Below are 144,179 nucleotides of genomic sequence, written 5' to 3' on the forward strand. Positions count from 1 at the left end.
TTGGTGGCGGACAGGGGAATCTATTTGAACCATCAGGTAGCACAAAACCGTTTACCCACTGCTATTAAGGAATATAGGTCTATACAGGGTTATATTGACCTAGGATCAGATTCACAAATAGTGATAATGTTCACTAACTACACTAATCAGCAACTGTCTAGTACGAGACGCAACACATAAGCCTCTATTTGAACCACATGAATCAGTGACACTTATCTCTCTGCTCTTCTTTACCTCTTGAAAAACAGGGGAGCTAAACAGTACTCTTCTCGTATTTCTGATCACTGTACTCTATAGGGGAGATGACTGGCATTACTATGAAGACTAGGCTTGATTACATAGTGAAAAATAAAACGCAACAATGAATTTTATTTCGACCCTCACAACATTTTTGTGAAAGAAGGGCCAGGAGAAATTTCTGCTTTGCCCAGTCCGAGCTGCATTTTTACTATTATAGAACCAAGGAGATGGGGCAATACTAAATAGATGTGTGACTGTTATGTGTTTGGGCAACAGAACAGAGCTTCGCCCCTGACGATGAATAGCCAATGGGTTAAAAATACTATTCCCCAAGCGAAGTGGTTTGTTTACAAATTATAAAGGTGAGAAGTTCTCCAATTAGATATAGGAATAGAAGTTTAATTAACCTTTTACGTTTAGAATAGAAGTGTGTGGTTTAGTAATAAATAAAATTCTTTTTGGTAACTTTTGCCACAGGTAAAGAATGCACTATGACGGCAGACCTTCTCTATTGAATAGTCAACACCCTGGAAGCCATATTTGATTTCCTGGCGAAAAAGCTGGATTTTATGCAACTTTTTTTATCCCCTCGATCACAAAGATCGTTTGTAGCGATGAACGGAAGGAAATGCCTGGTCAGTCTTTTGCAGCTATTATTATCAAGTCAGGAGATTTGCTATTATTTTACTATCATACATTGTTCACTCTTTCACAGCATCATCCCACTCTCTCCTTTCTATATTGCCCAACTCAATTGCTATACCCGAGCCTGTAGTACGTGTGCATACTTTCATCTAAATTACTAAACCATTATTAAAAACTATTATTTTGTAGGGAACGATTGATCCTAACATTCAAAATGGATTGTTTTTGCAGATACAATGAGCTTGTTGTTGAATACAATAACTCAGATGATCTTAGATGTCGACCTTTGGTTCCATAGATTCAATGTTAGCAAAGCCCAAATGTAAAGCCCATTTAGTTTCAATTGATACTCTAAGTATCAAATGGTAGTAAAGTAAGTCAAACTTAAAATTATATCTCAGAGAGAGTTTGTGTAATGTATGAATTAGCTAAACCGGAACGTAACTGATGGTAGATATAGTGATAAAGGCACCACCAAGTACAGATTTTTCGAATGTAACCCAAATTAGTTCTAGCTTAAGTCAAATTACATTTATTTTGCACATGGAATTTCGACTATGCCTAAAAACTATTTTCAGATGTGCATTCATTCAATGAGAACGCTTTCCATGCGTTATTTATAAAGACTGGCTTGAAGCCGAATGAGAGAAGGCCAGACTGTTACACCCCACAGGCATTTTCTGTGACTGTTCAATTCTGAATTGATGACAGATAACATCTTCACGCATTTATCAAAGCTACTGCTTTGGGCATTCCTCTGAGACTGTGTGCAACAGTTCTAATAATGAGAAGTGATCATGACGACTAAATAGACTGAGACTGTGTGCAACAGTTCTAATGATGAGAAGTGATCATGACGACTAAATATCGTCCAGTTTGAAGCAACAACCTAGTTGCCAATGTCACCTATGTCCCACCACCTCATTGTCAAATGGTAAATGTAAGGTTTACCAATTATAAACAGGAATAGAAATGTGAGGTTTACCAATTATACATAGGAATAAAAATGTGAGGTTTACCAATTATACATAGAAATAAAAATGTGAGGTTTACCAATTATACATAGGAATATAAATGTGAGGTTTACCAATTATACATAGGAATATAAATGTGAGGTTTACCAATTATACATAGGAATATAAATGTGAGGTTTACCAATTATACATAGGAATAAAAATGTGAGGTTTACCAATTATACATAGGAATAGAAATGTGAGGTTTACCAATTATACATAGGAATAGAAATGTGAGGTTTACCAATTATACATAGGAATAAAAATGTGAGGTTTACCAATTATACACAGGGATAGAAATGTGAGGTTTACCAATTAAACATAGGAATAGAAATGTGAGGTTTACCAATTATTCTTAGGAATAAAAACGTGAGGTTTACCAATGATACATAGGAATAGAAATGTGAGGTTTACCAATGATACATAGGAATAGAAATGTGAGGTTTACCAATTATACATAGGAATGAAAATGTGAGGTTTACCAATTATACATAGGAATAGAAATGTGAGGTTTACCAATTATACATAGGAATATAAATGTGAGGTTTACCAATTATACATAGGAATAAAAATGTGAGGTTTACCAATTATACATAGGAATAAAAACGTGAGGTTTACCAATTATACATAGGAATATAAATGTGAGGTTTACCAATTATACATAGGAATAAAAATGTGAGGTTTACCAATTATACATAGGAATAAAAATGTGAGGTTTACCAATTATACATAGGAATAGAAATGTGAGGTTTACCAATTATACATAGGAATAGAAATGTGAGGTTTACCAATTATACATAGGAATAAAAATGTGAGGTTTACCAATTATACATAGGAATAGAAACGTGAGGTTTACCAATTATACACAAGAATAGAAATGTGAAGTTTACCAATTATACACAGGAATAAAAATGTGAAGTTTAACAATTATACATAGGAATAAAAATGTGAGGTTTAACAATTATACATAGGTATACAAATGTGAGGTTTACCAATTATACACAGGAATAGAAATGTGAGGTTTAACAATTATACACAGGAATAGAAATGTGAGGTTTAACAATTATACACAGGAATAAAAATGTGAGGTTTACCAATTATACACAGGAATAGAAATGTGAGGTTTACCAGTTATACATAGGAATAAAAATGTGAGATTTACCAATTATACATAGGAATAGAAATGTGAGGTTTACCAATTATACATAGGAATAGAAATGTGAGGTTTACCAATTATACATAGGAATAGAAATGTGAGGTTTACCAATTATACATAGGAATAGAAATGTGATGTTTACCAATTATACATAGGAATAGAAATGTGAGGTTTACCAATTATACATAGGAATAGAAACGTGATGTTTGCCAATTATACATAGGAATAGAAACGTGATGTTTGCCAATTATACATAGGAATAGAAACGTGATGTTTGCTAATTATGCACAGGAATAGAAATGAGAGGTTGAGACGCATATTATGTGAGTTTTACAATTATAGATGGTATTATACTTGTAATGTTTGCCAGTTATATGTACGAGGGGCATTCAATAAGTAATGCCCCTGACCCACTTCCAGTTGTCTGATCTAGATAAAATTTTGCATGTGTAATGATTTACATCTCTATGGGTTATGTTGCAAAAAACAGCTCTGAAATAATTGTGGTTTCTGATTTATAAGTCTTTGAACTGAGTCAGGTGTGAAATGGGGTCAGTTGAGGGTCGCGCAGTGATCCGGTTTTTGTATTTGAAATGACGCACACCAAAGGAGACTTTTGATGAAATGAAAGACTGGTGATGATGCCCCATCATATGACCTTGTAAAACGCTGACATCGTTCATTCAAACTTGGCAGGAAGTCTGTGGAAACAGCTTTCAGACCTGATCGTCCCTCAAGTTGAGGCAGCCATTTTGGAAGATTGACTCATTGCTGTTCGCCAAATAGCCCAAGAGGTCAATATTAGTACAGGGTCTGTGGAAACTATCATTCATGACCATTTGCATATGCATAAGGTGTCTGCCAGATGGATTCCCAGGTTGCTCACACCTTTCCAAAAGCAAGAACGCGTCAAGTGCTCGAGGATGAATTTGGAGATGTGTCAAGAAGATGAGTCAAGGTTTTTCAAAAGACTGATTACACAGGATGAAACTTGGTGTCACACGCAACGTAATATTACCGTAATTGGTATAGTACAGGTGTGATGGTTCAAATACCAAAATGGCAACAGTAACAGAAGACTTCCCTGGCGGCGATGATAAAATACGAACACGGAGCCAACAGATGAGGTTTCAACTGGTACTGGTATTATTATACTCTGCAAACATCAAGTACAATAACGCGGTAAAACTCCACTACTCCAATAACTAGATACTTAAACTCCAATACAATTCAACGAGATCTCCGATCTGATCTCAGTGCTGAACAACTCCCCTATATATACCCACACTGTCTGGAACTTACTACAAATTTCTAGAATGTTCCATTACCTTCTATTGCCTTCTACAGTGTCCTATTACCTATTCAACCAACTTCTAAAAATTCCACCCAGACACAGAACTGTTCTAGAACATTCTCGGTCACACAGTCAAGTGGTAAACAAGTCGTATGCGACACTTGGGTCCATCACTATGATCCAGAGACCAAAGCCCAGTCAATGCAGTGGCAGCACGTGGACTCACCACCTTCAAAGAAGGCAAGGGTGCAGCCTTCCGCTGGCAAGGTCATGCTCACAGTCTTCTGGGACCAGGACGGAGTAATGATGACATATTTCCTAGCAAAGGGTACCATAATTACAGGAGCCTATTACGCTTCACCTTAAAATGAAATTAAGAGAAGCTATCAAAATCAAGAGGCGGGACAAGATCAGCAAAGGTATCCTCCTTCTGCAGGACAACGCTCCGGTCCACAACTCGCTTGTCACAAGATCAGAAGCACGGGCGTGTGGCTATGAAATCCTCCCCCGTACCCCTTACCCTCCTGACCTTGCACCCTCTGACTTTCATCTCTTCCCAGCCATGAAATTGATTTTGAAAGGAAAGCGTTTCCCAGATGATGCAGCCTTGGTTTCTGAAGTTACGACTTGGTTGGAGAACCAACCTGGGGTGTTCTACAAAAATGGTGTCCAGAGCTGCATCAAACGATGGGAGAAATGCATAACTCTGGGTGGTTCCTATGTAGAAAAACGACTAATGACTGTGCCAAATTTCTCCTGCTATGGGAAATGGGTCAGGGGCATTACTTATTGAACGCCCCTCGTAGATTTACAAATTAATAAATATTGGTATTTTAAAAAATCACATCCTGAAGAAAGTCATTTCAATTGTACATTTATTTATTTATATATTAAACTCAAATTGTAACTTGTACATGAAATATGGAAACATGAACTTACATATTAAAATTTTAACAAATATAAATATAAACTTGAAACACTGTCTTTATCTCTATAAATAGGTGTAATCATTGAAAACTCGTTACATCAGACAATTTGATTGTAGCAATTATAGGAACAGTTTCCCCATGAGCCAAAAACATGGAACTCCTCCTGTACTGACTTTGGCGTTCAAGACGACTTTGTTGTCCATTGATAACAGCCAGCAAACAGAGTAATAAATGTAATGTTTTCACCGTATTCTAACACCTCGTACACGTTATTAAGAAACATTTATTGTGATATGAAAATACAATATCTGTCGATTAAAAATGTACACAATATATAAATAATACAGTCTTGTAAAATCTTGTAAAATGTTAAGTTATATTTAAAGAGCACATTGCTCCGTGTCATACTGTTCATTGCACTTCACGCATGCACGCAGACCCCATATCGAATAACCGAATGGTTCTATGCGTGGTTATTTCCACGAGTAGATTACTCGCTGTAACCATGGGCTGCAGTGAAAATGTTTTTGTTTTGTGCAACCTGTTTATGATGCAAATTCAATATTCCAGCGGGGGAGGCTATTTGAACTGGTACTAATAAATTAGTAACCACGCTTTAATTTACATTGCTTTTGACGTGCTATCATATTTTACATAAAATACAGCAATCAGGCAAATGTATTGAAAGCTTTCCACTGAATCAGCCGCTCGTGGTTGATATGGTAACAAGCACGAAAAGGGCATGTTTTGCAATTTGCCGATTTATACATGACTGTGTGGTATGCCACAAATTATATGGTGGTTCTCGGTGTTATTTTGGTACAATTCTATGGTATCACCGAAACTGACAATTTCTTATAATATCCAAACTGTTGATCGAAAATCAACAATACGTCTCAGTTATATTGCCACGACATAATGTAACGACTCACGTATGAAAATAAATGGCATTAATATCGACATATTCATCACTAAATAGCATATGTTTTATTATATTTTGCGAACTTATCGTGATGTTGATGTCAGGATGTTTCTATCCCATTCTTTATTAAAATACAGCTCATCGTGATACCGACAATAATATGGTCTATTCACGGTATTTACACTGGAAATATATATAATTAATTTGTATGTGATCGGTCGGTTGTCGTTACGTGATGACGTCATCTGTGGTAAGGATTCCTTTTACAGTTTCTCCTTTAAGCGTTCAATTATTCTTGTTAACAATTATTATCAGTGGGGCACATAAATTATTGATTGGTTTAAAACAATTTGTGTCAAAAAGATAGCTTTAATAAATGTGAGTAGATGGAATGCTGGGTAATGGGTTGTAGTTCATTTCTGAAAGTACTTTCAAATAAAACGATCCGGGGATTCCTAACTCAGAGTTTGATCCACGTGACCTTTAAGGTGTTGAACACGTGACGCTGCGGAGTGTCAATCGACCCCTGCAGCTAATACTCAAAGGAGTGTTTTAGTCTATGAACCAATCTTTAAAGAAAATGGCCAAAATTGACATCACCTCACCAACACCAATTGTGTGTATTTTTTTCTGAAAAGGTATTATATAGTTTATGAATTTTAGCCCTGATGAGGTCATTTGTAGATGAATCTTAATATTGTACAACACAATATAATAATGACGTCATTTTAAATTATAGAAAATGATTTCAAAATCGACTTGTAAATGCAGAATTTTCAAGTTAGAGTAAAAGCACAGATTAAAACGTATGTAATGCTCTTCAATGCCACAATACTTCATAATTTGCATATGTTTAATTTGCATATTCTGAAATTGTACCGACATTTCATTTAGAGTAATTTATATTTGCTTCATGTCTGCGCTTCCGCGTATTATTTTTTATATGACAAATGATAGAATTGAGTTTTAGTATTTACAACATGTCTGATATCACTGTCAGATTGAACTGCAAAATACACACCTACAAATAACCACATCGAGGCTAAAATTCATGATCCAGGAATAATAACACAGAATTTTGTTGTCGTTCAGGTGCAGCCTATTTAATATTCTAGTCCTTTTGTGAGATTGTCTCCTAGACTATTATTAAATGTGATTTATTTTATTTATGAATCCTCCACCTCCTAAACTACGGTCACAAACTGGTCGTTTGCGTCATAGTGGTGTGAACGGATGTACTGTCCTCTGGCTGATAGTTGTGATGGCAGAACATCAAAGCTGGGGCTTTTCTAGCCCACGCTGTTGGATCAAGCCTTGGTGAGTTTGGCGTGTTGTCTTGGTTATAACTATCGGTCGAAATTGAAGTGATTTTTCGTTTAATTGCTGGACTTACAACGATCACAACGCCATTGTTGGCGCCCGTCACATAACCACTTTCACGGTTGCGGCGAATCAGCGCTGACACATGGGGATTGCGAATGGCGTATATGACAGGATTCATCGCGGAATTGGACCACGCGAGGTACATTGCGATGGTATCCATGGTTGAATTAAACTTGATGTTCCTCCCTGCCACAACAATGGCCATAACACAATAGGGACCCCAACAGCACAGAAAGAGGAATATCATGATGAGGACAGTGGTAGCTGTACGCATCTCTCCGTAAAATCTAAGCATGCTAGCTTGGGCCGTAGCAGGACGTATCCTCGTGTCGCTAAGTCTTAGCGTTTTCCAAATATTATAATAACAGTAGCACATTATAGTAAAGGGTATTAAATAACAGACAACAATAACAAATATACTGTATGCTTCAGGTAAATATGACGAGGTTGAGTGGAAAATATACATGCAATGTAAAAAATCATCTTTGTAATAACGTGGTTGGGGGTCAACAATATACCACGGAAAAGAGAAGATAAAAGCTTGTACCCAGATGTACACCATCATTTGTATGGCACGAGTTCGGGTCACTTTTTCTCGCGGTAACTTTACTATTGCGTAAAATCGATCAATCGATATGAGCGTCAACGTGAGTGTGGAAGCTATACCAAACAGGCTGTTAAGAAATCCGTTTAGTACGCATAGATCGTTGCTGAATATCCAGGTGTTAGTAAACAGTGTGGCGAACGTGAACGGGACGCACAAGATGGTTCGTAAAAGGTCAGATGCAGATAGTGATGCGATGAAAGCATTGGTCACTGTTCTCAGCTGATAATGACGTAATATGATTATGATAACTACTGCGTTTCCAATTAGTGAAAGTAGTGATATAATGGCAAGTATAAGTGCCCGCAGTAACATTGCGGTTATATCTTTTTCCATCGTCGCATCTGTGCCACTTGTTGTCAGTACAGACGCAGGTAAAGTCGTCATGTTCCATTGTTCAATACTGGTTCCATGATGCGACACAGTAATGAGGGAAGTGGGTGACGTCATTATACTGGTCAACCACGATGACGTAACATGTGGTGAAATATCGCTACTGTGAGACCCATGAAATATCCTCCCCCATGGTTAAGTTCTGAGCTACTGTCACCTGAAAAACAAAAAATATATATATATTATCGTTATTATTGTTATTACAATTCATATATTTCTCATATAATAATCGTATGGATAATACGCATAGAAGTTTGCTTGCTGACAAATATATAGAACTTTACTACATTACAATTACTGTTGAAAGTAATTAACTGTTGATACAAGATCTATCACTCATATTATATTTAGTTTCAATTGTTTAGCGTTTAATATTCAGTGAAATCTATCTCTGCTAATGAAATAAACCTTGGTCAAATAAAACCTCGGAGAAATTGATCTCAATCAAAGAAATCGATCAAAATGTACATAGATAATTTTCGTAAGGTACTTGCGATAATACGCGTATTTCACCAACCAAATATTGCTATATCTTCTTGCTTACTGTTACAACTACAGACTGCCCTCTCCCACTGCACTGCACTGAATTTTAACAATTCCTGTAAAATCATAGTACCGTAAATGCATAGGAAGTAAAGCATGTAAATAGGACAAAACGCATGGCAACGTAAATATGTAGTGCGTGCTTGATTCGAACCGACGCTCAAGTATGGTCGAATTTACTTACTCTAATAAATTCGCATGGGTATTAAATTTGAGATACTAGTAATAGAGGATTACATTCGTATTATTTTTGTCTACCTGTTTCAATGCCTATTTGAAATCTGTTAACACGTAGCTAGTTCAATGTGTTTTAGTTTGGTGAGGTATTTTTCTAGTTTAATCTGACATCTGAAAGTGTTTCTTATTTATTGAATATTTAGAATTTCTATTTCCAGTATATAATGAACTGTTTCTCTAGATTGTTATTTATCTGTCTTGTCTGTGCACCTGTAAAAGTTGTAAATGTGAGCTTGGTTGGATTTTGTGATGATGTTGTTGTTGTGATTCCACTGTATTGTACCATTAGGTGTTTATCTGTTTGTTCATTAGTGAAGCATTTCTTAGAAGGGTGTTATCAATGTTATAATGTTCATTTGGTTGTCCCTATATACTATGATACTGTGACATTGATAAAATATATATACTACTTAAATCCCCACATTATTTAATTACATAATAATTAATATATTGCGAAAAAAAGAATGATACTTGATAATATAGTAGTTCAATTGTTGCCGGTGTGTACATGATTTAGTACATTATATGTATATAGCGTAACACAGGCATATTACCGATCAGTAAAAAAACATGCAATCACAAAATGTGAAAGTGGGTCACACGTCATTTGAAATCGATATAGAATCATCGAGCGCGTCGTCTAACTTATCTTTGTGTCATTTTACTTTGAATTTATATCTTTAAAGATATATGCAGATAATCCTAATTGCGTTACTGTATATCTGTCACCTGTGAAGCAGGTATAGCCGGCCGCACTGCTATATGGGAGACCGCGGCTTGTACGCACTGCTATATGGGAGACCGCGGCTTACACGCACTGCTATATGGGAGACCGTGGCTTACACGCACTGCTGTATGCGAGACCGCGGCTTACACGCACTGATATATGGGAGACCGCGGCTTCGACGCACTGCTATATGGGAGACCGCAGCTTACACGCACTGCTATATGGGAGACCGCGGCTTGTACGCACTGCTATATGGGAGACCGCGGCTTACACGCACTGCTATATGGGAGACCGCGGCTTACACAGACTGATATATGGGAGACCACGGCTTGCATGCATTGCTATATGGGAGACCGCGGCTTGTACGCACTGCTATATGGGAGACCGCGGCTTACACGCACTGCTATATGGGAGACCGCGGCTTACACAGACTTATGGGAGACCACGGCTTGCCTGCATTGCTATATGGGAGACCGCGGCTTGCACGCACTGCTATATGGGAAGCCGCGGCTTGCACGCACTGCTATACGAGAGACCGCGGCTTGCACGCACTGCTATATGGGAGACCGCGGCTTACACGCACTGATATATGGGAGACCACAGCTTGCATGCATTGCTATATGGGAGACCGTGGCTTACACGCACTGCTATATGGGAGACCGCGGCTTACAGGCACTGATATATGGGAGACCGCAGCTTGCACGCATTGCTATATGGGAGACCACGGCTTACACACACTGATATATGGGAGACCGCAGCTTGCATGCATTACTATATGGGAGACCGTGGCTTAAACGCACTGCTATATGGGAGACCATGGCTTACACGCACTGATATATGGGAGACCGCGGCTTGCACGCACTACTATGTGGAAGACCGCGGCTTACACACATTGCTATATGGGAGACTGCAGCTTGCACGCACTGCTATATGGGAGATCGCGACTTACACGCACTGACATATGGGAGACCGCGGCTTACACGCACTGCTATACGGGAGACCGCGACTTGCACGCATTGCTATATGGGAGACTGCGGCTTGCACGCACTGCTTAATGGGAGACTGCGGCTTACACGCATTGCTATATGGGAGACTGCGGCTTGCACGCATTATATGGGAGACTTCGGCTTGCACGCACTGTTTAATGGGAGACTGCGGCTTACACGCATTGCTATATGGGAGACTGCGGCTTGCACGCACTGATATATGGGAGACCGCGGCTTAAACGCATTGCTATATGAGAGACCGTGGCTTACACGCACTGATATATGGGAGACCGTGGCTTACACGCACTGATATATGGGAGACCGTGGCTTGCACGCACTGATATATGGGAGACCGCGGCTTACACGCATTGCTATATGGGAGACCGTGGCTTACACGCACTGATATATGGGAGACCGTGGCTTACACACACTGATATATGGGAGACTGCAGCTTGCACGCATTGCTATCCGGGAGACCGCGGCTTACAGGCACTGATATATGGGAGGTCGCGGCTTGCACGCACTGCTATACGAAAGACCGCGGCTTACACGCACTGATATATGGGAGACCGCGGCTTGCACGCACTACTATGTGGAAGACCGCGGCTTACACACATTGCTATATGGGAGACTGCAGCTTGCACGCACTGCTATATGGGAGATCGCGACTTACACGCACTGATATGTGGGAGACCGCGGCTTACACGCACTGCTATATGGGAGACCGCGACTTGCACGCATTGCTATATGGGAGACTGCGGCTTGCACGCACTGCTTAATGGGAGACTGCGGCTTACATGCATTGCTATATGGGAGACTGCGGCTTGCACGTATTATATGGGAGACTTCGGTTTGCACGCACTGTTTAATGGGAGACTGCGGCTTACACGCATTGCTATATGGGAGACTGCGGCTTGCACGCACTGATATATGGGAGACCGCGGCTTAAACGCATTGCTATATGGGAGACCGTGGCTTACACGCACTGATATATGGGAGACCGTGGCTTACACGCACTGATATATGGGAGACCGTGGCTTGCACGCACTGATATATGGGAGACCGCGGCTTACACGCATTGCTATATGGGAGACCGTGGCTTACACGCACTGATATATGGGAAACCGTGGCTTACACGCACTGATATATGGGAGACCGTGGCTTGCACGCACTGCTATATGGAAGACCACGGCTTACACGCACTGATATATGGGAGACCATGGCTTACACGCACTGATATATGGGAGACCGCGGCTTGCACGCACTGTTATATGGGAGACCGCGGCTTACACGCACTGCTATATGGGAGACCGTGGCTTGCACGCACTGCTATATGGGAGACCGTGGCTTGCACGCACTGCTATATGGGAGACCGCGGCTTACACGCACTGATATATGGGAGACCGCAGCTTACACGCGATGATATATGGGAGACCGCGGCTTACGCGCACTGATAAATGGGAGACCGCGGCTTACACGCACTGATATATGGGAGACCGCGGCTTACACGCACTGATATATGGGAGACCGCGGCTTACACACACTGATATATGGGAGACCGCGGCTTACACGCACTGATATATGGGAGACCGCGGCTTACACGCACTGATATATGGGAGACCGCGGCTTACACACACTGATATATGGGAGACCGCGGCTTACGCGCACTGATAAATGGGAGACCGCGGCTTACACGCACTGATATATAGAAGACCGCGGCTTACACGCACAGATATATGGGAGACCGCGGCTTAAACGCACTGATATATGGGAGACTGTGGCATGCAGGTGTATTTATTATTAACGTCGGTTGCCATTGAATTACTGCAGCCACGCCATCACTGAAATATTGAATTTGTAATGAAACATAGGGACAAAGCTTTCATATCTCATTAATTTTGAGATTTGGGAATTTTGAACAAACATAGCAAACACATTGACTCGTGTTTAAATCAGTTACTGCAGTGATCTTATTCATATTCTTATTATATCTTATAAGGAGCCACCATATGGAACAAATAATCTTCCATATTTATTACGCATGTAAACTCCTATTTAAACCCATAAATGATTCATCAGTAGTCAGGAAGCGACATCTTTTTATTTTTATTGTTTTGCATTACTTTTGGGTGACGAACATATATACCGAAATTATTGGCATTTTTAATGTTCCACATAATGCCACCCGACGAAAATAATCTTCTGTTCACGGAAATTGTGCTTCAATATTACATATTGAGATTATATCATATTTGAAGTTCGATATTCTCTAGTAGCGTCATCGTCGTAGTGTATGGCTCACTTTTATCATTGTCACCGCAGTGTAGAACTCACTATTATCATTATGGTCGTAGTGTGGGACTCACTATTATCATTATGGTCGTAGTGTGGGACTCACTATTATCATTATGGTCATAGTTTAGGACTCACTATTATCATTGTAGTCGTAGTGTAGGACTCTCTATTATCATTATGGTCGTAGTGTGGGACTCACTATTAATCATTATGATCGTAGTGTGGGACTCACTATTATCATTATGGTCGTAGTGTGGGACTCACTATTATCATTATGATTGTAGTGTGGGACTCACTATTACCATTATTGTCGTAGTTTAGGAATTACTATTATGTATTGTATGTATTTATGTTCCTTACCATACAAAAACCCTCTGAAGGTTTTTTAGTAGTGTAATAAAGTTATTATTATTATTATGATTATGGTCGTAGTTTAGGACTCACTATTATCATTATGATCTTAGTGTGGGACTCACTATTATCATTATGGTCTTAGTGTGGGACTCACTATTATCATTATGGTCGTAGTGTGGGACTCACTATTATCATTATGGTCATAGTTTAGGACTCGCTATTATCATTATGATCGTAGTGTGGGACTCACTATTATCATTATGGTCGTAGTGTGGGACTCACTATTATCATTATGGTCGGAGTGTTGGACTCACTATTATCATTATGGTCGTAGTGTGGGAGTCACTATTATCATTATGGTCGTTGGTTAAGAATTACTATTATCATTATGATCGTAGTGTGGGACTCGCTATTATCATTATGATCGTAGTGTGGGACTCGCTATTACCATTATGATCGTAGTGTGGGACTCACTATTATCATTATGGTCGTAGTGTGGGACTCACTATTATCATTATGGTCGTAGTGTGGGACTCACTATTATCATTATGGTCGTAGTGAGGGGCTCACCATTGCCATTATAATCACAATTATGACATTGTTGTGTGAGACTCACTATTATGATATTGTTGTGTGAGACTCACTATTATGATATTGTTGTGTGAGACTCACTATTATAATATTGTTGTGTGAGACTCACTATTATAATATTGTTGTGTGAGACTCACTATTATGATATTGTTGTGTGAGACTCACTATTATGATATTGTGTGGGATTCACTCGTATCATCATCGTTGTGTGGGACTCACTATTATGATATTGTTGTGTGAAACTCATTATTATGATATTGTTGTGTGAAACTCACTATTATGATATTGCTGTGTGAGACTCACTATTATGATATTGTTGACAAGACTCACTATTATGATATTGTTGCGTGAGACTCACTATTATGATATTGTTGCGTGGGACTCACTATTATGATATTGTTGACAAGACTCACTATTATGATATTGTTGTGTGAAACTCACTATTATGATATTGTTGCGTGAGACTCACAATTATGATATTGTTGCCTGAAGCTCACTATTACGATATTGTTGCGTGGGACTCACTATTCTGATATTGTTGCGTGGGACTCACTATTATGATATTGTTGACAAGACTCACTATTATGATATTATTGTGTGAGACTCACTATTATGATATTGTTGTGTGAGACTCACTATTATGATATTGTTGTGTGGGACTCACTATTATGATATTGCTGTGTGAGACTCACTATTATGATATTGTTGCGTGGGACTCACTATTATGATATTGTTGACAAAACTCACTATTATGATATTGTTGACAAGACTCACTATTATGATATTGTTGTGTGGGACTCACTATTATGATATTGTTGACAAGACTCACTATTATGATATTGTTGTGTGGGACTCACTATTATGATATTGCTGTGTGAGACTCACTATTATGATATTGTTGCGTGGGACTCACTATTATGATATTGTTGTGTGAGACTCACTATTATGATATTGTTGACAAGACTCACGATTATGATATTGTTGTGTAGGACTCACTATTATGATATTGCTGTATGGGACTCACTATTATGATATAGCTGTGTGAGACTCACTATTATGATATTGTTGCGTGGGACTCACTATTATGATATTGCTGTGTGAGTCTCACTATTATGATATTGTTGACAAGACTCACTATTATGATATTGTTGACAAAACTCACTATTATGATATTGTTGACAAGACTCACTATTATGATATTGTTGCGTGAGACTCACTATTATGATATTGTTGCGTGGGACTCACTATTATGATATTGTTGACAAGACTCACTATTATGATATTGTTGTGTGAAACTCACTATTATGATATTGTTGCGTGAGACTCACAATTATGATATTGTTGCCTGAGGCTCACTATTACGATATTGTTGCGTGGGACTCACTATTCTGATATTGTTGCGTGGGACTCACTATTATGATATTGTTGACAAGACTCACTATTATGATATTATTGTTTGAGACTCACTATTATGATATTGTTGTGTGAGACTCACTATTATGATATTGTTGTGTGGGACTCACTATTATGATATTGCTGTGTGAGACTCACTATTATGATATTGTTGCGTGGGACTCACTATTATGATATTGTTGACAAGACTCACTATTATGATATTATTGTGTGAGACTCACTATTATGATATTGTTGTGTGAGACTCACTATTATGATATTGTTGTGTGGGACTCACTATTATGATATTGCTGTGTGAGACTCACTATTATGATATTGTTGCGTGGGACTCACTATTATGATATTGTTGACAAAACTCACTATTATGATATTGTTGACAAGACTCACTATTATGATATTGTTGCGTGAGACTCACTATTATGATATTGTTGCGTGGGACTCACTATTATGATATTGTTGACAAGACTCACTATTATGATATTGTTGTGTGAAACTCACTATTATGATATTGTTGCGTGAGACTCACAATTATGATATTGTTGCCTGAGGCTCATTATTACGATATTGTTGCGTGGGACTCACTATTCTGATATTGTTGCGTGGGACTCACTATTATGATATTGTTGACAAGACTCACTATTATGATATTATTGTGTGAGACTCACTATTATGATATTGTTGTGTGAGACTCACTATTATGATATTGTTGTGTGGGACTCACTATTATGATATTGCTGTCTGAGACTCACTATTATGATATTGCTGTGTGAGACTCACTATTATGATATTGTTGCGTGGGACTCACTATTATGATATTGTTGACAAAACTCACATTGTTGACAAGACTCACTATTATGATATTGTTGTGTGGGACTCACTATTATGATATTGTTGACAAGACTCACTATTATGATATTGTTGTGTGGGATTCACTATTATGATATTGCTGTGTGAGACTCACTATTATGATATTATTGTGTGAGACTCACTATTATGATATTGTTGTGTGAGACTCACTATTATGATATTGCTGTGTGAGACTCACTATTATGATATTGCTGTGTGAGACTCACTATTATGATATTGTTATGTGAGACTCACTATTATGATATTGTTGCGTGAGACTCACTATTATGATATTGTTGCGTGAGACTCACTATTATGATATTGCTGTGTGAGACTCACTATTATGATATTGTTGCGTGAGACTCACTATTATGATATTGTTGACAAGACTCACTATTGTGATATTGTTGCGTGAGACTCACTATTATGATATTGTTGACAAGACTCGCTATTATGATATTGCTGTGTGAGACTCACTATTATGATATTGCTGTGTGAGACTCACTATTATGATATTGTTGACAAGACTCACTATTATGATATTGTTGTTTGAGACTCACTATTATGATATTATTGTTTGAGACTCACTATTATGATATTGCTGTGTGAGACTCACTATTCTGATATTGTTGCGTGGGACTCACTATTATGATATTGTTGACAAGACTCACTATTATGATATTGCTGTGTGAGACTCACTATTATGATATTGTTGTGTGGGACTCACTATTATGATATTTTTGACAAGACTCATTATTATGATATTGTTGTGTAAGACTCACTATTATGATATTGTTGACAAGACTCACTATTGTGATATTGTTGTGTGAGACTCACTATTATGATATTGCTGTGTGAGACTCACTATTATGATATTGTTGACAAGACTCACTATTATGATATTGTTGTGTGGGACTCACTATTATGATATTGCTGTGTGAGACTCACTATTATGATATTGTTGCGTGGGACTCACTATTATGATATTGTTGTGTGAGACTCACTATTATGATATTGTTGACAAGACTCACTATTATGATATTGTTGACAAGACTCACTATTATGATATTGTTGTGTGAGACTCACTATTATGATATTGCTGTGTGGGACTCACTATTATGATATTGTTGTGTGGGACTCACTATTATGATATTGTTGACAAGACTTACTATTATGATATTGTTGTGTGGGACTCACTATTATGATATTGCTGTGTGAGACTCACTATTATGATATTGTTGCGTGGGATTCACTATTATGATATTGTTGACAAGACTCACTATTATGATATTGTTGTGTGAGACTCACTATTATGATATTGTTGACAAGACTCACTATTATAATATTGTTGTGTGAGACTCAGTATTATGATATTGTTGCGTGAGACTCACTATTATGATATTGTTGTGTGGGACTCACTATTATGATATTGTGTGAAACTCACTATTATGATATTGTTCTGTGAGACTCACTATTATGATATTGTTGACAAGACTTACTATTATGATATTGTTGACAAGACTCACTATTATGATATTGTTGACAAGACTAACTACATATGGTATTGTTGTGTGAAACTCACTATTATGATATTGTTGTGTAAAATTCACTATTATGATATTGTTGCGTGGGACTCACTCTTATGATATTGTTGTGTGAAACTCACTATTATGATATTGTTGACAAGACTCACAAGTTTGATATTGTTGCGCGAGACTCACAATTATGATATTGTTGCGTGCGACTCACTATTATGATATTGTTGCGTGAGACTCACTATTATGGTATTGTTGACAAGACTCACTAATATGATATTGTTGCGTGAGACTCACTATTATGATATTGTTGTGTGAGACTCACTATTATGATATTGTTGTGTGGGACTCACTATTATGATATTGCTGTGTGAGACTCACTATTATGATATTGTTGCGTGGGACTCACTATTATGATATTGTTGACAAGACTCACTATTATGATATTGTTGACAAGACTCACTATTATGATATTGTTGTGTGGGACTCACTATTATGATATTGCTGTGTGAGACTCACTATTATGATATTGTTGCGTGGGACTCACTATTATGATATTGTTGTGTGAGACTCACTATTATGATATTGTTGACAAGACTCACGATTATGATATTATTGTGTAGGACTCACTATTATGATATTGCTGTGTGAGACTCACTATTATGATATTGTTGCGTGGGACTCACTATTATGATATTGTTGACAAGACTCACTATTATGATATTGTTGTGTGGGACTCACTATTATGATATTGTTGACAAGACTCACTATTATGATATTGTTGTGTGGGACTCACTATTATGATATTGTTGACAAGACTCACTATTATGATATTGTTGTGTGAGACTCACTATTATGATATTGTTGCGTGGGACTCACTATTATGATATTGTTGTGTGAAACTCACTATTATGATATTGTTATGTGAGACTCACTATTATGATATTGTTGCGTGAGACTCACTATTATGATATTGTTGACAAGACTCACTATTATGATATTGTTGACAAGACTAACTATATATGGTATTGTTGTGTGAAACTCACTATTATGATATTGTTGTGTGAAACTCACTATTATGATATTGTTGCGTGGGACTCACTCTTATGATATTGTTGTGTGAAACTCACTATTATGATATTGTTGACAAGACTCACAAGTTTGATATTGTTGCGTGAGACTCACAATTATGATATTGTTGCCTGCGACTCACTATTATGATATTGTTGCGTGAGACTCACTATTATGATATTGTTGACAAGACTCACTAATATGATATGATATTGTTGCGTGAGACTCACTATTATGATATTGTGTTGGATTCACTCGTATCATCATCGTTGTGTGGGACTCACTACTGTAACACCAATGAATTGCATGTTACATGTTACATATTGATGTTGTCTTCATCATCTTCGAATACGACAGTTATTCAAACCGTCCATGGAACAAATCCGCCTAATTGGTCGGTCACGTGCTAGCGCTCTCATCGCCATTGAAATTCGCGTATTGAAGGTAAATCGGTATAATTACATACACTGATGTCAATATCACCTATGAAATATTTAATGTTAAATGTCTACCGTATTTTTTTCTTCAATAAATATAAATTTACCTACTTATGCAGCATATGCAATTAATCACTTTCATATAATTACTGATGCATATCTGCCTTTCATACATATTACTATTTAAAATGAAATATTTACAGCTATATATGAGAGGAAAATTCGACCCTGATGAAATCATATACTAGTATCTATATACCTTATATGATGTTAATAACAGGTAGTGACGAGGACCATTGCCAACGATGAATAATTCAATCTCGTGATATAACCCATTCGATGGGGCTGTATATACTAGACGCTTAAATGCCGTTATAAAGCACCTTAGCTTCGATACTATATGATATGATATCATTATAAGTTAGAGACGCTTTGATTAACGCTCTTTTTCTAGATACTTAAATATCGTCATGTCTATTTCTCAGTGATTGTTTTGATGGGAGGAGAGCAATATCTAGAATTAAACCTTCGTTGAAATCTCTGACTGGATAAAGTGACAACATGGTGAATGGTAGAAGACTTACCGGCACGCAATGGCGACTCAGTGTCACTGTAGTGAGATGATCCCCGATGTATGTCCTCCATCCAACATCTTTCCGCCATACTGATTATTTCCACACATGAGCCTGAGAGAATCGGTGTACTCCGACTGCCAGCAACGCGTCGGGTAACTGAAAACAAATGGAGGCGATCTTTTCCATTCGTGTCACTTTCACATGATCATATTGCATGTAAATGTTGTTGATTTGGCGATGTTAAAAAAAAAGGCAATGTTGACAATTGATCCTATGCCGACTCATGTAAAATATAACGACTCTGCTTTAAGGTAATAATTTGATATTACATTACAAGACAAGATGGTTCAATATGGGTGGCGTCAACCACTTTCGATGCAGGGGTGGAAAGATATATACAATAATGAATCGTGATCCAATTCTCTCTCTTTGTTAGCGCGTTGCCATATCAACGCACTTTCATCCGGTAATTATCGTCATTGGCAGCGTGTTATTTAGTTCCTTGTTACGTAATCGACTACAGAGGCTTATGAAACATTCATTGAGCCGTTAAAAAAAATTATAATCGCTTACACAACATTGATGTATTGTGACGTAATGGTTGTATGTTGTTCATCAAGTCAGAATGGCAAATAATTTAGTTGCGGGATTGTCTAAGCAAGCCAAATACATCGTAAATGGCCGTGTGTACATATTTACCAGGAAGCAAATATTGTACGCGACGGACGCGTCGTGGCGACCACGGCCTTTAATATAAACAATAGAGGGATTACTGGCTTAGAATAACAAAAGGATATGTTCACACACACACACACACACACACACACACACACACACACACACACACACACACACACACACACACACACACACACACACACACACACACACACACACACACACACACACACACACACAGTTTACATAACAATGTAACAAGTTGTAACCGTTATTCTATGCGTAATTTTTCATTCAATTATACAATTGTATCACCTATTACGCACACACATGAGTTGCCGCCATTGCTGGGTTCACTGACCTTCTGCTATATACAACTTACACAGACCTTCAATTTAGCACATTGTATAATATAAATCAATGGTAGGAAAATATTCCCAAATTGCAGTAAACCAGTTTCCTTTACCCAACTTTTAAACCGAGGTAATTGAAATAATGACGCAGTCTATCTGCTTTAAATTATCATATTTACCATGCACTAATTGTTTTTAATAGCCAGCCTTCATAAACTCGAGTTCAATGAGTTATGCCGCAATATGAAGCCACTCTCTGAAATGACATAGATCTATTCTAAGTCAGCATATATTTCCACTGTAATCAGTGTATCATAATTATGTTGCAAAGGTCAAACTCCTTAATGTAATTCTCGTCAATATAATTAGGACAATGAATACTGTGGTGTATAGTGCTTGCAGGTCTATTTATTTCGTCATTTAGTGTACCCCATTCCAGTGTTTGGTTATGACCCGTTATACTCAAGCTCATCATTAAATATGTTAGCCTCAGAATAAAGTAAAATGCTAAGAAATGCAAAGAACAAATTTAAACTCAAATTCTTTCTAAAATGTTTCCACAGTTTGAAGCTGATATTTTATAAATTAAATTGTAGAGTTATGGGTTTCAACATATACCCTACTGGATGGTCTATGGTTTCAAGTGGACACTGTTATCAATATGCAAACAAGTGACAGTAGTTGTTTGCAGAACTCATGTATATGTATGAATCAAATACACTGTTGAAACAAAAATTAAGAAGGAATTTTAATTTTTAAGTATTTTTTTTAATGACACCTCACTTATATTACTTATAATATATATATAATATTAGTTATTGCATACATCAAATAAAAATATCATATGGTATACACAGACAGTATGAGATCTATCCCATTACGGTATATATGTATGAAAACATTTTTTGTTTAAATCTTACCGAAATATTGGTCATCATACTATATCATTTGCATCTATTTAATGTGAGGTATGCTATTCTTTGTTTCATTCCAATAATCATCTATCGCAATTTCTCCAATTACTTCTTGTATTGAGTTTGCACATTGTGATTGGGAAACATTACTAGATTGTTTCCATACATATTTTTGCCACATATTTTATACCATTGTCTGACCATCATTTTGTTAATGAATACTGAGATTGGATTCCATCCGAATTCCGCACGAATTTCTAAGTTTGATGCTGATTGGTGAATTTGTAGAAGCACTTTACACAGTTTCAAATATATTTTTCTATGTAGGTTTTATTTGTAGTTTTTCTGAACCCCATATTTTACATCTATAAATTAGTGTGGGTCTTAGTAAATGTTCAAAAAATGTTAATCGAAATTGTTATGTTGATATTTGCTTATGTTCTAATATCATTTTAAATATATTTTATACAATTGTAACAAGAACGTGCGTGAAAATTAATAATATAATATAATACTAATAGTCATATTGTACTGAATACATATATATTGTAGCAATGTTATTGTAACTATGCTATATTAGCTGAGATACAACAATTGAACAAAATAAAGACGAATAGATAAAGCAAAACATGATCTAATAATATAACTAAATTACGAATACGAAAGAATAAAACTGAATAAACAACAATAAATATGAATCAATGAGGAAAAACACAAGTGGATAAGCATCCACGACAAGTCTCAAGTGCTCTCCGCTTATAGTCTGCCGTCGTCGTGACCAACACACATATCTCATTTGTAGTGAACAGCACCCTCAACGTCAAGTATGGATATAGTTATTATATAGAGTGATTGTGGTCGTTTCAACGAATTATCAGGTAGTGATGCGTTCTTCCAGTGATTATTCTAAGTACTAGTAACTATCACGAACATGCAACACGGTATATCGTGCAACACAACAGAGACAATGTTTCGCTGTCAAAAGTTGAACAGACTTTCAAGTTGTAGGCCAACATACACCATAATGGGCTACAATAGTTTATAACAGACTTATTACGAATAATTCTACATTAATGACTTGTGGAATTTTAATATCCACAACATTTCACTTTGTTGAGACTCTATTTCCACGTCTACAAGACTCAAATTTCTTGTCCACACGTCTTAATTTTCAGTCCGTGCGCGACGGTAAGTGTACAGTTTTCAGAATCAGAACCTCAGAAAGAGAGGGCAACTTTTCAGTTGTTTCCAGAAAAAATAACCAAATTTACATTACAACATTATGAATACGTTGTAAATTAGTTACAATAACATTGCTACAATATATAAGTATTCAGTACAATACGATTATTAGTATTATATAATTCATTTTTCCGTACGTATAAGGTAACGTGAAAACGTCGGGAAATGGTCTTATTGTGAGATCCGTCATAAAGACAATTAATTCTAACAATGTAATTCCATCATGATAGATAGATAGACCAGTTAAAGCAAGTAACATAATATTAAAGTCAGAATTCTGCTAATTATTTTTAAATAGGAATCACTCTTACATATCATGCGTAATATTTTTTTTATAGAAGTGTGCTTTAATTGAATACATGTTTTTTTATGTGTTGAGACGTCGTACGGTTGGTCTGATAATTAGTCGTTAATTTGGGTTCCGTCCGTCCGTGCGTCCGTATGTCCGTCCGAAGCCATTTCTCGGACACCCTTTGACCAATTTTCGTTATGATTCTATTAAATATGGCTGACTGGCAGCCATTTTGTCTCTCAAATTTGCTAAATTCTTATATTTAAACGTGACTGTCCGGAACTGTTTTTCGGAGCTGAACAAGTGATTTCAATAAAACTTTGTATGGTGATCATGAATATTGGGTTATAGGTGCACGTCACTTTTTTTGAGATTCGGTCCAAGATGGCCGATTGGTGGCCATTTTTTCAGTTTTCGTGCTGATTCCTTCATAAGATATGGCCTGATTCAGTTTAAAGTTTGTACATAGGTATTATACTTCAAGATAACATAACATCATGTTTTGTTTTGAGATTTGATCAAATTTGTCGAAATGGCGGTCATTTTGTTTAATATCTTAAAATCACAATCTGTAACGTGTCTGTAAATGTTTCTCGAAGCTGAACAGGGTGATTTCAATCAAACTTTGTATGGTGATCATGCATATTGGGTTATGTGCACGTCAATTTTTTTCGAGATTCGTCCAAGATGGCGGATTGGCGGCCTTTTTTCCTCTTTTTGTGCCGATTCCTCGGAAAGATATGGCCTGATTCACTTGAAAGTTTGTACATAGGTAGTATACTGTAAGGTAACACAACAACATGTTTTGTCTTGAGATTTGATCAAATTTGTCGAAATGGTGGACATTTTGTCAAAAAAACGTAAAATATCATTCTGTAACATGTCCGGAACTGTTTCTTGGAGCGATATGGCCTGATTCAGTTCAAAGTAGAATAGGGCATTTTCAATCAAACTTTGTATGATGACCTTACATATTAGGTTACAGTACAAGCCATATTTCTTTTGGAGATACTTGAACAACAATACCCTACATGCTGCGTTTTTCTTTCATGCTATTTCCTCTATAAGATATAGTCCAATACAGTTCAAAGTTTGCATGTAGGTCTATAATCTGTATTAGTGCACAGTCCTTCTATGATAGAGGGACTGTGATTAGTATTAAAAAAACATTGATCTTTCATTTCTACATGTCACTTATACTGAACATTTACACGACTACAGCTAATACTTAATGGAGACTATGCATTATCAATGCTTGTTGTCTAAACACCGTTTTCATGGTAGGACTTCGAGCCCAGTGTGTTGTGTATAGCCGTGAAAAAACAAACAAATAACTTGTACATATACATGTATTTCGATAATAAATTGGCTACTATTTGTGTTGTTTTGTAAACGTATTACTACTAAGTGGTCGGAAATAGACATGCAGTTTGCCACGCTCTGAATCGTATTGTCACTGGGACCAAGGAACTAAAATATGACACTATACTTCCGCAGTTGTTACCTTTTGCACCCCATAAATATATAATATGAACAAGAACAAATTTGTAGCATATACCACAATTTACAACAGAGATGTTTTACACCATTCACCCATCTCATCCAAGTAGTGAAATAGTGCCTAATTTGCATAACTCCAGGATAATATCAAGGATTAAATAGTTATGACCAAGATGACACAAACATTATGGGAAGTGCCTGTCAGAGGAAGTGAGGTGGTGTGGTGTAGCACCCGACAGTATTTTTAGAGGAGGACTGTTCATGGATGTGGACGGTGAAGAAGTATATGCACCAATATAACAACCCAGGAAGACGAAACAACACACGAAGAATAACAAGTCAATAACTTACGACCGACTACAGAATACCATTGATTACCATCTTTTAAGATTATATCATCATTGATAAGAAAACATTGTGTGTTTGTATTTATTTGATCTTGCCATTCAGGTTGGGACTGTTGTGAAATTGATAACAATATGAATTATCCTGAGCATGCCAGGAATGTGAGAGCATATACAATTTATATCAAATATGGACAATATATGATCACAACAGTTGAATCCATAATATTGTGGTAGCCATCTTGGATTCATTCATCACTTGGTCTTTGGAATAATTTGTATCTGTTTTTCTGAGATGAATGCGGATAAAATAAATTCTGTTACAATTTGTGGTGGGTCATTTCATACATTGACTGGACTACTGTGACAAATAAATGTATGCTTTTCAGAAAACTTGGATGTGGGAGAATACGATCGTGTACGTTTTGTGTCAATGTTTGCTTATGGGAATAATTTAGGAAAATTCCCGTAAACATCTTACTTCATAATTGCCATGTGCCTCATATTTCTGGAAGATGAAGATTATTCAAAGTAAAATTTTGACACTGGAAAAATCAGTGTATATATATTATTCGATAGTTTCAGCCTCGTGAATATTCACGATTGGTCAACGTTTGACGAAAATTTATCTCGACGGCTGTATTATTACCAAAAAATTAATACTTTTTTTTTTAAACTCGTATTATTTTAGTGAATAATTAATAATGACTGGGCATTTATAGTACTTATAATAAGGTTTGGCGAAAAGCGATCAATATTCGATGTATTCGATAGATTTCGTCTCGTGAATATTGTATATTTAGTCAAAGTTTGACGAAAATTGATCAAACTTGACATCAGTCTGTTGTTTGTTCGGAACAATCTTTGAACATATACGATTTATTGGACAGTTTCGGTCTAATAAATATTAACGAGGTATGTATGAAACTGGTTTGCTTCCTCATAAAAAATGAAACGTGGCGCTGGCCACGAGCGGGATGGTATTATTGTTTTAATTATATGTGTGAGGGGGGGGGGGGTCTACTAGCGTATTTTATACCAGACTCTGTCAACACTGTAATAGACTATTGTTATGAAGAATGTCTATGCAAACATGTATACTGTACCATCGTCACGATTCTATTTTTTAAGTTGTCATTGTAATTATCACTTTAATTTAGTTCACAATGTCTGTGTTCACATTTCTTCGCCATTGAGTCATAACTGGTGCCCATGTTAGAGATCACGGCACGTGCCGAGGTAAGCTGCCTGACTCCTGACGTTTTCTGTGAAAGCTATGTTGTCCCATGTTGGTAAAACTATAGTATCCCACAATACGTACACCATGTACGTTACAACACTGTACGAATCGCATTGGTGGTTTGAATGATTGAACATTTGATTGACTAATGAAAACATCAAGGGGATATCTCCCTAACGCACTAGAGGGTCTAATGATTGGTATGATTGGCAATCCGACATTAACAACTGGTGATTTGGTCAAAAACTCATCACCTCAGATATCACAAGCATATGGAAGAATAGGTCAAAACGTCCATTCAATTTATCGAAAACAATAACCTTTGTTTTGTATTTCTTTCATTTTGTATTGTTCTGTATTGCCAGTAAGCCTAACTTTTTAACAAACATAACAAGCTGTCAATAAATTTCGCTTTGTTCTGAAAAATATCACAATGTCGTCAGCGTATTATCAAATGCTTTGCGAAGGTCAATAAAACAGGCTTTTTAGTAGTTTTACTTTTAACATCTTATTTTTGTTTTCTTGATTATAACTGTTTTTGTAAAGTATTTACTAACCAGTGTTTAAAATAAAAAGTGTGTCTTTTGTGTGACACCCACGTCTAAAAGTGTTTATCAGAAAGAATATTATTTTATTCTAGAAAAGAAAAGTGTACCAACTAGTATTCCAGGATTGAGGGTAGCTATTAGTGATTAGAAACTCTTATTTAGTTTCATGCGTCATTCAAGATGGCGGCCCCCATATATAGTAAATATCATTAATTTTATCATATCAGGTGTGCGCCAGCTGACTGTGGATGCGCCGGTGCCGCGGGAAGCGCGCAGATAATGTAAGTAATTAGAGCGACAAATAAAGAAAAGGACTAACTACAGCGGCTCCTCTAGTTTATGATGTCACACCAATTACTACCATTATTTTGTACAAGTTAGATTTGTCTAAGTGGGTTCGAGTCTGAAACTCCGAATCTAAGAAACGAAGTAACACACAATACACACCAGTGAATGAGCACATAACTTGAATGTTGCCTCATTGCAAATGAAAGCATTAAGTAGATCTCCAACATTTACAATACAAAAAAACTCAACATAGCTAAGCTAAGAGGTGCCAGGGTAAAGGTAAGCTGCCTGTAAGTGTCCTGATAATTCAGATAAGCCCAACTCCAACAGAAAGTCCAGTAGCAAGTCACTATGTGTACGAGTGTGTCACCCTCTGACCCACAACATTCCGAGACCCAGTCGGGAGGTATATAAATGTACTAAAATGAGCCAAGTACGGGTGAAAAGTACGGGTCGTACTTTTCAGAAAATAGCGAGTACGGGTGATATTTGAAGCAAGAACGGGTGATATCTGTAGCGAGTACGGGTGACATTTGTAGCTAGTGTCATGAATTTGTTTTTGTGTATCTGTTATTAGCGAATTGCTGTGTTATGTCTGTCATCGTTCAGGCCTAGTTGAAGTTTTGGACGAAACTTGGCTCAGTGATTTGGAACTAATTACGAGATAACCGTAGCTATTCTGACTATTAATTCTGACAGTTGGTATTCGTAGTTATTAATGTAGTGAACGATTAATCAAAAGATATGACGTATTCAGTACTTAGTGTGATTGGCTCTATGATTGAAAGTTACGCCCCAGAGTCTTTTTACTGTTTTGTAATTGGTTAGAGTTGTGAAAATGAATAAAGAGAGTTTGAGTCGGTCTTGGCAAGTACTCTACGATAGACGCAGTCTAAGTCCAGTCCTGGAGAGACTTGGGGCGAGCCTTGACGCAGTCTAAGAGAGTCTTGGGTCAGCCTTGCGACAGTCTTGGGGATTTTTCCCCAGGGCGCTGTGTCTTATAGAGTGCTCGACTGATCGACTAAGACGAGAGCTGAAACGTATTTCGTTGTGTGTGTCTTATTTGACTGTAAAGTATAAGTGACTTTCCCGATCCCATACCTCAAGGGGACGAGATATAGAGACGAGACGAGATTCCCCCCTGACAAGTGTGGAGAACCCCGAGGAGAAGATTTTCCCCCGTGATACTAGTACGGGTGACATTTGTAGCGAGTACGGGTGATATTTGTAGCGAGTATGGGTGGTATTTGTAGCGAGTGCATGGAGATAATTTAGCGAGTACGAGTTATAAAATGTAGCGAGTAGGGGTGGAGGTATTGCGGGGTAAAATGTACAGGATTTATACAACAATTACGGGTGCAACGGGTGAGAAAGAAAATATCAGTGGTACGAACTGAAACTAGTTCAATCTAACGAACAGAAACTTACGGTGGCCCACAGATGTCACATCATGTTTTATTTCCCGCAACACAAACTACATTTTTTGAAACACAAATTTAATTCACAAGCAAACTTCCACTTCCAGTAACACCAACTTAATTTCTCCCATGTACAACAGTATTTTACAAAACAATACTTTAAATACTCGCAACACCAAATCCAATTTATCGTAACACAACTTTATTTTTACAAAACAAAACTTGAATTTACAAAACAAAATTTGAAATTCTCGCAATAGAAACCTAATCTTTTACAACACAAATCTAACTTTTTGCAGCACAATTTTATTTCACAAAACTCTAATTTACAAAGCAAGGAAAAAACACCCAATACACGACTAATTTACAAATCAATGCTTTAAATTCTCGCAACAGAAACTTAATTTCTTACAACACAAATTTCTTTTCTCAGACTACAACTTTAATTTTTAAAAACACAACTTTCACTTCACGAAACAAAACTTTAATTTCCCAAAACAAAACTTTGTTTATGAAAACGGAAGTTGGCAATATATCCCAGAATTCCCCAAGCAAATTGACCGCCATTTTTGTATTGACTGCTAGTATTTGTATACATGGCCAAAATGTCAATGTATTTGAAAGTTGCTGATAAAGAAAACGGCGAACCGATTGAATTGCCTCTAAAGCACAATAGAACTTTGCTCTTAAGCACTCTACAGGCACAATTCCTCGGTGCATCTGGTTTACGATACAGGCCAAGAACAACTGCAAGTGACGACCGCGGATGTTTCCGTGGCATCAAACTGGATTGCGGAGTTCTGTGTCCTCCAAGAAATGAATGGGATGAAACGTGCCCACTATTTGTAGTGTACGCTGAGAATAAAAATGCCGGTAAGTACACTATGTTTCCAAATTCTATGCAGGCTGGTTTTAAAATATAATATACGGGCTACAAGGGGATTCGAGTAATTTGTTGGCGATAGTCTGTCCCACAGGAAACTCCTGACAGGCGCTCGGGCCGTTTCTTGAATAATTAGAAGGGTCGACACATTTAGTCAGTCGCCGGTATGTACCAAATGTACCGGCGACTGACTAAGTATACACACTGACTTTTTACTATCCAAGAAACGTACCGAGCGCCTGTGGCAGGACGCTACGATCATGAATTTAGGTGCTTTGTCGTCCACATGGCCACAGAGTTTCTTTGATGTGGATCAAAATCACAATGGGTCGGGTCGAACAAACTATTTCATTTGTTATATCTAAATATATATTATGAAGTTATACCTGATATAACTTGTTAACATGGTTGCTGGTTGATACGAGTGAATTCATGGGCCAGTTACTGTATTATTCACAAACCTAAACCTTCATTATTTTGTTGTGGTCATTGCATTGTTTAGTGTGAAATACCAGTTAGTGATATTTCACACTAAACATCACTACTGTGAATATACACAGCATAGTAATGTGATAAGATAAGTGATATTAAGGAATTTAGAATATGCAATGTGTTAGGTGCATGAAGTACAACATAATTTATTGATATAAAAATACATAAAAATGATATAAATATAAACATTGGTTAAAGTAATGCAATGCAATGAGTTGTCAGTGTCAGTTGTCAGTAAGTCATCAGTGGATTAAAATGTTATAAAATTCATGTAATATTTATATCCACATTTTTATACTAAATACTCATTTTTTTAATATTTTATACAATTTATGAAGTAGATTATATACTGGTTATATAACAAAATATTTTCAATGACCAAAAAAAGGATATTTATTTCATATTTTTGACATTATCTTTCATGTTTGTGTCTTTGCAACATACTGATATTAATAATTATTATATATATTAATATTTATATAATTTGCTACAACAGTGGGTGTAGTGTTATATTTTACCCATAATTTCTTGATTTGAAAATCAAAATGGTAGACAACACATTCCAATTAAAAAGGGGAATATCTAGAGAACGAAAAGTGATGTAGAATAACTGTACACTGCATTTGCCTGCATTTGTGGAACTCTTTCATATGGGGGCATGATGTTAGGCCAGACTTTCCTTCAATGTCAGCATCTTCTATGTGCATGTTTACAACTATTTGCATTAATGCATTGACACATAGGAAGCACACAATGGGTGTTTTTCCGGTTAGTGTGTCTGTGTATGTATGTATGTCTGTCTGTTCCACAGATATCTCAAGAACCAATTACTGAGTTTTAATAAAACTTGGTACATAGATGCTCTGAAATAATGCTCAGACCTGAATAATTTTTGGGTGAAATCCGTGCATATAAATGACCTAATTTACATATTAGTTTGCCAATATTTAGAATTTCCACCAATATCTCAGACACTTACCAGATTTCAATGAAATTTGGTACATATATGCTCTGGGATAAACCATATACATGTTCAGTTTAGGGTTAAATTTTATGCTCACTAATTGCCTAATTTGCATAAATTAACCAATTTATAGGTGCTCCACAGATAATTTGAGTACCACTCATCAACTTTCAATAAAACTAGCTACATACGTGCTTTTGAATAATCCCCAGAGCTGATTACTGCAGAGTTGAAATCCATTAATTATTTTATAAATATTAATTACCTTCATGTGTCCTTAATATGCAGTACTGCTGCAATTAGTGACATGCAACTAGTGCTTTAATGAAGGTATCTGACAATGTGATATGACTAATGTATCAGATGACTATATATGGTCGTATGACTCAAATAATATGCATATCATGTAATATCTTAAGTAATGTTGCAGACAGGGTCTGAGGGACAAGCAACTGATGCTATAATTTTGTTGTCTGACAAGATATATGACCAACATATCAAGTCATCATATATGCTCATTATTTCATTAAATATTTTTTATCCATAGGTACGTGGAACCACCCTGATCATTGCTTGCAGTTATCTTTTTAAATGCCACATTTGCTCTATTAGAAGCACATGTACTTCCTGTAAATAGCAATGAAAAAGACAAGTCTATGTAAAAAATAAGACATTTCAATCATTTTGCATGCAATAAACACAATTTCTGCATTATGAATTTTGAAGATGTGTTTGTAATATATTATATAAAGTATTCCTTATTTGTACTTCATGCCTCCATTACATTCAGCACATGCGCATCATCTCGTTTGTGTTTTGCTGGTCAGGATAAAAATTATATTTACTCTAGTATTTGTGTTTATATGCATTACCTCATATTTATACACAAATACTGTGTGTTTAACTTCAGCTGTAGTGCTGCCTGTGTTTATGCATATAAGCTGTGTCTATAGGCATACAAAGCTTGTTTCTGTGATATCTCTAAAACCTCAGTACTAGTCGCAAATATTAAACTACATAATTTCCATACTAGTTAAACCATTAACAAACGACATAAACGTTTGCATATTTAATTAAAACTATTATATCTCATTATTTCACTTATTTCTAATATTATTTCAGATGATAAAGTAAACGAAAAGCCGCAGTTTGGAAAAATCAAGTCTTTTGAGACATTCAAACAAGAAAAAACATCAACAGCTTTTCGGAAAATATCATCCAAAAAGAAGGAAAGGAAAATATGTGATAAAGAAGAGATAGTCAGTATAAATGTTGGCATCATGTATTTCGATGAAAAGAAGTGTGAGTTGAAGCCTAGGTGGGGTAAGCGCCAACCAATTAAAATAGAGAGAGATGCTAATTAGTATTCAATTCTTCAACATGGATTGAACAAATGGAAAGCTTTCAGAAGAAGTGACATCCAGGAAGATCAGACATATTTACTGTTGTTAAAAGATGGTTCACAAGCAACCTTTATACCTGGTCAGCAAAGCAAGGAATTCTTTTCTCTGTGTCGATATAGAGAGGAACTTGGGAAGGGTTACCAGAGGATTTGCATGTATCTCTGCACAGAGGAAGACTATAACACCTCTGAAGGAGTATATGAGGTTTCTGGGAAAGAGAATGACAGTGGACCGATGCTCGACTAATAACACAGCAATTGGATGAAAATACAGGAACCATTGTGGAAGATATAATAGATGAGTATCCACAATCTAGAAAGCTTAGAAAAAAAGAATCAACTACAAGAACAGAACGTTCATCATCATCGTGTTCAGCTGTTTCTGCAAACACTAATATGCCTGGACCATCAGGTGCATACGATAAAAATGGTGCTGATGGTGTGTATGCTTCCTTATTCAGAGATGAAAAGGTTTGTCACATATCTGATACAGAAGATGTTCAAAAGTTATCTCAAACATCACCCCTTGAGGATATATTGAGTATATTAGCTGAACAAATTAACCTTGATACAATATCAAAGTTTAACATTTCAAGAAACCAGCTATTTGATTGTGTCAAAAGAGGACTCAAGCGCAAGTCATTCAGTCCGTTTAACAAAATTTCTGTTAAATTCACTGATGATGAGGGCTCTTCAGAAGGTGCTGTTGATGAAGGTGGCCCAATGCGGGAAATGTTGGCTTTGACTATGAACCATATTGTAGGATCCCATCTGTTAGATGGTACTTCAACTACCAAGTTTCTTACATGCATTAGTAAATCTGTTGATGAAAATGAATATTATTTGGTAGGCCAAATAATTGCTATGTCATTGGTTCATGGAGGTCGTGCACCCCACTGTTTTGCAGACCATTTTTTCAATGTGATAGTACATGGAACAGAGTCAGTAAAACATACAACAGAAGATCTTCCTGTGGGTTCTGCAGTGAAAGACGATTTGCTCAAACTGAGGAATGTTAATGTTGAAGAAGCAAACAGTGTTATAAGCGGAACTCTAGAAAATCTACTAGAACTTGCAGGTACATGGAAGCACATTCAAAGTGAAGATGACAAGGAAAACGTTATTCGGGACACTATCAAATGGTACCTATTTGGGAGAACAAAAACAGCTCTAGACCAATTCAAGAATGGTCTCTCTACCCTTGGTGTATTGGCAGCAATCCAAGAGTATCCCTCTGTCTTCAAGCCAGCATTTTGTTATGAGGCTGTACCACTCACTGCTGCGACATTTGCAGTATCCGAGAAAGTTGTTATTACAAGAAGTGAAAATGGATCAACTGCATATAATGTAGAAAGCAGAGTACTTGCCCACTGGGCAGATTTTCTACAAGATGTGGAAGAAAGTGAATCTCAGCTAACTCTTGCACAAATTCTTATGTTCAGTACAGGCTGTTGTGAGTTTGTTTTCGGGTTGCAACTGGAAGTACAGTTCCTTCATGAGAAAGAAGCAGATGAAATGCATTCAAAGTTTCCAAAGACCAATACTTGTGCTGGTATTCTTAGCTTACCAGTTGTTCACAATACATACAATGAATTCAAGAATGCTATGGAATTTGGTATTGCAAACGCCAAAGGTTTTGGTTGTGCCTAATATATTTACATGCAGTGTACATGGTAAAACATACTAGGGTAGTTATATTGTATATTTGTTATATAGTTAGTAGCTAAATGTTAGATTTTAGGAGTCCATGTTATATCTTTCTGTTGGTTCACATAGACCCTTATAGTATGTGATAGTCCAAACAATGTTATTTATTAAAAAACACTTTGATTGCGGCTTTAATCAATTATAAAATTACAGTTGCACATGTTTACAGGTTTGTGTCTTAGTATACAAATACAAGTATATTAAGTATTCACTGCTTGAATAAAACATTGTCTTTAGTGTGTTGGAAAACAACCTTTCTTATTTATTTTTGGTAAAATAGTTGTTTACACATGTCAGTGGAAAGAGTGGAATGGCATCAATATAAACAAATTATGTTCTTTCTGAAATACAATTCACCTTCCATGATGATCACCTTCCATACATGCCCCACAGTTGCAGTATATAATATTAAAATCAGATTTGCATGTAGTAGATAATGTATACACTATGATGTTAAGACATCATCTAACATTTGTAAAGTGTGGATGCATATTTCTCGTACACAGTGAATTGATGATTCATGCTAAAACTCATTATTAAATAAAACGTGTTAATAATGATTGAGGAGCGTTAATCTCTTTCTCATCACATATGAAACTATAAATGTATGGTGATTCAGATACACAAAATGGTATATCTGTATAAACTATGAATCATAACTTTCTAAGTAAACTACAAAATCAATGATAATTCATGCAGAGATTCAAATTCCATTATATGCATAGTGAACTAAATGTTTATACAATTCTAGTGCTTCTTTCCAGTCATTAGGTTTTGCAAAATTACATGTGTTTACTACATATTGAAAATAACCCTGGTATTCACAGTCTTCCTCCACATCAATAATCTGGGTATGTGCATACTCCATCTCTGTATCTGGTACAGGTAATGCCAAGTGTTCTGCTCCCATGTGGTATTCAGGCAAATAATATAGTGAATCTGGTCTTCCGCTTGCAGTGTCGTGTTTTGACCTTCTAATGTAGTGTGTATTCCAGTGCTGTAATACATGATCCAAATATGTTTGAAGCAAACTTGCGAAGCAAAACCACAAACACTCTTTTTGTAATTTGCTGTTGGTATCCAACATTCATTGAGCCTCTAAGTCTTTGAACAAATTAATCCACCATGTAGAACGATTTCTTCTTAAAAATGACCACCATCCCTCAATTCTTTGATTATGCTGAGATGTAACGTATCTATGAGTATCGGCATCATCTCTGAAGAAACAATGAATGGCAGCCATTGTGCCATTGTCGGTGCCTAGGTCGGTATCTAGTTGTATTGGGCATCCATTGAACTCCCGAACTGCATCCACATAATACCTGGCTATATTGTCTGGTGAATTATTGGAACGTGTAACAAATAGCCATAGTATTTTTATACTGTAACCATCTATACAACCGTGAATAGGAAAACCAAATGGCTTCATCGGCATGCCAGGAAAAATTTGGTCCAGGAGAGAGGTAGACTCTTCTTTTAAGTGGGTGTGCTTTTCGCAGCTCTGTTCATTCGGGGTCCAACTCACGCAGGAGTTCCTGCACTACAATTCGTGGAACTCGGATACCTTGTAGCTGAAGTGTATGCCACACTGTTCTGTATCCGCCAATACAATCAGGACCGTCTAACATTTGTGCAATTGTTCCTCTTATAAAATTAATATCGTAGTCGGGTGTTCTTCTCCTCAATCCGTATTGCTTAAGTCTCCTCATCAATGTACTCTTGCTTATATTTATATCATAATACTTTGAAAGAAAATTAAGGATTTCGTCATACTGATACCCACTGAAGAAAAAGTACTTTATCAATTCTTCATCGTCAATTTCATTAGAATCAGCTGCTGCAGCTGCATCATAATCATTCCCTTCATGTGCTGCAGCCTTAGCAAATGTACGTACGATATACCTAAGTGATGTGTATACAGTGTAAGTACTACACAAATATGGCTGCCAATGCAGTGAATTGTGGGATACATAGCTATCTTCCGTTGTATATAATAAAAAGGTTTTTGAAATTTAAGTTTTGTATCTTTTTGAAATGTTTGAAATCTGAGAAATTATTAATAGTGAAAAATAAAGTTGTGTTTTTAAAAAACAACATGAAGTTGTGTTTTCATTAAATTAATGCTGTGCTTTGATAAATGAAAGTTATACTGTGGAAAATGTTTTTTCGTTTGGTAATTAAAGTGGTGTTTTTAAATTAGTTTTGTTTGCAAGAAATTAGATTTGTTGTGTGAATTTAAGTGTATATAACGAACATTTATAGTATTGTTGTGTGAATTAAAGTTATTTTGTCATAAGATAAAGTTGTGGTATGTGAAGTTAAATTTGTGTTGTGAAAAATTAGGTTTCTGTTGCGAGAATTGAAAATATATTTTTGTAAATTAAAATTTTGTTTTGTGAATGAAATTAATCATGAGGGAAATTTTGTTTCTTCTGCAGAAATCTAAAGTTTTGTTTTGTTAAAGTTGTGTTGCAAGAAATTTGAGTTTCGTTACGTAAAATAAAGTTGTGTTGCGAGAAATTTAAGTTTCGTTTTGTAAAGTAAAATTGTGTTGCGATAAATTTAAGTTTTGTTTTGTAAAATAAAGTTGTGTTGCGAGAAATTTAAGTTTTGTTTTGTAAAGTAAAGTTGCGTTGCGAGAAATTTAAGTTTTGTTTTGTAAAGTAAAGTTGTGTTGCGAGAAATTTAAGTTTTGTTTTGCTAAGTAAAGTTGTGTTGCGAGAAATTTAAGTTTTGTTTTGTAAAGTAAAGTTGTGTTGCGAAAAAATTAAGTTTTGTTTTGTAAAATAAAGTTATGTTGCGATAAATTTAAGTTTTGTTTTGTAAAATTAAGATGTGTTGCGATAAATTTAAGTTTTGTTTTGTAAAATAAAGTTGTGTTGCGATAATATAAAGCTGTGTTGTGCGAAATTGAAGTTTTGTATTGTAAGTTAAATTTGTGTTTCGAGGAAATTAAGTTTTGTTTTGTAAAATAAAGTTGTGTTGCGCGAAATTAAAGTTTTGTTTTGTAAAATAAAGTTGTGTTGCGCGAAATTAAAGTTTTGTTTTGTAAGTTAAATTTGTGTTTCGAGCAACAAAGTCTGTGTTACGGGAAATAACACATAAATAACATGATGTGACACCTGTGGGCCACCGTAGGAAACTAGTTCCATCTTACGAAAACTAAATGGGGACGTGAAGCAGCCATGTTCAATTAATTATATATTCACGCAATTTGATCCCTATGACGTAGCAAAGCGGACGCTTCGTAAAAAATGGTGCCGCGTAACTGACCAGACAAGTGTAATCTTGAAACTACAATAATAAATAGACTCATCCCTCTTTTCCCGACGAGAGTGACGCAACAGTGTTCGTAATGACACTTGTGTCTAAATATAACCATAGACCTAGTAGAGAAATATGTGGTAAATAACAAAGGAGTGTGTATTTTGCGCACAGTCTATTGTGCACGAATTTTAATTATCCACAGCTCTTGAAAGCTAGCAATAAGCTAGTCACAAGTATGTTCCAAATCATATTCTGCACAATAATTTCTAGGCAAAAACAAATCACGCGTGCAGGAATACCAGGCCCGTAGTTTGGGGGGGGGGGGGGGTCGGTCGAACCCCCTAAATTTTGGAAGTGAATATTAGATTTATGATCGTAGATTAGAAAATAATAAAACAAACAGTATTAATTAAAATAATTATCATCGTTTAAATCACTTGACTCAGTTGAAATTGCATAGTAATGAGCATTTAGGTGGCAACGAGCTTTAAATGTCAATCGTGAAGTTACGTCGTGTCAGTTCAACAGCAGCCAATCAAAACAGGTTGTTATAAATGGGCAAGCTTTTATTCGGCGATTCCGCGATGGTGTAATGAAGATCGCGTTCAAGCAGCTGATGTTAAATATTAAAACAACATTGAAACAATGTAATAGTAGTCACTTTCTGAAGGATGTGATGGTCCTGAATAGGTTCGTTTGTCTTGTGCTAGTTCGCTCAGTTAGTAAAGTGCGGGGTTCGAACGGGATTGAGACGGCAACACCACACTGTACTTTCATATTGGTTCATTAGTTTTGTATTCTTCAAGTTAATGATGGCATATATACTGTTTTGTTCTTAGTGTATCAGCCAAATGTAGTTAACTTATTGTATTAGTACGTGTAGCCTGTGTTATTGGACATAGTGTACATCATTAAAAAAACATCATTAAAAAAAATGATTGCAGCCAAAAAGTTATCCCACAGTGTTGCTTCAGCACTGAAACTATGCGATAAATTATATTTTTCAAACATATTTTTTTACACGTTTTTTTTTTTGATGTCTTAGAAAATTTTTAGTGGGTTCATAAAAAGGAGATGTAGTCATTGAAGTTTATTGAGACCGCTGCTAAACTGCTACTACCGGTATATGCATATTATTTTACCGCCCTCTAAAAACAGATTTACAGTGAACCAACAAATTTACGTACTGCAAGAAACTTGGTAGTATGCCATTGGTTAGTGCATTTAATTTGTTTGATGCAATCATTGTGCCAGCTATTTCTTATGGTAGCGATATGGATGTACCAAAATTCGGAAATCGAGAGGGTACAGACAACATTTTGCATATATATGTACTTAGCATTAATAGTTGTACAAACAATGTAGCGATGTTGGACGAATGTGGAAGGATGCCATTATGCTGTGGTTATTTCATGTGTTGTATCTTATGCTGGTTAAAATTAAATAATAAATAGCTGGAACCCCAAAACATGTTATATCATGCTTAAACGATTAGACAAGACCCGCAGACTTACTTGGGAAACCCACATAACAAATGCCTGTTCAAATATGATTTCGGCATTGTCTGGTTTGAAAAACAAGTTGCAGATAGTGCAATTTTCTTAGGGAAGAATTTTAAAGATTAAAAAAATTGTTGTCAGCAAGAATGGCATGCCCCAATTTCACATTCATCCAGGCTGTGTACTTTCGGAAAAATCAATGTAGTATTATAACCTGGAAGATTTATTGGCAAGCAATTATAGACTAAAATATATATATGACTATAACATAATGTTGAATTAGGCAGACACACAAAAATACAGTTAGATCAATACATTTTTAGTTTTTGCAGTGATACGTTTGAACTTAGCATGGTAGACAATTGAAATTCACTTTGTTTTTATATGTCCATTTTATAATGATCTAAGGGCTGATCTTTTGTCAATAATTTTATGCAATTATGCTATACTGACAGTCTGGGCTTACTTCGTCGCTACACAAACTGCCACACCATATATCATATAGCTCTGTATCTGTAAGTTTTCAAGCGACGAGAGGTCCACATGTAGTACCTATATATGTAATATCAAAGCAATTGCACTTGCGGTTTTTAACAAGAAGTCGAAAATATCACTTTTTACCAAAAATGACCAAAATTTTCACCAAAATCAGAGAATTGAAGATATCAACATGAAATGAACAAACCTAAGAGAGGTCTACCCAAGGTACATATACACCAAGTATCAAAGCATTCAGGCTTGTAGTTTTCAAGAAGAAGTCGAAAAAGTAAAACATTGACACGGACGACGACGGACAATCACTCATATGATAAGCTCCGCTCGACAAATGCTATGTTCACACGGCAGCATTCTATCGGAGCCGATCTACTGCTCCTCCCACGGATTAACAAGAGATTATCTACAATGCGTTCATACGGTCGGGAGCCGAACGAGAGCCGAGATCTGCCAGAGTTAGATTCAGTTCGATCAGAGCCGAGCGGAACAGTGCCCTTGAATAATTAGTGACTGAAAACGATTTTAGTGTCGTGCTTGTGTTTTTTTCTTTACATGACATGATGCTGCTGAGCTAGGAGAAAAAGGAGCCTGACCATGGAGGTAGAAAAGACAATGACTGGTATTTTAAATTTGGTACTAGTATCTCGAATAAACAGGAAACACGGCAGCTAAAATATAAAAATATTCGCTCAAGTTATTGTCATGCAAAATTACCATTTTGTAACTATTCAACTGTGGTGATATCTATTAAAACTTCTAGGAAGAATCACAGATTCTCTCTATCTATCATAGACGGACTATGGAAGAATCTAAATCTACCAGAAACACGTCACCGTACCGCGATCGCTTCTACGATTTTTATCTTTAGTGTCTTTAAAAAGTTCCGTTCAGTCGTTCTTTCAAGTTTTTGTCGCATAATTTCGTACGCCATTTTTTGTTTCCCATTGAGCTATCAATCTATCGCAATGATTCGTTATTATACACTAGGCCGCGTACCTCTTATTCAAGCGGGAAATTGCGTGAAATTATGAAAGATTGAAATGAGAGGTTACTCGAAGAAGACGATTGAGGGCGTGATTTCGGCTCCGATAGTTGGGCCCCGATGCGTTTACACGTTCGGAGCCATGCCGGGACTCAACCCTATCGGAGTTCAACCCCGACGGTTTAGTGGAGCCGAACTTGGCTCGAGCCGAACGCGTTCACACGGCCATTTTTGCTGGCTCGAGCCGGCTCGAGCCTTTGGGCTCCGATAAAATGCTGTCGTGCGAACGTAGCAATAGTCGACAGCGGAGCTAAAAATGTATTTAACAGAGCTCAAACTAAGCCAGTAATACATTCCTTGTATTCAAATTTTTATCTTTTTTTTTTTTTTTTATGCCTTTTTGTTCCCTTACTCTTTATGTGGTTATTTTTCTTTTACTAATATCTGATTTGTAACCCTTTTCATCCCCTCCGGGGGATGTTGTGTGTTAATAAATAAATAAACACACTTTTCGAATATTATAAAATTCACACCCCCTATTCAAAAGTGCTAGCTACGGGCCTGAATACATTCAATTTGGCTTGATTTTGGATGTCGGTAAAACGACGTGTTTAAAAGAGATCTATGTGTCACATATAGTGTTGTCATCACGAAAACAATTACGGTCTTCAACGTGATCACACCTCGACAACGCCGAGGTGTTAATCATGCCATGGATTCAACTAGCTCACTCAATAAAAATGTATACGCTACAGTGAAACAATGTTATATACGAACACTGTTGCGTCACTCTCATCTCGCCAAGGGAATGAGTCAATTTATTTATTTCTGTAGCTCCATGATTAGACTTGTCTGGTCAGTTACGGGGCACTTTTGTTTACGAGGCGTCCGTTTTGCTACGTCATATGGGTCAAATTGCGTGAATATATAATTAATTAAACATGGCTGCTTCACGTCTCCATTTAGTTTTTGTAAGATGGAACTAGTTTCGGTTCGTTAGATTGAACTAGTTTTAGTTCGTACCACTGCTATTTTCTTTCTCAATGGAGTGTTTTGCTGCACCCGTAATTGTTGTATAAATCCCGTACATTTTACCCCGCAATACCCTCACCCCGTACTCGCTATAATTTACCACCACCCTCCATACTGGCTACATTTTATCCCTCGTTCTCGCTAAATTACCTCCATGTACTCGCTAAATTACCACCCATACTCACTACAAATATCACACGTACTCACTACAAATATCACACGTACTCGCTATTTTCTGAAAAGCGCTGTCACCATGTAAGCAATTACGGTCTTCAACGTGATCACACCTCGAAGCCGAGGCGTTAATCATGCCATAAATTCAACTAGCTTACTCAATAAAAATGTTCACTACATTGAAACAATGTTATATTTAGACAAAAATGTTATTATGAACACTGTTGCGTCACGTCCCCATTTAGTTTTTTTGAGATGGATCTAGTTTCAGTTCGTACCACTGCTATTTTCTTTCTCAATGGAGTGTTTTGCTGCACCCGTAATTGTTGTATAAATCCCGTACATTTTACCCCGCAATACCCCCACCCCTACTCGCTATATTTTACCACCACCCTCCATACTGGCTACATTTTATCACTCGTTCTCGCTAAATTACCACCCGTACTCATTACGAATACCATCCGTACTGGCTACAAATATCACACGTACTCACTACAAATATCACACGTACTCGCTATTTTCTGAAAAGCGCTGTCACCATGTAAACAATTACGCTCTTCAACGTGATCACACCTCGAAGCCGAGGCGTTAATCATGCCATAGATTCAACTAGCTTACTCAACAAAAATGTTCACTACGGTAAAACAATGTTATATACGGGGCACTGTTGTTTACGAGGCGTCCGTTTTGCTACGTCATATGGGTCAAATTGCGTGAATATATAATTAATTTAACATGGCTGCTTCACGTCCCCATTTAGTTTTCGTAAGGTGGAACTAGTTTCGGTTCGTTAGATTGAACTAGTTTCAGTTCGTACCACTGCTATTTTCTTTCTCAATTGAGTGTTTTGCTGCACCCGTAATTGTTGTATAAATCCCGTACATTTTACCCCGCAATACCCTCACCCCGTACTCGCTATATTTTACCACCACCCTCCATACTGGCTACATTTTATCCCTCGCTCTTGCTAAATTACCTCCATATACTGCTAAATTACCACCCGTACTTGCTACAAATATCACCTGTACTCGCTACAAATGTCGCCCGTACTCGCTATTTTCTGAAAAGTACGACCCGTACTTTTCACCAGTACTTGGCTCATTTTGGTACATTTATATATATGCAGTCGGTGATAACTGGTACTGTCAGGGAAAATGTCTTGTAGTTAATGAGGAATTAATGTGTAGTATGACTTCCAGTAATCCCTTGCCAGCACATGGTATAATGCTGCACTATCACAACATGCATGGGAGTTAAATTTCTCAGATCATGTATCTTGTCTGTAACGTATACAAAGCTGATTGTCTCCAGAATCCATCTGGAAATTGTGGTACAACTCGCTGACAATTGCTGTTTCCCTTTGTGTGGCTTGTGAAAATCTGAGCCCGAGTACACCGCTAATGCTAGCTCCTGGTATTGCATTGTGCACAGGGTCTGCTGTCACCCACGGTTCGTCAGGTCTTGGTTCCTGGGGCGGGGGGTCAGTTCAGCCTGCTAAATTATCAGTGAAAGAAGGAATTTGTAACTCACTGTATCTCCCGTCAAAGCGGCCAGTAATAATGTTGTGCAAGTGACGCTCATTGTAGCTTGTAGTCCCTGGCTGAAGACAATCCAACACTAATGACAAGAACCAGCATGCAAGACAGCCCCTTGAACAGTGTTTAATGACGTCTTCCTAGTGATGCTTTTATCCAAACTAACAAAAACACTTTACGTTTCCTACCATGGATGTTGCTGCCAGTGGCTGTCGTATAACGAGGTAGTACTATCTCAGATGGACTGGACAGGAGCATAGTGTTTAACAGTCCCTCTGAAAAAAACCCTTATGGTGATCTGAACGTGAATATAGATTGTATGTGTATTAGCAGGAATTCTCTGGAGATGCAGACATGTTATATCGGGGTACTGACAGCAGTCCAGAGCCACCGGGTAGTCTCCTCGGCTAGTCAATTAGTAGTGTTCAGAAGAGTGGTGTCTACCCTCGACTTCACAGGAGTGGCACTATCAATGTCATTTAGTGTCAGTAGTTTTTGAGTGCTGTTTAAATCAGTGGAAATGAAGGAAACATTTCAGAGGGTCATATGCCTTTAACTCTTTCCAGTTGATGTGTTTGGCTAACCACCTGCAGAAGATTGTGTGTTCATGTGGCCCAAGGAGCCAGAGCATCTACTGATGTGTTGTCATTGGCTGACAAAACTAGCTATGTCCACCCTGACTCTGTTGTGGTGTTAAACCGAGAAATGGAATACACCTGCCCACATTGACTACAAACACCTACAATCCCAGGAATGCAAGTACAAGTGTTCGTCTATAGTCGCCCTTGGTTGATAGTGGAAAAATATGTATAGATATACCAAGATGGCCAGCCAAGATGGGGGGTTAAAACCGTGGAAACACAAGCAGTGCTGAGCAGAAGCCAACAACTACTTAAACTAGTATGCCATTCCTCCTGCCACAAACCTCAACAGAGGTTGGCTAGCTGGTTGCATTTTGAACGTGTTTGACATACTGTCGAATAGCTCTTGCAGTAACCATTTCCCCTTTTGCTAGTAGAAATATCTCTGCAAGTTTGATCCTTGCTTTCACCGGGTCCATTGACAATGTACCAAATTTACTCAATTAACCCCAAAATGGATTACAGAATCAGCCAACACATCACAAGCAGCAGATGAACAGACAGGTTTTGCACCACAGAAAATTGAATATCATCATCAAAGGGCTCAATGGCCTGCATAATTTGACTGCTAGACTCGATCCAGTTGCAAAACAGATTCACAGTCAATTCGTCCCAATTCACTTTCGTTCCAACACATTCGTCCCACAAGTCGATTCGTCCCAATTCACATTCGTCCCACGAGTCGATTCGTCACAATTCACATTCGTCCATTTTTTAATTTTTTGGTCAGCATTACGATCTTGAACAGGGTCAATTTCTATGCCAACTGTTACTGACACGCTAACTAATAACTCAACGTTGCGTGAACGGTGTATTTGTATTTATTTATTAACTAAAACTCTACGTTGCGTGTACGGTGTATTTGTATTTATTAACTAATAACTTGTACGTTGAATGTCCGGTGTATTTGTATTTATTAACTAATAACTTGTACGGTGTATTTGTATTTATTAACTAATAACTCAGCATTGTACGCAAGGTGTATTTGTATATAACGTCGGCAAAAACAAAATGGCGTAACGAACAATTACGCATGCCAGTGTGCGTGAACAGTTAGTTGTTTGGATTTGTTTGCGCTTATTTGGCGAGTTAGTAGTGGGCTAACCTTAAATCTGACGAATCGACTTTGGGACAAATCAACTTGTGGGACGAATCGACTTTGGGACGAATTGACTTGGGACGAATGTGATTTGGGACGAATCGACCGTCCCCCGCAAAACCACGCATGGCAAAACACTAGCCTGGAGATGATCAGCAATGACGACTTCTCCAAATTGTTCGAGTCCAGCCTAATCCACAATTACACCGATACCTCGCCTATTTTGCAGAAATCAACATATGTTTAATCACCTGATAACCGATAATGCTGAGGTTATATACACACCTTCTACATAAACAGACGATAAACAAAGCCACTGTGGTTGGTTGAGTTTTTCCTTCTCAGACAACATGATGACTCTTTATGCATCAGAATTTGGGAAAACACTCACAACCGCAGGAATGACACACAGGATGTAGATCATCATTACACAGACATTATTGACTGGCATCGTCGGCTATTTTGTTGGAACTTTTGTTTTCTCCTGTCGAATCAGGTGTGTCAGCCATCTTAGTCAAGGAACTTCCTACAGATTTTGTCACTGAATGGGTTGATGAGCTGACAAGCGCAGCATCCTAACAGCTATATTAATTGTTCAAGTGAGAAAACTGACAATTTTTCAATTACCAATAATCCCTGGAGGTTCACCTGGTGGGTGATACCATTATTATTTATTCCAGCGGTCAAATTGCAGGTAGTATGACCCACTTGATATTGTCCAATTTAAATATCTAACAAGTGGTTGCAAATGGTGTGATGCCATAAACATTTGAGTATATTTTCTATGATTCACAGTGATGTTTAAAATATACTGGGATAATATGCAAAGCCTTACATGGCACAATCGAGATCGAGTTACAGACATGACAGAATACCTAATTGTAGTGCTGTGCTGCCATGTGATAATTGCTAACAATTCAAAAAATCCAAAGCTAATAAAAGCATTTCAAAGGAAATATTTTTTCAGTCTAGAGTGATGTTGATTGATATTTTTTTTTGTTAGTATTAGTTAGATACAGATGTACATACATTGGTATAACTCAACCTCCACAATGTGTGCTTTGCATATATGAGAGTTAATCGTAATGGTGCCAGCAGGAATCTTTGACAGGATGACAAACTGACTGCATGTGCATATCATGATGAAAAATTACAAAGGTTGAAGTGCTCGTCTAGACATGTCTGAAACATATAAACAAAGGGCAAAACCATATAAATAAAATTGCCACTAATAATCATATCAAATCTGAAGAAAATTGATCAATGTTTGTCCGAAAAAAAATTTGATGAAGAAGTCAGTTGCTTTTATTCAGAATATGGAAAGAACAGAATGTACATCAGAAACTCAGCATGATCAACCAGCATACTAAATTTGAAAAAAAAATGGATATTATATAAAGAAAGAAATGGGAAAGCAATGAAACAGATTTTTCAACATTTTTAATGACTAAAAAAGCTGCAATTGGTCAATAATCTGATACGATTGGATGCTTTGATCATGTCCGATATGCCAAAATACCTAAAAAAATCAGCAATCTTTGATTGAATGATAACATTTTTGCATGTGCATGCCATTACATACTTTGTCAAAAAACAGGTCTTCTACCTCTGCCAGTAATCTTCTACCTTCACCAGTCATCTTCTACCTCCATCAAGCATCTTATACCTCCATCAGGCATCTTCGACATCCGCCTGGCATCTTCGACATCTGCCAGGCACCTTCTACCTCCGCCAGGCATCTTCTACCTCCGCCAGGCATCTTCCACCTCTGCCAGGCATCTTCCACCTCTGCCAGGCATCTTCCACCTCTGCCAGGCATCTTCTACCTCCACCAGGCATTATCTATCTCTACCAGGTATCTCCTACATCCGCCAGGCATCTTCAACCTCCACCAGTCATCTTCTACCAACACCAGTCATCTTCTACCAACACCAGTCATCTTCTACCTCCATCAGGCATCTTCTACCTCCATCAGGCATCTTCTACATCCGCCTGGCATCTTCAACATCTGCCAAGCACCTTCTACCCCCGTCAGGCACCTTCTACCCCCGCCAGGCATCTTCTACCTTCGCCAGGCATCTTCTACCTCCGCCAGGCATCTTCTACCTCCGCCAGGCATTTTCTACCTTCACCAGTCATCTTTTACCTTCACCAGTCATCTTCTACCTCTATCAGGCATCTTCTACCTCCATCAGGCATCTTCTACATCCGCCTGGCATCTTCAACATCTGCCAGGCACCTTCTACCTCCGCCAGGCATCTTCTACTTCTGCCAGTCATCTTCTACCTCCACCAGGCATTATCAATCTCTACCAGGCATCTCCTACATCCGCCAGGCATCTCCTACATCCGCCAGGCATCTTCTACTTCTGCCAGTCATCTTCTACCTCCACCAGGCATCTTCTACCTCTGCCAGTCATCTTCTACCTCTGCCAGTCATCTTCTACCTATGCCAGGTACTTTCTGGGTTTTTATTAATAAACAATGTATATGTAACGAAGTTACTTTTGGTAATGTCACACTATTTTACTTATATAATGGATAATTGTGTTAAGCTGGCTGCTTGGTGAACATTTTTTCTACAGATCTCAGACAAGCATACCACATATTGTCAGGTCACCATGATATCTATACATGAATATTCTAATAAAGATTATGTTGATTCATAACAGAGAAATTTAAACTTAAATACAATTCTGTAAATACATTTACACGATGCAGCACCATGTTTATTTTGCACTCTGTGAGGTGATGAAATTTGAAGAGTATTTGTATGCAAACTGACTCTGCCTGCGTTTATATATTCCAGGTCAGCTGGATAAACATGGTAATACTGAATTTTGTTATTTTGGAAATGTATATTCAGAAGAAGTGCAAATAAACTAAAAAATGCATTAATTTATTTAAATATATCTCATTTTTAGCAGTCCCACCTCACATTTATGTAAATGCATGCGGTTGCACATATCTAAAATTCATTTAAAAATATAAATTATAATATATAAAATAAAACTGACATTACTCCCATAAAATGTAAAATAAACTACCACTTTGAATGAATAATGAGACACTGCAAATGATAGTAAAATTCAAAATTAAATTATTGGTTAGTTCATATATAACTAAAAACAATGTAGATTCAGGTGTGATGATAGTCTCCTCTTTGTCCACCTGTTTTACTGAGTAATTTGATATCTGAAATTAGCATTTTATGTGTGACCGCTTTGCACATATCATATACTGTAAGAGCTGCAATGGAAACAGCAGTTAACGCTTCCATTTCTACACCAGTTTTCCCTGAATTACTTACAGTAGCTTTGATATTAACCCTGTGTTCATTTGTATCTAACTCTAACTCAACAACTACCTTATTAATGTTTATGTTATGACACAAAGGTATCAAATTGGATGTATTTTTAGCAGCCATGATGCCAGCGATTTGAGCAGTGCTCAGTACGTCCCCTTTTTTCATTTTATTTTCACTGACGAGTTTGAATGCTTCAGCTCCAAGAAAAACTTGTCCAACAGCAACAGCAGTTCTGTTAGTGATCGCTTTGTTGCCTACATCCACCATTTTGGCTTTACCAGCCTCATCAATATGAGTTAGTGAAGGTTTCGCATCCTTGGTGCTATAGAGCCTTGGATACCCAGTTAGAGTCATATTTCTGGCATTAATAGCAAGTCCAGTCAAGATTGTATTAGGTCCATGAATTCTTAAATGTCTTTCATTGTTGATTTTCAAATCATACACTAAATTATTACCTAAAAAAGAAAAAAGCCAAGGATATATCCTTTTTAGCAACTGTAATATGATATCACAACATGTCAATTTTTGCAATAATCCAAGTGATTGAAAGTTGGTGGTATTTCTAATTGTGATACTAAACAAAGAATGATAAATAATAAATACCGTATTTGCTATAAAGGAAGGGCATCTCCAAAATAGGTGTATGGAAGACAAAAAGTTACACACATAATTCAAACTCAAATATTAAATACTTTCCAAAATGAAAATTATAATTTACTTTTTTATCTTAAAGCGAGAGGGTAGTCACCTGCGTACACGTGGGAATTGAGTCCCAAGTGGCGATAACAATGCAAAGGCTCATGGGTAAATGCTTGTTTGTAAACAATGACACGCTATGGCCATCGGACCATGCGCAGGTGACGCCTCTCTTGCTTTAATTAGTAGAGATGAGCAAAAAACAGAAAATCATGTACGTCTAAGATACGAACCATGTACATGGCATGCCCAGATTACAGTTAGTTTTGCTATCTGCCTGATTACCAAAGAGACCAAACAATGAAATGAGATGCTAAATAGAGTTTTACTTGCAAACATGCTGAACATTTCAGTGGTTCAAGCTATGCACATATCACGGTATTTACTATGGGATAGGTTGCATTAAAGTCAAAATTATAAAAACAGAAATTGCCAGGAAATGAACAAATATTAAATACATTATTAATCAGGTTGGTACTTTTCATGAAGAAGTTAACAAGTCAATAGAGAATGTAACTTCAGCTGTAATCAACATAAATCTAAAATGTACCAAATCTTAGCAATACATACTTCAGTCGAAAGTGAAGAGATTTCAGCCACCAATAAGTATCATAGGTCGATTCTTCATCTTGGAGATATTAAACATGCCTTTAAAGAATTGAGATGGCAAATTTCAGTCAAAATGGTATGAGAGTGGTGTGTTAGCTTTTAAAATATGGAAAGAATTCCAGTGCCTAATGTAACTTCATGTTACAGATGTAACCAGAGATGTTAATCTCATCTGCTAACATACAATTAAACACCAATGTCTGCTCCAAACAGGTGTATTGGTGTTCTTAAATTAGAGATCTTGACACAAGCTAGTGTTTTGACTGTTATTGAACATGTTGTAACACGGTTGGGATGGAATCAGCATTTAAAAAAAATCCAAACTCTGCATGAGCACAATGATTTAAAATAATTGTATAACAGCATTTAACACATGTGCAGAGTGTGAGAACGTGATTTCGGCATATAACGAGTGGGTTCTAATAAACATGAATGCAGTGATTTCTTTAAAACACAAACAATATTCAGCATTTGTTGAGTGAGATCTTGTCAAGTGATTATAGCTATAATTGTCAGTAATATTTCAGAGTAATACTTTGATTTGACTGAACTTATATTTGAGAGTCATATTGAAGAAGTGCTTTCTTGTCAACTTTTAGATGAAAATTATATTTAAATCTTGCTTAACCAAATAACAAATGTCAAAATCATATGCTATGTAACTGATTAATAAGAAACTTCTAGTACATTCTAGTCTTCACAAACATTGATCTTGCAGGGCACTAGGACCAGATGTACATACATCATCATGCAAGGTTATTTGCATCCTGAAATCCTTTTATACACACAGAACACCGGTTTAAAACAAGCAGCCTGTCAGCCAATATAAGCACTGCTGTTTGCGATGAATACCCTGCGATTTAATCTTATCTACAATCTAAAAGAAGTTTGACTGAAGATATCCCTAACAAATTAAATCTGAGGTACCTACATACATCAAATCAATCTGGCATATTTTTTCAAAACAGAAGTTTAGTAAAGTTCATAATTTTGCAAACCACAAGTTCTAAGGAATCTCTAAGACAACAATTAGTGCATGCGCTTCTAATAGAGCAAATACGGTATAGCAAAAATAATGTCTTTGATGGTGAAATTGTTTACATGTATACCTGCATGTTGTTTCTTCTTTCTTCCTACTGCACCACCAACAAGTTGTAGTAACTCATCATCAGACATACCAGACCTCATGGCATCTCGCAACGACACTTCAGTATTCCCGAATAGACATACCTGCAAACAAAATGGATATTAATTAGATAATCATATATGTATGTAATTATTTCAATCAACATATTGCAACTTGTTGATGGCAGTCATTAAACACGTGGATCAACGTTTGGGACAAAAATGTGATGAGCTTGTTTTAGTGCAACAATATATCTCACTAGCATTCATCAACAGTGCAGGTAAGCAAATGGTTAGATATTTTTTACTCACTAGGTTTTAATTATGACTTAAAGGGTGGTGGTCGTCACGCATACAATAAATGAAGATGCAAATACATTCACTGTCATATGATATGTATTAATAACCATGAATAGAACATTTTGTGTTTATGCAAATGAATAATATTCCACTGGTTCATTCCAGTTTTAATCATTTTGTCTTGCTATATAATAGTCTTTATGATATTTACAAAGTATTGACCATATTAAAAACAAATTCAGAGTCAATGCAAAGGTTCAAGATTGTACCTGATTGGTTACCTGACACTGAAACATACCGATAATAGTCAGACCAATCAGAGAGCAGCTTGTTGACCTTTTTATCATATGAAACTGTTTCATATTATAGATATATGCCTTGAAAATCTATTACTACAATACTAGTGCTATTAACTTATATATTCATCCAAAATTTCAAGCTATTCTGCCTACGAACAAATCTCCACTTGTATTTGTTACTGACTCACTCAATCATAAATCAAAGCACATGGGTTCAGACACAATTTCTACATGTACATGCTCCTTTTGATATAAATCTACTGATAAAGTAGGTCATCATCTTTTAAAGCATATTAACAGTTTGTAGTAGAACTTTAGGTAGCGAGACTATTATTTGCATACTTGTTTTCATCTTCTAATTGTGACTAAATGACTACAAATAGACCCAGGAAAGTATATATTTTTGGAATCGCCAGACTTCAAGCTTTTCAAAGGTGTGTTTGCCATGCCCGTATCTGCATTTTACGGTGTGTTACTTAATCAAAAGTGAAAAATTAGTTTTTTTTGTAAAAAAAATAATTACGCATTTATGCTGGTGATAATAATTTTTTTTTCACTTTTCCTAGTTGTTCATTAGTCTGGTAAATTGAATGTGTCTGATCAGTTTTATTCAAGCAACACGTTTCGAAAAGTAGTGTCCTGAATTTTAATTTCTGTTTTAGTCGCATTGCCCCCAACTCAAACTACAACAAATTGGTAAATAATCCATGAAATAGTTTCTCTGGACACATTCAAGATCCTCTCATTGTCACCTTAAAGCTGTGAAAAGTTGGTGTTAATCCAACGACAATAAGTATACGTTATTTTTTGTTAAAGACCTTGTAATTTGAAAAACATAAACTCATAGAAAACGTTGATGAAGTAACAGCAAAGATTTTCAAGCTTGTTATCTGCACAAGCGATTTGTTTTCTCATCAAGGTCTGTTTTAACATGTGTAGGGACACCCAAATGTGTAAGGCTATTGGAAACCAAAAAAATAAAGGAATGGGATAAAATCGGCAGATGAAAACACCAAAATCAATGATTTTTTTCAGTGGCTGTGTGATCTTGTGTCTGAAACATTCTTATGCAAATGACTAATCTGTGAAACATATATGGGCAGGAGACAAACCACTCAAATGTTTGGAAACACTAATTGTGTGTCAGATAGCTACTGATAACACATCCTAACATTGCTTTGTCTTGAGTTAATCTTTGAAACTTATAGGCACACAAATTAAACCTGTGTTGTTGATTTTAGAAAACACTACTAAAGCTGCCTTGCTTCCCTTCAGAAAATCTACATTTTAACCAACTTACATAACATTCTATGTTATATTGACTTTATCATATGAAAGTTTATAGTGCATTTCATCAATTAATAAATAAATGTGAAAATTGTAATTTTCAACACAAATAATAGTCTCGCTACCTTAACACCCAACAAAGTTTACAATCAATCATGAAGAAACAGTAATTGTATGAAAAATTAAGTTGTACGGTAATACACAAAGCTAGGTTATACAGTTGTCTAAAATCACATAAAAACCATTTACTACAAACAAAACACATGCAGTCAAGTAAGACTAAATCAGTCGATTTTCACCAGCACCACAATAAAGTGCGACAGGAACAAACAATGATTAACCTAAAATATGCTCACCCTTGCAGAATAATAACTTGGGTTGAAAGAACCTCACCAGAGGGTGGATGAAAGGATGAACAGTATTTTGAAAGACGTAATTGTCCATTCAGCAACTTTGTATTCACGATTACACTTCAGCAGACACTAACAATGGTGACTTAATACAGACTTTTACTTGTTTATAATAGATAAAGTCAGGATACTGGGAACTACGACAACACAATTGCACACAGAACAATACAAGTATATTGCGGCAATGCATATTTGGTAGTCAAACAAATGTATCATTCTTAAAACATTGAATAAAAGTTACAATCCCATTTTGCAAATCTGTGAGGTATTATTTCCTGACCAATATATACACCATAACATGTTGAGATTGTGGGTGAGTAAAGTTACAGGGTGTTTTCAGGGTTCTTTTAAAGTTGGGTATATTTGTCACTGGTCACAATAAGTTGTAATGCCCGACATGGGACTGTTGAAATTACAAATGAATGTACAGGATTAAATGATAAAATCAAACTAACCTTCAAATTTCCATCAGCTGTCATTCTGACACGATTGCATGAACCACAGAATATGTTACTCATAGAAGTTATGAAACCAACTTGACCAAGAAATCCAGGTACTTTATATGCCTGCGATTTATAAGATACATGTACACAATTTTGATATCTATGAATGGTGATATGTGATATATCAAGGATCTATAAGATATGGATATGTAACTTTGATATCCATGTATGGTGATATGTGATATATCAAGGATTTATAAGACATGGATATGTAACTTTGATATCTATGAATGGTGATATGTGATATATCAAGGATCTATAAGATATGAATATGTAACTTTGATATCCATGTATGGTGATATGTGATATATCAAGGATTTATAAGACATGGATATGTAACTTTGATATCCATGTATGGTGATATGTGATATATCAAAGATTTATAAGATATGGATATGTAACTTTGATATCTATGAATGGTGATATGTGATATATCAAGGATTTATAAGATAAGGATATGTAACTTTTATATCTATGAATGGTGATATGTGATATATCAAGGATTTATAAGATATGGGTATGTAACTTTGATATCTATGAATGGTGATATGTGATATATCAAGGATTTATAAGACATGGATATGTAACTTTGATATCTATGAATGGTGATATGTGATATATCAAGGATTTATAAGATAAGGATATGTAACTTTGATATCTATGAATGGTGATATGTGATATATCAAGGATTTATAAGATAAGGATATGTAACTTTGATATCCATGTATGGTGATATGTGATATATCAAGGATTTATAAGACATGGATATGTAACTTTGATATCTATGAATGGTGATATGTGATATATCAAGTATTTATAAGACATGGATATGTAACTTTGATATCTATGAATGGTGATATGTGATATATCAAGGATTTATAAGATAAGGATATGTAACTTTGATATCCATGTATGGTGATATGTGATATATCAAGGATTTATAAGACATGGATATGTAACTTTGATATCTATGAATGGTGATATGTGATATATCAAGGATTTATAAGATAAGGATATGTAACTTTGATATCTATGAATGGTGATATGTTATATATCAAGGATTTATAAAATAAGGGTATGTAACTTTGATATCCATGTATGGTGATATGTGATATATCAAGGATTTATAAGATAAGGATATGTAACTTTGATATCTATGAATGGTGATATGTGATATATCAAGGATTTATAAGATAAGGATATGTAACTTTGATATCCATGAATGGTGATATGTAATATATCAAGGATTTATAAGACATGGATATGTAACTTTGATATCTATGTATGGTGATATGTGATATATCAAGGATTTATAAGACATGGATATGTAACTTTGATATCTATGAATGGTGATATGTGATATATCAAGGATTTATAAGACATGGATATGTAACTTTGATATCTATGAATGGTGATATTTGATATATCAAGGATTTATAAGATAAGGATATGTAACTTTGATATCCATGAATGGTGATATGTGATATATCAAGGATTTATAAGATAAGGATATGTAACTTTGATATCCATGTATGGTGATATGTGATATATCAAGGATTTATAAGACATGGATATGTAACTTTGATATCTATGAATGGTGATATGTGATATATCAAGGATTTATAAGATAAGGATATGTAACTTTGATATCTATGAATGGTGATATGTGATATATCAAGGATTTATAAGATATGGATGTGCAACTTTGATATCTATGTATGGTGATATGTGATATATCAAGGATTTATAAGATAAGGATATGTAACTTTGATATCTATGAATGGTGATATGTGATATATCAAGGATTTATAAGATAAGGATATGTAACTTTGATATCTATGAATGGTGATATATGATATATCAAGGATTTATAAGATAAGGATATGTAACTTTGATATCTATGTATGGTGATATGTGATATATCAAGGATTTATAAGATAAGGATATGCAACTTTGATATCTATGTATGGTGATATGTGATATATCAAGGATCTATAAGATAAGGATATGTAACTTTGATATCCATGAATGGTGATATGTGATATAACGAGGATTTATAAGATATTGGTATGTAACTTTGATATCTATGTATGGTGATATGCGATATATCAAGGATTTATAAGATAAGGATATGTAACTTTGATATCTATGTATGGTGATATGTGATATATCAAGGATCTATAAGATAAGGATATGTAACTTTGATATCCATGAATGGTGATATGTGATATAACGAGGATTTATAAGATATTGGTATGTAACTTTGATATCTATGTATGGTGATATGCGATATGTCAAGGATTTATAAGATAAGGATATGCAACTTTGATATCTATAAATGATGATATGTGATATATCAAGGATCTATAAGATATGGGTATGCAACTTTGATATCTATGAATGGTGATATGTGATATATCAAGGATTTATAAGATATGGATATGCAACTTTTATATCCATGTATGGTGATATGTGATATATCAAGGATTTATAAGATAAGGATATGTAACTTTGATATCTATGTATGGTGATATGTGATATATCAAGAATTAATAAGATAAGGATATGCAATTTTGATATCGATGAATCGTGATATGTGATATATAAGATAAGGATATGCAACATAAGTATCCATGTAAGGGTATGGAAATACACAAAGATTTTATGTCATATGAATTCCGTGCACATCTTAATCAAAGTTGGTCTGACCAATCATTGAACACAATGAACATTTGGGAAGGTTCTATTACATAAACAGAAATTAGCAAGGTTTGGCCAAAAACATACTCTGTAGACAGAGACTCAAGAAAAAAAGAACAAAATCTTTTCTTTCAAAAGACTGACTAGCAAAATGCATTGAGTATGCATTCATCACATATCTGACTAGATGCATACCCTTAATATTATAAAACTTTGAGCACATACATTGTAAAATAAAGTGTGTTTAATACAGTCATTTTAAATTGCACACCATTGTTAATTGTTATTTATTCTTCACAGACTATCAATACAATATAAATTGTCAGAATTATAAATTATTTAAACAGTAAAACATTGTCCCGACTGGACTGAATACCTTCACCCATGCTTCACCTAACATGAATAAACAGGTGTCGGCCCAGAATAGAAAGTATTAATTCACATGAATAAAGACACATCTCATGTAAACAGAATTTAGTCGTATCCTAAAATAACCATATCACAAAACAATATATACATGTAAACTCGCAGCTCTAAACAGAATCTTATTTTGCATTTCATATCTAGGCTTCCCACTGTTAAAATTTACCATGAGTAATACATACAAAAATAACCTTTTCCTTTTTGGTAACTTTTGAAAGTGTGACATTTTGTTACACATAACATTTTCATTCATTTCCTCAGTGGTGAACCCAAAATCATGAAATGAACAAACTTGTAGTGTAATACAATACTCACTGGCTAATATTTGAGAATGGTTTGAATTATGAAGAAAATTATGATAATAAAATTAGCAAAACAGACAGCTTGATATAAATATTTGAATTTAAAACTTTAAAAAATTGAACATTAAAAGTGCTAGTAAAATTTTTAAACTTAATTAGAAGACACATTTTTACAACAAAAGTGACCGAGAAACAAAATTATAGCTCTGTTGTTATATTTGTAGAAAGAAGTATCGGTAAGTAGCTTACGCACTCTTTGCAATTGGGCTGGTAATTTTCCAAAACAGGTCAATAAAATAAAAATTTTACCAAAAATGACAAAAATATTCACTTTAATTAGAGGGCTGAAAGTATCGTCACTAAAAAATGACAAATCAGATGTAGGTTGAATAGACAGAGGTGCATATAGTATTGAAATGGTAATGATTACTATGACGAATAACTCCAAAGAAGTAATGCTCAGTACATGTATAATACATTCTATGTAACTGTGTTGCCTTTTACACTATAAGTCATTATAGGTATCCTGTATTACATCAAATTATATCATGTATATTATTTTAGTCATCTAGTTTGTAAAATAAGTTTGATTTTAGTTTTGCCTTTTTTATGTATATTTCTATAATTTTATTTTGATAATTTTAGACAACCAAATAAACATAATTTCCCATCGGCTCCAATTGTATGCCACACATCGACCTCGGCTGTGCGTCAGTGGCAAATTAGAATTGCAAATTTTGGAAAGGGTGGAATAAAGCATATTTTATCTTATATCTTTATCTAATTGCCACAAAAATAGGGCAAAGAGGCTGGTCATCACTTTCTGGTTAAAACAACAAAATGAGAAAAAATGCTCATAATTGCATTATCATTTCCTCAAACATTTTAGAACCAAAACTAAATCTTATTTCAAAGTGAATAATTCATAAAGTGTATAATATGAATTTAATCAAAGACAGCTTAGAAAGAACTCCCGTGTGCTGAGAGTTTTGGAGACACATTAAAAATTAATTCAAAATTACTTATACTTGAGATATTGATGGAATAGCTGAAAACTAATTATGCAAACAAGGTAACTAATATGAACAGATTTAAGTGTAAAACTAAAGGTCTGCACAATGTACCAAGTTTCATTGAAATGTGATTAGAACAAAAAAAAATAATTATATTTATATAATAATTATTAATTATTATGCTAATTAGAGAATTAATATGAACAGATTTTAACCTAAAATTAATCAGACTGTCTATTGTCCTAGAGCATTTATGTACCAAGTTTTATTCAAATGCGATGATCAATACTTGAGATATCAGTATTAATTAATTATGTTAATTAGGTGATTAAGAAGCATAAATATTTACCAAAAACTAATATGGTGCATGGTCTGAGGTTCATTGAAATGTGATGGGTACTCTTTAAAAGTTTCATTGAAATCCAATGAGTGGTTTTTAGACATCAGTGCAACAGCCATAGAACAGCAAAAAATTAACTAATTATGCAAATTAGGTAATTAATAGGCACAATTATTTATCCCAAAATTAATCAGGTCTCTGCATAGTCCTAGAAAAAATGTCGCAAGTCTCATTGAAATGTGATGATTAGTACTTGAGATATCAGGTGAAAAGCTGAAAATTAACTAATTATGCTAATAAGGTAATTAATATGCACAAATATTTTACCCAAAAACTAATTAGGTCTCTGCACAGTCCTCAAGTAACTATGTACCAAGTTTCATTGAAACGTGATCATTACTACTCGAATTATCAAAAGCTGAAAATTAATTAATTATGCAAATTAGGTACTTAATATGTACTGATATTACCCTAAAAACTATCAGGTCTGTGCAGTGTCATATGACACCTATGTACCAAGTTTTATTGAAATGTTATGATTAGTACTTGAGATATCAGTGGAAAAAACGAAAATTGATTAATCATTATGTAAATTAGGTAATTAATAATATTAACAGATTTTTACCCAAAACTAATCAAATCTGCGCATTAGTTCAGAGCATCCATGTGCCAAGTTTCATTGAAATCCAATGAGTGGTTCTTCAAAAATCAGTGGAACAGCTTAAAATCAGTTAATTATCATGCAAATTAGGTAATTAATATTCATAGATTTTTACCCAAAACTAATCAAATCTGCACACTAGTTCAGAGCATCCATGTGCCAAATTTCATCAAAATCCAATTAATGGTTCTTCAGATATCAGTGGAACAGTCTTGAAACAGCTAAAAATCAGCTAATTATCATGCAAATTAGGTAATTAATATTCATAAATTTTTACCAAAACCTAATCAACTCTGCGCATTATCCCAGAGTATCTATTTACCAAGTTTCACCAAAATTTGATTAGTGGTTCTTGAGATAACGGTGGAGCAAAAAAAGTGACATACATACATACATACAGACATACAGACAGGGTAACTGCAAAGACTCCCTTTTGTGCTTCGCACACGGGAGTCAAAAATATGTCATGATTGTAATAAAATGTGTTATCTAGGCAGTTTTTATCTCTCCAAATTACCTTGGATGTGTTATTAACTTCATCAGGTACCTTCTCAAAATCTGGGTACTTGTGTCTTATAGTGCTGACCATCTCTTGGAAAGGAACCATCTTGTGTGCGTTCCATTTATTGCCATCAAAAGGCATGTACTCAATAAAACGTACATCAACTGACTAAAAGAAGGAAAACAAATTTTTGATCAGTGTTAAATAGTATTTATAAGTACTTGTCAGTGTATTATAGGAATATAAACCATTATAAGTAATCTTTTAATAATAATATGAAAGAATTTGTCATAGCAATATTTAATACTGTAACTCAATATTGCAAAATTTCACTGACTCACTAATATTTGTCTCTCTCAGCTTAAAGTAGTTTATCTGAAGCATTATTAATATTAATAATAACTTTAATACTATCTGAGGGTACTGTATGGTAAAGAAAGAACAAAAAACATTTACAGACAAAAACAAACAAATCCATAATGTGTATCAACTGTAAAATCAAAAATTCTAAAAAAAATTACAGAAATGTAACCCCCTTGTTTTTTTGTATTTTTTTAAATAGCCAAGGCATACTGTTATGAAGCTTGTTAGTCCTTCCTATTTCCATTTTATTTTAATATCACATTATTTAAACAATAATTTTCATTCCTTATTAATTCCCACCATAAATTGCATGCATTCTCCATCAAGGCATGATAACATTAAACTACCGGGTAAATCATCCCTTGAAGTTGACAAATATTCTATACGATATGGTCGTATACATAGTTGTTGCTATGGCAATTACAATTGTTATCTTCTTTTTACAAACCATACAAGTATCAAGATAACTGAGCTGGTAGTTTTCAAGAAGTAGTCAAAAGTAGAATTGTTGATGGACAACAACAATCAACCACCTAGTGCAAGGATCTTGGAAATTGTTGAAGGGTTTGCATGATAGTATGCGAATAGCTTTTCAGTATGCATCAGCTCTTGTTAGCATTTACAATGAATACATGTACCTCTGCAAACTCCCAGTACTGTAAACTACCATTAATCATAATCAATTGAGTTTATTACCTTATTTTTTGTAAAATCCACAAAATCTACAATCTCGTCTTCATTGAATCCCCTCATGACAACACAGTTGACTTTGACAGGTTTATAACCATGATCAATAGCAGCGTCTATGCTCTCCATTACCCTCTGCCAACCTTATAACAAAACATACCACAACAATCACAATTAGACCTTGCTATTTGCAGCTAATAAGTATTAGAAGAAAAATGAAACTGAAACAAAAACTGCATGACTATCACATACAAATTAGAGACTTACTGTTGACATACTGTAAACGACTAATTTCTAATTTTTGTTATTTACAGGAAATCAAATCTTTTCTAGTTTAACTCTTGCAACCCTAATAATGATACATGTATTAAAACTTGAAGTTAAATATTGCACTACCCTTGCTGTCAATGCATATTTAACCACATGTCGCTTAAAAAAGAGATTTATTTTACATGTAGGTTTCATCTTCATAATCCTCAACTTGCATCCATTATGTCTTAATGTTGATAATTTAATGCATCTGGTATACATATTTATTTACTCACATTAACAGTTTGCTCTGAAACTCTGAAACCAGTATTAGTAAGTAGAATTGTATTTTTTTCCAGGTATTTAAATAAAAAGTGACTCTTAAAAAGTGCCCCAATGCCAAAGTAGCATTTATAAAAATCAGCAATGTAACAAATATGTCCTATAGCTTATATTTGAAATGTTTGTATTTACATGTGTGTCAAATTTGTTGTTTAAGTTAAGGTAGAGATGCAGTTTATTTGTGAATTTCAATCCAAAATATTTTTATTCGTTTTTTATATAGATTTTTATCTAAAGAACATTCTGTGAAAATTTGACCAATGAATTCTTATTGGAACACCGTTAAAATTGCTGTTTATTTTCTGGTTAAAAATAAAAAACACTCACACGTGGCAATGTTTATGTCCAATTGCCTAATTTGCATGAGTAACCAAATAACAGGACCTTTGATTGACAATATGCAAATCGAGCTTGTACGGGTCATAGTTCATTCAATTCACGCGCATGTGCAATTATTCTCAATTCAGTTATCGCTCGCTAACAAACCAAACATTATATTTCCTCGGCGTTTTTTCCTAATTTTTATCATTACATTATGCGTGGTGTGAAAGGAAAGAGAGGTAGAAAGAAGATTCAGATGATTTCTATGTCGGAAGAGGCAAAAGCTACACTGAAGGCATCAGCCCACCGAACGAAAAACAAAATCGATGTGAACGTCCAAACGTGACTTTCCCTGAAGGCGTGAATCCGAGTTTCTGATTGACTGAGAGATTTTATTTTTAAATAATTGTTCTCAAAAAATAAACTGAGCATGTGAAGAATAATTTAACATTGTTTACAGTGATAACAGCTCATTGTCGAAACGAAGCTTACCCATTCACGCTAGTCACAAAAAACATCATACTCTTGAATAGGAGTCAATGACTACGGTAAAACTTAGACTCTATTTTAGGCATCAGGAATGATTGAAATGTCCGAAAATGACGCCAAAATACACCTTAAAAGTCCCATTTTATTTTTTTCTAAATTCCATCCCGAATTTACGGTAGAATCTGGTCCCTCAAATAAGGGACACGTGAGCTTTGATTCTAACGGATATATTGCACTGGGCCGGGGAGATACAAACTTTCGTGTATCTTTTGTCCAATGGATACCTGTACTTCGATCATTCGCAAGTTTTGCTAGGTGGTGCGAGACAGCTTTGTTTGCAACCAGACGAACTCCGTTTAATTCAATGAAGCAAACAACTGACAAAGCTAAAATAAATTGCAGAGGTACGCTAAAATAAATTGAAAACAAGCAAATAATATTAATGAAAAATAAATCACAGAGAGAGGTAACTTGATACATTAACAACAAAAATTGCCTCCTTAAAAAACGAACAGAATTCAAATATTTCTTTTAACAAATATGTTGCAGTGGGAAAAATGGGATTGGAAACGATAAACAAAACTTCTGTGCCTCGCGTTTCGATTCTAGGATTACGCGATTATTCATTATTGTGCGTTCGCTTCCTGGAGTTGGTTCTCAATACTACATAAAAATCATCGAGGATAAATAATTTAATATCCCACTTTGTACTCTTCACGGTAAACCATAGGCTCTGAAATACTCGTAGAATTTTTATTGAAAATACAGCGAAGAGAAGCCATGATGTTTTAATCGTGATAAAAGGTCATCTTCCTAGGACCGCCCCCTGTTTAATAATTCATGAGATGACGTCATATTTACTGGGCATTGCCACGTGTTTTTACCGACCCCATCAAAACACTGGTATGAATGACGTGTTTCTGATTTATATATTCAAGAGCAGTTGTTCTGGTCCAACGATTTTACATAAAATGTCTATGTCTATACGTTAACTTTCAATTTCAATAGTCTAGAAAGTATGACAAAGTATGACAAAGCAGTAATTCCCGGTTTAACGCGCAAATATGCAAATTAGCCTTTTTTATTTTTAATTAGACACTTTGGCCATTTGCCTCGAAATTTTCACACATTATTGACAAGGTGTTCCCCCTTCAAATTACTCAATTAAAAAGGAAGCCAAATAAACTGCATTTCTACCTTAATGATAAGATGAAATTTTTGAACAATTTTTGATTAAAATTTGTTATTTTTTGAAATGTTCATATTAATTTTATTATGATGTAAACATTTTTAGCTATTTTTATCTATCTGCCTACACATCGTTACAACATAAAGAAAAATAATCAGATTACAAATGTGCCATCCAGATTTCTAACCTCAGTTGCAAATGGAAGTTGTACATTCCCAACAGTCAATGTGCATGACAATAATGATGCAGAAGAAAATTCTGATGACATAACAAATTTTGAGTTTCATAAATGGTACATGAGGAACAAATGAAAATGCTTAAAATCAGTTGATATGCAAATTAAACTATTAATATGCAGATTTAAAACAAAAAAACTATGTACTGGGGGATTAGACTCAAAGTAATCCTGATTGCATTTAAACTAATATTAAATTTCAATAACAATAGATTGCCTTTTGTTGATAGTGAATCAGGGACTCCTTTGTGACGCAAATACTTTTAGCAAAGCTGGCCATCAAGTCACTACATGTATTCAGACCAACCTGTATACAAGTAATACTGTAGCATTTATCCAAGTTTATTTTTGTTTACCTACTTATCAATAAATTTATGCATTGGCAGATTAGTAGTGTAAGCCCTGATGACTGTTCCCGGAAAGTACCAGGATGTGTGACATTCAGGGGTCACGTACAACTCTTATTAAAACCTACTCCTTAAATATTTTGATTCTGAGTATAAATTACCGTGTGTGAGGGACACAGTAAATATACTTACCTTTTCTTCTTGTAATGAACTCAAACTTGGCAGGTACAAGGGTGTCCAGACTAATATTAATTAGATTCAGACCAGCTTCTTTCAATGCTGGCAATTTTCTTTTCAGGACAATTCCATTGGTTGTCATGGCAAGACATCTGAGGTTCAAGCGTCCAAGCTCCTCTAAATTGAAAAAAAATTTTGGATTTTTTAATTTGATTTGACATTGTTTTGTTACAAACTGTAAAACACTTTTAGCATGTGAGGTAAATTATAAAATTCAATGATTTGTTCTCACTTACAATTAGGTGAATAAAGTTTGTAAAATAAGAGTTTAAAGTATTTTATGAATAGAACAAGCTGCTGTACATGCAGCAAGTAATCAACATTAAAATGGCCATTACTCGGCCATCTTTAATCAGATCATCAAACAAACAAACATCAAGACATGCATATGCATCTCAAAATCTATGGATGTATCAGTCCAGGCTTGTAACAGTAACATATGGTCATCCTGAGGTCAAGCCGAACGAAAATAATAAGCTTGTAGGTGATAAATATCATTATTATACATCTGTCACCGTAAAGCCATAAGTTACAGCGTGCCGTAATTTTGCGGTATTTTACGGGGTATTTTCATACTACCATATTTGGAAATGCGAATTCCAAATATGGAATGATTATGCACGTAAGCGTCCTCTAATAATAAAAACAGTACGCTGCGTGTCGGTCGATACTGCCGCTGTACTGTCTTCGTGCATACTTTGAGGTATCTTCGTAATAACCTTATAGTATATAGAAAGTAAATTTCAAAATAATTTATTTAGACATTCTATAATTAATACATACATATAAAAAGTAAATATTGTTTGACTTACGAACAATCTCAATAGCATCTCTTCGAACAAGTGGCTCTCCACCAGTAAGGCGGATTTTATCAACACCCTGACTGACGAATAACTTTGCTATCTTTACGATCTCTTCCGTGGAGAGCAGACGCTGCTTAGGAGTTAATTCTACACCATCTGTTGGCATACAGTACTGACCTGCAAACATAAATTGAAACTATATTGGAATATGCACAGACCAATATTTACCAATCACAAATCATAGCACATAGCATTAGAATTACATAGGTAACATAATGCTGTATTTGGACCACATGTGTTTTAAACTAACAACCACAGCACCAAATTGCCTAGCTGGATGCCCTAGCGTGACTTCCACTAGACCGCCAGGCATCCCCAAACAAGAAGGCTTATACCCAAGCTTATTCCACATTGAGAACTTTCAACCCTACAAGACCAATTGAATGCACACAGCATACAGGATGGTGATCAGAACCCTCCTAACCTACCTAGTAGTACTACTAGTAGTAGTACAATGAGAGATGGTGATATGGGAGGAGTGACAAACAAATGTATGAATGAAGCTTATTGGAGACGCATTCTATGGTAGACCTACACATCTGGTACATTGGGATAACTATTATGATTCCTTCTACTGTATACCCGATAATCTTGTTTATAGATAGACACAATCCAAGGTATACTAACTAACGACTAAAACACCTAACACAATTGACTTACATCGCAGATTGCATTTCTCTGTCAATGAAATCCTTAGATAATTATGTGTTCTTCCAAAGGTATCTGTCAAAAACTCAGAAAATGGTAACACATTCTTGTCAGCAAAGTATTTCTTTCTTGTATCCTGCAATAATAATGGTAATAATGATGAAAATTTAAGCTGCAAGCAGGGTCCAAAAACAAGGACCTGTACCCACACTAAGCGGTAACCAGTAAACTGTACCCAGCATAGCCAGCTGTTCCTGATCAGCCATATCCACATCCACCTTAACCTAGTCAGCTGTGCCCAGTCAGCCATACCCAGTCAGTCATACCCAGGCAGTTGTCCCAAGTCAGGCCTAAATAAGCCATACTAAGTCAGCCCAAGTCAGCCCTAGTTAGTCATACCCAGTCAGCAGTTCCCAGTCAGCAGTTCCCAGTCAGCAGTTCCCAGTCAGCAGTTCCCAGTCAGCCGTTCCCAGTCAGCCGTTCCCAGTCATTTGTACCCAGTCAGTCATACCCAGGCAGTCGTCCCAAGTCAAGCCTAAATCAGCCATACTAAGTCAGCCCAAGTCAGTCATACCCAGTCAGCTGTTCCCAGTCAGTCATACCCAGGCAGTCGTCCCAAGTCAAGCCTAAATCAGCCATACTAAGTCAGCCCTAGTCAGTCATACCCAGTCAGCCGTTCCCAGTCAGTTATACCCAGGCAGTCGTCCCAAGTCAGGCCTAAATCAGCCATACTAAGTCAGCCCAAGTCAGTCATACCCAGGCAGTCGTCCCAAGTCAGGCCTAAATCAGCCATACTAAGTCAGCCCTAGTCAGTCATACCCAGTCAGCCGTTCCCAGTCAGTCATACCCAGGCAGTCGTCCCAAGTCATTTGTACCCAGTCATTTGTACCCAGTCAGTCATACCCAGTCAGTCATACCCAGGCAGTCGTCCCAAGTCAGGCCTAAATCAGCCATACTAAGTCAGCCCAAGTCAGCCCTAGTTAGTCATACCCAGTCAGCCGTTCCCAGTCATTTGTACCCAGTCATTTGTACCCAGTCAGTCATACCCAGGCAGTCGTCCCAAGTCAGGCCTAAATCAGCCATACTAAGTCAGCCCAAGTCAGTCATACCCAGGCAGTCGTCCCAAGTCAAGCCTAAATCAGCCATACTAAGTCAGCCCTAGTCAGTCATACCCAGTCAGCCGTTCCCAGTCAGTCATACCCAGGCAGTCGTCCCAAGTCAGGCCTAAATCAGCCATACTAAGTCAGCCCAAGTCAGCCATACTAAGTCAGCCCAAGTCAGTCATACCCAGTCAGCCGTTCCCAGTCAGTCATACCCAGGCAGTCGTCCCAAGTCAGGCCTAAATCAGCCATACTAAGTCAGCCCAAGTCAGCCCTAGTTAGTCATACCCAGTCAGCTGTTCCCAGTCAGCCGTTCCCAGTCAGTCATACCCAGGCAGTCGTCCCAAGTCAGGCCTAAATCAGCCATACTAAGTCAGCCCAAGTCAGTCATACCCAGTCAGCCGTTCCCAGTCAGTCATACCCAGGCAGTCGTCCCAAGTCAGGCCTAAATCAACCATACTAAGTCAGCCCTAGTCAGTCATACCCAGTCAGTCATACCCAGTCAGTCATACCCAGTCAGTCATACCCAGTCAGTCATACCCAGTCAGTCATACCCAGTCAGCCGTTCCCAGTCAGCCGTTCCCAGTCAGCCGTTCCCAGTCAGCCGTTCCCAGTCAGCCGTTCCCAGTCAACCGTTCCCAGTCAGCCATACCCAGTCAGCCATACCCAGTCAGCCGTTCCCAGTCAGTCATACCCAGGCAGTCGTCTCAAGTCAGGCCTAAATCAGCCATACTAAGTCAGGCCTAAATCAGCCATACTAAGTCAGCCCTAGTCAGTCATACCCAGTCAGTCATACCCAGTCTGCCGTTCCCAGTCTGCCGTTCCCAGTCTGCCGTTCCCAGTCTGCCGTTCCCAGTCTGCCGTTCCCAGTCTGCCGTTCCCAGTCTGCCGTTCCCAGTCTGCCGTTCCCAGTCTGCCGTTCCCAGTCAGCCGTTCCCAGTCAGCCGTTCCCAGTCAGCCGTTCCCCGTCAGCCGTTCCCAGTCAGCCGTTCCCCGTCAGCCGTTCCCAGTCAGCCGTTCCCCGTCAGCCGTTCCCCGTCAGCCGTTCCCCGTCAGCCGTTCCCCGTCAGCCGTTCCCAGTCAGCCGTTCCCAGTCAGCCGTTCCCAGTCTGCCGTGCCCAGTCAGCCATACCCAGTCAGCCATACCCAGGCAGTTGTACCCAGTCAGCCGTTCCCAGTCAGCCGTTCCCAGTCAGCCGTTCCCAGTCAGTTATACCCAGGCAGTAGTCCCAAGTCAGGCCTAAATCAGCCATACTAAGTCAGCCCAAGTCAGTCATACCCAGGCAGTCGTCCCAAGTCAGGCCTAAATCAGCCATACTAAGTCAGCCCTAGTCAGTCATACCCAGTCAGCCGTTCCCAGTCAGTCATACCCAGGCAGTCGTCCCAAGTCATTTGTACCCAGTCATTTGTACCCAGTCAGTCATACCCAGTCAGTCATACCCAGGCAGTCATACCCAGTCAGTCATACCCAGGCAGTCATACCCAGGCAGTCGTCCCAAGTCAGGCCTAAATCAGCCATACTAAGTCAGCCCAAGTCAGCCCTAGTCAGCCCTAGTTAGTCATACCCAGTCAGCCGTTCCCAGTCATTTGTACCCAGTCATTTGTACCCAGTCAGTCATACCCAGGCAGTCGTCCCAAGTCAAGCCTAAATCAGCCATACTAAGTCAGCCCTAGTCAGTCATACCCAGTCAGCCGTTCCCAGTCAGTCATACCCAGGCAGTCGTCCCAAGTCAGGCCTAAATCAGCCATACTAAGTCAGCCCAAGTCAGCCATACTAAGTCAGCCCAAGTCAGTCATACCCAGTCAGCCGTTCCCAGTCAGTCATACCCAGGCAGTCGTCCCAAGTCAGGCCTAAATCAGCCATACTAAGTCAGCCCAAGTCAGCCCTAGTTAGTCATACCCAGTCAGCTGTTCCCAGTCAGCCGTTCCCAGTCAGCCGTTCCCAGTCAGTCATACCCAGGCAGTCATCCCAAGTCAGGCCTAAATCAGCCATACTAAGTCAGCCCAAGTCAGCCCTAGTCAGTCATACCCAGTCAGCTGTTCCCAGTCAGTCATACCCAGGCAGTCGTCCCAAGTCAGGCCTAAATCAGCCATACTAAGTCAGCCCAAGTCAGTCATACCCAGTCAGTCATACCCAGGCAGTCGTCCCAAGTCAGGCCTAAATCAGCCATACTAAGTCAGCCCTAGTCAGTCATACCCAGTCAGTCATACCCAGTCAGTCATTCCCAGTCAGCCGTTCCCAGTCAGCCGTTCCCAGTCAGCCGTTCCCAGTCAGCCGTTCCCAGTCAGCCGTGCCCAGTCAGCCGTTCCCAGTCAGCCGTGCCCAGTCAGCCATACCCAGTCAGTTGTACCCAGTCAGCCGTTCCCAGTCAGCCGTTCCCAGTCAACCGTTCCCAGTCAGCCATACCCAGTCAGCCATACCCAGTCAGCCGTTCCCAGTCAGTCATACCCAGGCAGTCGTCTCAAGTCAGGCCTAAATCAGCCATACTAAGTCAGGCCTAAATCAGCCATACTAAGTCAGCCCTAGTCAGTCATACCCAGTCAGTCATACCCAGTCAGTCATACCCAGTCAGTCATACCCAGTCAGTCATACCCAGTCTGCCGTTCCCAGTCTGCCGTTCCCAGTCTGCCGTTCCCAGTCTGCCGTTCCCAGTCTGCCGTTCCCAGTCTGCCGTTCCCAGTCTGCCGTTCCCAGTCAGCCGTTCCCAGTCAGCCGTTCCCAGTCAGCCGTTCCCCGTCAGCCGTTCCCAGTCAGCCGTTCCCCGTCAGCCGTTCCCCGTCAGCCGTTCCCCGTCAGCCGTTCCCCGTCAGCCGTTCCCAGTCAGCCGTTCCCAGTCAGCCGTTCCCAGTCAGCCGTTCCCAGTCAGCCGTTCCCAGTCTGCCGTGCCCAGTCTGCCGTGCCCAGTCTGCCGTGCCCAGTCAGCCGTACCCAGGCAGTTGTACCCAGTCAGCCGTACACAGTCAGCCGTTCCCAGTCAACCGTTCCCAGTCTGCCATTCCCAGTCTGCTGTGCCCAGTCAGCCATGCCCAGTCAGCCATACCCAGTCAGCCATACCCAGGCAGTTGTACCCAGTCAGCCATACCCAGTCAGCCGTTCCCAGTCAACCGTTCCCAGTCTGCTGTGCCCAGTCAGCCATGCCCAGTCAGCCATACCCAGTCAGCCGTACCCAGTCAGCTGTCCCCAAAACTAACTAACTGAAACTAACTCTTGAACAACTAGTGTGTATTTAATAGGCGCCCTTTAATGACAAGGGGAGATGCGACAAAAATAAACAGCCAATCAGCTTGTTTCAAAAAACAGTAGAGTGTATTTTTTTTAAATGGCGACCCAAGCAGAGCAGATCACGCAGTTTTTCAAGGTAAAGAGCCGATCACCAAAACCATGTAATTAAGGTATTTCTAGCTGAAAAAAGATGAGTTTGTTGCAACACAAAAATTGTGCAACAGTTCAACTCTTGCATGATCAGTCGAGTTGCTGAGATTTCCTTTCAGAGTTGACAGTTTTATTACTTTGTTAAAACATGGTCGACATAATTATTTGTCACTTTGCTGACAAAGTATGCCATAAACAGCCTGCAACGTTGGCATAAAATGTTGTGGAAAACTGGGTGAAAAAATGCAGCGCTGTTTTAAAATTACACAGGCTCAGCACAAATTTGTTTATTTGTCTATATTTGTACTGGTAGTTTTAATCGCTGTTCGATTTGCTTACCTGAAATTTCTAATAGATGGATGTTTGACCTACTGTAAACATGTCTTTTTTGCGAACATGTCTTTTTAGCGAGAGAACTGATTTGCTAATTCAAGATGTCGACTTCATCTTGGGGATTTGTATACAGTAATCCAGAACATAAAAATCTGGGGTGCTTCCTAATTACACTTGCTTTGTTTTTATGGAGGTGATAACTGCACATTTGTTTTGGCATGCAACAGACAAGTATTGTGAAAACTGGAAATCAACAATGAAAAGAGAGATTCACTAAATCAATATTTCGCTATTACGTCATTTTACCACAATTCGCTAAAATTGCATGTCGCTGTTTCAACATGTTTTACAGTATTTTGGGGGCAGAAATGGTTTGTATGTGGATTCTATAGAACAACGGGATAAAATGAAACCACATAAGAAAAGTCAGTGAAATCTAACATAGGAAGTAGTTCATATATTTATATGACTGTCATTTAGGATGTAATTTTTTCACAGTAGTACTTGAAGAGGGTAGTTATTTTACATTCAACAAAATCACCGGTCACAAAATATCAGCATATTCAAAAAACTTTCGTAGTTCTAGAGACCTTGGCTAAATGTTATTTTTTTCAAAATACGCCTGTCCGAAAACTGGCACAATGAGCTTATTGTCTACTTTATCAACGTAACAATTCTATATACATTACCGTTTTGATGGAGTTGGCGGTGTCTTCCTGAATTTCTCTTGGACGAGGCTGTGTTTGGACACCAACTAAAGGTGCACTTGCACACATATTTCTACACATCCATGGAAGTCGGTACCTTTCCATAAGACTTCTCAAAATCCATTTAGACAACGCCATCATCGCGATCAAACTTCGACTAGCTAACACAACCAGGCCACTTCAACCACAAAATTCGTTTCAGAATGATCGGTGCCAGCATCGTCCTTACATGCTGTATATAACTAGAGTGGGTGGTAGGGTCAATGAAAATGTTACGAAGGTTATCACAAGCGGGCGTTTGTGTTAGCTGTCCAAAAGCGCCCTCTAGCAATAGTCAATAAAATCTATTGTATTTGATTAAACATTTAACTGCTGCCTGAGACAAAAAAATCCAACTTCATATGTGCAACGTGTGTTATAATCTTCACATCTGTTGCTGTAAAGCAGATGGACTAGACAATATTGCTTCTAAATATGATGAAAAATCTACTAGTTATAACGATACAGGTCATTGATTACTTTTAGGCGGTTTTGTAAAGAAACTTTTTTTGTTTCCTTTTCCTGTATCCATATTAAAATTAAAAAAATATCATCTTAATTTTTAGTTTCACTCGCCTTGAAGGGGGAGTCTAAACTTACAGCATGATAATCTCAGATGAAAGATCACCACGAAATATATAACCTGCGTATAAGTTAATCTCCTCGATAAATTGAGCTTTTGGTGAAAAAAATAATATTTTTAGTTTTATTTTATATGTATAGTTGACACTAATGTGCTACCATGTTTGTCAACTTTCAACTAAGACCACACCGACTTAATTTTATGGATGACATCTGCGCGCGCATTAGTTTTCGCCTGTTCTTAAAAAAAAAAAAAATCTCCGACGACGAGTCTCCACAGATCGGTTTTCTGTCCGGAACTTGCCGACTCATATTGTCGCAAAGCACCGATTTGTCGTAAAACTCGTTTTTGACTACCTCAAAACGTGCCAATTTTGTCGTAAATGATCTTCTTATTGCCGGGAATTTCAAAATACGTGAGCATAAAAGTTCAGAGGTAAAACGGGGGATTGTTGTAGACTGTAGAAAGGAGCAAGCAGGACATTACTGTATCATTGCAATATTGTGTTAGTTATTGTAATAAAGTAGTGAAATGTACATTCCGCCTTGATTGTACTGAAAATGGTGTTCATGTTGTACCTTGAATGCAGTGTTGTACTAGATAGAGCCTGTCTGAAATGGTTATACCTGTGACAGTTATACAGTACATCAACATGTGCTTCCTACAAATCAAGACTTCTTGTTTTGTTTTTTTGATACACTGTGTTCTGTGGTTCAATTCGTAATACCAACTCCGTAGTCCTGTGGTTTTAGCAGCATTTGGGGGGGACAGGATTTTTTTTTTCTTTATAAAGATCATAGAAGAAATCATTTCCTCAATTGTTTTCACGACAGATGCCATGAGGCCATACTATGTATGACCGTATGAATTGAATCTTTAATGTGGTAATGTAGGAACATTTACTCAGACATACATTTCAATCGTCGAATATTACGTAACATATCAGCCTATAGAGTAAGCGAATTTATGATTTGGGAAAACACATTGTCACACGCAACGTAATATTACCGTAATTGGTATAGTACAGGTGTGATGGTTCAAATACCAAAATGGCAACAGTAACAGAAGACTTCCCTGGCGGCAATGATAAAATACGAACACGGAGCCAACAGATGAGGTTTTAACTGGTACTGGTATTATTATACTCCGCAAACATCAAGTACAATAACGCTGTAAAACTCCACTACTCCAATAACTAGATACTTAAACTCCAATACAATTCAACGAGATCTCCGATCTGAACTCAGTGCTGAACAACAACCCCCCCTATATATACCCACACTGTCTATAAATAGACCATTACATCAGCATACATAATGAGTCTGGAACTTACTACAAATTTCTAGAATGTTCCATTACCTTCTTTTGCCTCCTACAGTGTTTTATTACCTATTCAACCAGTTTCTAAAAAAAATCTAGAATATTCCACCCAGACACAGTACGGTTCTAGAACATTCTCAGTGACACAGAAGTGGTAAATAAGTCGTATGCGACACACATAAAATATTATTTTGTTTCCTTGCCATGAAGCATTTATTACTGACATCAAACTGTCACGGTCCCGAATCCAAGAGAATTATTTGTTGGGTTAAACTTAGAAAAAACGCGTAAACTAAACATATGTAATGGAAGTTGTAACACGTTTTCTAAGACAGGGCACAAGCCCTAGTTTCGTAATTTATTTACTGGATCCAAATTACAAAGAAGAACAAATACAACACTTTTATTACACACATCGGCCGGCACATTGAAATAGAGAATTCTGGTATAATGTGATAGTTTTTGTTGAAGTCCCGTCAAACTCACTTATCATGTTTCAAGTCAGCAGTCTCAAATGTAAATTGTGTTAGATATTATATACAGATCAAACTTACATCACACTTGGCGACACATGCAGTTTGATGACTTCTAGCAGCACAGTGGTGGATTAAATGCGATGCTGAATAAAGCACATTGTAAACCCCAAGAACCCTGACATGTCACCTGACAAGAAATTGGTGTTTCCATTCGAGGTCACAAACGAATAAGTTTATCCCAATCATTTATACATTTTAGATGAGAACAATTATTCAATTTATTGTTTATTGATACTTATTAGACATGCCACAGAAATCAACATTTTGGAGGCAAATCAACCCAGTGACAACAAATCAGTATGATAATGATAGCCAAGGGGAATCTATTTAATAAAGATATTGTGTATGTTGATGTATATTGCATCTTGATAAAAACAACTGTCATCAAAATGAAAACCTTGTTTTGGCACAAAAAGCAGTATTCTTTCGATAAAATACACCGATTTTCCTATATGTACATGTAATTGAAAATTGAGAAAATGCTTTCACCTATACTATAAAGTGAAAACTACTAATGTGAATTAGTTCAAATTTTCGGTGTGCATTTTACTCATGTATATAATTATAATAATAGAAATTATAATGTTACATATACACAAATGTAGAGATATTGCCAAAAAACAAAAATAAAAATCCTTATTTTGGCCGTTAACAATAGAATGAAGCATTTTTGTCCCTTTTTGTGGTCAACAGGGTAAATATCACTTGTATAGCCTACTCGCATTGTACACAATATACAAAAAATGAGCATTTGGTAGAAAAACACAAAAAATAATATTTTCAGCTATGTTGCCATGACAACTATTTTACATGCATGTTTTGCACTGGTACATGTATGCTACCATGTTCTAATCTTTCAACCAGTTTGTAGTTTAACTTTTCAAGTTATAGATGAAATCATTTTCTCAATTTCACACAACAGTAGATATTATATTTTTTTTTATATTTAAAATATTTTTTTTATTGAGTCATTCAAGTCTCTTAAAAGATACATTTCAGTTTCACATAAATCTCATATGAAATACCTTTACATAGTCAATACAGTCAGAAATTTACCCCATTTCTTAATATATGCATTTAATTTCCCTTTTTTGTTGGCAATAACATATTCAGTGTTCTGAATATTTTGAACAAATGGTTTAAGATGTTTGAAATGTGGAATTTTTCCTTCACATTTGCAGATATAAATAAAACGCTTAGTTACCAATAACAAAAAATTAAGCAACAATGACTCATGTGGGTCTCCCAGCAGAATTGTTTCATCAGATAAAGTATTTCTCAACCCAATATGTTTTCCCCATCGCTCAGAAAATGCCTTCCAAAACAACTGAACAAGAGAACACCTTATCATAAGGTGCATAATTGTTTCCACTTCCCCCTTACAAAATGTACACATTTTAGATTGGCAAATCTGGGGCAAAATTTTATTTAGTTTTACATTTGTCATTATTAAGTTGTGGTTCATTTTCCATTGAAATTCCCTCAATTTAGTATCTATTGCTATTTTGAATGGTAATTTGTAGATAGTTTCCCAGCCATGTATTCTCTCTCCCAGCAATTCCGAAATGACCTTCTCTGAGCGTGGGGGAATAAAACTTTGTGAAACAATACCCTTAACAACTTGCTTTGCTGTACATTGATTTAAGTGAATATGCAAATCAACAAACTTCACCCCAGTCATCTGCTCCTTTCCCACAATATCAAAATATTTCATTTCATGCAATCTAAAACAAAACTATTTCAATTTTCTCAGTTATCCACACCATTTTGTATCTTTAATGAAGTATATATTTGTACAATTTAACTCCTTGATCGAATTTTAATTTAGCCTGAATTAAAGCGCCCTTTATAGGTCAATTATATGTATATAGTATACTGTCTGTTATTAAAACGCCGCATTTTCATTCTTTCCACGTGCAGCCCTGCATCTGACTTTATAATTTTTTTTTATTCTTGTGGTGCTGATTTATAACAACAATAATAAATCTCCTCAGTGTCACATTGGATTCGGAGAAGGGCATAGACGCGATGTGTTCGGCTTCGCCTCACATATCATCTTGCCATAGACCTTTCTCCTCTTCCCAATATTGACGTCACGTGCTCAACCCGAAAGCGTGCAGCATGCATATGCGTTTGGAATTCGTGTAAAACCATGTTACTTACACGCGTGGTTACGTATACGCCGCACTGAAATGTTTTCGCCCTTCTGCCTCGAATAACCATGGAATGTAACAGAGAATTTATTGCTATTCGATTTGGTAACAGACATACGCCAGACTCTGTGTCGTACTTACAACTATACTGGTGGTGCGTCGTATCATTGTCAATGACTATATGACAGTGTGACATCTAATTACCCAGTCAGTTTAATATTTTCATGACACGAGCGACGTTCTATTTCGTGGTGGGGTGGAGTGCGATTGGTGGTGTGGGTTAGGTTTACATCGAGTTTGCAGAAACGTGCAATTTATGGCAAGGCAGGTCTACAAAGGTATTATAATACATATAAAAGATATTAGTACACATGCGCAATGGCATTGATGGTGAATCGCCGGGAATTACGCTTGAACACATAAAAGAACATGTACCATATATTTCGACTTGTATTTCGAGTATCTGAATACATGTTAAACAAAATCATGACAAAAACATATTCTCATGTTCACGATGATCAAAGTTAATATCAAAATCAACTTTGTTATTACCGTACTCGCCCGCGTTAGCGCCCAGGGGCCTCAACTCAGAAAATCGCTATTTTTTATGGGTGGGCGCTTACCCGAGCACCCCTCTCGAAAAAGAGTGCAAATGAAAAATTTGATTCATCAAATGACAGATTACGTCTTTGGGGGAAAATCAAATTACGAAATTAGTCATTGATTTTCACAATGAAGAAACAGAAATGATCACAAACAATATGCACATTTTATTCCAATATTAATTACGTACCACCAGAATTTACGAAACTAAAAACATTTGAGTGTGTTGGAACACAATCGAAGTCAAAATTGTCATTATCTCCACTGACGAAGTTGTTGGATCATACGCAAACTCTCAATGAAAATCAAATTCCGCCATGATGCATTTGCAGATTTGACCTACACCAAACTAGAAATGTCGACTTTAATTTCTATAGTGTTGTCAAAAAGCTCTATTTATTCACGGATGACGTAAATTTCTGCTATAAAAAACTCTGATTTGTGCAAATATATTGTACGAGAATATACTGTATTGTTAGTTATTTTTATCAGCTCGATATTTTCGGTCAACAAAGCAAATGAGAAAAATGTCACCATGTATGTACTATAGTTGTATATGATTATAACATAACGCCCAATGGTCTTCTCAGAAACTTTAGGTGACAGTACATATTACCTGGTTGGTTAACGATTCATTATTTGTAACTATATTTATTATAAAGTTCTTTGGTACCGCATATAAACGACTTTCCCGGAAGTCGAAGATTCATTATGTTTTGTGGTGTAACGTAAACTTGCACGCGTGATATTGTGCTTCTGGGTGTGCCAATCAACATCACAAAATTAAAATTCCCTTCTATCGAATATCAGCAAAATTATATTTTCCGCCATGACAAAGCGGGCGTATTTCTGCACACCATTCTGCATTCTCGCTACTGGGAAAATGGTCTGTTGACTGAGGCATTAAATTATTAATTACAGAAGCCTTTTGTCGCTAGAGGGCGCGATTCATAGGGAAGGTTATTATTATACCCTATTTATAAATAAACCATATTCGTGGGTAAATATTCAAATATAACAAGTAATAACTTTGCATAATACAGGAGCAAAATCATTTGACGTCATCCTAAACTCATCAATGACATTGTAACTTATTGTACGTTTGTCACTTTGAAGGTAGCCATACCAGTCAAGCCAGTGAGTTGCTTGGAATGGAAACTTGCTATGATCTGTCTTGTACCAGGACGTTTTGCAATCAATTTGACACGTAGCAATGCCTCTCCACTTGGCGCGACGTCCCTGTGCAAAAAAAACAACAACAACAAAATACTCTTTTTATCTTAAATAGTTCAAATAGTGATAGTTTTATTATAATAGTGACGATGATGAAATGATAGTTTCACAATTAAAGAACTCCCTGATATCGTTAATAACAGATCTAAGCGTGTTTTCCAACGACAGGGAAAGTACTAATTGGTGTCTAAAATGGAAGGGGCGTAAAACGATATTTTTTCATCATTTGGTGGAATTCATGGAATTGGTGGAATTTGGACGAGAACTTATATTATTGATGTTTGATACTGTATATTGTTGACTATATTCAACTATAATTTATTGTGATGCTGTTCTTATTGCACACATCTGTGTATTTGTACGATGGATGTAATTTCGGATATAATTCTGCCACATACCACACCACAACTTCAATTTGTAGGACAAAATAATACCGACGTCATTTCAACGTTAATGTGTTTTTACCTGTACTTGATCTTCATATGCCCTTCCATTCCAGGGGATTCCAGGCGGAACAAGCACTCTTGTAATAACTTAGGCAGTGGATTGGTGAAACTCAGTTGTACTTCGAAACTGTCTTTCTGTCGTACCTCTGGAGGAACCTGGGAGGAAGGAAAGGTGTATAAACTCTGGCCTTTTGAGAAACCATTAGCCATAGGCCAGAATATGTGCACTTTCCTATGTGTGATATGTGGGACAGAGCTCATAACATATGTATCTAGGCTGGTATATCCAAGAAAGGTCTAAATTTGAGGAACATGTACTAGTTTCAGTGATGATACATCCATTGATAGACGTCAGAAGGTTTGCGCGTTCAACTCCCATGATTGGCTACCCACCCGATGGCGAATACAGAGTACATACTTCCCAGCCGGAGGCGAGGTAAAACAGTCCGCGCCGTGTGCTGTGTTTTTCCTCCAGCACGTAAACAATCATTGAACAAAGTATTTTTGCCGCAGTGATGGCGGATTACAAGAGGTCACCTAGATAGGCTTACGGTCTTTCGTGATAGACTGTTAAAATTAAGTTTCAAGATCAGTACATGTTTCATCTTACCTCAACATTGAGTTGTGGTCTTGTCAGTTGGTAGTCGTAATGACCGGTGAAGGTTTGGCCTGTACTGCGAACTCCAGCGAGAACGAAGAATTTTAGAGTTGCTGATTCGGTCAGTTTATCACGATATTCGTCTGCTGAGATGACTACCTTGTGGAATTTGGCTATAATTTTATGAAACAAAAATCAAGAAACGTGTTTAAGTATAGCTAAATACATTATGTTTCATTACTTTCTGATTTTTTGTAGTTATTAGAACTTTCAAATTTGTAGTTATTTTAGTTGCTTTATTTTACACTATTTTAACTTACTGTATCCACAGCAGAATACAGTTGCGTAATAAACTATTATTATTACTATTATTACTATTATTATTATTATTATTATTATTACTATTATTATATATTTTGCCAATCATGTAACGTTGACCTAAATCATTTTATGGCAGAGTCTATAATCTGCTACAAAATATTTATAGTTGCAGTATTGAAGTTGACATATCGTTGTTCGAACATATAAAAATTACACTATTGTATCGATCCAAACTTTGTCTCCTTCACTGTTGCGTCTCAAAACTATTAACAAACTTAATTCGAACAAAATGGTGTATGATTCCGTCGTTTGAAGTTTTCAGGCATGATCTTTTCCATGCTCGTAACAGAGGTGCAGCGGTTGTATATTGTACGAATTGATGGAAGTTAGGGTGCTAATCTCAAAATTACATCATGATTGGCCATTCCCCATATTAGGTGTGCCGAAGTACTTCTATATAGGACACCGCTACGTTTAACCATACAAAAAACGCGTGTCTCGTTTCGCATTTGCATGATACAGTTTCCAATATTTTTTTGACTGAGGTTGTATAGTGTTACAAACAAAGGGACAATTCTCTAGTCAAAGACTATCAACTTACTCTCTTCAGCCGCCAGAGTGAACTCTTCCTTGTTCTTGAATATTTCGTGAACTCTAACCCCTGTATATCTAACAGAATAACATGTCACGTTGATAAAAATCTCACGCGATTCGTCTTTGTTTTCATTAACGATTTTGACTCGGAACTCAATATCTTCCCCTACCATTGCATCATCCATAGTCTTGATTCGGAATTTTACATCTTTTTTACCAACGTTGTATAGTCGTTTGCCAGAGCTGACATGTTTTGTTGCTTCTAGTACAGCCACGCGTTCTTCTTCTGTTCCTGTATTCATAAGAGATTTTAAGTTTTATATTTTGTTCACAAAAAAAAAAAAAACAGTTAAATAATGTCAATTAATGTAACTAAATAAATAATAGTCGTCAAAGATTTATACAAAATTCAGGCATGGAGTAATGAGGTATAGTTTAACAGAATATCCCCATAATGGTGTTATCAAACGATTAGTGCGCTATCAACGATTACTTTCTGCAACGTACTCGCGGACTGATTTACTGACTGATTGTGGGCGTTTTACTTGTGGGTAAGTATATATATATATATATATATATATATATATATATATATATATATATATATATATATATATAGCAACCCGTACGTGACAAAGGAAAATGTATTACCCTCAGGATATTTATACACGTCAGTAACATCTTGGCGTTGAAATTCACCAACTGCTTTTGTACTTATTTTCTTACCAATACGTCTGCTATTAACATCAGCAGGTTTCATCTGTAATCATTACAACAATCGCATAATTAGGTTATATTGGACGTACATGTACATACACATGGTCAATGAGTTTTCAGGAAAGAATGGACAAATTATTATTTACTGACCTTGCCAGATGCCGTGACTATCCAGTCGACTTCCTCGCCGTTGACTTCGGCAAACATGAACATTGTGTCATAGTTGTAATATACTTGTCCCTGCTTAACGGCACTTAATGAGGCAGGACCACATCGATGTAAACCTGACAACAAATTTTGATTCTGATTAGTCTTCAAATTAGACTGGAATGATTGCGATATGGAACAATTATAGGTACAATGTGAAATTACATACATTGTTTTGGTCACCGTGACGCGGAGAACAGATCTCGTTAAAAAAAATACCTTCGCCAATTGACATGCGTGTTGGATTACTTGTGCGTACTATCAATTCAAATGTGATAGTTCAAACAAGTAAAATGTTGTGTGCTTTAACCAAAGACACTAGAAAAGTGTCTTTGCTTTAACGCACGTCTTAACATTGTAGTTAGTTGTGTTTTGTTACACATTATTAATAATTATCACATCTCACTGCTATTACGCCTGCTATGATTGGTTGAAACTCGGTCACATGACATTGAATAAAAATGAATATTACACGGTATATTGCCCGCCAAGTGGATATTACATATCACTGTGACCGATCATATTATCAGATGAACTCGCTATACACAGCATTTAATATTAGACACATTTTGACTGGCTATGAAGGTGATATCATACTTTTATTCCCTACTAGGCATTTCGAGTAACCCATGCAAATCAGTGTATTGCCAATTGTACCTACCACCACTCATTTCCTGTGGACATGTGTCAAGCGCTTGCCATCCCCCAAAGCCATCGGGCATGTCAGCACGTGCCATCCATAAATCGTTCCAGACGTGGAAGTTCCTGAAAAAAACATAAGAACACTGAAATATACCTTTGTTCCTATTCTGTTTATTCAATTCATCTTGAGAAATAACAAATAGTTGTGCCACATTTACAACCAAACCCTTACCACACAAATTCTGAAGACATATCTTCCAGTACACTGCCGTCTTCTTCGCTGAAGTACGTGTCGACTGTCAGACTAGAGTCTTTATCTCGACCAGCTTCAAAGGTAGTTACTGTGCGTGCTGGTATGCCAAGCGCTCGGAAAACTATGAAAGAAACATACATGGTTTCGTTCATGCTGAGTTTACATGTAACCATGAAATTCATTGGCGTTACCCTTAAAATATGGTAGACGAGCAAGCCTGGAGCTATATACAAAGAAAGAAAGACGAAATGAAATCACCTGATGTGCCCAGCCCTGCAAATACCCAGCATTGACCATATTTCACAGGTTTCTTGGTTTCCATGAATTCTTCAAAGATGGCTTCACTTCCTGACCATTCAGTAGGTGACGTACCGTCGTCGTATACTCCAGTCCAATTACCAACCAACACACCGTCGTTATCTTTGCTATTCATCTGTATTAAAGTACATTAGATTTATATGAATAATTTAAATAACATTTTGCCATATGACCATGCGAAATTGTGTTTATATGGTAAAGGCAGACTTACCATTGAAGACAAGGTTCTGGCAATATGTATTGGACTGCCCAGTTGAGAACGAGAGAGTCCTGATAGCTTCAACAAGTATAGAGCACATTCTAACACAATGGGTTCAAACTGGAACGAAATGTAAGAAAGATGGAGCAAGTTATTCGTAGTAGTCAGGTGAAATAAAAATAGAAAATGCAACCTCACTAAACTCTTGTTTCTAAGACAAATAAACAAACAAACAAATAAATAAACAAATATATATACATACATATAAATAAACAAGCAAATAAATAAACAAACAAACAAACAAATAATAAATAAATAAATAAATAAATAAATAAATAAATAAATAAATAAATAAATAAATAAATAAATAAATAAATAAATAAATAAATAAATAAATAAATAAATAAGATACGGTTCTAGGCAAATATACTACAGTGTTTAGTGTTCACATGCATACTAGTGACACACTTGGCAAAATTCCTACCTGTGCCTGGTTCCAGAAACTTCTTCCAATCTGATTGGCATTACCCCAGTAATACTCGTTGAAATCTTCCAAAACATACTCGTTTCGCAAGTATTCGTCCTCCATGTAAACTGCATCATCTACAGAACAAATCAAATCGAAACTAACCATTCTGTGTAGCTTTGCCTTAGTACGATGATCAAGTACAATACCACACGAGACAGTTCTGTCCTTTACCTCCATGTTCGTAGCTAGCTGTGTTCTAATCTAAACAGTGTATTTGTATATCCCATCCACACTAGGTACATGTTTGGTTTGAAGTATCGTGAAATCATGAGAAAAATAAGTAACGTCATTATCATCTCATGAATATGTATGAAAGTATTTTATTCGATTAAAACGAACAGTAATCTAAAAACTAGAATGTTGACAGATGTGTTTATAACTGCTATGGCGTTGAAATAATTTTGCAATGTTATTGTTCAGGTAGTAAACTTCATCAAAAATCTTCAACGAATTAACCAACGCAGCTGGGATTGGGGCTGCTATATATAGTTACTTGATGCATGTGTTGTGTCCGGGCCGGGCCCACTTCGAACGAATTCAACAGTTGCTGAGGTAATCAAACGGCGAACCAGAAACTCGCGCATGCGTACCAGTGTAAATACATACCTTTACACCAAGGATTAAATAGCATGTATATTTCTTCCTTGTAAACACTTTCTTTCATGTTCTCGGTTGTTGCTATGACGGCAACTTTATACTTTCCAATAAGACAGTTGAACGCAGAATACACAACAAGGTCAACAATAGATCCGTCAATTTTAGCGATTTCCATTCCCCATTCACCGGGAACTGGTGATGATGTAACTTCTACAAGACTTCCATCGGAGATGACAGGGTTGGTGCCTGAAAATATAATTGTGTATGCGCAGTCTAAATATTAAGCAACCATAACACATACCATGACGTATTGTCATATCCCCTATTTTACCATACGCCGTGCGTACAGTCATCTAGTAAGCGATAACATAAATTCTGCAATTTTGCCCGGAATTTTTGTTTAACATTCACCAATTCTCCTTTTTCAGAATCGTTATGTTATGTAAATATAAATTCTCAGCATTATGATTAATTGTTATTTCAGTCATCTGTTCTGTTAACAATGTTCCCATAGAAATAGTCGCCGTCATGATGTAACCTTTTAAACACCTGTCCGTCATTATTGATCTATCATGATTGGCGAATGTCTGAAAGATCGACAAACTAGCTTGTACCATATATTTTGCTTTGGAAAGCTGTATATGCATAAATGTAACGCTAAATTAGGTCTGCCAAATGGGTGTTTTTAGTCAAAGAGTCTAGAGGTCTACAGCGTTCAAAAATTACCAAAAAGCCTTGTTCAAAAAAATCGATAATTCTGGCGAAAACAGTTCACATCACTGATAACAGATGTGAACAAATAGTGTGTCGGGTCAGGGTACTGCACTACATACACAAACATATATTCATACATCGTGTTTAATGTCTGTGGCTGCCTTTAGGTTCCTGGAAACATCTGCCGAAGATTGCTCCTCAACTAAAAAATCATGATCGATACTATGAGCGACGGAGTAACGGGCGATACGACCAGACTAAACCAAGGCAATACTGCAAAAGTGTTAATCTTAGTCAAGTTAAAATAAGATTTCTATTATTATTTTTTTCTCTATGCGAAGGTTCATTCTGTCGATTTTACCCTCAAAAATGCTCGCACACAATGTAGACCCATTGAGGATATTCTATGTAATATATGTTGCATATGTGGGATATACATTATATATTGAAGTATAACCTGACTAATATTTCAAATTATGTGTTCTACGAAAGTCCGATAGTCGAAATTTTAAAGTATACCATATGAATTTACGGACGTGATGATTAAAACGTTTAAATAATTGCGTTTATTTTACATTACCTGGCCTTGATTTATTAAGGGACTATAGAGTTCGACAGAAGGGGCCCGGGCATAAGGATTTTTTTTGTTCGCAATTAGCCGGACAATACGTTTTTATTCACATTTCCCTTCAATTATTTTACATTATGCAATCATGGAGCATGATTTTTTTTCTATTTTTTTAAATAAGTTTTTTTTTTCTTATCCTCCAGCCTACTTCCAGTTTTGGAACCCCCTTATATTACTGTATAGTGTAATAATTATAGAATGTTGGTTTGATTTATGACAAATAACTACGAAAATATATACAAAGAATATTACCCACCAAGTTGAAATTCCAGAGATAATGTATGAATCGTCTTGTTGAAATCCTTGTCAAACACAACACTGATACGGAATTCTTGTCCTCGTCTGACAACAAGATTCTTGACTTCATAGTCCGAAGTGTGATGATCTTTACCATTGCTATGCTTACGCACGTTTAACTCCAAAATATTGATTTTATCTGCAAAAAGATACTTTGTCAATAAGCATTTTATAAAGCATTTAAATTTAAAATATTGTAACAGATAGTACCACAAGTATATACTTCCGACGGCCCATGTACTCACGGGAGTTAACTGGTTGAGCAGGGCGTCAAAACAATATATTTGAACATTCTGTGATGATGTCTTCAACCATTGGGTACTAGGAGTATTTTGTGGGTGCTATATACCATAATAAAACATTTGTATACACACTCTTTTCTGCTAGTGTCACTCTATTTGCAACTCAATTAATTTTCCTGAAATTTAAATATAGCAGTCGAGTTGTGAGTTGGATTTTATTCAAGTATGGGGCTCTTTTAGCTCTGTACTAAATGGCGGAATGATAAATCTCAGTTAGGTGAGTCAACCAAAGCTGTGGTTCAACTGTTTACAGTATCAGCTTGGTTGTTGATTTGATGTCATCATAATCAATATTCATGAGGTTTGTATATTACTCAACGTTTGAGCACTATACGCGCGACGACGAACACCGTAACGTCCTTTGACCAATCAGCATGCCATATACATCCCTAATATGAGTTTCAATAAAATGACATGCCACATGAATAAAAAAGCTGAACGTCAATATATCGTCAATTATGATCATGTTTTGTCAAAATTTGAGTGATATACATCAATATATTATTTATTCCCTAATATAATACGAGTTTTAATAAAATTATTATTTTTGTGTTAATAATACAGACGTCAAGCTTCGTCAGTTCGAATAATCTACATACACAGTACTTTTATAATTTATTAAATACGAATATTCCGACTGTGAAACAGAGTAGTATGAACCGGTGATCTTTATTCGGATGGTGGCATCGAGAAGACGAACCAATAGACGAAGCATAGAGTACAACGGTTATCCCTGGGCGTTAGCCAAACGGCCAAGCCCAGAGAGCAAACAAGTGGACCATGTCCGGTGCATCTCCGAGTCTGCCTGTATGCCTATCTAAAGTAACTTTTTATAAGGTAAATCACCAGGTAATCACGTAATCCAAATTGATACATCACATGACTCAAAACACCTTTTATGACATGACAGTGGTTCAATACACCAGCATAAGTTTCCAGAAAAATACATTGAATAACAATACATTGAATAAAAACACCAAAGTGATTTTAGCACCTCCACATCGTGGGTAAATTGTTTACGGGCTGATTTGTCGCAGGTGATAATGTTTTACGAATTATATTATTACACGTGGTGCCACACACTGTCAGTTGCCCATATACCACATACATGTACTTGCTAAAAGCGACACGGATATTATTTTAGAAACCACGCTTGTTGATAGGAATGTGAAGATACGCTTGATATTGTTTCAATACAAGCGTCAACTGTGGGAATCCTGATAACGCCGGTGATGGGTGTCCTATGTGACAATATCGTCCGAATTGATTACAATATTTTTAACATTTCAATGTAATTACCAAACGCTTCAGCGTGGTATTAAGAGTTCGTTTTCAGGGGTGGGTGATACCAATGTGGAAAATGAATGCACATATGGGGTTAATTCCTGGAATTGCAATATAGAGGGTTCAGGCCGAAATACAATATATAGTGTTTTCGTATTTCGTCTGATATTTCTGTGGTATTCTGCTGTCGTAAATAATGCACGATTTGTTCCGAAATTCAGTGTGTTGTGTGCATTCCAGGGTTATTCGTTTTTTGCTGAAAACACCCCTATTTTTTAATGGCAGAGTCGAATAGTTTCACTCCCACTGGGAAATCTGCATTGTTGCTTGAATGAGAGCTAATTAAACACATTTTCCAGACCGGCAAAAGAGTATGCAACAGCCAATTTTAACAGCCTGTCACATGATTTTACTCAGAATGTCAACATAGAAAGAGGCTGTTCCATTTTACGCAGGAATAATTGGAAGTAGAATATGTGAAGGATTGTATAAACAGAAATGTGTATACTGAAAAGTAATATCTATCATTTTTTGCATCGCTGAGCATTTCTGTTTTAGTATACTGGTTTAAAAATGTTAAATTTGCATGATCTGCGATGTTTTTTTTGTCATTAAAACGGCCCTATGATTGAATCCCGGGTTTGAAGGAGATTGTAACAGCGCACCACGTGATTCGTTTGAATACAGTGGTGAAGGAATGGCACGACAGGAAGCCGTCTGATCTCGATGATGGAACGTTCCGAATAAGTCATGCGTAGTTTAATTAAGTTAAAGGTTCCTCCACAGAATTGTGCATTGGCAAACATGCCGTCACAACTGCGGTATTCCACTGACGGAATGATGTTGCTGGTTAGCCATGGATTGAATAAATCTTGATTTCCGGTTAAAATGTCGCTCATTTGGCGTTGTTAATCTTTATTTGAAACTGGGTAACGCCGCAACGTCGCAGCATAAACCTCCTTGATGTTGATGGTCTATGATACAGCTCAGTCAACATACATCAAGTTCACCCAATCGTAGTATTCCATGTGATGTACACCTAATATGCCAAAACTGTTGCTGAACTGTTTGAACTGGATAAAAATAGCAGACGAAAATTTGTTTACAAAATAAAAATACTTCGGTTGCCAATGAAAACAGGCCGGTAGGCTGGTTGGCGATCCGCCCCGCTAAAAAACAAGCAATATGTTTTCGACTGTTACCATGGTAGGACACGAACGTGAAGCTAAAGTCGGTTTATAACTAAACCCGGGCACCTTATACGAAGTTCGCAAAGTAACATTCAGTCTTTATAGAAGTCACTTTATTTTATTGCTTGGATATATTCTGCCGTTAAATGTATTATTTCCAGCCGTTTTGCGATAGTATTTTCTAGATTGGAGGCAGCATTTACAGTTCATTCAAAGTTGCGTTGGGATTACGTTGATACAGTGTAACAATGTTGGCGCCGGTGATCTCTTACCAGTGTGCAACGAGCTAGAATAAAAGGCATGATCATTTAAACACTGCTATTACAAGACTGGTAGGAGGTAATACATTTGGGGCGAAAGTATTCAAAAAACAGATTTTGGCTGTCGCCATGGTAGCGGTCGGTCAGGATTGTTTTTCCAATTAGTGATGGTACGACCTGCCTGTCAAGTATGAACAAAATCAGCCAAGCCAAAAAAAAATCACAGAAGAGCTAAAAAGCCATTCCTGGTGAACAGTTACTCTAAATTTGGGGTCAACTTTCTCATTGATGAAAAAAGATATCAAAAATTCAAATAGTAACTTTGTGCCCACACTCAAGCCGAGTACAGTGAGCTATGTCTGAGGTGTTGTATCCTAAATTTGTAGGAGATACATTTAGCTCGAAGCTATCCAAAAATCAGTTTTTTGACTGTTGCTATGGGAACGAAGGGCTAACATTTTTTTACAGCTTTTTCCTAATAAACTACCTACCATGTTTGAGCTAAATCGGCCAAACAAACAAAAAATCACAGAAGAACTAATACGTCAAAACACTGGAAATCTCACACACAAATGATTTTAAGGGCAATCCTCGTGGAGCGGATCACCAATGCCATGTTTATTTGCATATTGACCGTGAAAATACCGAAAACATTATTGCATGTGATAATGTGGTATACTTCATTTTCACTGAAAACATTTTTCCACTGAAATAAATTCCAGTGAAAATGCCATTTCCCTCATACTCTATTGAGACACAGCACAGTGAAAATTGGATTCACACGTAATGCTTGAAAACGTTTCAGCGAAGTGAAATTCTATGTGACTTCATAAGAGTTGGAAATGAACAAATTATGTGACACCAGACCTTACCACTCCATACACAATGTAAACTACACCCCTTTTCACTCACGGTTACTACAGTGTTTCACCAGTTTATTCTATTTGACTTCAGAAGAAATTGAAATAAACAAATTATAATAATAAAGATAATTTATTGCATCCTTAGAAATACAGTGTTTCCATCAGTTTATAGCAACAAAAGTAAGACATTAAAAAACAAAATAACAAAATAACTATAGCAAATAATAAATGATAGATTTTAGTGTTTTTGTTAAGTATCTTTCTCGTTTCTCATTAAGAACGAGCTGTGTATAAATTCTCCAACAAGTTTGATTACATTTGTGTTAGAATTTTTCATTAAGTATGTAAATTTCTGTTGGTCAGTTTTTGTTTCATCAGGAAACTGTATATTTGAGAACATATCCATTCGCAGTGTGTGATATTTTGGGCATTTGATGAGGAGATGCATTTCATCTTCTATGTCTGCTAAAGTACATTGTTTACAAATCCTGTTTTCCAAAGAAATTTTAGGTTGGGTATGTCTACCCTTTTCTATTGCTAGGCTGTGATTACTTGTTCGGAATCTAGAGACAGAAATTCTATGTTTTAGATTCAGTATAATTAAGTAACTTTCAAAGTTGTAGTTTGTTTTGAATTGAGTATATGTTCTCAACTTAGGTTTATCCATAATTGTCTCCTTCCAGAATTCAATATATTTTTGTTTAATATTGTTTCCTATTCTCTTTATATTTTGTTTTGTTGCATTCAATTTGTCATTGATATTCTTTATATCTAATGTGTTATCTTCCTTATTTAACTCTTTGTAAATTGACATAATCCATGGGAGTTTGCAGTTTATCTGTTCATGGTATGCCTGTTTTGTTAAATTACATTCTGGAAGTTCTTTGATCCGTGCCAAATACTTTATAAGATTTATTTTGATGTCTACTAGTAATGGTAGTTCACCTATTTCTGCTCTACAAGCTAGATTTGATGAAAATTTATTCAATCCAAGCATTCTTTTACTAAATTTCAGATGGGTTTTCTCGATTGGTGTAATGTCCCATTTATTATTTTCTTGAATTTCGAAGCCCCATACATCTGATCCATATAATAGTATTGGTCTTATACATGTTTTGAATAGGTGTAACATTGTTTTGCAGTCAGTTTCTTTTGGCACAGAAGTCATCATTGCATATAAAGCTCTTGTGGCTTTGTCTGCCAAATTATTTCTTGTGTCGCTGAATTTACCATTCGACTGTAATGATACCCCAAGGTAGTTGTATGAAAATACACAACTAATATTTTGACCTTGATATGTAAATTTTTCAGTATTTCTCAAGTATCCTCTTTTAAATATTACAATTTTACTTTTTGACATATTCACTTGGAGTTTCCAATTTTGGCAATATTTCTCCAAATTATTGATTGATCTCTGTAGACCTTTATTTGTTTCTGATATTAAAACTAGATCATCTGCATAAAACAGTGAGCTAATTTTGATGTTATTAAGTTGAACTTGATCTTTGTCATTGTTTTGTATTGGACTATTTAAGTCATTGACATATAGATTGAAAAGCATTGGACTCATAACACATCCCTGTCTTACACCTGTGATAGTTTCAAATATCGGAGATATCTTATCACCGAAACGAATGCATGCCTTTGTATTCTAGTACATATTTTGAATTAATTTGTAGATATTTCCAGTAATACCATTATTTAGCAGTTTATAGAATAATCCTTCTCTCCACACTTTGTCAAACGCTTTTTTAAAATCGATGAAGCAAGTATAAATTTTTTTGTTTTGTTTCAGATATTTATGAACTATTGTTTTTAAGACAAAAATGTGATCAGTTGTCCGGTACCCTTTTCTGAATCCTGCCTGATTGTTGTTTATGATATTCTTGCTTTCTATGAATTGGCATAGCCTAATATTTATTATTGTGCAAAATGTTTTGCCTATACAACTTGAAACTGCGACTCCCCTGTAATTATCTGGTTCAGATCTGTCTCCTTTTTTATAAATATGAGAAATTATACTGATATTCCATATATCTGGGTAAATAGCAGAATGTAATATATTATTAAATAATTTTTTCAGAGGTTTAATTAAATAATCTGAGCTGTCTTTCAATAATTCAGGGCAATACCCATCATATCCTGCTGCCTTTCTGGGTTTAAGTTTACTAATTGCTATTTTTATTTCCTTATCTGTTATTTCTTTGTTTAGTATGCATGAATTATTTATGTGTTCTATATTTTCTGTTGATTTAATTGTAGATGTCAAGTCATTTGGTAAATTTGTGTTTAAATTGTCGTTATTTAATTGTTTATAATATTTGATCCATTCTTCTGGTGAAATTGGGTTTGACCTATTTTTGTTTGAATCCCTAAGTTGGTTGATCAATTTCCAAAACTGTTGAGAATTTGCATTTTTTAAGTTTGCCAATTTTGTAACTAATGAATTTTGTTCTTGTAATCTCTTTTTCCTAACTAATTTCTTATATTTATATTTATTTATATGACAACGAACTTAATTATAATTTCAACCTCTAGTTCAGCACTGATTAAATAAACTACCTCGTCTTTATGCCAACTTGAAGTTATTCTATGCCTACATCAGTGACTTCAAAATACATGTTTCAATCCCGGGAATTTCACTTGCTGTTAATGGCACGGGACTGCCAGTCTTTCATGATTGTCTATTGTAATGTTAATTTCTTGTGATTACACTGAACATATGAAGCTGTAACCACAGACCGTCTAGGTGCTGTAATTAAATCCTTGTATAAGCACCGGTTAGCCAGGCTTGAACTATGCATGTGAAGCCAGCTGAAAGGTATATTCAATCCTATAGATTTCTCATTGTTTGGTAACTATTTGCTGCAAATGCAACAAAAATATATCTAAAAATATTACCCACACAGCATTCTACAGGTTACTTGTATATCGTTTAGATTTCCGTCAAACTTGATATTTTGGATATACTAAAATCATAGTATATAGTATGTAGAGTATTTAATTATACCTAGAGGGACTGTGATTATATAAGACCCGGCTGTACCGATAAAATCAGTGGCATGTTTCAAAGCTATAGTATGACCTATGACCTATCACTGACAACAAATATAATATCACCTTCAGGTGACCCACGTGCCTGGTACGTGTAACATACTCGACGTATTCAAAGAGGACACTAGATAAATAAATGATAAAACCGGAAACCCGATATTAAACTAGTAAGCAATTATTAAACAGGTCAACAGGTCAAGCGCCCACGGCACTACTTCTGTTATCATGATCGAATTTTGAACTTCATGGACAATGGTTGAATGCCCAGATGACGGCATCAATTTAGTCATGATGTCTGACAGTGCCAGTTGACAGGTGCTCGTGTGCAGTTACATATATGCATAGCTACATATAAGCCGTGATAGTATTCTGTGGCGAAGGTTATCGTAATGTCGCAGGTCAATATTATTTATATGCATTACAAGAACAGCATTTCTCCGGGTATAAAATAAACACATTCATCTGGCGTACAAGTGATAATAAAATAAATGCGATATTTACTAAACTAAATAATTAATAGACAAATTGAGAAACGCGTTTTTCAGATTCCTACCAATCGGGGAAAATGCCAAACTTTGACAAACGTCCCGTTTAAGTAACATTAAGCAAACCGCTAACAAAATTCAGCCAAATTCGTCGTTTTGTATGGAAAAATCCCTTGCATACGAACACCAAATTACACATATAATGTAATAGAACATGATATAATGCTTTTTAGTATGTGTTTATTTAGTTTTAAGCCGTATCCAAGATGGCGGCGATAAATTAAACGCATTTGTTTTATTATCACTTGTACGCCAACTGACTGTAAAAAGAAGTTAGGTGACGCTTTGGCCAATTCCAGTTACTACACCCCTTGCACATAGATGGTTGGATTCCGATGGGGTATTGGTTTTGGTAAACGTTCCGATGAGATATATTCATAGACATACATCTGGGGTATGGAATCTATACTATTTCTGGTGGATGTAGCCACACAAAATGTAGCAATAGTGGAATTCGCGTAAATTGATTGTTGATTGTCAAATTCGCAAAATTGTAATTGTTTGTATTTGCCATTTCAGGTGTCCATAACAAAGTAACCCATGGGGTAAAGTCACAAGCACTTTATATTCGATGGGGTGAAGTTATGCTACTGGCAAAACTCACCATGACCGTCTGTAGAGGGCTGTATAATAACTGGAATGTCCTTCGTCAACCTCGTCACGTAACTAGTGGTTAATAAAACACTCTCTTGCATAATTGCTCATCTAAAACCAAGTCACTGCGCAGCAGACTGTGACATTTGTACCCAAATTGTACCCAAGATTGCCCCTAATTTATACGTCGCTGGTCTTACATAATAGTGCTATTCTTCGCAGTCAAAAATAGTTGAACAATGAATGTGAATTAGAGTGAATGACATAATGGGTTGAACGTTATTGTGTTGAAGCGATATGCTGCTGGTACATGTACTTAATACTTATACCCCACGCCCACACGCTGACACTGCCAGGATTTTCGCACGTCTACTATATTTACGAGATTAACTCGGCTTGGCGCAGTCGTTTTCTTCGGAGACTTTTGAAATAGAGCCTTGTATTAAACTTTGTAAATTACCCACTCACCAGCTTCAGAAGACATTCTCTTGATTCACGGCACGGCGACGGTTGACTGCAGAGTACTCGTAGCGTACGTCAGCCTGTACGTGTACTGGGTGACTGTAAATAAACCTCGCAGTTATTGAAGAGGTCACTGACCAGTCAAATTGAACATCGCCCTCACATTGATTTTAAAGTGCTCGAACACAAACGAATGGTCACAGTTTCGTAATTGTTTGATTTGTGCACAATCCCCCTATCTATATAGGGACTGTGATTTGTACAACTTTTTTTTCTCACTAAAGAGTCCTTTTCCTGGAAAAGCTTCCCATTTTGTAGGCACGCCCTAACCGTCGCGTCAATACGCTCTTTGAGGAATTATCATAAAACAATAACATTCCCACGCATGGGCAAATCTAGGCACACCCGTATGTATCTCATGTACAAGTACCAGTGTGTTTATGGTACTGAGTTCTGTGTATTTGTTTGTAGATGAAAAATAAATTTAAAAACAAAACATCATCTGTAGATGATCTAGAATCCCGATATTAAAGTTAGAAGGGATGTACATAGGTGGTACATGAACTACTAGTAGTGTATATCCCGTGGCCTTGAGTAATAGTATACATAGCGTAAACAGCATATTTCTTGCTGGTGGTTGAAACTGGGAGCTGTGCCATTCATAATAAGTTAATATCGTACTAAAATTACTGAATCGTGTAAAATCAGACACCCCCACATAACGAGACATTAGGTGTAGGTGACGTAGTAGGGAAAAAACACTAGATTCTTGGAGGGGTGGTCAAAACTTCACCAAAAAATATTGTGACTAAAATATGCAACTTGTAAAAAAATAACAACAATAATAACTTAGAAAAAGTTACAATTTCAACTACCCTAAATTCCATTCACTGCTGCATTTTATGTTACCACTATAACATTAATTTAAGCGTCACAGCTGTCACACCTATCGCCTTCATTAAACTTTGCATAATTTGAAGCAATGTATTTTATACGCACAGTTTTCTCAGGTTAGGAAATGCCCGTCTCCATGGTAACATGTTCAATTCATTGAAGTAATATACGGGCATGTGAAAGTTTTAGTTTTTGAGTGTCTAACTTGATCATTTTAGTATCACGTTGATGTTCGCCAGGAATGCATTCTCTATTTTTTTAATGATATTAATTAATAATTCACAAAATAAAAAGATACTTGGGTGGGTGGATGCTGGTTGGGTCTTATCAAATTCTTCTATTTTTACTGGAGCAAACAGCCGAAAACCAAACTTTTTTCGTGTGGATTTTCAGAAAATTGGGATGACCAAGGAGGAGGACCAGGTCAAATTTACATTAAAAATAGAAAAATGATTCAAGTTGCAGTTTATATCATTTCATTTCATTTATATCTTTTCGTTTATCATCACAGAAGCTGGCTATTCAACGTGGTAGACATGTTGGTATGAAACAGTCAACATTCTATTGCAATACAGAAGACGAGTGCAACCTTTTGCGTGTTTGTCTGTTGTATGCCGATCTTACATCTAAACAAATCATGATTTCTTTATGAAAAATGACACATATACTACAATCCTATAGACCTTACGTACCTGTATGTTGTTTTCTTGCGAAGAGAATAGAACATGTACTATATATTTTCATTTTGTTTGTTTATTTGCAAATTTGCCGATTATTTTACGGTACATATGCAAGCGCTGAATATTTTTACTCCCTCATGTTTACAGAGGGCCGGGGTTGAAGCAGTTGCGTATAATCGGGATCCACTTGGCTTGTGTCGACATCGCGCTCTCGTACACCTGTATTTGGCTCCTTGTTGATTATTGCCACAACAATTATTAATTCTCCAGCAATGAAACTCCAGAAAGCAATAAAACTGAACATTTTAACAACGTGTCAAGTCTGTTAATGACATCATTGCGATAGTTCGTTGACCAATTGATCGCCCTCTACCGGCGGTTGTTGTTTAAAAGTTGAGAATTCCAACCAATGCTCAGGCTCACGGGCGCTTGCAACAGGATTTATGGTTCAGGGAGATAGGCTTGGGTAGGATTATATACTAGTATAGTACTAGTTATTTTTATGCTAGTATATAACCCAAGCCTATCTCCCTTAACCATAAATGCTGTTGCAAGCGCCCGTGCTCAGGCTACTAGTATCTGTACTCCTGGGGGGGGGGGGATCTGCACATCGTGGTTGCTGCACACTTTAGTGTTCTCGACAAGAACAAAACAGTTTCACTATTTTTTACACAACATGTTGTTATGTAATGTAAGCACGAAATGTTGGCTGGGAATCTGTAATGTATCCACCCCACGCTCGTAACCTACTGACCAAACTTTAGTTTCCCTATGGGGTGGGGACAGATTGTCCTATAGCTCATATAAACATTCCAAACGTACGAAATACACAAATTTTAAAATACACACGTCATTTTAATGCACGTACATTTAATTCACATATATACTCATATCAATCATTTTTGAACACACAAGTCGTTTTGAAACACATAACATTAAAAACGCACCGTCACGCCGTTTTAAAAATGCACACATAATTTTAAAACAAACACGCCATGGCCTCCAATACGTACTTTTGAAATATTAGTACGTTTTATTCTAGTATACACAAAATAATAAATTTACATTTCGCGCCTCGTACAGACGAGACAATATGGTGTTCAGAAAATCATTTAAAAAATTACCTTTTCGGGCTAGCCTAGGTCGAAAGAGACCGATCGTTGTACGTGTTGTGACAGTGTGACATTGACACTTTTTTAGAAGGAATGGCAAAAACATATCAGGAAGAAGAAACTTTCAGTCAATCAACAACAACAACAATCATCAAGACAGCAGATGGTACTGCTGTAACTGATAAGGTTGATGTCAAAGAAAGATAGGCATGCTATTTTAAGGAGCTGGTTTTAGGGAAGGTAGGCATGGAACTGCAGGTCTCCTTGTCCCCATACAGTTGTAGAACTCCAGAAGATAAATTGAAAAGAATACAAGGTGGCAGACCAAATGGGATACAAGCTGAGCTTCTTTAGTTCGGGCTAAATATCTTGGTAGCTTATTTCCAGGATATGTAATAAAGAAGAAATCCTGTGGACAGGACCATGAGCTTTATTTTCACTACACTATAAGAATAATCCTCTTGAGCAAAATTCAAGACCTATGTTAGAAGAAACTCCAGGGAGGATTCCAAAGAGGTAGAGGCTTTGTTGATAAAATCTTCTCACTTTAGTTGTTCATAGAATAGTGATTAACATTTCAGCACGTTTTTGTAGATTTCAAGGATGCTTTTGACATTGTTCATAGACCAAACGTGTGGCATATACTTCAGGACCAGCAGTCATCCATTTAATCAACTTTGTATGGGACCTGCCATGCATTGTCATTGTAGATGGACAACAGATTGACTGGTATACAAACCCTTAAAGGAATTCAACCTGGATGGTGTCTCTCAGACAAGGATTTTGCAGATGATGTCACTTTACTTGAATCTATGACTGCAAGTGGCAACAAGACCCTCCAAAACTTGGTAAAGTCTGGTTGTGAGGTTGTACTGCTGAGGCCTTATATCCCATAACCAAAGACACTGGGTTTGGTGATTTAGACCTAGTGATCACACTGGATGATACTCCTGGATTTTACCAGGTATATATCTAGAATCTTGTGCCCCCAAAACAAACAAACTGGACACAGATTCAGGCGAGAATGGGAAAAGCATCAGTGGTCTTTTTACAGCTGAGTAAATTGTGGAAGAGACATGCAAGCCTCAAGTCTAAATCGACACGCACTCTACAGAGCAAATACATGGGCTACCTACACAAGCTTGATGCATTTTACAGCCAGTGCCTCAGAAAGATCCTGGAGGTGCAATAGTCGAAAGGAGGCAGTTGAGAATGAAATTAATGAAATTGAACAGACTCTGTGCAGGTAAGTATGAAGAAAAGGGTGAGTACAGATTGCCTGTTGCTGAGCGCGAAAATGTTCGCCGGGTGGTCACTATCCCTGAGAACCTCCCTCTTAGTGTATCCGAACGTAGCGTATTGAGTCGGGGACTGAATTTCATTCCGGTTAAATCTAGAGTAAATGAATTTCAGGTGAAACGCGATGCTGACAGTTTTTTTCTCCGACTAAGACTGAAGGAGTACCATGTGCAGGACGCTGATCGCGATCGCGATGAAGCTAGCCAGGACATGGATACTATTCACAACGCTCGTTTATTTGGAGCACCACCATCTGTGACTTATTGGACACCACCACCTGGTCGTAATAATACTCTGGATCATTATATAAGTGTGTGTAGACGAGAAATACATACTATTAAGTTTAATAATCAGAAATGGCAAAATAGCAATATAACTCGTCAGAAACGTGACGCTCTAAATTCTCTAAAGTCACGACGTGATGAAATTGTTATTAAACCAGCTGACAAGGATGGGGCAGTAGTGGTTTGGCGTGGAGATTTGTATCTGATGGAGGCAGAGAGGCAGTTATCGGATACAGACTCCTACCGGGCACTTGATGTGGATATCACGAATGAAATGGGAAATAGGTGATGTCGTTAATGGCTATATTGCTAAAGGTGATTTGCCGAAAGAGGCCAAAAATCTTATAGTGCGCAGACCACGGACATCAGTCTTTTATCTATTACCTAAGATTCACAAGGTAAACAATCCTGGTAGACCCATTGTCTCAGCATGTAATTGTCCGACTGAGCACATAGCTCGATATTTGGATTCAATGTTGAGACCAATTGTTGCGTCACAGCCTACGTATGTTCAGGATACTAATGATGCACTTAGAAAACTAGAGTTATTTCGTATCACACCGGATAAACCCAGATTTTTGTTTTCTATGGATGTAAAATCACTTTATACATCTATCCCGCACACTGATGGACTGTTGGCTTTGCAGCATTTTCTGAATAAAAGAGCAGTTAAGGATCCTCCTACGTTTGTGTTGGTGCGCTTAGCGGAATTAGTTTTGAACGGGAATTGTTTTTCTTTTAATGGTAAACATTATATACAGAAACAAGGTATGGCTATGGGCAGTTGTTTTGGTCCGAGCTATGCATGTTTATTCATGTCATATCAAGAGGAGTTAATTTTTTCGTCCTTTCAAGGCACTAAACCTGAATTTGATGTCAGGTACATTGATGATGGCTTTGGTGCCATGTCAAGCAGTCGGAATGAGTTATTACAGTTCATTGACTTTGTTAACAACTTTAATCCCGCCATACAATACACACATGAGATATCAGAAATAACACTACCATTTCTCGATATTTATACTAAGGTAGATGGTGATCGGATTTCTACATCAATTTACACAAAACCTACTGATTCACATTGTTATTTACAGTATGAATCACAGTTACTCCGGATACGTCGTATTTGCAGCGATGATACTGATTTCCCTAACCAGGCGAGGAATTTATGTAATTATTTCAGAAAACGGGGTTATCCTCGTAATGTCACTGGGAAAGCATTGGCCAAGATTGTGTCAATGTCAAGAACGGATTGTATTGGATCTACGGTTTCCCGTGACAATCAGGATCGTGTAATTTTGGCACTTACGTACCATCCTTTAAATGTCAGGATTAGAAGCATTATGTACAAACATTTTCACATTTTACAGACCAGCGAGGAGACAAGTTCTACGTTTCCACTAATGCCTACTACTGCCTGGCGCCGTGACACTAATTTAAGGAGGTTATCGGTGCATACGGGTGAAAGGGGAGACCCTGAGAAATATGGTTCTGTCCCGTGTAATCGTCCTAGGTGTAATGCTTAATGTCCTTTTATTACAGACTCTAATCGTATATTTGGTCCCAAGGGAGATGTTGCGGTCAAATATCCGTTCAGTTGTATCACTATGAATGTTGTATATTGCATTTCATGTATTAAATGCGGGAAACTTTACATTGGTTCTACAGTTCGTCGACTGGGTGATCGGTTTGCTGAGCATCTACTGCAAACTAGACAGAAAAATCCTTATTATCCGGTTTCACTTCATTTTAATTCTAATGGACATAATATTAAAGATATGTCTATTTCTGGTGTATGTGTTGTCAATGGCAACGAAAATCAGCTCAGGCGTGTCGAGGAGGAAACTATATTCCGCCTTGGAACTAAAGAACCCCATGGTATTAACAAACAGTTCAACTCATTTGTTGAGCTCACTACCTAAGGCGCGTTATTTGTTCTATTGTGGAATTTTTTGTGATTCTAACTTATAGTTCATGTGCGTTCTTACGTTCCTATGTTCTACCTGTACGTTATAACACTTTCTTCTATGCTATCGATAAAGAGCCATTGTTCGAAACGTCTAGCTATTTTTAATAGTTATTTAGGACTACGATTACCAAATATTATCTTCTATATATCAGTTGAGAGGGAAGTAAGATTGGCCAGAGTCACTAGGGACATATTGGCAAGAGTGGAGAAACATGGTTACACTGGTGTTTGAAACATGGTTACACTGGTGTTTGTGGGAAAAGAAAGGGGAAAGAAAAAAGCACAACTATACTATTCAAAGGGCTTAATTCCCTTTATGCGATCACACGTTGACTGCAGATTTGAAGGCAATGATGAGGGCAGCAGTGAAAGAAGGCCTAAGAAATCTGTTGTATAGACTTATTTCTTTAAATGTTGGAAAGCCAAACTGGGCTGTTCTGCACTCTCAGAGAGGTGGAAGTCATTGAAAAATACCCTTAGTAATTCACCCTGGTTACAAAAATGCCTAGATCACGCAAAGACATCAAGTTGTTGAGAAATAGCAGATTACTTGATGACAGAATTGTGACCAGACACAGGCAACTGGGCCACAGAATAGCAGTTGCAGTAGGCATCGGTAACTTGGTGAATACCTGCAACAAGCCAACTGCTAAATGGTGTAAATCATCATCAGAAAGTCTGAATTGTAGTTGATGATGATGATTGCAGGCGGGCAATAAAGTCTTTAGATGAATCCAAATGCACTAGACAAGGTGAGGGAACCACAATAAATATGGAATCACAGACAAAAAAAGTGTAAAAAAGTATGTGCCGACAGTCCTAAATTTAGAGCTGAATTTATTCAATGATAAATTTGGACATGAACAACTTGCTTTAGGGGCCTCGGACTGGGCCCAGTACCGAAAAATATTCATCATTTTCTATGTTCTATAAAACATCTGAAAATCATGTCCAGGTTGTATGTCTTCACAAAGACAGTATGACATGCAGAGTTTCGAGATGATGAGTGTTGAATTTAAATTAGGAGTGAGTATATGTTTTTGACACTCATGCAATTCAGCATGCAATTCACATCTTATGTTGTGAGTGTTGAATTTCTTTATTTATGACTCTGTATGTACCTACAGAGAGGCGGTGGTAAGCACTATATCCCCTGGCATGTAGTATAATAAACATGCATATATGCTGATATATTGGGTAGGGAAAGTAGGGAAACATTGTAAGCATAATATTTTTATTATTTTATTCACATGAAAATTATTGAAAGTATAAAGTTAAAGTATACACTGAGCTATTTATTATTATTATTATAATATATACACAATTTCAAAAATATTCTTTTAGATACAAACATTACATGTATTTTATGGAAATACAACTTACCAAAAAATAATATAAACTGGGGAATAGCATTTAGTTTTGAAATAACTATATCCATAAACATCAAGTTCTGGAAATGAAAATACAGTTAAAACACTAGATGGCTGCTAGGCATGAGATTTCGCAAATAGTTGATTCAAATCAGCACAACAAAATAAACACAGATCTATAATACAAAAGTATGTGGTTCTATAATCTATGGATGGGGTAGATAATATCACTTTGTTCACTTGCTAAATCAAAATTGTGGATTCCCAAAACCAATTTCTTCTTGCACATTGTGAATTTCTTCCAAAAGATTTTCATCTTGTAAACCCACTTTAAGAGCATATTTATAAGCTTGTTCAGCTTCCAATTGCCTGGCTGTTTTCAAGCATACCAAAGACAGGTAACCCCACACTTCAGCATCTGTGTTATTTAGAATATTGGCTTCTGATAATGCATCCTCTGCTTCAGACAGCTCACCCAACTGAAAGTAGAAGAAACCTTTTATTGGCTTTGAAAAAAGTAGATTGCTATGCACAAAATGTAGCACACAAAAGTGTTTATGGCAAGACATCAAATGATACAATTATAAATACAATGTGCATAGTCTTTACACAAAATGACGCTCATTTAAGGGGAGGACATTGATTCACTGATTCAACAATATTTTACACACCTTTTCTATTTAAAACTAAAACTGAAATTGTGATGTTTTAGATAAGTTGACATTATCCTGTGAAGACCTTAATAAAGTTGAATTGTTTTTTTGGGTTTTCCCAATAATCTGAAAATTAAAGTTTTTCTATAGTGAGCCATATTTTGTATCATTTGATAACATTTATGAACATCACAGAGAATGCAAAACACCGGATCAGGTCTGCAAGTTGCAAGCAAACATGACCAGAGCAGTGGAAAAAGATTACAATGTGTGCAACTCATGCAATAAGTCCAGTAATATGTGTATGTAACTTACGCAAGTAATATAAGTATGCATGTTACCATCATTACACAACTTACCCTGTAACAAGCAATTCCAACCCCTAGCCAGGACACACATGATGGTGATTTCTTACAGGCAAGTAGGAAAGTATTTTTGGCATCTTCATACTAAAATATAATAATGAAGAATATTATAATTTTAAAATAAAATCGACAATAATTTATTTCGTTGAATGTACCACCTAGATTAAAGCACTGCTGCAGCTTTCTATTCAACACAAAACAATTGTAGATGTGACTGCATAGCCATTCAGGAAAGACACACAAATGATCTTTAATCTTCTATCTCACCTTCTCTTCCTGCAGATAGATTGAAGCCAATCTAAGAAAGATGGAGTGCATTTCTCGTGCATCAGCAACAAACGATAATGTTCTTTCATAGCAGCCCTTAGCTTCTGCAATATTACCCACTAAGTACTGGAGATGACCAAGAATGGACCAAGCATCTGGATCCTGTGAAATTCAATAACACATAAATTTGTTATGTTTCAAACACATAAAGCTCTGCATGTTCTGCTTTGTCAATTTAATGGAGAAATGAATACAACTGTGCTGGTTCAATTTATATAAACTGACATTGGTTTATTTCTACTATTACAGAGCCAAAAAAAGCCAAAAATTGACTAATTTTTATGCAAATTAAGTGATTAAATGTAAAGTATTAATATAAATTGTACCATACCTTCCCCTTTTACTAAACCTAATCTACACAAACTTTACTTAAATTCAATTAAATATTAATATAAAATATGAAAATAGTGAGGGGCATCACTTAGTAGGTGTGAAGTTAAATGAAGGTCTTCACAACATTGACACCACATACACACATACACACTAACTGCAAAGACTCCATTATGTGCTTTGCACACAGAAGTCAAACAACCCTTGTAAACCCCCCCCCCCCCCCCCACCTCACCTCTTATGAGGTGATGTTTCAACAGTTTATCCTTCTTGGTCAGACTTTATAGATGAAAAGCACCCTTGTAGATTAGTCAGTTCGTGATTACATTCACTTGTATCAACCTTCAAAGAATCTTAGAATAAATTACCTGATGATCCAGAACAAGTGCCTCTCGTAGACTTTCCTCAGCTTCACCAAGTTCTTTCTTCTGTAATTTTAGACGTGCTAGTGCTACATAGTAAGGTGCACTTGGACCACCGGTAGGAGAGAGCAGTTCATGTGACAATGCACGTTCACAAAACTGAAAAGTAAGATGTATAAGGTCATAATGTGATGCGTAAGTTGATATCATTGTGGCCATTATGTGAATGTGACAATACGGTAAGTAAAACCGAAATCAACTTTTGCTATTTTAAAAAAAAATAACTTACATTGTTTCCGTGTTCAAAAAACAAAAATTCCAGCTGGTCTAAAATTAACAAATTAAATATATACTGCAAAAATATATTGCAACATGCTAGGAAAGATTAGGCATTCAAATAATATTATACAAAGTTAGCTTCTCTTGTTCTTTATTGCTCACTATAGCAGTACAGGATTTGGTAATAATGGTTGCTAGCATACCTGATGTGCTTTCACTTCCAGCAAGAAATCCACAGCAATCATAAAAACACTTGTATCTGGTACTGGTGTAGGTTCTCTGGGTGGTATATCTTCTTCTCCTGTTGGTGTAGGCTGTCTACTACCATCAGCAACTTGACTTGCTGCTCTGTTACTCTGGGCACTCTGTTTCCTCTGGACACCTTCTGGAGCTATAATGTAGAGAAGGACAATTATCAGATACATAATGACACTCAAATCAAGGTGAGAGAATGGGATTACACACATGTACTGGTAAGTGATGTGAAATTCATCAACAAAGCCATGCAACACCAGCCTGCCAATTAAAAGGCTGCAGCCTGCCAATCAAAAAGCGTAGTTAATCGCTTATACTAGATGATCTGAACACGACAACAAATGGAGATCTAGATATATGTAGCACATGGTAAAGTTAAGCCAAGCACAAGCCATGCACTAAGTTACTTTTCAGGAATCTTGCTATTTTCCTGGGAGATGCTGCAACTGAGAGGCGAAACAAATACAAAAAGTAGAGAAAGAGAACAAAGTATAGAAATGTTTTACAATGAACTGGCAAGTCATGCAAAAACATGTACATATATGTTTCAACTGTACTATGAATATGATACTAGTAATACACCAGCAATAAACTAATCTGATACTAGTACTACACTAAGACACTAGTAACTAGAAAGCATTCCAAGAGCACAAACCTCCACTAGAAAGACAAATTACTTATTCTCACTAATACCCCAACTCTATAGTATTATTATGTCTTCTTTAGATAAAACACATTCACCACACTAATTTATTTTTGAAAAGAAAGACCTAATTGAGTCTTGAATAGTTTATTCAGTCAACAAATCAGACAATGGCCCGATCTGTCTGGCAATAGTGAAGATTAATTTTAAAATCCCCATATCAACTGGATCCAGATCTCTGCTACAATCTAATTGCTAGATTTATGATTGAATGAAAACCTCTTCTTAAAAACAACTGAAAATTAGTTTATTTTTTTTTTTTTTTTTTTAGTTATCTGGCGATGAGTAGTCATTAAAAACACTGTTTCAATGAGAACCAGATTTCAACCAAACTCAAACTGACTGGTACTTGTTTTCGAGGGGCAATCTCTCTAAAAAATGTCATGAGAATCTATCTATAACCTTTGGAATTGTAACAAAAAATCATTCCTAAAAGTATTTCTATGGAAACTGGATGCACATTTCCACCAAAATTGAATGCGTTCAACCTTGTGTCAAAGGTAACTTCTAAAATTGTATGAAAACCAATCTATAACTTTTTGAGTTTACCTGCATGCTTACAAACAAACCAAAAAAACAGGCAGAAACATAAAATATTTGGCAGAGGAAATAAAATAAATACTAGTGATACACTAAGAATAACCTAAATATGCTATTATTACTGGTAATGTAATAATAAAGTAGTAATAAATTTAAACAGAACTGTAAGAAAAGCAGCCTAATGTGCACTAAAAAAATGACAACAAAAACATTTTCTTGACTCTAGAAGTCTGGTAATATAATTCAAAGTAAATAAATTTGAAATTGGGATTCTTCACTATTAGTCTAGTTTGAATACTTATTCTAGCTCATATCTAGTGCAGTATGTGGTTAAAAACAGAAATTACATAATACTTCATTATCCTTTTTTCAGAGAAATTCACAATTGAATTTGAGAAAGTTATTTATATGATCTGATAAAAAAAGTTATACAAATTATCATTCACTATTTATTTTATGTGCAATCTGATTTAAACATGGTGGAATTAAACAACACTACTACACACAATAGCTTCCTAAGTACTATTTCATAATTAAAGTCTCTGGAACACTACGTAACAGATAACAGGAATCACTAAAAACATTTAGTTTAACTGAAAGAGGCACAATCACTAAAATACAGAGCAGGCTGAATAAGAAAAGTATGTGTAGACAAACCATATTAGCATAAAGCGTGATCAAACATGAAACAAAAAACATCCACGCCATACGCCATGCAGGAGGAGGGTGGGGGTGGATAGCAGTTGGTTACCTTTTTCCATTGGAAAGGAGTGCAAAGAATCTGGGAAGAAAAGTCATTGGGATCAATTAAAACAGGCTAAATTATAAATAAATTGAGTGATATTAGTACAGCAATATCATTTTCCTTTATGGGTCAAAACTGTGCTTTCATGAAAACATCATATCCGTAACTAAATTTTTTTTAAAAACTTGGTGATTATTTGGTATTATTTCCAGTTGTTATAAATACAATACCGGTAGTTAAAAAGTTTATTATTCAGTACCATACTTTTTTATAATAAGGTTTAATATTTATTCTGAGATCACAATCACAATTTATTAGTGTTTTCCACTAGAAAAAAAAACAATTGGGGCAACTAGAAATGCATAAAATAAAGTCTTGCACAATTTAAAGCTACATATACCATAAAGAGTTTGAAATTGTTCAAAACTTAGATCGGTGTATTTTGTGTCTCATTTTTAAAACAGCACAATACATTATCTCTGGCTGCAACTTAGAGAGTACGTTCAATTTTTCAAATTAGATGATATTCACATGGGGCATCATCAGATAATAGTTATGCTACTTAATTAACAATTATCACAGCTTCAGCTTCATAATCAATACATTTATCTTATAAATGAAACTGCCATGCTTTTTTTACAAAACACCATCTCAGAATTCTGAATAAACTGCAAACAATTTTGACCTCACTGAAATAAAATTAGTTTTCAAATAGAGATGAAAAGCATGGTTTAGGGTGAACAAAATCTTTGAAGAGCATACTTGCTAACATATCCTAACCCATGCTATATTTTTTTAAACACAACAATATTACTACATGCAGTACAATAATCAATGTGTTGCAGAAACCACAAACCATCACCAGTAGATTTTTAAAAATGGTACAGCCCTATTACATCCAATTATAGCAGCAATAGATTTGTTAACACACCTTATACCCACAAGTGCAGATAATTCTTACCTCCAGTGCATTCTAGTTAACATTCCCAAGCCAAAGCACACCTTACCTGTTTTGGATGAAATTGAGAGTTTTTTCTTGCCTGATGCCACACTTGCTGCTTTGTCTTTAGATGTAGATTTGTGAGATTTTCCACTTTCTGATGGTGTAGCTGGTGTTTTTACTGTTGGCATAATACATTTCATATAAGTTTACCCAACAATAATCAACTATATGCAGTAGAAATAGGGAATATGTAAAATTAATTAAACATTTAAGATTTGCTTTAAACAAGAAGCCCGTCTTTAATATACAGGTAACTATACTCTTTGGGATGTTTAACATACAATGTAGAAGCAGTCTGATTAAAATTTATGATTCTATGGTTTATTAAATAGCACCTACATGTATGCATCAAGTTTCATACTTGCAAATACATAAACAAATATCGTGGAATGCAAAAATAAGCATGGTTTGTACAAGCTATCAGATAACTAAAATATTTACTACTTTCAACCAATGGTATAACCAAAGATTTTGAGATCAAATTGTAACTCTTTTCAAAGTGTAACTCAGTTTTGTTTTTAATCCCATGCTATTACATTGGGAAGCATCAACACAAGTATTCATACATACATTTTTCTCTCTCAGCATCTTCCACTTCAATGACACTATGTTCTTTATACAGTTCATCAGGTGGTAAAGATTTCATCTTTGCTGCTGCATTAGCAATGTTTTTTCTGTTGGCTTCTAAGAAAGCAAATTCTGCTTGGATATCATTCTCTACACCATCATAGAAGAGACCTAAAATAAATGAATAATGATTATGATAAAATTACAGGCCTGCTTCCAAGTAATAATAATAATAATAATAATAAATAAAAAATTGATATAGTGTCTGAATCCATCACAATGTAATCTTCTAAGGCGCTTCACAAAACATGCAAGTTTTTAGGTTTTTTTGGAAGATGTTCATATTTGATGAAAGTCTAACTTCAATGGGAAGGGATTCCAGAGTTGGGGAGCAGCATGGAAAAAAGCACAACAGCCATAGGTAATTTGTCTGTAATACATGTATGTGTCTTTTAATAAGTTCTTGTTTGAACAGAGCAGAGAGCACAAACAGGTAAAAGTACTGATACAATGATGAATGGAAATCATTTTCACAGAAATCTGTCTAGAACACAGAAATGCATCACATTTTTAGAAAATTATTATTCATTTAACACATCACCAATAACAATTATATGAGTAACTTACCTAGTAATGTCCATGCTAATGTACTACTAGGATCCACATTAGTAGCAGCTTCAAAGAATGTCTCAGCAACATCATTCCTTTCTTCCATAGCACATACAATACCATATAACAATAATCCATATACATGTTGTTGGTTTATAGACACAGTCTCCTTAAAACACTCTTCAGCCTGGACAAGAAAACAGTCAATGAAGTATTAAAGAAATAAACAGAAGATATTTACAATGTGCAAGGAAAATATTGTTGGGATGTGTACATACCTTGGCAGCATCTCCTACTAAGAGACAGAATGTACCATAGTCAAACCAAGCATCTGCATCATTTCTATTTCGAGCAATTCTCTGCAAGGTAAGAAGTTATATAATGCTCAATGCTTGGCAGTATATAAAAATCACATTTAGTTACATTGTAACATTAGGAAACTGGAAGGCAAGATGATGAAAAATGCATGGCATGTTCAGGAAAATATTAAACCCACCTCTTGATAGTACTTTGACGCAAGTTCAAAGTTTTCGTTGACTTCAGCTTCCCTAGCAAAATGCTTGAGCTGTGAATTGTCAGTGATTGGTGGTGGGACAGGAGTCTCATCTTCCAAAGATAATACCTGACCCAGGCCTACATGCATTTGATCTATTAGGAACACATACAGCTGACTCAGGAATGTCTGCAGCTCTTCTTTGTCATCAAATGATGTTGTTTTCAGATATTTCTCACGTACAATTTTCACAACAGAATGCTAAGTGTAAAACACAAGTTGGGAATAGAAAAACAACATGAATATTGTATTAAAGTAATATAAAAATATATATATGCACTGCTTCTGTACCAAATTTAAACAAAATTTAGTGATTGCATTTAATTAAATATTTCCAAAGCCCCCTGACTTTGTCCTGCCTTAGGAAAATAAAACACACACTAAAATCACAGGGACTAGTGTTTACTTTGTTACATATATCGTGATGTAAGAACCAATTTGAAAGCAAATCACAAATCTTAATTAAATAAACAATGAATCAATTTGATTTATACATGAAAACTATTTGAATAATTGAGGTGGTCTTCTAAGAAGTAAAGATTTGTATCATTATGAGCTTCACAAGCAGTGAAACAAAGTACACATTTGTTTTACTGTTGAACCATTACAGTGTCAAACCTCTCGGCAAGAACTCCACAAATCAACATGATTGTATTGTAAATGTAAAATTGGACAACCCTTATAATTACAAGAATGATTAAAATTAAGGTGATGTTCAAAAAATGCCCGCAACCCCCTCTCAAAAAATTATACTTGAAGTTGTATTGTATTCACAGCAGTGAATGAATGAATAAAAAGAAATAAACATTACACAAGAACACATCAAGATTAATTTCTGACTTTCGTCTGACTGATCAAGTTATTCAGCATGGTGGGAGACCATATAAACATCTGCAGCAATACCCTGGAAGCCAGTCACTTTCTGAGTCACTAATTTAAGTGCTTATATGCATATTATTTGTGATTTAATATTTCACACACAAGTAGATAAAACAAAAACAAACAGAGAGGTGACTTCTATACTTTAAACAGTGAACTTTCACTAGAATATTACCATTGCTTAAAACCCCCAAAAAAGAAACACCACAAACAAAGAGGTGACTGCAATACATTCAAAAGTGAACTTTCACCAGAATACTACCATATTTTATAAACCCAAAACAAGAAACACCACACAAGAATATAACAGAAATTTATGAAAAACAACGCCACACAATGTATATTTAAGAAGAAGTTAGAAACACACACAGTTTAATGCACTTATTCACAGATTCTGAAATGACTGGGTTCCTGGGTAGTGGTGGCAGAAAGTCACCAACCAACCTTGAGCTGTTCTTTAAATGCAAAATATTTCCCAGAAGTATTTAGTTCATAGAGTAGTTTACGCCTTCTTTCATCAGATGGTTCAGTACCACTTGGCAGCTCACCAAGTTTTAACTGATCTGAAAACAATGACCTGCAAATAAAAAGAAAAAAAAATCTGTAGCTTAACAAACCTAGGGGTATAAGTCAATGGATGGGCTGGCAATTGGTCAAGTGCACAATGAAATAGCTACAATACCTGAACTCTTCAAGAACCAGGTTTCCAACACCTGCAATTTGATGATGGAAATCATCCACAGCCCTCTCTGCACCATTAGTTCTTCTTGGAAATAAAGGTCTAGGTGGAATTAATTCAGCAACTCTGAAAAAGAAATTTGTTTTTTGATAATTAACGTTTGTAAAACAGAATATGATGAATATTACGTTATGAGATTATTACATGAATACTGCAAAGTCTGCACAAAGTCAGTATGGTGATCGTATCAACTGAGTGCACAATTTGCAGCATTGTAGTCGCAATCTTTGCCTGCTTGTACTGTACTCATTATTTACTGAGATATAACAGCCCCAAAATGCAAGCAAAAAGTTTGACTGCCCAATTGCAATTGCTATTTAAGTCATGCATGGAATTGTTGCTGTGTCCGATGTAAACTGTTCGAATGTGATGTAAGCATGATGCACATTTTCAAAATAATGAAGACATTTGAACACATCTGTACAGTGTTTTCTGAATGAATGAATTCAACTGTTTTCATTAGCAGATGAATAATTAATAATACAATTTATGTGATTGCAAAAATATAGTGACCCACTTGGAATCATATCATGTTTTCTACTTACTTTTTTGCCAATATTTCTGGAGCTCTCTTGGGTACCAATGGTCTGTGTAGGGTGATCTCTAGCATAAGATATGACTTAGCTTCAACATACATCATGCCCTCAACATTTTGTGGTGGTAAAACATCAGTTTCAGAACCTGTATCTGATGTGGGTTTGAGCATGGATGATGGCTGTTGCTGTGAATATGTAAAATAACACAAATCAATATAAATTAGAGCATCACTGCATTAGACATTATTGCAGCAAAATTTAGAAAGTATTTAAGGTACCATGTATCGTAAAAAGTCAACATCCACATTTAATAGGCAATTCATTTATAATATACTGAGAGAGTTGGAGAAACAGAAGAGGTTAAGATACCTTCTTGTTATCTTTTTCTTTGCCTGGTTTATCTTCTTTAGCTGCCTTACCACCCTTCATGAATGGTGAAGCATTTCTATTCATAGACGTAGCAACACGAACAGCCTCCTCAGCAAGACCACCTTTGCGTTTAGTCTGAAACATGAAATGAAGACATGAAAATTAACACCATACAAGTAGTGGCAACAGACATGCAACCTACATGCGAACCATGCCTGTAAGAAAGTTGTAGCAAAAAAAAGAGCAAAATATGTACACACATGAGATGTACTGAGAAATCTGTGAAGAAAATGACGTAATTATACATAGCACATATAGAAATGAGATGACATGAGAATAATATAACATGCCTGAGCATATCACATGCGTATCACAAATTATCAAAATCTTTTACTGCGTACATTCCAATTTTAAATATGTGAATACAGTACAGATCAAAACTGCCTCTCATGAGCATAATGTAACATGCAAATAGAGAAAATAACCAATCAGTCAATATATTTTACAATAAATTGTGGGCCACAAGATAACTTAATGTGAGTCTACTTAACACATACTTGCCTGTATGCACAGTAGCTAACATTAATTCTGAGCTAGCAATGAATAGCCACATGAACATGTCATGTACATAAAAGCATGTTTTGATCTGGACTGAACTTTTATTAAATGTAACTTTTTATGAATATGAAGTCCGCTTGCTGAGCTATATACTACACACTTGTTCTTCTATTTAGTTGGTGTAAGCAAGAAAATTGTGCTCCAAAATTTTCTTACTTTATTTTTATTCATAAAAACACTCAGTTCAAACAATCCACAAATTTATTATGCATAAATCAAACATATTACCTTATTTTAAGGTGATTTAAATACAACACTTGGGTCAGAAACAATTGATACAACTGATATTGAAATAATATATACTGAAACCTAGGTACAGAAGTTTTTATTATAAGACCAGATTATTTCAAAGCAACTTGTGGTGAACAAGATTAAAAGAAAAAAAAAGTGAAAATTTGTATTTCAGTGATCAAAACATAAGAAAACTGGAATTAGAGTTAAGAAGAGCAATAAGTATCAGGATGTTTCAGACCCATAATGTCAGAATCAAAATATCAAGTTACATTACTTGTATTCAATAAAACATTATACATGCATGCAGATTTGTTTTCCAATTTAAGCATAACCCATGCACATGTTGTATGACTGCATGCCTGACTGCATGTCTCATTGTACATACCGCATACTCTTCCCAATGTTGCCACCGTTCTACCCATGGAATCTACAGAAATTAATATTTAACGCCCAGGAAAAAAAAAGCAATGACAAAACTGTTTCTGGATTTAAGTAATTTTATGGACAAAATACTATGTATAAAAAAGCAACTGTCTGAGAACAGAACTATATCATATGTGTTTATGATCCTATCTGTCACTCATGTCACCAAATTGATTATATATATAAACAAATGCTGCAAAAGTTATTATTTTATTACAATTAGACCACTAAAGTTAAATTCACCAATTTTGTTATAATTTTTAATTTGTGTAATACTGAGCCCAAATTGCCATTGTGGAACCAAGTGAAGAAAAACATGGTGGTAAATGTTTATGATAATGGCATGAAAATATTTAGAAGACCAACAAATAATTTTCCAGTATTACATGTGCCACATATGCATAGTATCAACATCCTTAGATTTTAATTCATTTGATATCACAAACATTATTGTGGCTCATTACATGGAATAAAACACAGCTCATGTACTGTAAGAAAAAGTAACATTTTATACCACATACATGTACATATAGAATCAGAATGACAGACTGGTCAAGGTTCAATATGCAACAGCTCTGCAGTTAAAATGTGTTTGCTCATTCCAAGAAACATTTTTATTACATTTACAAGAATTAAATTCATCTAGTAAGGTTGAAATTAATGAAATGTTACTTTACATACTTGTTTAGTTATGCACACAGCTGTGTCCTGTACACAGGATAAAGTGACAGAGGGCCAACAGCCATAAAAATCTGGTTAATAAATCTGCCTCTCTTATTTGACACTGGCATGTACTCAGTAAGGGGCAGCTCAAAACTAGTCTTTTGTTGAAATAATGGTCAGTGATGGCATCTATAATGCCAATATTTTTAAGTGTTAGAGATTTGTGTTGTGTTTTTTGAATAACATTGTGGCCTTTCAGATACTATTCAAAATCAGATTGGTTATCTTATCAGATACATGATGAAACTAATCAGATGGTACACATGAATTGTTCAGTCTTCCATAGCATAATGTCAATTTAACCTGCAGAGAATCAACAAATCAGATTTTGATATCACATTTTGATATCACATTTTGCTGTTCACAGTCACATTTTTGATTATTTTGATTACAGTAAGGCTAGTAATGCGTATAAATTGCAATTTTTTAAGTCATCACAAATAACTGTGAATGCACTCATCTGCATGCAAACATACATATCTGTACTTGACAGGAAATATGGTATTCAATATTTAGTAACATCATATTACTAAAACAGGTCAAATCCTGTATAGGTTTACTGATTTTTTCTCAAAAACAAATCCTTGAATTATTTCTGACCATTTTTAAACTGTTTTATCATGGGGCAAATTGATCAGCAGAAATATAATAAATATACTGACCTTTTCAAATATTTCTTGATCACTGAAAGCCATGATTTTATATGCACCACGAATCTTTTTAACTGTAACAGAAACATATGAATGAGAGATTTGTTTTTCCAGCAGTGTTACGTAAATATAATTAAATAACTCATGACAGGGTAAAGATAGAAATAAATGTACAATATGGAGTCAAACATACCTCCAGGGTAGAGTAATGGAGCCAAATTTACATATGCCACACCATGAAAATAAATTTGATGATCGTCTTCCTATATAATAATTAATAATAACAAAATTTTTAAAAATGCTTGGAAGCTCAATCAAAACAATAAACTCCATAACTGAAAGTAGAGAAAATGCAAGAAAAGGTATTACACACAAAAAGCAAGTCGTGAACACAGTACTCAAAAGGCACGCAACCCAACCCCGGAATAAGTTGTACATCAAATATACCACTAAGCTGTCTTCAAGGCAGACAGAACAGAACTTACATAACCAGGACCATGTAAGCCATGGAGATGAAACTGAGAGCTTTAAATATGTTTTAGCCTTTTAATAGCAAAGGGTTATTATAGTATAATTCAATTGAAATGTACCAGACATATAAAGAGAGGAAACGGGAATCAATTATGAACAAATTCAGTAAATAATTAATATATTTGAAGAACTGTCATTAAAAATAAAATGAAATCAATAAATATTGATGAATAGGTATGAATAAATTATGTGCCCGTGCATTGAATGTGTATAACAATAAAATAACACTAATAGCAGTGCAAAGTGATCCTAAAGCTTCATGGGAAAGAGTCACTTACGCGTGCAGTTGCGCTGCCCTAAATAAAACATAAAAAAATGAGGCAAAGCAAATAATAAATTAGTATGAATTCAATGTATATAAATAATAAAATTATGCAAGCTAACAAACAGATCAAGATTGGGAACGTACTAGGGATATTATTATAATTTATACAATTACATATCATAAATAAAATAATAAGTTTTCTGTAAATATGATTCAATATATAAAATGACACATGCATCATTAGTGGAAAAACTTACTGTTTTACCCTTGCCTTTGGAAGCTGTTGGAACAGGAGTTCTCATTATCTCAACTGGCCAAACTCTGGTTTGCGCAATCTTATTCTGAAAACTTTTTGAGCAAAATCAAAGGAGATCAATAAAACATTGATACAATGATACACTAACATTAAAAATAAACAATGATCACAACACAATGCAGAAACAATAAGGTTGTTCGATATCTTTTGCATTTGCAATGATTTGCAACAGAGTGCAAAATTACCACTATATCGAATATAGACTTGTACAAGCATAATGTTAATTTGGAGAAACTACATTTCATATCACAATCAAAGAAAGCTTAGAAAGAACTCCCGTGTGCTGAGAGTATTGGAGACACATTAAAAATTAATTAAAAATTACTTGAACTTGAGATATTGATGGAAAAGCTTATACAAATAAGGTAACTAATATGAACAGATTTAAGTTTAAAACTAATAAGGTCTGGACAATGTAACAGCTATGTACCAAGTTTCATTGAACTGTGATTAGAACAAAAAAATTATTAATTATTATACTAATTAGAGAATTAATATAACAGATTTTAACTCAAAATTAATCAGGCTGTTTATTGTCCTAGAGCATTTATGTACCAAATTTTACTCAAATGAGACGATCAGTATTTGAGATACCAGTATTAATTAATTATGTTAACTAGGTGATTAAGAAGCATAAATATTTACCAAAAACTAATATAGTGTATAGTCCTAGGTTCATTGAAATGTGATGATGCGTACTCTTTAAAATCCAATGAGTGGTTCTTTAGACATCAGTGCAACAGCAAAAAATTAACTAATTATGCAAATTAAGTAATTAATATGCACAATTATTTACCCCAAAATTAATCAGGTCTCTGCATAGTCCTAGAAGGTCTATGTCACAAGTCTCATTGAAATGTGATGAGATATGAGATATCAGGTGAAAAGCTGAAAATTAATTAATTATGCTAATAAGGTGATTATTATGCACAAATATTTACCCAAAATCTAATTAGGTCTCTGCACAGTCCTCAAGTAACTATGTACCAGGTTTCATTGAAATGTGATGATTCCTACTTGAAATATGAAAAGCTGAAAATTAATTAATTATGCAAATTAGGTAATTAATATGTACTGATATTACCCTAAAAACTATCAGGTCTGTGAAGTGTCATATGACATCTATGTACCAAGTTTTATTGAAATGTTATGATTAGTACTTGAGATAACAGTTGAAAAGCCAAAAATTGATTAATCATTATGCAAATTAGGTACCCAAAACTAATCAAATCTGCGCATTAGTTCAGAGCATCCATGCGCCAAGTTTTATCAAAATCCAATGAGTGGTTCTTCAAATATCAGTGGAACAGTCTTAGAACAGCTTAAAATCAGTTAATTATCATGCAAATTAGGTAATTAATATTCAAGGGTTTTTACCCAAAATTAATCAAATCTGTGCATTAGTTCAGAGTATCCATGTGATAAGTTTCATCAAAATCCAACGAGTGGTTCTTCAGATATCAGTGGAACAGTCATGGAACAGCTAAAAATCAGCTAATTATTATGTAAATTAGGTAATTAATATTCATGGATTTTTACCAAAACCTAATCAACTCTGCGCATTATCCCAGAGCATCTATGTACCAAGTTTCATCGAAATTTGATTAGTGGTTCTTGAGATAAAAAGTGACATACATACATACATACAGACATACATACAGACATACATACATACAGACAGGGTAGCTGCAAAGACTCCCTTTTGTACTTTGCACACGGGAGTCAAAAATGTTTTATTTTTGAGAATCTATTTTGTCCTTATATGTATATATCGAGTATAACTGAATCTCTATGCAAAACTAGGAAAATTTCAATGTTTTAAGAAATTTTTTGAATTACTTGTCTTGAATATGTAACAGTGTATTGCAAACTATTAAAACATAAATACCATTAAAAAAGGTCAGTAACCTATTATGTTTATTTGTGAAACTGTATGTAACATACTCAATATATTAGGCTTTACTGGTAATGATTTTTATAACCAAAATTTCTACCAGTTGGTCTAAAAACTGGCCACATTTTATCAGATAAACAAAAACACATATATGCACACTGTCTTTGCAGCAGAGTTGATGGTTGATTCATGGCTGAAAAGTTCCAAAACTATTAAATGGAAAAATAATTAGTTCAAATCTAATCTAACCTTTGCACAGCATTGGAATCCATATAACACCTCCTCTCCATATTCCAGATGACTCTATTTTTCTCTGATTCAGCTTCCATACGAAAATCTCTTTCCTTTATCAAAAGAAGTAGATAGTAGCTGTGTTATCGCTGGGTCATGACAATTATTATCATGGCATGTTATCACAAAGTTATCATCAGCCACATATAATTTATTATGTATGTTAAAAATATTTCATTATATATAAGTATTCTGCTTTATAATGGTTAAACCCTTATCATTGGTACCAGAATGGTAATTTCTATAAAATCCATACAATCAAGATTTTACAATTTTGTTTGGGAAATCATAATGTGAACAAAAAATGTGAAAAAAAATCTAGTAAGAATGATGTTTGAGTTCCTACAGGGTAGTAAAAAAACCCCCCATCCTACCTCCTTTGTTGCCAGGTCACCATCTTCTTCATCATAGATCATGGACGGGACAAAACTGGAAAACAAGTCAGAATTGATATTTTATTGGTACAAATGTGTGCCAAATACTGGTATACATATTACACATACCACTGTACATACCATGTTACACATACCAGTAACCCTGTACATATCATGTTACACATACCCTGTACATATCATGTTACACATACCACTGCACATATGTTACACATGCCACTGTACATATCGTATTACACATACCCTTGTACATATCGTGTTACACATACCCTGTACATATCATGTTACACATACCCTGTACATGTTACACATACCACTGCACATATGTTACACATGCCACTGTACATATCGTATTACACATACCCTTGTACATATCGTGTTACAGATACCACTGCACATATCATGTTACAAATACCCTGTACATATCATGTTACACATACCCTGTACATATCATGTTACACATACCACTGCACATATGTTACACATGCCACTGTACATATCGTATTACACATACCCTTGTACATATCGTGTTACACATACCCTGTACATATCATGTTACACATACCCTGTACATATCATGTTACACATACCACTGCACATATGTTACACATGCCACTATACATATCGTATTACACATACCCTTGTACATATCGCGTTACACATACCACTGCACATATCATGTTACACATACCCTTGTACATATCGTGTTACACATACCCTGTACATATCATGTTACACATACCCTGTACATATCACGTTACACACACCACTGCACATATGTTACACATGCCACTGTACATATTGTATTACACATACCCTTGTACATATCGTGTTACACATACTTTGTACATATCATGTTACACATACCCTTGTACATATTGTGTTACACATACCTTGTACATATCATGTTACACATACCCTGTACATATCATGTTACACATACCCTGTACATATCACGTTACACACACCACTGCACATATGTTACACATGCCACTGTACATATTGTATTACACATACCCTTGTACATATCGTGTTACACATACTTTGTACATATCATGTTACACATACCCTTGTACATATTGTGTTACACATACCTTGTACATATCATGTTACACATACCCTGTACATATCATGTTACACATACCCTGTACATATCATGTTACACATACCCTGTACATATCATGTTACACATACCACTGCACATATGTTACACATGCCACTATACATATCGTATTACACATATCCTTGTACATATTGTGTTACACACACCCTGTACATATCATGTTACACATACCACTGTAAATATGTTACACATACGACTGTAAATATGTTACACATACCACTGTACACTGCACATATCATGTTACATATACCCTATACATATCATGTTACAAATACCACTGCACATATCATGTTACACATGTCACTGTACATATCGTATTACACATACCCTTGTACATACCATGGTACACATACCACTGCACATATCATGTTACACATACCACTATAAATATCATGTTACACATACCACTGCACATATCATGTTACACATGCCACTGTACATATCGTAATACACATACCCTTGTACATATCATGTCACACATGCCCATGTACACACCATGTTACACATACACAAATACTGGTTGCACAAACAATATTGTTGGTGTATGTATATCACACCAATAAATACTACTGTACAAATATTGCACATACACAAATACTGTGTACATATGCTGTACATACACAAATACTGTGTAAATATGTTGCATATACACAAACACTTTGTACATATGTTGCACATACTGTGTACATATGTTACACATACACAAATACTGTATACATATGTTGCACATACACTAATAATGTGTACATATATTGCACATACACAAATACTGTGCACATACACAGATGTGTACATATGTTGCACATACACAAATAATTTGTACATATGTTGCACATACACAAATACTGTGCACATATGTTGCACATACACAAACACTGTGCACATGTGTTGCACATACACAAATACTGTGCACATGTGTTGCACATACACAAATACTGTTTACATATGCTATACATACACACATACTGTGTACATATGTTGCACATACACAAATACTGTGTACATATGTTGCACATACATAAATACTGTGTACATATGTTGCACATACACAAATACTGTATACATATGCTGCACATACACAAATACTGTGTACATATGTTGCACATACACAAATACTGTGTACATATGCTGTACATACACACATACTGTGTACATATGTTGCACATACACAAATACTGTGTACATATGTAGCACATACACAAATACTGTGTACATATGTTGTACATACACAAATAATGTGTACATATGTTGAACATACACAAATACTGTGTACATATGTAGCACATACACAAATACTGTGTACATATGTTGTACATACACAAATTCTGTGTACATATGTTGAACATACACAAATACTGTATACATATGCTGTACATACACAAATACTGTGTACATGTGCTGTACATACACAAATAATGTGTACATATGTAGCACATACACAAATACTGTGTACATATGTTGAACATACACAAATACTGTGTACATATGTAGCACATACACAAATACTGTGTACATATGTTGTACATACACAAATACTGTGTACATATGTTGTACATACACAAATACTGTGTACATATGTTGAACATACACAAATACTGTATACATATGCTGTACATACACAAATACTGTGTACATGTGCTGTACATACACAAATAATGTGTACATATGCTGTACATACACAAATACCGTGTACTCAAGTATTTGTGTCTATGCAACATGTTATGCAGATAAAACATAGCACAACTATTTCAGCGTTGCCCATATACAAATTCTGAAACAATGAAATAATATATCTTAACATTTTGCATGGAAAATACTGGATACAATTTAGGTCATGTGAATTTAGGTCACTCATGATATGGTGTAGCCATGCTGTATTTTAACAAACAAAGCAAGAAACTCATGAAAATAAGGCCACAGGATCACCACATCACTCGTGAAAATAACTTCCATATTCCACAAATGTCAAGGTGAGGGCATGGCATTCTCTCATATTATCCAATAATTAATAGTGGTACCTGTCTGGAATATAAGTTGCACCACCTTGTGCAGTACCAGGAACACACCATTTCTTTTGTCTGCTTGGCATGTCTTTATCTGTACCTGCTTTGAGCAAACCATTGGTAGCTACAACTGTAGTTTCTCTCTAAACAAAAAAAATCAACAGATTTTTCAGCTTAAGTAAAGAGATATGAGTTGTTTATGAAACAGTGGACGAAGTAATACTGATGTTGGACACCATATTCCCACAAAACAATGAATACCCACAATCCATTTATGTGCCTATGTTTTGCATCATAAATACTTACATCTGCTGTTATTGGAACTGGCAGTGTTACATTATAGATAAAGGCTGGTCCTGTTGGATTCCATGGTTCAGGAACAGAATATGCCGATTCCACAGAGACTGTTAATAAGTTACAATCTTTTAACTGTTCTTCAGTAAGCAATGGTTCATTGACAGACACAACAACATCCATTTCCGCCTACAATGATTCAAACAAATCAGTATAAATAACAGCCATATTACAATTGCATATGACAAACACATAAACATGAATCCCTACTGCATTAGGGCTCAAAATTAAAGAAATTTCTGGCCATCAGTTTTTAAAGATGGTTGGTTCTTGAAGCAATATGTTACAAATAGGACCTTGTATATATGTTCATTATATAAGTTGGTTTTTATTGTAATTGAGGTCATACTAATGATACTGATTTTTACTATAAAATGTCAACTATTTGATTTATTTTAAAACCGAATGATAGCCTTTCACTCTCGCCTGATGCCTAAATGACAGTAACAACTAAATAAATGAACATTTTTGTACATATACATTGAATTATACAAACCCACATGTGAAAGCAAAAATACATGTAGTTTACCACAAAGCTGCCAATCAGACCACTTTAATGGCTGAATAGCACACATTAACATCTTTCTATCACCCATGGCCACACAACTGTTTAAAATTAAATTTGTCTATTGAAGACTTATTTTTAGAAACTCAAACAAAAACTTGTAAAACTTTTAACATTCCCAACGACCACAATAATCATGATGTACCATTCATAATACAATAATTGCTTATCTAAATGACATCAAAGTTTTCATAGAATGTAACATGCAAAGCAATAAGAGAATACCTTCAATGATTGATTGATTCAAAGAAATTGCATGCACAAAAAGCTATAAAATGTGAAAAACTAAAACCTATTATAAGATATAAAGACACTGAATGAGAACTGAAATAATAATTTCCTTGCTGTAACATATGATAACTATCAATGCTATAATAACATATAATACATAATATAAAATTAAAATGCAAGAAACTAAAAAAAAAGAAACATGCATAAAATGTTTAAAATATACACTGCAGAATTTATGATATTAACTGCACATTGTATAATAGCATGCTGGTACATCTGCAAAGCCCTATTGATTTCTATTTGCCTGTATATTTTACCTGAAATGTTATGGATGGCTAGGTACAGATAATTTGAAACAGAGCAAAGACAGAAAAGTTAGTAAAAGTATCACACAGGCAACATTGTAGAAATTTGGTGCTCAAAAATGGTACATATATGAGAAGTTTGACAATCAAGCTGAGTTAATAGTTTATAAAATAGTAAACAGTTGTCATAAAAAAACAGCAAATTATGAGGTCTCTGGATATCATTGAAAAGTGCCGACAGGTTACAAATATCAGTTGTATCAATTTGAAGTGGTACATACTAAAAGTACATTGTAGTTGTAGGACTTTCACAATAACAATGATGTGCTTGTGTTTGTCAGAAGTGAGAATTAAAGGACAGAACTGAAGCAGAATAAATGTATATTTGTTCTCTTATCTAAAAATACCAGTCTGAGAGTGATTTAAATTTATAGAATTCAAAAAATTCCAAATTACCAGAAGTTTCAAATCAAAGTAAAACAATTGACTTCAGTAATAATAATTGAAGAAATAATTTGGAACATCAATAAATGTTCATACATGTAGACTGTAATTCTAAAGAACCTTTTGGAGTAACTGTTTTCCAAACAGAGTTCCCTGAATCTAATTTAAGAATCCAGTCAAATTACATATACCTCAATAAGGAAGTACACATCCACTAAAACTATCAAAACAAAAATGTCTGCACAAACATAAAATACTAGTAAACATGAAAATCAGAATTTCGATCAGTACTAGGGAAGGTCAATGTTTATAGAGTTAAATTATAATAAATAATACCTTTGCTTGGTCAGGTGGAGCATTTTCCAATGGTGATCCTGTTAGTGGATGTACAACTAAAGTACACTTGTATTTGGTTTCACCTCTCAACAATGGTAACAAATCAACAGTGCTCTGTCCAAGTGCAACTGTTTTCTCTTCTTTCTGTTTTTTCTCTTTTGGGAGAACTTCTATCACAGAAACTGCAGCAGAGATGATAAAATGGTCTTGGGGTTAACAGTGTGTTGGTTCATGACACATACAAAAATGTATCTTTATTGAAAATATTAATAATAATATGATGAAAAAGACAATGGGAATAATATGAAAAGATGTATAATAATAAGGTTATTATGAAGATAACTCAAAGTATGCATGAAGACAGTACAGCTAGAGTATTGACCGACGGGCACCGGAAATCGATGCGACGGCGTACTGTCTGAGTGAGTACTTTTAGGTATCCTCATAATAACCTTATTATACATCTTTTCCTTCTAAGGATACATCATGGAAATGCCAAAATCCAAAAAGTTTGGAAAAGAATCAGTGAACTTCTTTGTGTGGAGGCCAGTCAAGCCCTTGTGGCAGCCATGTTTGTTTTCATTATTTGAGGACGCTTACACGCGTAATCATTCTATATTTGGAATTCGCATTTCCTTATATGGTAGGATGAAATACTCTGTAAAATACCGTAAAATTACGGCACGCTGTAACCTATGGCGTTACGATGACAGATGTATAATAATAGAAATTATTTTGGTATAAAAATTTTACCTCACAACTAAACAGTACACACATGTATAAAGCATGGCATAATACAATTAAACATAACAAATAAGAAATATCCTAGTTGACAGTGTGTGTAAAAGATAAAACACTCTAGGAATACAGGTCTAACACAGCTGTTAAAATGAACTCAAGTACAGGAAGAGTTTATAAGTGATACCTTATGAGTAATGGTGTACTTACCAAGCACTGGTTTATAGGATATTTCATCCAATGTCAATGGATCATCAAAGGTGCATTCAAATCTGGCATTATAATTGTATTCAGCTGCTATGTCTGCAGAAGATTCCACCTTTGGCGATTCACCTAAACTTTGGTTATTGTATTCAACACGTACCAAGGAATTCAGGGTCTCTCCTTTTGAGCCTCTCTGGCAAGAAAATCAAAGTTGAGAAACTCATTTTGCAGCTGTCATATGAAGAACATAAATGCACAGTCCATGTTGTGTATTTAAAGACCATAAGCATATGTTCTGTTTATGTTATAAAGTGAATATATAAAATATACAAACAATTATCATTGTTTTAACTATATTTGCTTTAACTGAAGTAATTACATTTTTGTGACTACTGTGCATATAAGACCAATCTGATTAAAATATGATGTAGTGTACGGGCTTGAATTATTTTGGCTATAAACTTATATTAATTTTATTTTGTATTACTTTTGTTATTAATTTTTTTTTATTTTATTATTTTACTTTGATTTTGGTTTTGTGATTTTGCATCCAAAAACACCGCTGCTCAACAGCTGTCCCGCTCTATAAAACCGATCCCCTATTTGCCTAGTTACGTTTAGTTTTAGTTTTAGTTTTTTTCTATCTCCATTTACAATTCCCCCGTTGACACCTCGCCAGGTATTTACACTTCCCATTTTCACCGCCCCTTTGAACGACCGCTATAGTTATCCGCCACGGTGTCTACTCCCCAGTAGCACCGCCGACCATATACCGACGCCCTCTACGCCACGGTAAATGATAAGCGCCCCAAATTTTAACATACTGGCTCACCCCCCCTTCGTTGTTAACGCCGCCGCCGTTCACAATAACAACAATGTCGTCTCACACCTCCTCCCCCTCCCCCGCCAGTCCCTGTTATTTCCATCGATATATTTCACACCATTCCTACGAAGATTCCCAACAGACTTTTCCGAGGATCCTCCGAAATAATCGACGCTCCCCTAAAAAATCATGTTCCATTAGTATGTTTAAGTGACAACTCGCATTTATTCGAGCCTGATAAATCACGAGCCACTTCTCGTTGACAGTTCCCTTACACTGGGTGTATAGGTGATTACTCTCTTTTTAAACAATCAAGAGTTAAGTTAAAATTTCCCTTCTCGCTACCTTAATAATGTACTGTATAAATGCTGTCTGTATTAAACATAAAATGGAAATAAAAGGAAGTCAAAATATGTACCATACTGTTTATAAATACTTATAGATGTTGTAGAGTTTTTTTGGCACAGTTCATATATACCGCTAGTTATTTTAATCATAGTCACCAATAAATAAACAGGTAATATTGAAACATCAACAATTGCCAGTAATATAGCTGTCACTCAATGGAGGTCTTAGATAATACAGGATTACAACACAGGGATTCCTAGCTGATTGTAAAACCAAATGCACTGCCACATTTTCACTAAAATCTCACTAGGGTCCCAGGTCCATAGAAATACAAAATACATGTATGATGAATCTTATTGGTACCAGGGACCATCCATTGTACATACATGTATGTGCAGTTTTGATCACAGTGTCTCTTTAATAAAAGGAATTGGTAATGTGTTGAAACGTAACTTACTAAGTTTCTTGCTCTGAGAACAGTTATGTTGACATGTTCTGGTGGTCTTATTTTGGGACCATCTTCTTCTGACGCCATTCTAAACAAGAATCAATACCTACAACAGAATTACAATGATGTGATTAGTCTTCTCAACTACATGTACATGTATGGTACATTGTACATGTATTATTAATATACCACATTCATCACTGCTAATCAGAATTATGAATATACTTCTATTTTACCATTTACTTGTAAATTTATCCCACACAATTTTTTAAATTAACCAATAAGTTTTTGAATCTAATCAGAAATTCAAAATAGATGATTGAAACTGAATTTCCTCTTGAATAACCACACAATTGTTCAAATACATGTAGATGCCAATGTGTTGCTATAACCAGAAAAACATTGACGACTCCATAAATGAAATATTTTTAACTAATCACGAGGAATAATCTGATGGCACAAGCAGTCTCACGGAGTACCGGTAGCTCGGAATAGTCAGAATAGCTCCGCTGTCTTAGTAGTGTGTCTTCCTCAAAAAAAGGTTGATAATGTTCTGTACAATGAGATATTAACTATTTGCCATGGTTATTATTGTTCCCACAATGTTCTTGCCATATCACAACCATTTAGTTCGTTTTTGCCATGAGAATTACTATTGTTATTATTACTATTATTATGAGAATTACAAATTTGAACCCATAGTACAATGTACCTACATGTACATACAAAGTGTCAAACAACTGAGATACATGTAGTAGTTTTCAAGAAGAAGTCAAAAATAGCATTTTTTATGTAAAAAAGAAATTCTAGTTCAAAATCAGATCATTTGATTTTAACAGCAGATGCTTGATTTTGTACAATCTCACAGTGAAAGGGAATTTCACTATTAAAAGTGCACAAATTGATAAAGACTGTGGATAAATTGAGTACATGTATTATGGTAATGACTATAACTTGCCAGTAAATGCAAACTAGGATCTCTTTAAAACTGGTTGCCATTCTAATATTGTATTTGGTTGAGCCTCATCACACACACATATATTGAACTTAGAACAGTTTTTGGGGTATTTGAAACTAAAATTACCATCCAACTGAAGAAGCCAATAAGCAACGTCCTTACAGTTGAAAGATTTCAGTTTCAAATACTCCTGTTTTTTGTGTAATGAGGTGCCATAGGCAAAAGATTTTTCCATCAAAAATGCAAAATGAGTTTGAAGTCCGTTAGTGATTGGCTTAAGCGTTTATAATACCCGAATGGATTGTTTGGCTGTGTAGGTTTGGTATTTTTTTCTTGATTTGTGGGAATCAGAAAAACATTCTAAACTTGTCTCTTATAGATTCCAGCCGTATTCAAGATGGTACCCCCCCCAATAGTGTGAATATCAGTAAATTTATTGAACTTGTACGCCAGCTGACTTACTGTTAGTATGTCACAACCAATTGTAGTGCAATAGGGGGATACCAACATGGCCGCCAATATCTAGGCAACAGCGTTCAATTTTACCGAACAAGCACATGGTACATGTACATGTATATAGGCAACTAAAATGATATCAGTAACTTACAGAATAGTGAAATTTTATGATCGTCAGTTTGGTACAGTTGTAAGTCCAGTGAATCACAGACAATAAATTTGATTGATCGTGATGCCAAAGTCGTGCGTCCGTGAATGCAATGCAATGAAACATTGTCTTTTCCTTCTAATGGGAAAGACTGGCTTTGATAATTAACTCAATTAAATTTACAAGAAAACTAGTTGCCACTTCAGGTTTTTGATCGTTGTACACACTTAGGATTGTGAAAAAAAACTAACTAGTATGAGATGTAAACAATAATCTGTCCGCGGCCATTTTGTCGGAGTTGAGGGCGACAGTTTGTGTTCAGCTCGAGTAAACATTTGAAACAATTATTCATTTAGATAGCCTTGTTACATTGCATCATATAGTCAGAAATAAGGCAAACTTACCCTTATGAACACAATTTTGGTGTACTTGATCGAATATTTGGCCGCTGTAAGTGTTGTGAGCTTGGCGACAGACTAAACCCGCTTTCCCCAAGTTGCCATAGAAATAGCAAACCACGCATGAGCAGTGACCTAACGTTGACCCAATTGAGTAATAACCCATGTGTGCCCAGAACAGTTCGAATGGAGCGAGGAAGTGAGATTATTGACCGCATTTAATTCAGTTTAGGCCGATTTGGAATAATTTAACCAATTTCAGTGTGCTATTAGATACATACGATATTATAGAATCGCGATCGTTGTTTATTAATTCGTACGGAAGTATCAGCAATCAACGATTGAAAATGAGAGCAATTGTTCAACGAGTGATGAAGGCAAGTGTCACCGGTGAGTACATAGAATCTTTTTTTCTATCTGTATCACAAATATTTGTATATTTGAGTCATTTCTTTCACAGTATTTCACAAATGCAACTCCACTACCATAATACACAAACATAAATAAATAAACAAATAAATAAATAAAAAACAGATTTGTGTTTATAGCGCCACCAAGTGGCGAATTTGGGCACACCCAACTTTCAAACCAGTGATACTACCGGGGTAGTATTATTTAATAAGGTGATCATGTTAGCGTTATGTAAGTATACTTATACTGATAGTGTATATAAGGTGATCGTGTTAGCGTTATGTAAGTATACTTATACTGATAGTGTATTGATCAGTAATCTTTGATCTTAATTACAGTGACTGTTAATTTGACTTGTGGATGACTGGAGTAACAAAATAATCTTAGCGTTATCCAATCAGTTTCATGCTTACAGAATAACGATATTCATAGGTAGTTGAAATGAGACATATATATTTCTTGTACATAATAAATAATAACTGTTATGCCTCCTTGTAAAAAATTCTATATTGGGAGCACATTATAAAATGTGAAAATTAAAAATATTAAATCCATAAATAATAACAGTTTGATAGTCACTCTGTTGTATATAAATTGTCAGCTAAATTTATAATGTTAGTATCTCTACTTGAAAGTAAATATGTGAATAGACTTTAATCTTTGATGAAATTTTGATTGTACTAATTTTTTTTTGACTATTACTTAAAATCTGTTTTGCATAAGTTCTGTTTACTTTTTCCATTTTAAATAATTTCCTTTCATAAATTCACATATTTACTTTCTAATAGCCCCATCACATCATAACGTTTTGATCAGCGTTCTCTGAACGTTCCAATCGTCCAATTTCCAAGCGTTCTGGAACGAGGACACATCCAGCGTTCGATTAACGAGTGCCTAACGTATGACTAGCGTGTTCCTAACGCACAAGGAGCGTGTAATGAGCGACTAAGTAAGATACCCCTGGAAATCATTTACGTGTGCTAACGTGTCACTAGCGCGCGACGAACGACTTTTAAACGTTAAGTGAGCGTGTTGAGCGTGTATCTAACGTTAGGTCGTTAATTTGACGTTAGTCGCACGCTTTATGTGCGCTAGGGGTACTCAGCGGTCGTTGACAGGTCGCTACTGAGTTGTTCACTGCAAAGCGAGCGATTGGTAACAACTAAGTAACGCTAGAGCAACGACTGACTAACGATTGTCAAACGCGTCGAACGTTAGCAAAGCGATCGCCAGAACGTCACAGTGTGACGGGGCCTTAAAGAGATTTTTGATATGTTATTGATTTGACTTTTTTTTTCTACTAAGATTTTTCTTGAATGAAATTTAGTGAGTTTTCTTGTAAAATTGATTATATTTCATTTACCATTTGTATTTTATATTATTGGGTAGATGTCATTCTAGTAAGTCTGATTTGTTCATTTATGGGCAGCCAGTATTTAATTGCTGGTAATGCTCAGAGAAAAAGTGGGTATTTACCCACCTCTGCTTTTGATGCCATGTTATTTATTCACTTGCAGAATTAATTTTGTCTGTTGTTTTGTCCAAATTAATATTGTCATTATTATCAGTGCCCATATTTCTTATCCATTCAGTAACTTGTGTTTGATATAAATGTTAAATATATTTCCAAATGTAACCTTATTCATAATGTGAATTGATTTGACTGCTTTACTTTAGGTGTTAAATACTTAAGCAATAACCCCCGCCAAAGGCGGGTATACCACGAGATATTGCACAATTCACGACATATATGCACAAGCCGCAGGCGAGTGCATATATGGAGTGAATTGTGCAATACCAAGTGGTATACCCAACTTCGGCGGGGGCTATTGCTATTATATTATACCAGTATATTGACAATTTGATAAAACTAGTAAAAAAAGAGTTTACTTCCATCTACTAAAAGATCATGAGTATGGCCCTTGAACATGAATATTTATAAGAATAGTATGTACATGTAGTTGTACGCTGAATGCATACAAAAATTACATGCGCAACACAGTTCAAATTGAATACAAACTAATTTTTATTCCACATGAAAATGAAACATATCCACGTTGAATAGAGCAGCGTAAACACACAAATTAGCATAACAAACGATGACCTTTCTGACCTTTTACTGACGCACAACGCGATTTGAAATACAGGGTCGTGTACAGTTTGGATCATTTAAACAGCGGATTTTCCACATTTTCATTCCGGTTTTTGTACAATTTGGACCGTAATTTGCCCATTGAAAGTACAGTTGTGAAATAAACCAGTTTTGTGACTCATCATACTACTTGTAACTGGATATTTGTGGATTTTCGCATCGTTTTTGTGACACGTACATGATATGCCTTGTCTCAACTCCGGCCGAAAGACTTTGCACGCCGTCGCTCTAATACAGTGGTTGGTGAACACTCGTCACAAATCTGTAGCTTTCGAAATTACCTTCATCATCTTCTGTAATTTATTTACCCATAGTAGAGAATTACAATACCATATATCGTCGTCGAATCCTGCGTTGTCCCGTGTTTTTTGAAACAGATGGCAATTACCCGGGTGCACTGCAATTTTGTCAGCTGCCGCTATCGGACGCCGGTTGTTATTGGTGGCATACATTTTTGCCTGTGACTCATAGTTTTTTGCATTTTTATGTCATTAAATCCCTCAATTATATCTTGTACTTAAAGATCATGTTTTCTTTGTTGGAAGTTCGCAATCCATCTCAAAGTAACAACACTGAGAACATAGCGTTCTGGCATTCGTGTAGGCACCTCACGGTGTTGAGGGACGGTGGTTTAGGTTTGTGTGGCGAACGACAATCACCCAACGACCGATGCTCACAACTTGGATCCCACCATTAACAAAAAGCAATATTACTTTTCAGATGTTTTTAATTCAGTATTTTTTTCAATATTCTTCCAAAATTCAACCACTATATTTCCCTAAAAATCAAATAATACCGGTTTTATGTATTTCCGTATTAAACCTGTAGTCAATTCATGTTCCAGGGCCACTTGGTTTAGCCGTGCATTATCAGCCAATATACCATGGATTGCATATGCAAATTTTGTGTTTGGACCAATCAAATCAATGGATTAACACCATCAATATACTGGTATAATATAATACTATATAAACTATACTACCGTATTACCCCGGGCACGCGCCCAGGGGCCTGAACATACAAAATCGGGAAAAATTGGGGGTGGGCGCTTACCCGAGGACCACCCCAAAAAAGATTTTAAAAAGTTGTTTTTGTGATCGTATGATAAGGTCAAATAAAGGAATGTAACGTACACTTTGTACACGAACTTATTTCTTGATTTATGCGAGGTTTCAATAAACGTGAGCACTCGGTCAAGAACTGTGGGAACACTAAGACACAGGGTCGAATTTCAAAAATAAAACTTGTTTAATGTCAGCGAATGAAGTTGTATTACTCACTGAAATTGGCTACAAAGTATGGTAAGTATTGTAATCAATGCACAGTTACTTTTTTAGTACCGGTAACCGTGATCAGTGCAAGATGGCGATGACCCCATTAGCATAATTTTGTTCACGCATGTATTGATACATCGCATCGTAATTACTGAAGAATAGCAGACAGGGTTATGAAACAAATAAACCTTTTATTACTGATGTGAAATGTTTACAAACTATTGTGAATACATATAAACATATCCAAATGGCGATACATAAAAAACAGACTGAAAATAAACTCTGGTGGACCTCATTAACATGATTTATTCACGCACCCACACACGTGACAAAATTACAAAAATAACGATGATGCAACAAGTTCCCATCGTCGGCATGCCTCATTATGGTTATCGTAATGGACTTGAGGTCGGCAAAATGTTATGTTTTTTCTTCAACGACAGAAAAATAATCCACATGCTGTGATGAAGGATGGAAAGAAAGTAGCAAGTTTTCAACGTGATGTCTCAAAAGTGCTAGCTCCCGTTATGAATTCACAGTTGGCGAAATGCTACGTTTTGAAACCAAAGCTAAGTGTTTCAAACCCCCGGTTCAAACCACTCACCAAGGTATGGATCGTTGCAATATTGCAATATTGGATTCATCGTGAATGAAGAGAAAGCAGAACGTGTGTGCCACATGCTGCGTGGTTCATCTTACGTCGTTAAGTTCCAATGAGTTTTTACGTAAAAACACAAACAAAACGGCCCTTTTCAGGGCCACCACACACTCCAAAAGGAGAACTACCGTAACAAACACACTATTTAAATAAATTGAACGCGTTCGTTTTTGACTAATAAAACTTTATTGTTGACCCCGTTCTTGGCTAAAAATCACCCTGGGCGTTTAACCGAGGATGTCCCCAACATGTAACTTTTGTGAAAACAGGGGGGTGGGCGCTTGCCCAGGAAGGGGCGCGTGCCCAGGGTAATACGGTACTACTACTATATAAATACTACTGTTAAATATTTGCACCATACAAACCATGCTGATATTGGGTGTGATATTTGGGGCATATCAAAAATATCACATGGCATGATACAATAATATTTGTATTTGTATCTCCTACTATTTTCTGATTTATCATTTAGTTGGTGATGATTTGGTGAGTTCAATTGGCAGAGGGTTATGTGTACTGGTGGGAATCTCTAAAGATGACACAAAGAAGGAAATAGAGTTCATGTAAGGATCTTAAGTAAATACTTGCCAGGTTACCCGCTATACTTTAATAGTTGTTATTGTGTGACCAGTTGTCATGGATATGCTGTTGTTCATATTTTTTTTAATTATTTTTGTATCCATCTAGGCTTGTCTACAAAAGCTAAGAAAGTTTTCAAAATATTTATGAAATATAAACAATTCTTCTGTGACTTGCATGTAAAAACCTGCTACTATTTCTATTCTTTTAATCATTTTTTTATTCAGTGAAATTTGTGTTATGATTTTTTTTCTGATTGCCATGTTTCTGATTCTATTTTCAACCTAATAATTGTTTTATTTTACATGTACCTCTACTTTCAGGGTGAGAAAGATATTAAACTTACGGATATTTGATGGTGATGACCAGAAAAGGTGGATGAAAAGTGTGAAAGATAAAAATTATGAAATATTATGCATTAGTCAGGTAAATCTCAGTGATTTATGTCTTAAGGTAGTGGGAGGGGGAAAGGAGACTAATAATTTAATTGTGATTAGGATTTTCCTTTCCAGTTACTATGCATGCAGCTATGGCAATATATATTTTTAGAAAGCTGAGATATATGTATAAATATTTGCTCAGGGGTTAAGTTACGGATATTCTTGTGAATCTCCAAAAAATAGGGTTTTTATGCAGGATTGGCAGTTTCTTGTTTGTTCTTTCTATGAGTTTGATTGTTTCTTAGAATTTTTATGTGACTCTTAGTTCTGGAGATATAGTCTGTGAACTTTATGGACTAAGTTTCATGAATGTATTCATGATCTTATTAGAACTCAAAAGTCAGCGGCTTGCTGGAAAGTCTCAGACATCATTTTTAGACCATTTCGCATTGAATAGATGGTGTAATTTGTGCATTGTTAGCAGACATGGTTGGCCATCTTACAAGACAGGTAAATGTTCTATAGGACATGGTTTCCATCTTATAAGACAGGTCAATTTTCTATAGGGCATAGGTGGCCATCTTAAAAGACAGATAAATTTTCTATAGGGCATGGTTGGCCATCTTAATAATAATAATTTTTGTATATTCACAAAAACTGGTAAATTAAGTAACTTCTAACCAATAAAATCTGTTATTAGTCCATGTGAACTCATTGTTTCGCTTAATCCATGTGAACTCATTGTTTCACTTAATCCATGTGAACTCATTGTTTCACTTAATCCATGTGAACTCATTGTTTCACTTAATTCATGTGAACACATTGTTTCACTAATAATCCATATAAACTCATTGTTTTCACTTAATCCATGTGAACTCTTTGTTTTACTTAATCCATGTGAACTCATTGTTTCACTAATCCATATAAACTCATTGTTTCACTTAATCTATGTGAACTCATTGTTTCACTTAATCCATGTGAACTCATTGTTTTACTTAATCCATGTAAACTTATTGTTTCACTTAATCCATGTGAACTCATTGTTTTACTTAATCCATGTGAACTCATTGTTTTACTTAATCCGTGTGAACTCATTGTTTCACTAATAATCCATATAAACTCATTGTTCCACTTAATCCATGTGAACTCGTTATTTTACTTAATCCATGTGAATTCATGTTTGACCTCAATCCATGTGAACTCATTGTTTCACTAATAATCCATGTGAACTCATTGTTTCACTTAATCCATGTGAACTCATTGTTTCACTTAATCCATATAAACTCATTGTTTCACTTAATCCATATAAACTCATTGTTTCACTTAATCCATATAAACTCATTGTTTCACTTAATCCATATAAACTCAGTAAATATCAAATTTTAAGATAGTGATGCTTTCACAGTATTTTCTATAAGAGCTGTATGGGATTTTGATCTGTTGGACATTCATTGTTATCTTAACAGACTTTAATTGGTTTCGTACTTGGTATTATTATTTGATACAAGTTTTCCAAATATGCATCAGATAAAGACCTGTAGACACAGTGACAGTGAACTACAGTATTTATACTGACAACGCCCTCATATATCACAATTATAATATTATGAGAGAAAGCTTTCAATAGTTTAAATATTTTTCATTGCAGTTTACACTTTGTTGTACATTGAAAGGCAACAAACCTGACTATCACCTTGCTATGGGAGCAGACAATTCACAACAATTTTATGAAGAATTTTTAGCAGCTTTAAGAAAAGCCTACAAACCAGAACTCATTAAAGGTAGGCTGATAGAATCCATCATCATTTTTTTAAACAGCTCCCCCCCGCTCCATTAGATATTTTCCCCAGAGAGTCCCTGCTTGTTCTTATTCAAAGAACAAACAACACTTTCATTAGAGTAACATTTCATTTTTTTAACTGAGTGACCATAATTAATGCAAGTTCACAACAACTTCCAAGTCATGTGACTGTATGACTGCATTTAACAAGAGAAAAGATAATTTTCATGGGAAATGATGTAAATAGCAACTATGCCATAATTTGCAATCATGTGATCAACTTGCCAATTTCCTCTCAGTTCTCTGTTTGGCATGCCAAATTCTGCAATGAACACATTTCACATAAATAAACATTGAGTGTAAAGCTAAAAATAAAATGATGGACATCTGAAGCCAGTGGGAAATTATGTTACAATTATTATAATGTTATATTATAATCATTGGAGAAAGATAATATTTTGTAATATTGGTTGAATGTCAACAATAAAAAAGTATAAAAACATGAACATTACAACATTTACCTCTCAGATCTCATATTTGAGAGGTTGACATCAATTCAAGGGTGAGGTGGTATGAGAGAGGACAGTGAAAGAGTAGCTGTGCAAGTACTTGTTTCCTTACATTAATTCTGCTTGCTATTTTGGGCATGATTGTATTAATGAATGAATTTCCTGTACTTTGTTTTATTTTGTTTACATTGACTTATTTTCATAAACCCCAACTGTGTAATATTATTTCTGCAGATTTTCTCCCAGTCTTTTAACCCCCTCCCATTTGAGGTTCTCAAATATTTACCCTTTTATTATATATTTATAAATTGCTAGCTTTAATTTAAATACATTCTTATGTATATTAGGTTGAGGTATAAAATCAATATGTCCCATGCATTTAGAATCTGATTTACAAATTAACTGGCAGTCATTTTCTTGATTGCTTGTATTGCCAGCTATATCTCATTAATACTCATTTACTGGGAGGCAATCAAATCACAATAAATGCACTCTTCAGTATACTTACAATTATATGACTTAATTACTATTATAGTAAAGTGTGCAGACACACCCCTTTGTTCATGTAATTGATGAATGAGTCAGGTTTGTTGATTTGGTGGGTTTATGAATATGGTGAGGAGTTTTACTTGTACGTCTGCAGATATTTTCAGGTTTTATTACCTCCCTGGGCAGCACAATGATACTGCTGGAAATATGCAATATCTTATGTATAAATATAATTTGTTGAATTTCCCACTAACAATTTGCACACTTTCTATATTTTGGTGTATTTCTGATCAAATGGTCATAATTTCCCATTCTTAATTAAAATATTATGTTTAAATATTTTTGTTATTCACAATGTGTTAAACATTGAATAGCATTCATGGAAGTATTCAAAACTCTTTGAAATGTGAAAATATGATTAGAATAGAATAGAATAGAATAGAATAGAATAGAATAGAATAGATTTATTCCACCAGAAAAAAGAGACAATTGTACAGGGAACTTTATCTGAATGAATAATAATAATATATATATTATTCCTGGTGGGGACCAGAGAGGTAGTTCTAGCAGAACTAATCTAGTCCCTGGCCCCAAAACCATACTCAACTGTTAAAATATACGTTGTTGTGAATAGTGATACACAAAAAAAATTATATTGTTAAGTTATAAATAAATAAATAAATACATAATTAAGTAAGTAAAGAGACTACAAACTCTCATAATCAATAATAATGAAGAAAACAAAAATAGACAATACTAATACATATACTACAATAATGCATGTATTTATACATTAGTTAAAAGATATTTTTTTAATGCCGTTTTGAACGAGTTTCGTAAAGTTAATATTTTTAACGAAGTTGGGAGCTCATTCCAATGTTTTACAAGAGAAAATGTCAGACTTTTCTTAGTTGAACTTAAATTAATTTGTGGTGTGGCAAGTTTCTCAGAGGTTACTGATCGTGTATGGTATGGATGTGATATTGATAAGGCGTAATGATCCAGAGAGTGTGCATGGCGGCCATTTTTCAAATCGTATGCAAATAAACATGTATTGTACTTACATAATTTATACACATCAAGAATGCCAAGTTGCAGGAAAAGTGGTGTGGTACTTGCTCGAAAATGAGAGAAAGAAATTAATCTGACAAACTTTTTTTGTAATTTAAAAATTGGATCAATATATGTGCTAAAAGTGTGTCCCCATATTTCTATACAATAAGCAATGTGTGGGAGAATCAACGAGTTGTAAAGTAATATCATAATGGATTTTGGTAAATAATGCCTCAACTATGAGATTATCCCAATTGTTTTACTGATTTTTTTAACAATGTTATCGATATGGGGTCTCCAACAAAGTGTTGAGTCAAGCGTGACACCTAAATAAACAGCTGACGACACCATTCTTAATGACAAATCATCAATTGATAATACGCCCTCAATAGTTGTTTTTCTTTGAGCTGTCTGAAAAATCATGAAATTTGTTTTGTCAATGTTTATAGTTAATTTATTTGATTTACACCAGGTAGCAACTTTATTTAATTCAATATTAAGTGTGTGAAGGTTTACAGAACGGTCTTTTACGGAATAAAATAGACTGGTGTCATCAGCAAATAGTCTGAATGAAAAAAGGGGGGATGATCGAGAAATGTCATTATTTCTGACTAATGTCTTAGTATAATCATCAGTGCTAAGCAAATAACTTAGTAGTCATATGTGAGTGGTATCCATGGCAACATTGCTACCACAGATTAATGTTGGTCATATGATTTATTCTGTAAGAAACCTGAGGATTAATAGAGTTAAAGTGATATTAGTGAAATTCAAAGCACGCCTGCTAAATATCACAGTTAAGAATAAGGTTGATTGGATTAATTGAGATAATAGATTAGATTAATAAACACTGTGTACCTGCTGAGTAATACAATCTTTTCTATTTTATTTAGATGGAGAGTTTGGTGCATATATGCAAGTAAATATTCAAAATGATGGTCCGGTCACAATTCCTATTGATAGTCCACCACCAAAAGAATCACCAGACAAACCCAGAACTGTAAGTTTAGAATCTCTATGTATCATTACGAATTACGTAGTGAATGGTGTGTTCAACGACTTTTAAAATACTATATATTCATCCCTTTTTCACTATAACCAGTGTCTGGATTACTTTTGGAAATTCCATCACGTTTCGAAAAGCTTCAATTTTCACAACTTTTGAATATTTATTCATACTTTTAGGTTAGTGAGGAGGTTATAATAATTTTTCATTTCACTTTAACTCTGTTTTTTTTCACCCCTCAGACCCCTTTAAAAAGTCACTTCTGGCCATTGTATTGGCCACTATTTTTTTAATGGCCAGAATATTAACCAAAACCTTTTTAATGGTCAAAATATATATAATGAACACTATTTTTTATACTGGTCAGATTAATATAATAATAATATTTTCTCATTGTCTCTGTCATGGATGTAAATTTGACTGTTTTGATAAATTTAAAATACCACAGTCAGGCCATGTTTGGATCCTATGCATCCTATATGCTGACTGTATGATGCTTTAATTTCATTTACCGTAATGTCACTCAGTTTCAAGCCAGGTTTCATGACAACCAGGTTTCATATTCAAAATCTGATTTAAAATGGCAATTTTTTTTTTTTCGTCCCTACCCTGTTCTCTAGATTAACATTTCTGTTTCAAACACTTATTTTAAGGTTTAATGTTCATAACATCATATGATTTCACAGGCAATAACAGTTATTGACTCTCATTTACATTGACGTTTTTCAAATCTAATGATCTAAATGACCTACTTCTCCATAAATATTGGCTTGCATAATTAAATCAACATACTCCAGTAACATTGTGACAAATGAACACTAGAATTAAAAATAAATGAACTGATCAAAATAAAAAGTTGACTACTGGTTGTATAGCAAGCTATACTTATTGATCTGTCCACATGGCAATTTCAAAACTGATGCAGATACAAGCAATACATATGTCATTTGCTATGCAGAGATAGATTACAATTTTATATAGCATATAAATTGTTATACTTATGATAGTGATTATAGTCTTACTGAATTGGCATAGGCTGCAACATAGTCACATAATTATTCTTTGGACTTCATTTTAAATGAATCAGTTGAACATGTTATACTGCCCCCTGGTGTTCAATGTGTACATGTACCTCTCCAGGGAGCCTCATCTGACCTTTGCACAGATTAACATATGCCTTTGCTGCAGTAGTGTATTGCATTTATCTGTGTATTTCAATTACATGTAAGATGTTAATCTTTGTTAAAACACAATAGCATAATGGTACACCTGAGTATTTGTAGTGTACGTGTCTCAGGTGGGAATTACTGAGCTGACATGTTGAATTACATTTACTATGCACTTCAAGTATACTCATAATGAAGAAACCACTGCTGACAACAAGCTTGTTTTTTTTATACCTCACTGCTCACTGTATGTCATGGTTCCCCTCAGGCATTTCACATTTATAGACCATGCAAAGAATGTTGTTATTTGCAACATCAATTGGAATGATTTGCTGCTGTTAAGTTCACAGGCTCAAATTAATGTTGTAATTCTCAATCATAAACTGAAATTTTTCTTGCTAGAAAATATTCATCTTTTGATGATTTAACATCACTGACCATGAGGACAAAGATTTGAAGGTCACTTTGACTTCCTTCTCTTAAAATGTGGCTCCCCAATCCCCAGATTGAATCAATGCATCATGGGTAATTTGAATGGGCCCACCCATCATTTGCTATGCATACACGTTATCAGATTTGTTAATTATATGTTCTAACATCTCAAGTACGTCATTGTTTTTGTAATATGGTTTTTCAAATTTTATCTGTAAAATCAGTGTTTATCTTCTGATATCTGTACTATACAAAATGTATCATTGATTTTGCAAGTACTCAGCTATCAGGTATTTTAGGATCTAATAAACAACAACAACATGTTCAAAACAATATATATAACAATAAACACAAACAATATCCAAGAACACATAACAAATGATTGACATGCAGTTCAACTCTGATTTTATTGAAGCACATAACTCGAATAACAGGTGGGTTTGACATAACACATACCAATACACGAGATGTAATTTTAAGGTTAAGCTTAGCTTAGTATGCACATAATAACACCGTCTCACTGTGGATGTGGATGACATTTACACATAGCACCTTAATATGTGAAACTCAAATATAATTGAAATTCCAATTTTGAATAATTAGTTTCTAAATTTAGTTTTTTATACAAATTAATTGATTTATTTTTTCAGTGATGAAGAGAAATTATACACAAGCCATTGTTTATTTGGTAATTAGTTTTGATTAGTGATGCAAATAAAACCAGTTCAAGATATTGGACTTAATCTTTCATTACATTCTAGAAATGATTGCATTCTTCATTTTATCAGTAATGAACTACTTCCTGTGTCAATTTGAATTACTTCCTGTGGTAAATGGATATCCTGGGTTTGTTTAAAAGGCTATTCTCCTCTTAGAATTTCATAATAATAAAGTTTATCATCTGTGTAGGTTAATATTTGATTATAGATGACTCCAATTTTGTCTGTTCTCATTTTCACAATTTCAAACTTTTCACTGAAGCAAATATTGAAATTAAAAACAATCAGTTTGAAATGCATTTTCAAATTAAAAACAACATCTTGACTTTTTTTATAGAAGTGTTGAAATGATGATCTTTCATGCAATGCTGTTTTAAATCCTACTTCAGAACACAGTCTAGGAAGTATGAAATGTTCCATATTCAAAGTTCTCTCTGTTGTTATTGCAACAAATGGGAGGAAAATAGAGATACTGGAAAACGGCTAACTATTTTTCACGAAATGATTCACATTGGATTTTGATGAATGAAATTTGGTACATTGATGGTTTGGGATAACCACTCAGACCTGATGTGTTTTTTTCTAATTAGTTATCTAATTAAATTAGTCTTAACTATGCAAGTTTTAGTATATGTAAGTGCATTACACAGACAACATAAGTAATTCCAATATAATTTGACACATGTCTTTGTGAGGATAATCCACTGAGTAGAATAGTTTTAGGTCAAAATCTGCAAAGTAATTACTCAATTTGCATAGCATTGTTTCTCAAGGATGCTATGCTCTATAGTGTTTCAGTTTATTAAAAGCTATTTATCTTTCCACTGAATTTCGCGTATGTCATTCAAACATCTTTCTGCTCATCTAAAAACTTCAACAAGCAACATGATTCTGTTGCCAACCACCAGTAAACATTCAGTCAGAAAATGTACTTTTTATACTTGATGTGTGCATTTTTGATTAAATATACCCTTGCTACCTTAAGTGCATAGGATAGTGTATAGTAACTTTTGTATTCCTTTATTCTGTGATACTTATTACCGGTAAGTGTATTAATTCCGGAAATTGACAGGAATCCTCCCTCTTTTTATACAACAAGTGTTATATTTATTTTATTTGCTGAATGCTTCAGACAAAAATCCCATTAGTTTTTCCAAATTTATTCCCTCAATTATGAAACCAGTAGAATGTTTCCCATTGTAATTACTGAGGCCATACTGCTTTACTATTACAGGTTGTGTTGAATAAAGAATAATAATACGTTGCAGTAATATTATATTATATAGATCAATCTCTGTAATAATGACCCTGCGCTGATTAATATTCAGTACACATCTATCACTAGTAGCCAATGGCATATTATACACCAATTAGAGAGATTTGTGGCATATGTGAAAACGAAAAATGTCACTTCTTAATGGAGTTTTGCTAGAGTAGCTTGAATAGACCCGAGGCTTGTATTGTTTTTCATGTTACTTCTAATGTAGTAGTTATGTGAGTGCTCCATTGCTTAAGTTAGGCTGTCTGACCTTGGATGTCAGATATATGTTTTTATAAAATATTCACCAAAATCACTACAAAATGTTATTATAGTGCCATAAATGATTGAATAAGTATTTTCCAATGATTTAAAAAAATCATTTATTTTTACTTCATGGAAACCAGAGGGTTGACGAATTTCATATTTTGTGAAAAGTAAAGAAAACCAAAACAAAACAAAACTTACATGAACTTCATCCAGAAAAAAATCTATTTCAAAAATGTGTGAAAGAAAAACTAATTCTTCACCCAGAGTTTCTCATGGTGAACCCCTTTCTCAGTTAAACAATTCATTAAACTGACTTTCTTGTAGCCTTAATATCACACATACTGGGTGTACTTAACAATATTGAAAATAAATTATGATATTTTTAGCTCCGCTGTCGACTTTGTCGAGCGGAGCTTATCATATGAGTGATTGTCTGTAGTCGTCCGTCGTCATCGTCTCTGTCAATGTTTTACTTTTTCGACTTCTTCTTGAAAACTACAGGCCTGAATGCTTTGATACTTGGTGTATATGTACCTTGGATAGACCTCTCTTAGGTTTGTTCGTTTGATGTTGATATCTTCAATTCTCTAATTTTGGTGAATATTTTTGACATTTTTGGTAAAAAGTGATATTTTCGACTTCTTGTTAAAAACCGCAAGTCTGATAGCATTTATATTACATATATAGGTACTACATATGGACCTCTCTCAGATTTGTCCATTTTGTAAGGATATCTTTAATTCTCTAATTTTGGTGAATATTATTGTAATTTTTGATAAAAAGTGATATTTTCAACTTGTTAAAAACCGCAAGTCCGATTGCATTTATATTACATTTATAGGTACTACATGTGGACCTCTCTCAGATTTGTTCATTTTGTAATGATATCTTTAATTCTCTAATTTTGGTGAATATTTTTGTAATTTTTCGTAAAAAGTGATATTTTTGAATTCTTGTTCCCATTGCCTTGATACTATGCATATTGTTCATTTTCTAATGATATCTTCTGTTCTTTAATTGAAATGTGCATTGCTAACAGCGGAGCTATCTCAGCTGAGAGGCTGCTTGTTATGTTGTGTGTAAGAACTGAATGCCTGAGTGCACATACATATGAGATAAGGCTGGAGCAATATGCAACCAATTTGACCTCCATTTGGAGTGCTGTTTTAACTGATTCATTTGTTTATGAGTGATGAAATGTTTGTACAGTGAACAGATTTGATAAAATCTATAATTCAAGTTATATGTGATGCAATCATATTTTTGTAAACAAATGTTAAAGGGGAACCGCTCAATCCCAGGGATTGCACCAAAGAATCATGGGACACTATTGTTTATGTTTACAAAGTTAATCTATCTTTTGTTATCCATTGTAATTTTAATCCAGAAAGTAAATTTGTTGTGAGATTAGGCTTAACTGGAAGTGCCCCTTAAAAAGTAGTTTATCTAGGTTTAAGCTGTGTTCTGAGATCATTTCTATAACTGTAATGAGATTCATTTAGGGACTTTTAAGTGAAATATTTAGTGACATAAATATGCAATATCATCTCTATATGTTTATACTCAGTAATTGGAGTTGCATATTCATTACGTATTTCTCATAATTTGCACAAATTCAGGCCATCATAATATTCCCAAATGAAGACCCTGAAAATATTTGCTCCTACATGTAGATGCACATCTCTAATAGAAACACACATAAAACAAATAATTGCATTTATTTATGTATTTTGACCATAGCAATACTGATGTCACATTACCTAAGGTAATGGTGATATACTTTTGTAAACTTAACTGGCTGAATAACTATGGACATATGCATCCCCAGTAATTATAGAATGTTTGTTTATTTTTAGGGTACAGGTAATACAAACCTTATTTTATTTGTGATCTTTGTTGTTTTAGGCTCTATTGAATGGTGTATATTTCAATCTGTGTACTACCAGTAGTTAATTCATTAAATGGCTACCATTATAATGGTGTCAAAATGAACTGATCATGAAAACCTCCCTGGTAATTGTCCTAGAAACATTGAAATATCCCTTGAAATCATTTTAGCAGTGTTTGTTTCGATTTTGGCACATTCAGTGCCAACAGTCATCATCCCTAGACACCAGTATTTTATCAGGGTTGAAGGATTGTAACAATTATATACAGTACCGGTATACACACTGTTTTTGTTGCTATGTTGAGAAGGAAAATCCGTGTACATATTAAGAGTTTGTTAATTTTTCTTGTCACAAATGAATTCAAATTATGGTTGAAAAAAAATAGAATCACAAACTATTAAAAGAAGTAAACATGTACACATTTGTATGCATAATATATCACATAATGTGATATGCTCAACCCCCCTTTTAATATATTAATCCATGACTTAAGTCATTAGGTGTCCTAATTCCAAGATGAGTATTCTCGTTAAAAAGTGAAACATTGAGGGTCATTAACAATTTCTGAGTTTTTTGTAAAGAAAAATATTTGCCATATTAAGTGGGTTGTTGCACACAGTGTGGTCAAGACACATGGGTTATTTGAACATATGGGACATGGAGAAACATACTCAACAGATATTTGACCTGACAATGCACAATCATGTTAAGTAAAGTCATATTTGCACCATATATTCATCTGTTCTGTTTATAATATGTTAAATGAATGTATTTTTAAACGATGAAGCTCCAATTCAATTAATTCACAGTAGCAATGTAGCCACCATATTGATTTTTCATCCTTCTTTACTTGAAGAGTTCGATACGTAAAAATGACGTATTTGCAGTCTTCATATGACAGAATGGAACTCTTGATGATACTCATGGGAAGAATGGCCTCTTAACCATGTCTTTTAACACAGTTGGATCTCATGTGATGATAATAGTGTAATTTTTGGGAGGATTCCAGAATTGGTGAAATAAGCTCAAATGAGGGTTGAATCAAAACAATAAATACTTGTGCTATTACCACATGATGTACATAAACACCACAATTTTCCTGTTGGCTTCCCCTCAAAATCTCAGATTCATGCAAGTCTTCTGTGTGTGTTTTTTTGCCAATGAGGTTAATAACACTACCAGTTCCTTGCAGACTCAAGTAATTTAATTGTCAGTAACTTGAGTATAAACGTGTGTGATTTTGTAATGCTTTATCACTGACATAATAAAGTTAATATATATAAAGGATACTGGTT

At 35.5% G+C, this 144,179-nt stretch overlaps 7 protein-coding genes and 1 pseudogene across 12 annotated transcripts in view; 4 read left to right on the plus strand and 4 right to left on the minus strand.

Moving 5' to 3' along the window:
* Positions 1–7,131: 7,131 nt before the first annotated feature.
* Positions 7,132–20,419, minus strand: LOC100369589 (G protein-coupled receptor 135-like). The gene is made up of 2 exons (XM_002741406.2): positions 20,199–20,419; positions 7,132–8,736 (listed from the first exon to the last, which is right to left on the minus strand). The coding sequence occupies exon 2, from the start codon at positions 8,634–8,636 to the stop codon at positions 7,395–7,397; it is 1,242 nt and encodes a 413-aa protein (XP_002741452.2). The 5' UTR covers positions 8,637–8,736; positions 20,199–20,419; the 3' UTR covers positions 7,132–7,394.
* Positions 20,420–29,574: 9,155 nt separating this feature from the next.
* LOC144342872 (TAR DNA-binding protein 43-like) lies at positions 29,575–32,112 on the plus strand. Its single transcript, XM_078005738.2, has 2 exons — positions 29,575–29,879; positions 31,893–32,112. Exons 1-2 carry the CDS (start codon positions 29,603–29,605, stop codon positions 31,934–31,936), a joined length of 321 nt encoding a protein of 106 aa, XP_077861864.1. The 5' UTR covers positions 29,575–29,602; the 3' UTR covers positions 31,937–32,112.
* LOC146748062 (uncharacterized) lies at positions 31,985–32,994 on the plus strand (annotated as a pseudogene).
* A 149-nt stretch (positions 32,995–33,143) lies between these two features.
* On the plus strand, positions 33,144–34,397 carry LOC100369740 (G2/M phase-specific E3 ubiquitin-protein ligase-like). Its single transcript, XM_002741407.1, has one exon. It carries the CDS (start codon positions 33,144–33,146, stop codon positions 34,395–34,397), a length of 1,254 nt encoding a protein of 417 aa, XP_002741453.1.
* Positions 34,398–46,460: 12,063 nt separating this feature from the next.
* LOC100370035 (molybdenum cofactor biosynthesis protein 1-like) lies at positions 46,461–71,396 on the minus strand. 2 transcript variants are annotated; one of them, XM_078005734.2, is made up of 10 exons: positions 71,120–71,396; positions 65,637–65,760; positions 64,926–65,093; positions 64,069–64,230; positions 60,714–60,847; positions 59,670–59,822; positions 53,666–53,776; positions 50,899–51,019; positions 49,781–49,828; positions 46,461–48,939 (listed from the first exon to the last, which is right to left on the minus strand). In XM_078005734.2, exons 1-10 carry the CDS (start codon positions 71,276–71,278, stop codon positions 48,317–48,319), a joined length of 1,803 nt encoding a protein of 600 aa, XP_077861860.1. In that variant the 5' UTR covers positions 71,279–71,396; the 3' UTR covers positions 46,461–48,316. The 2 variants fall into 2 exon arrangements, with proteins under 2 accessions (XP_077861860.1, XP_085364322.1); XM_085508196.1 differs by having other exon boundaries at positions 48,799–48,939; positions 49,751–49,828.
* A 3,147-nt stretch (positions 71,397–74,543) lies between these two features.
* On the minus strand, positions 74,544–93,431 carry LOC100370181 (hemocyte protein-glutamine gamma-glutamyltransferase-like). The gene is made up of 14 exons (XM_006824868.3): positions 93,225–93,431; positions 84,624–84,803; positions 83,035–83,271; positions 82,384–82,502; positions 81,912–82,019; positions 81,641–81,815; positions 81,362–81,503; positions 81,149–81,252; positions 80,431–80,564; positions 80,215–80,323; positions 79,571–79,855; positions 78,661–78,821; positions 78,070–78,206; positions 74,544–77,610 (listed from the first exon to the last, which is right to left on the minus strand). Exons 1-14 carry the CDS (start codon positions 93,238–93,240, stop codon positions 77,463–77,465), a joined length of 2,055 nt encoding a protein of 684 aa, XP_006824931.2. The 5' UTR covers positions 93,241–93,431; the 3' UTR covers positions 74,544–77,462.
* A 7,242-nt stretch (positions 93,432–100,673) lies between these two features.
* LOC100368394 (cilia- and flagella-associated protein 70-like) overlaps positions 100,674–144,179 on the minus strand; it is a 71,294-nt gene continuing 27,788 nt past the window's right edge. The window contains exons 1-27 of one of the 4 annotated variants that reach the window (XM_085508242.1): positions 126,866–126,980; positions 124,909–125,005; positions 123,287–123,473; positions 122,339–122,520; positions 120,410–120,586; positions 120,119–120,246; positions 116,960–117,014; positions 116,544–116,638; positions 114,342–114,432; positions 113,482–113,551; positions 113,301–113,362; positions 111,878–111,919; positions 110,641–110,775; positions 110,281–110,456; positions 109,679–109,801; positions 109,441–109,573; positions 108,061–108,318; positions 107,843–107,923; positions 107,583–107,751; positions 106,959–107,126; positions 106,393–106,506; positions 105,392–105,421; positions 103,346–103,533; positions 102,870–103,022; positions 102,112–102,273; positions 101,839–101,928; positions 100,674–101,305 (exon numbers count right to left, since the gene is read on the minus strand). In XM_085508242.1, coding sequence (XP_085364368.1) covers positions 101,075–101,305; positions 101,839–101,928; positions 102,112–102,273; positions 102,870–103,022; positions 103,346–103,533; positions 105,392–105,421; positions 106,393–106,506; positions 106,959–107,126; positions 107,583–107,751; positions 107,843–107,923; positions 108,061–108,318; positions 109,441–109,573; positions 109,679–109,801; positions 110,281–110,456; positions 110,641–110,775; positions 111,878–111,919; positions 113,301–113,362; positions 113,482–113,551; positions 114,342–114,432; positions 116,544–116,638; positions 116,960–117,014; positions 120,119–120,246; positions 120,410–120,586; positions 122,339–122,520; positions 123,287–123,473; positions 124,909–124,986 — 3,378 coding nt within the window. In that variant the 5' untranslated portion in view covers positions 124,987–125,005; positions 126,866–126,980 and the 3' untranslated portion in view covers positions 100,674–101,074. Of the gene's footprint in view, positions 101,306–101,838; positions 101,929–102,111; positions 102,274–102,869; positions 103,023–103,345; positions 103,534–105,391; positions 105,422–106,392; positions 106,507–106,958; positions 107,127–107,582; positions 107,752–107,842; positions 107,924–108,060; positions 108,319–109,440; positions 109,574–109,678; positions 109,802–110,280; positions 110,457–110,640; positions 110,776–111,877; positions 111,920–113,300; positions 113,363–113,481; positions 113,552–114,341; positions 114,433–116,543; positions 116,639–116,959; positions 117,015–120,118; positions 120,247–120,409; positions 120,587–122,338; positions 122,521–123,286; positions 123,474–124,908; positions 125,006–126,865; positions 126,981–144,179 lie in introns of those variants that run through there. The other 3 variants (XM_085508245.1, XM_085508251.1, XM_085508250.1) reach the window with 3 other exon arrangements.
* Positions 126,990–144,179, plus strand: part of LOC100368545 (D-aminoacyl-tRNA deacylase 1-like) — a 38,007-nt gene continuing 20,817 nt past the window's right edge. Inside the window, exons 1-5 of one of the 2 annotated variants that reach the window (XM_002741399.4) lie at positions 126,990–127,249; positions 131,827–131,917; positions 132,257–132,359; positions 133,962–134,094; positions 137,038–137,144. In XM_002741399.4, the coding sequence (XP_002741445.1) occupies positions 127,207–127,249; positions 131,827–131,917; positions 132,257–132,359; positions 133,962–134,094; positions 137,038–137,144 (477 nt within the window). In that variant the 5' untranslated portion in view covers positions 126,990–127,206. Of the gene's footprint in view, positions 127,250–131,826; positions 131,922–132,256; positions 132,360–133,961; positions 134,095–137,037; positions 137,145–144,179 lie in introns of those variants that run through there. The other variant, XM_085508253.1, reaches the window with a different exon arrangement.

Source organism: Saccoglossus kowalevskii, chromosome 2 (genome assembly GCF_978046115.1).
Source record: "Saccoglossus kowalevskii chromosome 2, keSacKowa6.1, whole genome shotgun sequence".
Taxonomy (NCBI): Eukaryota; Metazoa; Hemichordata; class Enteropneusta; family Harrimaniidae; genus Saccoglossus; species Saccoglossus kowalevskii.

Bases quoted from the DNA above. Each gene is read 5' to 3' on its own strand.
- LOC100369589 (XM_002741406.2), bottom strand. From the start codon at position 8,636: ATGACGTCACCCACTTCCCTCATTACTGTGTCGCATCATGGAACCAGT.
- LOC144342872 (XM_078005738.2), top strand. From the start codon at position 29,603: ATGGCCAAAATGTCAATGTATTTGAAAGTTGCTGATAAAGAAAACGGC. The intron at 29,880-31,892 runs GTAAGTACACTA...TTTTATCCATAG, and splicing joins CGCTGAGAATAAAAATGCCG to GTACGTGGAACCACCCTGAT.
- LOC100369740 (XM_002741407.1), top strand. From the start codon at position 33,144: ATGCCTGGACCATCAGGTGCATACGATAAAAATGGTGCTGATGGTGTG.
- LOC100370035 (XM_078005734.2), bottom strand. From the start codon at position 71,278: ATGATGGCGTTGTCTAAATGGATTTTGAGAAGTCTTATGGAAAGGTAC. The intron at 53,777-59,669 runs GTAATTTGGAGA...TATAAATCGCAG, and splicing joins AAGTTAATAACACATCCAAG to GCATATAAAGTACCTGGATT. The intron at 49,829-50,898 runs GTATACATGTAA...AATTCTTTAAAG, and splicing joins AAAGAAGAAACAACATGCAG to GCATGTTTAATATCTCCAAG.
- LOC100370181 (XM_006824868.3), bottom strand. The intron at 82,020-82,383 runs GTAGGAATTTTG...ATTTCGTTCCAG, and splicing joins GTTTCTGGAACCAGGCACAG to TTTGAACCCATTGTGTTAGA. The intron at 80,324-80,430 runs GTCAGTAAATAA...TAATGATTACAG, and splicing joins TAGTCACGGCATCTGGCAAG to ATGAAACCTGCTGATGTTAA.